Source organism: Nycticebus coucang, chromosome 4 (genome assembly GCF_027406575.1).
Source record: "Nycticebus coucang isolate mNycCou1 chromosome 4, mNycCou1.pri, whole genome shotgun sequence".
Lineage (NCBI taxonomy): Eukaryota > Metazoa > Chordata > Mammalia > Primates > Lorisidae > Nycticebus > Nycticebus coucang.
Genome location: NC_069783.1, coordinates 33,100,502 through 33,244,680, shown reverse-complemented (window position 1 = coordinate 33,244,680; position 144,179 = coordinate 33,100,502). Strand labels below are relative to the sequence as shown.

Genomic DNA, 144,179 nt, shown 5'->3' with positions numbered 1-144,179 from the left:
TGGATTACTCTTACTTTTCCCTTTCTGTAAGATGATTCATTAAATTATTGATGTGCTTTCTTTCTTTTTCTTGAATATAGGCATAGAATATGATAAATTTCCCTCTTCGGACTGCTTTTGCAGTATTCCACAGGTTTGGGTAACTTGTAGCTTCATTGTTGTTTGAGGAATTTAATAACTCCCTCCTTTCTCTACCTTAACCCAGCTGTCATTAAGCATGAGGTTGTTTAATTTTCATGCCTTTATTTGGGTATGAAAATAGTTGTTGGAGTTGAGTTCCACCTTTATTGCCTTATGGTTTGAGAAGATACGAGAATAATACCGTTTTAATTTTGTTGAGGTTTGATTTGTGACCTAGAATATGATTTATTTTGAAGTCTGTTCCATGGGCTGATGAGAAGAATATATATATATTCCTTAGCTTTGGGATGGTGAGTTTTGTATGTGTATTAAGCCCATTTGTTCTAGAGTTGCATTTAAATTCTTTGTATCTTTGTTGCTTAAATGATCTGTCCAGTTCTATCAGAGGGGCTTTAATGTCCCCAGCTATTATGGTATTATAGGATATTATATTACTCATGCCAATCAAGGTCTATTTCATAAATATGGGAGTATTTAAGTTGGGTGCATAAATATTTAGAACTCAAATATCCTCTTGATGTATTGTTCCCTTGATGAGTATGAAGTGAACATCTTTGTCTTTCTTAATTTTAGTTGCTTTAAATCCATTGTTATCTGGAAATAAGATTGCAGACTCCTTTCTTCAAGTTTCCATTTGCCTGACATATCATTTTCCAGCACTTTACCCTGAATTTTGTTTTGTCTTTCAAGGTTTGTTTTTTTTTTTTTTTTTAATCCAATTAACCAGCCTGTGCCTCTTTGGTGGAGAAGTAAAGCCATTAACATTTATTAAGAGAATTGATAAATGTAGAATTCTGTTCATCTTATTTTATGAAGATATATTGCTTAATTTTACCTTTTTTCCATTATAAAAGCTAGGTTTGTCCTTTAGTTTGTGGGTGTTTACTTTGTTGGTGGTCCATTGTGATGCTCATTGTGGAGAATAGGTCTAAGTATTTCTTTTTTTTTTTTTTTGTAGAGACAGAGTCTCACTTTGTCACCCTCGGTAGAGTGCTGTGGCATCACAGCTCCTCCAACTCCTGAGTTTAGGCAATTCTCTTGCCTCAGCCTCCAACTCCTGAGTTTAGGCAATTCTCTTGCCTCAGCCTCCCAAGTAGCTGGGACTACAGGCACCCACCACAATGCCCGGCTATTTTTTTGTTGCAGTTTGGCTGGGGCCGGGTTTGAACCCATTACCCTTGGCATATGGGGCCAGTGCCCTACCTACTGAGCCACAGGTGCCGCCTCTAAGTATTTCTTATGTTCTTGTGGTAAGTTTCCTCAATGATTGCATATCAATAAAATATTTTATTTCTCCATCAATTTTGAAGCTTAGTTTAGCAAGAATTTGGGGCTGAAATTTTTTTTTTTTGTTTAAGAAGGTTAAAGATAACCATGGTCTTCTGGCTTGGAAAATTTCAGTTGAGACATCTGCTGTCAACTTGATGGAACTGTACCTATAGGTTGGTTGGCAGTTACTCTTGGCATTTTGCAGAATTTTCTTTCATCTTGACTTTGGACAGGTTCATAACAATGTGTCTTGGAGATCTTCTATTTGTGTTGAGACAATCCAGAGTTTGATATCCCTCTAAAAGGAGTGTTTCAGAATCTATACTGATGCTTGGAAAGTTGTCATTAATGAGATCTTCCAGGAACACTTCCTGGAAGAATGTTCCTTTGGGACATTCTTCATCCCCTTCAGGAATACCTATCATTCATATGTTTGAATGCTTTATGAAGTTCCATAATTCTCTGAGTGAATATTCTGCTTTCTCTCTATTTTATGCCTCTTTAACTACCTGGGTTAGTTCAAAAATATTATCTTCTACCTCTGAGATTCTTTCTTCTGCATGGTCTAATGTGTTATTAATACTTTCTACTGCATCTTTAAGTTCCCTGATTGACTTCTTTAGGTCCTTAAACTCTGCCATATCTTTTCTATACTTTTCATATCTTTCATCAATTTTCTTTGTTTTGTTTTTCCACTTTATAATCAATATCCCTTTCCTACTTCTCCATCCATATTTTAAACTACCTTTTTGTCATTTCCTTTAATTCTTTATAAATAGAATCATCTGTGTTAGCTACCTTATAATCCCTTGGGGGAGGTGCTCTATTGCTGGTTTTTCATATTATTAGAATTTTTGTTATCGTTCCGCCTCATGTATGTTTTCTTCTTGTTCATTTCCTTTCCCTATTTTTTTTCCCTTGGTACTTCCCTTTAAATTACCTTGCTTCACAGCTTAGCTGTTGAAGTGACCTTTTGGTAAAGGGCCAAAAGGAAGATAAGGGTAAACAGTGAGAGGGGAGAAAGAAAAGAAAAAGATAAAGAAAGGGAGAAAAAAGGAAGGCAATATGTTTCATATATATATATAAATATATATAAGAAATATGCTTACTAGTGAAAATGTTCAACTCATTATATGCAGTAATCCCATAATAGACAAAATTGTAATGGTTAAATGACTATTTTAATTACATTTACTAATGTGCTTGATAGACTCAAACAACATATTTTGGAAATTCTATATCACATAAATAAATATAGTTCCTCAGATGTACAAATGTACCCAGTTTTTGAAGTGATAGGTAAATATGAATTGGATTAAATTCATGCAGGAGGAACCAAATTATAAATTCAGTCTCTCATTCCCAACATTCGAGGATGATAATTGATGTGTTATGTGGAATAGATAAGTTTTAGTATTGGATAGACCACAAGCTATGGTCATTAGAGTAGCAGAAAAGAAGAGATATTTTTGAATATTGAGCTGGAAAATAACATGTTTTATTCATTTCTAGGTAGGTAAATGTACTGGTAAGGTGTGGCATACGTGAAGGTTTAGGTAAAATCTAAAGTGATAGATGACAATAAGAAATATAAATTTTACAACTGACAGTTATATAACAGTACCTGTTGTAAAAAAAAAAAAAAAACAAATCAATGAGTTAAATCTTCAGTAATTGAAGACAGAAAAATTGATATTCAATAAGATGAACAGGGAAATAATAGACTACAAAACCCTTGTAATTAGTTACTGGAGTGAAATAATAAAGATTCAATGTTTGTGTCATGAAGGCTCAGAATTAAATAATAAAGAGAATGAGAATAAAAAGCATTTGAAGAAATAACAGCCTCAAACTTACAAATTATGTAAAATTATGTTTATTAAAAATAAACATACAAATATAACAAGCTAAAAAAAAAGAATAATTCCAAATAATTACATACTGAAACTTTTGAAATTTTAAGAAAAAGAAAAAAACTTGAAATAAGTAAATACTTAAGGGTAAATAAATTTAAATGGCGGCAAATTTACATCAGAAACCATTGAGGCAAGCAAGTGACACATGTCTTAAGTGCTGGAGGGGAAAAATAATTGTCACCTCGAAATTTTATATACAGGGAAAATATTCCACTCTTCTAGAATAAAAGGGAAGTCAATACATTCTCAGGTAAAGAGAACATGTCAATAGCAAAGATAGTGTCTAAGACAAATTCTCTAAAGAAAAATAAATAATAAAATAAATATTGGGAGAAATAAAATAATAGAAATGGAATTAGCAAAACTATTAATAAATAACATGAATTTTCTTCTTCTTTTGCATTGTCTACATAATGTTTGTTCATTAAAGCAAAAATTGTTAACACGGTCTGATGTCATCTAAGTGTTATATATAAGAGATATTTAAGGCATATACATAATAAATAAGAGAGGATACAGTTATGTAAATGGAGGTAACATTTCACATATTACTTAAATTGGCCAATGTCAATATTGATAGTCTGATGTAATAACCAGAATAACAACATAAAGTGATACAAAAAGAAACACTTCAAAATTAAAATTCTAATGAAGGTTCTAGCAATCTACAAAAATAAAACAAATGATAAAGAGAACAAAGAAAAAAGCAAAAGTGAATGACAAATGCATTCCCTAATAAAGAAATAATTATATTAAATGTTAAAAGTCTAAATAAACATGCCAAGTAAAAAAACAGAGACCACTAAAATGAATAAAAAACATGAATCTCCAATACATACTATCTATAACATTACCTGAAATGTAGAGATAAAGGTGGGTTGAAGGTAAAACAATGAAAAAGGAAAACATGCAAATATTAATCAAAAGAAAGAAAGAGTGGCTCTATTAATAAAAGATAAAATATACTTAAAAATAGAAATATTACATAATTATAAAAAGGTCAATCCTCCAAGAAGACATAGCAATCCTAAATGCTTATTCACCAAGCAAAACACCTGAAAATACATAGCACGTGAAACAAGAATTTCCTGAAACCAAAGGAGAAATGTGCAAGTACCCACAATTATATTTAAAAAATTCAACACTGATCTCAACAATTAATAGAACAACCAGACAGAAAGTTGGTCAGCTTATAGAGCTCAATATCCTCAAGTAAGAGAAAATAATTGACATTTACCTAATTCCCCACCTACAACAATGAGTGCTTACTTTGCATATACTCAGCACATCAAGCAAGAAAAACTGTACCTTGGATCGCAACACAAAGCTCAGTAATACTTGTAAAATTTAAAAATCACAAAGAGTATGTTATCAATTTTTAATGAAATAAAGCTAAAACTTAACTATAGATAAATAAAAAATCTCCAAACATTTGAAATTAAACAACACACTTCTAAATAATCTGTGGAACAAGGAGTAATTCTCGAGGGGGGAAAACTGTACATTGAACTTACTGAAAATAAACACTGAACATTGAATTTAATGAACATAAGAAAACAATGTATTAAAATATGTAAAACAATGTTGAGAGGTTAGGATTTGTATCTGTAAATATTTACATAGAAAAAGAAGTCTTCATACACTAAACATATCCCAATTACTTGGGAAGAAATAGCAAAACAAACCTAAAGCAAGAAGAACAAAATAAAAATAGATATAAAAACAAAATCAATGGAATGGAAGACAGAAGAACAATAGAGATTTCAATGAATTAGGAACTGTGCTTTTGGAAAGTCTAATACTATTGAAACACTTTAGAGAGACTGACAAAGCAAAGCATAAAAGAGACTAGTCACAAATTATTCATATGATGTGGGAAAACAAAGAAATGTCACCACAGGGCCTAAGGCATCAAAAGTCCAATAAGAGAAAGCACAGACAACTCTAATACATAAACCTGGCCTTCCAATTTGTATCTTTTCCATTTCTGCAGGCCATATTTTTCTTATTTATTTGATAATGTTTCCTATTGTGTTCACTGTTTCGCTTTTTCTGAAAGTATTAACTGAGTGTTGAACATTCCATACTTCCCATGGCACTGATCCTATCTTTAGAGTGCTTAGAATAGTGTCTCACTTTACGTATAACTTCCATCTACCTAGTTAATATTTTAATGTGTCTCTTAAGATTATATCATATTTAAAACATTTTTGAAAAAAACAATTTTGAACTTTTTTAATGAGAATATTAGAAATTTGCTTTTAGTGATATTGAATTATACACAGTTATTAGCTACAATCAGCATGGTGTGCTAGTTATCTAAAAAAAACACATCAAACTTATTTCTTCTCACTGAGGCTTCATACACTTTGACTACCATCTTCCCTCTCCTCTCACATCCGAAGCCTCTGGAAACCAGTATTCTGTCCTCTGCTTCTATGAATTCAATAGCTTTTGATTCTACATATAAGTGAGAACATGCAATATTTGCCTTTCTGTGTTTGTCTTAGGATAGTGTTCTCCACTATTTCCTTTTATCAAATACTTATTTCTTTTCAGAAGATTTCTTCCTAGTTTATCCTGCCCTTTTCCTGCAACTATGGAATTTTCTCCAGCAACTGGTTAATTATTCAAAATTCACTTACATTTTAGAACGAAACAGAGATGCCTATCTCAGAGCCTTCTATATGAACATGTGTAGTGGATAGCAAGGAGTTGGTGGTTATGCTTTTTGGATTCAAATCGCCATGAATTTTCTCTCATGTTAACAGTGGTTTAATTCCTAAGGGTGCCATGACAAATTACCACCAAGTAATTGTTTTGGTTTTTAAATCAACAGAAATTTATTCTTTAACAATTCCAGAGGACTGAAGTCCTAAATCAAGGTGTCAGCAGGGCCACACTCTCTGGAACCTCTACGGGAGATTTATTTCTGCCTCTTCCATATTCTGGCACCTCCAAGCAGTCCTTGACGTTCCTCAGTTGGGGGTTGCAGAACTCCATCTTCTGCCTCCATATGGAGGTGGCTCTCTCTTCTATATCTGTGCTATCTTTTTATCAAGGTACTTTTTGTTTTATTTGGGAATCCGCCTGGATAATCCAGGACTATAACTTCTCCAGAACCTTAACTAAATCTGTAAAGATCTTTTTATCATTATTTTTTTTACACATAAGGGCAATTTACAGATTCTGAGTAGACTTATGTTTGTGGGGGCACCATCCAAACCACTACAAATAGTATATACTAATCCTTTCAAAACAGTTGAAATAAGTTAACATAGGTTTCTCCCTTCCCAATAAAAAAAACTCACCTTTTGGATAGAAATTTAATGATGAATATTCCTGGTACTATGATTTAGAGGAGTGAAGTGGTTGACAGCTCATATAAAGGATTTCAGCGTCTCTCCGTCTTTTTCATCCTCACTTCTCAAGATGCCCTCTGTTGCACCTGCCATCTTTTGAGACTGAAACTCCCTTGGGTTCTGCCAGGCAGGAAGAGTGTTCCTGTTAGTGAACTCCAGTCTTGGGCACTTCATAACTGTAGCTGTCTCATGGTTATCCATCTCTATTCTTCTGTCTACTTACCATTCTCCAAAAAAATGTTCAAAATCTGAAGTTTACCAACAGTGTCTCTTATTTTCTTGTTGATGAAGAATTACATATATATTGGGCGGTGCCTGTGGCTCAAGGAGTAGGGCTCCAGTCCTATTTACCGGAGGTGGTGGGTTCAAACACAGCCGTGGCCAAAAATCACACACACACACACCAAAAAAAAAAAAAAAAAATATATATATATATATATATATATATATAGTAACTCTGAATACTGAAATTTAGAACAGAGAAGTACAAAGTCATTATGTTTGATAATGAACTTTCTGTCTCAGAGTCCTCCTCTAGAACTACAATTAAAAATCATACCATATTACTGTATGTGTATATGTATATGAACTTCATATTACTATTTTGAATATTGACTGCTGTAATGCAGATGGAGACTAGTTATATGGTATGAAGTGTTCAAAAAAATCTAGCTCTTATAGAAAGTGTGTATCCACCCAGAAACTTAAAGAATTAGTAAATGCTTTGAAAATTTATTAGAGAACTATATTTATTTAAACCTCGCTGTAGAGTTTTTCTTTATTGTACTTCATTTAAAAGTAGATATTGTCAGAGTGTATTTTCCTTGAAACACTACAGTACAAGGATTTTCTGTTTTTTAATCACAACAGAATGCAACATGATTTCTTGGAACTCGCCAAAATAGTATTTGTCATTTTCCATCCACAACTGTGAAGGGCATATAGACTAATGCATGAAAATAATTTGTGTAGTAGTTCTCTTCTTACATTTTTCATGAAACAATCAGTGTAAAGAGAAAACGTTTGTGCAGATCACACCACTTGATACTTAAAAATTCATAACTACAAGCTGAATTGTGAAAGACAGCCATAAGTTAGTGCTATGTTTGAATAAATTACATAGCATTCAAACAATGTTATTTATCATTTAAAAATTAGGCAACTCAGTTCACCCTCAGAGGGAAAAAGAAGCTGATTTTCTGTTTACTGACGTTAATTAAAAGTGCAAAGTTGTACCCTTTGTTGGAAAGGAAGTTCCTTTAATTCTGAGTCAATAATAGTAATGCCAGAGTAATTAGAGTAATTGTTACCTTTTATTAACAATTAGTTTTTGGAGCATAAGGTGTTTAACAGATGATACTGTGTTTTACTTTATTCTGTATTCCTAATGATCACTACAGTGCATGGCACGCAGTGGGCATTCAATATATTTGTAGTATTCAAATAATTTCATTTGTAGTCAACATTTGAATCAGACAAATTATAGGACAAGATGTCCTAGGTAAAGAAATAAAGCTAAGAGCCTCTGCATCTATACAATATTTCAGAACTAAGACTATAAAACTATCTGCAACAGTACTTGGCTTTGAAGTGAATGTAGCAGATATCTTTTCCCCATATATTTTTGTTTTCATAGTAAAAACAATTTACTAAGTGCACATCATGTGTTTTGTATTTAAAACATATTTTATAAGCCTCAAAGTACCTAGTAAAAAGTACAGAGTAAAAACTTCTTACCTCTATAAAATAGACTTCTGCTTTAGATGTAGTCATTGTCATTTCTGCTTTAGATGTAGTCATTGTCATTAGAATCATCCCACAATATGATTAAATGGAATAAAATAATCATATTCAAGAAATATATTTAATGAAAGATATTTACATATGGATACTTAGTGACATGGGACAAGTTTAGAAATGTAGGTTGTCAAGCAATATAAATAGCACGTTGGCAATTGTGTTGAAAGTAAAAGCTTACCTTTTATAGGCAGTATTTTTATTTTAAAATGTTTATCTATATTTTAATATTTATGTGAGTAATTACTTTTTAAATTATGTAAAAATGGCAAATGTTATTTAAAGAACTGAATCTAGATTTAATTGCTAAATAAACACAGTTAGGTAAATCCAATTAAATTGTTAAGGCTAATAACAGTCATTAGCATTAATTTTGAAAAAAAATCATGTTTTCCCTAGTGACAAGTATTCTTCCCTTCTAAGCACACTTAAAGAATATATCTTTAAATATATCTAGTAAAGATACAATGGAATAACTGCTTTTGTATATGTATTTTCACGTTGAAGTACTTTGATAAGACATAAAATACCATTTTTATTAAAAAAATGTAATTGGGAAGGAGTGCACAAAATGGACATTCTCATTACATCTGTGACTTCCAGCTAAATCACTCATCTCCATACCTACATATTTTACTGATGGATGAGCTCAAAAGTAGAATGTATTAGACATAGATTATAGATCTGAAAAAAGTAAGCATTAAGCATTCATGTTGAAAAATTGTTACTTTGGTAGAAAAATGTAATGTTATAATTTAATCCTCAGAGTAGGGTCTCTTACACTGGCTGTGTCGTCAGTACCCTGATGAAAGCAGGTTTAGAGTCCATTCCTGATGCAGCAACAAAGACTAGACTCAATCTCCCACCATAACACTGCATAAAACACATGTAACAGCTAACTTCAAACTTTGCACAACAGACAACTCTGAACTTATACCTGTAGATGATGGTAAACAAACAAGAAAACTCTACAAAATCATTAACTTCCTCAGAGCAGGGAGGATGATCTCAAGTAGAACATGATGACGTTGCTCAATTTCAGAGGCCGAGGACAGAGTCAGTGAGTCTGTAGTGAACAGGAATTTCAGGATAGTGTTCTCAAGATGAGGGAATTATACAGGAAAAAGAGGCTCAAAATCTAAATAACAGCCTCTGTGAATTGTTACTGAATACGCAGTAATGCGTGTGCAGGGTGAAAGACCGTGAGTAGGGCCCCGTGTAGTCTAGGAACAGTGACTCGGCACCTCCAAAGGCTTTCCCCAAACTGGGAGTCATTTCCGTTCCCACCAGACAGAATAGATATTCCTTCTTCAACAATTAGGGCTTTCATCTCCTAATCCAAAAAGATCTTGTCATAACAGTGTGATTAAACCATTTATAGAGTAAATGATATAATAAATTGTCTCTCTAAGACAAGCCTTGAATGGATTAAACAGAACACAAGTAATGTAACCCTCCACAGCACAGGACAGCTCACCAACAAGACAAGAAAGCTTTCACACTCAACTATGCAATATTCATAGCAGCCAACCTAGAATTATTGTATGTTCAAACAAGCAGACAAAATGTGATCCATATGAGAAGAAAACCCGATCACTAAAAACTGACACCAAATTGGGAAAGATAAGGCAGAACGTAGAAGACAGGATGCTAACTACATTCAAATAGTAAAGGGGAAAATGAACATAGTGAGGTGATAAGTACAACATATAGGAAAGTAAATATATTTTTCTCAGTTGAAAATTATTATACAATGTCTGAACCGAGAATTCATAGAATGAAAATTAGCAGTTTAGGTAAGTGTAATCACATTGATATATATCATATTCAAATTCCTAAGAATGAATAATAAAGAGAAATAGCCTCAAAAGTATCTTATAGAGAGAAACATGTTTGATCAAAAGAATTTTAATAAATGTAGACTTATCATAAAAAATATGCAAGCCAGAAGAAAATTTAACCATGATTTTTAAGCAAGCAGTGAAACATCTAAGTCAGAATTATGAAAATGTTTTCTTTTTGAAAAAAAGATGTAGTAGAAATTCAAACTTCAGTCCTATAATCACATGGAATAGAACTCTGCCAACAACCCAAATGAATAAGGGGCAGATTTCCCCCCAAAATCCTCAAAAAAGGAACACAGCCCTATGGAGACCTTAATTTACCTGTGTCAGTCTTCTTCCTTAAAGAACTGTAAAATAATAAAGTTATCATATCAAAGCTTAAAATGTCATAGTAATTTCTAACTGAACAGCAGCATAGAAAACAAATACAATTACCCATGATCTAGATTACCTAATTGTAGGTACATTCCTACCAGAAACCGGATACAATACAAATGTTTCTCAAAAGAGAGACCAGTTACATTGAGCTCTATTCATATATGGTGTATGTTTATATACAGTAATGAAAATAATAATCTGACCCTATTTCAAAAGATCATATTATGTGAAGTAAGCATAACATCAAAGAGTACGTAATGTGTTATTCATGTATATGAAGTTTTTTGTTTAAAAATAGAACTTTTCACATTATGAATTAGGAGCATAGTTACCCTTGTGAATGATTGTATTTGACTGAAAAGGGGACACAAATAGGAATTCCAGGGTGCTGGTAATACTCTTTTTTAAAAAAATCATTTGTTTTTAATTGACAAATAGTAACATTCTTTTTATTGTTGTAGTTATAGAAGTTTATTAATAATGTATAACTTTATGAAGCTTTTTATTTGTTGCATGCCTTTAATTACAAAGGCTTCAAAAATATGTAACTTAAAATAAATTAAGCAGGAATTTCTTTGATAGACCTTGTTTTCCAACTACTATCGTAGTTAACTCTAGAAGTAGCCTAATCCAGTACTGATCAGTGAACTGATGCTGGTATTTAAACTGTTAACCAGTCCTCTACATGATGAGAGAAAATATTTTGCAACTTGTGTACCATTCTGATCAAGTAATTTTCTGTTAATTGACTCTAATAAAAATCAATTTTTATATTGTATGTGTTTGTTCTTTAATTTTATTTATTTATATAGTAATTGACTTATACTTTATTTTATGAACATATTTTCCTTCTATGGGTAGTTTGAGAGTTACTGGTCCAGGAGTGTGTAAGAGCATGTACAATGAACTGAACTATAGCTTTAATATGCAGTTAAATATGAGAACCTGCTAGCAAAAAACTAGTTTCTTATTTCACAGATGGGTTCAAACTCAGAATGAACTAAAGCTTTTTTTCAAGGGCAGAAATGAGGGCATTCAGTGATGAAGTAAACTACAGTTTTTCTAGGGACAACAAATTCAGTCTCATTTTATGAAGCATTTGGAGCAGGTTTCAAAGCTATAGAAAGTGTATTTACAAATCACAATGTGAAGCCTGACTTTTCATTAAAACCAATAACCGTAATTCTCAATTAATTTTATTCATTTCCAAGTCTAAACTTTTTTGTGTACACACTTAACAATGAAAACGTTATAACTGTGTTGGCTTCCCGAGGTGAAGAAGGTGACCACATACAGTGGGGCTGTTTCATATGACTTATCACATGACACTAAAAGAAAATCAGCTAAGGACAATAAAGCTTCATTTTTTTTTTCACTTTGTTCATAAATCAAAGCAGAGCTTTTGGTGTTTACTTTTCACATTAAAACATTTGTGACCTGAATGTATAGTAAATCAAGTTTAAAAATTTAATATTAAAATTATTTTGCAGTGATAATACAAATAAAAATTTGGCAGAACAGAGTCATGATAAATAATCTTCTTACTATTACTAAATTATAAACTAAGGGTGGAAATTTGCAAAGCTATTACTGACATATACACTTAGCATTGAAGTGCATTCAAGCAAGCTGCAAAACCAATAAAAGTAGACACCATGCTTTTCAAAATAGAGAAGTTGTCTATACAATTAGAAGGTTCATTATACACATGGAACTGTAGATTTTGTGGAAAACAGACTTTAGATAAAGTAAAAATATGTATTTTAGAATGGCAATGTCCACTTTTCTCTGTTTGCTACCTGTTGTCGATTTGATTTCAGAAAACATTTGTCTCTTTGAAGACGTTTTTGGTAAATCAATCTAAATTTTTAAATGTGTTGAATGCTTTTTAATGAGTCCTTTCAATTTTATTCGTATTTTGTGCAAATCAATGGAAATTTTTAGCAGTGTGTTATTAAAATTTACTTTACCTTTTATGAAATGGAATTAACAAAAATAACATTAAAAACAGGAAGAAATATAAACATATCTTTACAACAGCAAAAAGAACAAACAATTCAAGCCAAATAATAAGAGCTTGAGTGTCAGGGTTAAGAATCAGAGGAAAGTGTCTTAAAAGCTTTCCTGTACCACCTGAGTACTTGGGCAAATCTGAGTTTCCCATGAGCAGCTACTGTAGTGAAAGTCCAGAAGATAATGGGAATCGTATAAGATGGGGACTGCCTTAGAAGTCTCCAGAAGGCCTGTGCATAGCTACTGCCTTTGTGGGTTTACAGCCAGGCACTGGTGGTCTAGGTTGCCTAGAGATATCATCTGTAGGTGAAGAGGTCCAACGGTGAGGAGAGTTATCTGAACATTGAGAAAAAGAGCAAGGAAAACCTGAAATCTGCAGGCTAACCCCATGACAATGGTGCGGGAACCATTGCTTTGTCTCTCTGTGGAACCATGTTTCCTGGGGAAATAAAACCTCTAGCATTCCAAGGCTAAAGACCTAGGAATGGTAAACAAATACTACTTATTTTAATGGTGGATCGTTTCAGGTAAGAAGACATTTGTTGAGAGATTTGATTTTCTACTATGGTGGATCAAGTCCCAATTCTGATTACCAGACTTAGAATTTTCCTGTCCACCTGGATTAAATAAGACTTCAGTAAGTCATCCAACTCTTTTTCCCTCTAGTCTATAGACAGCAGAGATTTTTATGGTCAAAAAGTTTTTGTTTATTGCATCAGTAACTAAAACATGGTGCTGAGTTATAATATTCAGTTGCAAAAAAACACATTAACATTCAGTTCTTCCGTTTACATGAAATATTTAGAAAATTCAAATCTTTAGAGACAGAAAATAGATTACTAGTTGACTAGAGCTATGGGAGGTAAGTGTAGGCAGTAGATGCTGATGGACAGAGGGGTTTTTTGGAGGGAGATGAAAATGCTCTTAAATAAATTGTGATGGTGACAGTGATGGCTAATTTTAGCCATCACCGTGACTGGATTAAGGGATACACAGATGGCTGGTAAAACATTATTTCTAGTCATCTTGGAAGGGTGTTTCCAGAACAGATTAGCGCTTAAATCAGTGGACAAAATGAAGATGGACCTCAATATGGGCAGACATCATGCAAAGGGCAATGGGCCAATTGAATAAGAAGACAGAAGAGGCTTGGCACCTGTGGCTCAAGCGGCTAAAGCGCCAGCCACATACACCTGAGCTGGCGGGTTCAAATCCAGCCCAGGCCCACCAAAGAACAACGATGGCTGCAACCAAAACATAGCCGGGCATTGTGGTGAGCGCCTGTAGTCCCACCTACTTGGGAGGCGGAGACAGGAGACTCTTTTGAGCCTAGGAGTTTGAGGTTGCTGTGAGCTATGATGCCATAGCACTCTAACCAGGGCGACAGCTTGAGGCTGTGTCTCAAAAAAAAAAAAAAGACAGAAGAAACGTGAATTAGCTCTCTCTTTTCTGGAGCTGGGGCACCTTTCTTTTCCTGCCCTTGTGCATCAGAACTCCGTGCTCATCAGCGTTTCATCTCTGGACCTTGTACCTGTGCTTCTCTCTCCTTCCGCTCCTCTACCCCTGGGTTCTTAGGGCTTGGGTCTCAGAGAGAGAGAGAGTTGAGCCATTGACTTCCTTGGTTCTAAGAACACCAAATTTGGACTGAGCTATGCTACCAGCTATTCTGGTTCTCCAGCTTGCAATCAGCCTGTCGTGGGAATTCTCAGCCTCCAAAATTGTGTGAGCCAATTTCCCTAATAAATCGCTTCTTATCTATCTTTCTACATATCTATCAATCATCTATTCTAACAATCCTCTGCCTCTGGAGAACCTTGACTAATAGAGTGGTACCTTCTCTGAATATACTAAAAAACACTGAATTATATACTTTAAATTGGTGAATTTAATGGTATGCAAAGTGTAGCACAATACATTTCTTTTACAAGTGTCTATCAAAAAGGGCAATTTTAAAAGAAAGGGCCTAGGGATATGATTTCAGTTAGTAGAATTATTCTGCCTTCTGCTTGTAGTGGTGGTATTAAAGTTATTCAACTCTAAGGCTTTAAAAGTTATGAAACTATAAATCAGTAAAAAGGCCTATTTTACTGCATTAAAATTTAAAAAATAAAATTAAAAGACTTTAAATGCTGTAATTTGGCTCTACCACCTGGACTCCTCTCAGCCTACTGTTTTCAGGGAAGCAGACTGATGCATTTCAGCAGACTGAAAACATTCAGTGTACAGCATTTTCTGGATCCTCAGGTCTATCACACTTGTGCAGCTTGTAGCTTTGGTAAAGTGCATGTCTTTTGGACACCCTCTAAAAGACACTGTTAAGACATGGACAAACAAGTATTAAATAGTAAATCATCATGATTTCCATAAGCATTTGTATTCCTTCAATTAGAATATATCAAGGAAATCCTGACATTGCAATTTCATGTATCAATGTGAATTTTTTTTCCTGCAGTTTTTGGCTGGGGCTGGGTTTGAACCTACCACCTCCGGCATATGGGGCCAGCGCCCTACCCCTTTGAGCCACAGGTGCCGCCTTATCAATGTGAATTTTTTGGGTCCAGGTGCCAATCAGACAGTTAAGGAAACTTAGAACCAATTCACCCACTACAGTCAAGAAATTATATCCATAACTTCTACGATTGTATCCATTCACTTACATTTGGACTTTCTTACACTAAGTTTTTGTACCTTGATACAACATGGTTAGAATCAACTCTTAATGCATGTTCCTTAAATTTCAGTCAGTAGAAATGAGTCAAATGTTGCAATAATTTTTTTGATGTACATTCTCCTGGCAAAGGAAGTTTGGTACAGTTCAATGATTCGAAGTCCCCAGATTTGTTGGAGTGTATCTAAAATTCCATACCTTAATTTTCAGTAAATTACCATATGTCCAAATTGGATTGGTTGGTTGGTTGTTTTTATTTACTATTCTGTTACACATTTCAGTTTAGGTATTAACTGGCTTACAATGAACTTCCCTTAGTCCAGGAGTAAATGTTAATGAATTTAAACATATAAATACATTCAGGAAACACAAAAATCAGGAAAGGAATTATATTTCTCACTCTGAAGTCTCCCCGTTTCCAATGCTCAGGGAATCGCTGATCTGCTTTTTGTCACAATAAGATAGTATATATTTGCTACAATTTTATGTAAGTGACAGTTGTTTTTTGCCTGGTTTCTTATACTCAACATAATGATTTTGAGATTTTTCCATGTTTTATCATGTATAATTTATTTCTCTGTGTTGCTGAATAGTATTCGTTGTATATACAAAAGGCTATTTGTTTTTTTGTTTGCCTGTTGATAGACAGGATTTTTTCAAGGATTTGGGCCACTGCAAATAAAGATGCTGTAAGCATTCGCGTACAAGATTTTGTCAGGACCCATGCTTTTATTTCTTCTGGGTGAATGAGCAAGATTAGAATAATTTGATCTTATAGTAATTGATGTTTAAGAAACTGTCAAACTAATTTCAAAGTACTTGTACCATTTCAAAATCCACAAAAGCAACACATGAAAGTTCTGTTTACATTACAACTTCCAAACAGCATCATCAGTCTTTTAGTATTAACCATATTGGTGAGCATGTAGCGGTTTATGCCATTATGATTTTATTATATTTCTCTCCCTAATTATTAATCATGGATGGTGTGTTTTCTTTTGTTTATATTCTATCTATATAATCTCTTTGATTAAATATCTATCTAAATCCTTATTATTTAATTGAAAAGGTGGCTAATGTATTCTGCATAGAAGTTCTCTTCCACATGAATGTTTTGCAAATATTTTCTTCTATTCTGTGAAAAAATCTTTTTTTTTAATGCTTGTAACATTTCTGAAGATGTTTTTATCTAAATGGTTATGACATCTGTAAGGGAAAAAAAGACAGTTTTACTTCTTCCTTTCCAATCTCTATGTCTTATATTTCACATTTTGCCTTATTATTGGACCTTTAGTACTTAAGAGTTGTGATAATGGATATCTGTCCTGTTCCTGATCCTAGGGAGAAATCATGCAGGTTTTGGTGATAATGGGTAATGTACAGATGCATACATTGTTCATAGGTGAGTTTTAACAGTATGAAAAACTTGCATTTTTGCTGTGAGTTATTTTGAATGAGTAGTGAATTCTGACAATAACTTTCATTAATATTGAATGACATAGGTTTCATTTATTTTAAGATTGCCATATTATTTTTGCTTTTATTATTATTTTTAATGGACACGTAGTAATTGTATATATTTATAAAGCATAGTTAGATATTTTGATACATATATACACACTAGGTAATGATCAAATCAAAATAATTAGCATAAGTATCAATTCAAACATTTATTATTTTTTTATGTAGATAAGTTAAATTTATCAGTATTGTAAAGTGGTAAAATACATGTTTTTAAATGTTAAACTAACCTTATGTGCTTGAGATATAATTTATGACTTCAGTATATGTTATATGTTTTATATCACATTAAATTTGCTAATATTTTCTTAAGAATTTGTTGCATTCATGTCCATGAGGTCTACTGGGTCTCTAGTTTTCCCCCTGTCCTTGTATTGAATCTATACAGTTATGATACCGGGACAGTATTTCCTAATAGAATTCAGTAAGAAATGTTCTTCTATTTTCTGGAAGAATTTGTATAAATTGGCAATATTTCTTCTTTAATTGTGTATCAAATTTACTGGTGAAGTTATCTTTGAAAGTTTTAAATTGTACATTCAATGATAAAATGTATATATTCAGGTTAACTACTTCTTCTTAAGTGAATTTGGTACTTTGTACGTTTTGAGAATGTGTTGTCAATGTATTGGTGTAACATAGTTCGTAATACTTTCTTTGTATCATTTGAATTTTTGTAGAATGTATTGTTATTTCTTCCTTTCACTTCTGATATTGATGACTTTGATGTCTGTAGGCTTTTAATATCAGAATATTATGAGGGTATAAATCTTTTGGTTGCATGAATTGCTATTGCACAGTTTGAGCTTTTTAATTGAATCAGATTATTTTGTAAAATATTCTCCTTTGCATTGAAATAAGTTAACATTCTGGTCTCATTGGGTGGAATATTCTTAAAATGTCATTTACAGTCAATTTATAAACATTGAGTCTACTATATCACTAATGATTTTCTGTTTACTTGGTTTATTTGTTCTATTAGTTATTTTAAAAGGAATGCCAAAATACTGAACTGTATGGGTTTAATTATTCCTTCTTTTCTTTTTATTAGGTTTTGCTTCATGTATTTTAAAGCTCACAGCTAGGTACCTGAACCTTTAATAGTATTCTGTCTCCCCAAATATTGATTCCTTTATTGTTAAGAAATGACTTTGTTCATTCTTATAGTGTCTACCAAAACACCACACGTGGTACCCTATGAATAAACACAATTACTATCAGTAAAAAAATAAATATGAAAAAATAGATCAGGATACTAAGACAAATAAACCTAATAAATGACAAATATGATTTAAATACAAATATAAGATTGAAAATGTAACCCCAGTGGTTCAAACTCTGACAACAGCTGACATGAAAAGATGCAAGAAAGCCTGATAAAAGGTACAAAAAGACAATTTTGGTACTGTGGTGTATTAATAGCATGAACTTCTATTTTAGGTAGGTATATGATGCTTAAATAAACAGGAGAAAGAGGAGGAACAGAAGAGAGAGCAGAGGAAGTGTGACTGTGGTTAAGAATCAGAAGATAAACATTTATGACTATGAAACATTTTAAGGCTTAGGCCTGAAACACTGACTAATCTATTTACACTTTCAAACACTGTAGGTTTCTTTCCCATTCACAAAATATCATACCAAGACAAGATTAAAAATAGGGTTGCACAGAGGTTCAGTTTTTTTAGAGGAAATGCCAACAGGGAGCAACTGCTCCTAAAATCAAGTTGCATCTGCATTTAGGGGCATTCAATACTGTGGTCTCCTACACCACCCTTCAAATCCTACCACTGTGCCCCGCCGTTGCTTCTGCCGTGTCACCCACAGTCAACCACAGCCCAAATCATTAAATGCAAAATTTCAGAAATAAACAATTTACAAGTTTTAAATTACATTCCATGCATTCTGCATAGTGTGACTGAATCTCATGACATGAATCATCACTGTCCAGCATGTCCATTTTGACTATGATCCTGGCCCTTAGTCACTAAGTAAATAGCACTCTACGTTCTGAGAGACAAATCACAAGAAGGTAATATTTAGAGAGAGACTACATTCACATGACTTTCATTATGGTGTATTTTTATAATTGTTATTTTATAAAATTCTTGCTGTTAAACTCTTAACCTTATAGTACATACAGGATGCCGTAATATTAATGGTTTCAGACATCCACTGGGGCGTTTTAGAAGATATCCCCTGTGGATAAAGGGTCATTGCTATACTCCAAATTAGTGTTTTTAAGATTTAATGTCTATTTTATTTTTATCCATTCAGACATGTTTTGGGTCTAATTAATACAAAGAAAACTCCTAACACAACAGCACCAATTAGGATACTTTTTAAGTTAAAAATTTCAGTTTTCCTACCCATAACCTGAGAGATAAACATCTGCTATTTATAGATTTCCAGAAATAACACAAAGTTCAGATTTTGTGTTATTTTTTTGGTTATTTTGTGAAGATTTCAGATGCTTCATGAAATTTTATTGGAATCATGTTCAAGGTAGATGTTTTTTCTCTTTTTCCATCTTAGGACACAAAAACCACAAGCTGAAATCTAACTTATACTCATGATACACATATTTACAAGACAGATCTAAAAACTCTGATGAAACATTTCAGATATATATCTTTCAAACTCCAGAAACTTGCCGCGGACCGCCAGTCGAATGAGTCTCAGTCCGAGGGCTTTCAGGGCGAGAACGGCTCAGGTTGATTGAAAGGGCGACGCAGGAAAATGACAAACTGCCACACACCAAGGATGATGAAGAAAGCAGTTGTACTTTACTGATTTTTAGGCATGGTATTTATACATTTTTGACAATGTCTTACAAACTACAAAAGATATTTTTATGACTTGCTGATGCTTACAAAGTTCTTATCGAGTTTTGTAGATGGGAGTAGTCAACTGTCTTTTCTTAGACAATGTTTCTGCCCGTAAGGGGGAACAAAGGACTGCTGCTTATCAGCAGTTACTCTTTTACTTCTCTTTATCTATGTTTAAACCTTCTTTCTTTGTAAAACTGCTTTGTTCACATTTTGTATTTTTATATTTTTATATTTGATTATGATTTTTATGTTGTTAGTGAATTGATAGTGAATTATGTATATGTTTTAAGTGTATAGTGACAAAATTATAGAGAAAGCAATTTCATAGAAAACTTATTTCAAAGAAACAGTTTCAAAGGGACATAAGGTAGAGATAAGAGACCGGAGGGAGCGGGTATCTGGTAGGAACATCTTAACTTATCATCCCTGCATTCTCTTGATACATTGTTTCAATTAACTGACCTTTATGGTGGGAACGTGTTCCCTTGGAGACATTTAGTCTCCATTGTATAGATGAAGTCATGGATTAGTAAGTCATTATGTTTATTCTTAGTTTCTGAGGACATTCAAGCAACAATTAACCATTCAACTCAACAAACAAGTTTCAAACAGGTTTCAGGGTAAAGGTTATTCAGGCCTTTATGCCGCACCTCATGAATTCTTACGTTCACTAAAAGGCATGCTAGGCAACTTATGCGCTGCTGTTGCAGGCCAGGGGGACCGGGGGCAACGCTCCGGGGAGCACTCACCGCCTTACCACAGTTTTTACAACGCGGACAGAGCCATCCCGCCACGGCTTGATGCCGGGGGTGCGGCATTTCCCCCTTTTTTGTTAATGAAACGTAGCTCAAAGAGGTCTTGGCGAACAGCCTTTAAGGAGGAAAAGACACAACGAAGGAGACAAGGTAACAGTAAAACAACACAGAATATCAAGCATCCAATAATGACAATAAACACAATGTACTGAATCCAGGACACAGGATTTAAAGATTTAAGATTGTCAGAGAGGGATTGAGCCAGTGAATCAAGAGAAGTGCTAGGTAAATGAGCTTCACTGATGGCAGTGATATCTTTTTGAAGAGTATGTAAATCATGTGTAATATCATTGTCCTTCCAGACACCCTGTAGATGAGCTTTAGTTTTGTCCCAGGAAGTGGACATATTATAAGGTAAAGGAGTTACACAAATAGCAGGAAAGGCAGAATGACATCTGGTTTGAAGTTTATGTTGTATAAACTTTATATCTTGTCCTAAGGCTAAAACTACTTCTTCTAGGATGTTAAGTTTTGCTTCAAGTTTATTATCTATGCTGGCTTGAGTCATTAAAGCTAGAGTTATGTTGCTGCTGAGAGAATTAACAAAGTGAGCTGTGTGAACTTCTTGAACCAAAGCAGTAGTGGCTACCGCAAATGTTGTGACTATAGAAATTAAAGCTAAAATACCGAGAATTAAAGCAGCTACAAACCTCTTAGGTCGAATTAACTGATTAACAGTATGTAAAACTTGTAAAGCAGAATTATCATACCAAGGATCATCTTGTAAATCAACAGGTAATAGTACATAAGAGGGTCTTTTAACAATTAAAACAGAATTAAACAAGCGTTCATTGAATAAATCAGTAGAAGTAAGACAATTTGTAACTTTACAAGCGGTACAAGAAATATGATAAGAGTTTTTAGATTGTGTAATAGTTAAATACTTATTTGGAGTTAAAAGTAGAGCATATGGATATCCAACACAAGTTCTTACTGACATTGCATTTGGTTTTGGCATATTAGGTTTCTTTTCTAAAATTAAGTTGGATGCAGCAACAAGTCTAAATAAATCATAGTGTATTTGAGTTTTATTTTTGTCTTGAGCTACCCATATGGGCTCAACTAGACCAGGTGTGAACCATCGTCGTATTGGTTGGGGAGTACCAGACCACTGATACTGATGAAATTTATCTAATTGGTTCGAGAAATATTTATTATGATCAAAACAAGAAGTAGGAGAATAATCCCAGATGACTGTGTTTGAATTTATAGGAGAATGCTTGTTGGCAGCATTTGGGAATCCACAGGAAAGCCAAGTAGGTGTTTTAGTTAATGATGATTCCCAGAATTGATTTTTATTTCTATATTTTTCTTTACAGTTAGGGAGAGGTAATGAGTTAACAGATAAACAGGTTTCATTATAATTAGGACTTCCAATAGTTTGTAACTCATATTCCCAAACATAACGTCTATTTGCATCATGAGGATCTGGAGCATCAGTTAAAAATACCCTGTAGCTAGTAGGTAAACAAAAAGGAGGTGTGTTGCCTCTTAAAGTAAAGCAAATAGGCAAGGAGTCGGCTTTGCCAGTGAAATTAATTAAAGCCGCAGCATGATGTCTGGATTCTGAGTCAGTTAAACCTCCTAAGCGGATAGAATCATTAGAAAGAATTTTTATGGGGTCTGGATCTAGCCAGCCCACAGGGTGTAGCAGAGGAGGATTAGGCACATAAGACCAATAAGCTGCAGTTTCTACCTTAGGAGTAGAGATTAGTGATAGAAACGCAAGAAAGTACATTGTAGGAGTTAGAGGGTTTCCTTGAGATATGAGAAGTTGTTTAGCTTGTTTCACCAGGGCACGGATCTGTGTCCACGTGGTCTTGGAGGGTTTCGGTGAAATTTCCACAGTCGTCCTCATTTGTGCAGATAGGATCTTCATCCGCCGCAGGCGTTGTCTTCTGCGCCGGGGTCTCCGGAGGAGCCGGTTTGATGAGCCGGTCTGGAATCCAGACGGGAGAGTCGGCATCCTGTGGAAATATGCAAGCATAGCCTCGTCCGGAGGTTAACAATACATCAGGGCCTTTCCATTGGCCCGATAATAAATCTTTCCAAAGAACTTTAGGAAGGGTGGCAGCCGATTGTGGCTGCCAATGGGAGAGAGCAGGGGTTAAATTGTTGGAGTTTACATTAAGGTGATTTAGGACGAATAAAGCATGGGTTAAAATATGATGAGGAGAGAAATATTTATGAGCTTTTTGTAGGCGTTCAATTTGTAATTTTAATATTTGATTAGTTCTTTCAACAATCGCTTGACCCTGAGGATTATAAGGGATCCCCGTAGAATGAGCAATTTTCCACTGTATACAAAATTGTTCAAATGCTCGAGAGGTATAAGCTGGAGCATTGTCTGTTTTTAATTGATGAGGAACACCTAGCTGCTGAAAGCAGTAAAATAGGTGTTGTACAACATCTTTGTAGGCCTCGCCAGGTCTTGCAGAGGCACAGATAAAATGAGAAAAAGTATCAACAGTAACATGTACATATTGTAATTTTCCAAAACTAGACACATGTGTTACATCCATTTGCCATAATACATTGGGGCGTAAACCCCGAGGATTAACACCAAATTTTAAAGGATGATGAGTAACAGGACAGGATTTACACTTTAAGACTATTTGTCTTGCCTGTTCTCTAGTAATTTGAAACATTTTTCTTAATGCGTTAGCATTTTGGTGATGTAAGGCGTGGCTTTCTTCAGCGTCGGCCACTGATGCCACTATAGTACGTGTTAATAAATCTGCAGTGGCATTTCCTTGGGCCAAAGGGCCAGGTAAATTAGTATGTCCTCTTATGTGACCAATATAAAATTGATTATTCCTTTGCTGAATTAAAGTTTGTAGTTTCTTTAATAGAGGTAAAATAGTTGAGGTTCCTGTTAAAAGAGCAGTTTCAAGAGCCGGAAAAAGAGAAGCAATATATTTTGAATCTGTGTACAAGTTAAACCTTTGTTTGAAATTATTAAAGGCCGAGATTAGAGCCCATAATTCTGTTTGTTGGGCAGAGGCTTGTGTGACCTCTTTAATAAGAGGAGACAGGCCTGGGCTAAAAACTACAGCTCGACCTGTAGAGGAGCCATCTGTGAACAAGGTTATTGCGTCAGACAGAGGCTGTTTGGAACACATAAGAGGAAATATAAGTGAAACTGTTTTTGTAAATTCAATTAAAGGATGTTTAGGATAATGGTATAAGATTTGACCTGCATAGCCTTGTAAGGCCAATACCCAATCATCATTATTTTGAAATAGTTGTTCCACTTGAGTTTTATTATAAGCAGTTACAATTACATGAGGATCTTTACCAAATAATTCCCGTGATCTTTTTCTTCCTTTATCAATTAATAAAGACACCAGGTATGGATAATCAGCAACAATCTTTGTCTGAACATGTGGTAAATGAATCCATTCTAAAATACCTTCCTGCCATAGGCAAGCTGTAGGAGTATACTCAGTAGAAAAAATGAGTAAAGACCATGGGTTTTGATAATTAATTTGTTTAACCCTAGCTTGAGTTAAAGCCTGTTCAACAACTTGTAAAGCCTGCAAGGCTTCTGGAGTTAAATGTCTAGGGGAACGGGGATTAGAGTCTCCCTGTAAGATAGTAAACAAAGGACTAAGGGTTCCCGTAGTAATCTTCAGAAAAGGTCGAATCCAATTTATTTCTCCCAGTAATTTTTGATAATCATTAAGAGTTTGTAATTTATCTCTCCTTATTTGCACCTTTTGAGGTGCAATATAGTCAGAGTGAATCCATTGTCCCAGATAACTTAATGGTTTATCTCTCTGAATTTTCTCTGGGGCAATGACTAAGCCAAATTTAGTTAATTGTTCTATAGCCTTTTCTAGCATTAGCTGTACTTTTGGCAGCTCAGGATGAGCTAGCAAGATATCATCCATATAATGAATTATGTAAGCACTAGGAAATTGTTTTCTCAGTGCTGCTAATGCAGCCGCCACAAATTTTTGGCATAAGGTAGGGTTGTTTTTCATGTCCTGTGGTAAAGTTTTCCACTGATATCTTTTAAACGGTTCCTGTAAGTTTAGAGAAGGAACACTGAAAGCAAAACGAGGACAGTCCTCAGGATGTAAATTAATAGTAAAAAAGCAGTCTTGCAGATCTATAATTATAAGTGACCATTGTTCTGGTACTGCTACAGGAGACGGAAGCCCAGGTTGAAGGGAGCCCATGTCTTCCATAATGGCATTTACTGCTCTTAAATCTTGTAAAAGTCTCCATTTGCCAGATTTTTTCTTAATGACAAACACAGGAGTGTTCCATGGACTAGTGGATTCCTCTAAATGACCTTTATCTAATTGTTCTTGTACTAAAATTTGTAATGCCTGTAACTTTTCTGTTGTTAGGGGCCACTGACTAACCCACACAGGAACATCTGTTAACCATTTTATCTTACAGGCATAGTTTTCTGCAGTGGCCCCTATGAAAAACACTGATCGTTCAGTTGATCCCCTGTGACTAGTTTCATGTCTAGGACATGTAAAAGATCTCGTCCCCATAAAGTATAGGGTAGAGAGGGTAACACATAAGGTTGAAAGTAAATTTTCTTGTCCTTATATTCACATAACAAATGAGATGTACTACGCATGACACCAGAAACAGAACCGAGACCAACTAAAGAAGACCCAGTTCGATGAACCGGCCAGGATCTCGGCCAGTCGGAGGCAGCAATGCAGGTTACATCAGCGCCTGTGTCCATCAGGCCCTTAATGGGCCTGCCTTCTATTTTCATTTTTAACATCGGTCTATCATATAAATCATGTATAAGAGCCACACAATCTTTATCAGTAAATCCAAACTGTCCCTCTCCCCTGGCATCATGTAAGTGATAAGTGGGGAGTGGTATATATGGCAACAATAGTAATTGAGCAATTCTTTGTCCCTTATGAATTTGTGTAGTTTCTACTAGAGACTTTACCATGACTTTAATTGTATTTTCAGTATCAGAATCGATTACTCCTGGAACAACTTCAAAATGTTTGGTGTAATTGGAACTTCGTCCCAATATAACACCAACAGTACCTGGCAATAACTTTCCTTTTATTCCTGTGGGAACTAACACAACACCATCATGTTTGGATATGATTATATCTTTAGAACTGGCAAGGTCTAAGCCTGCACTGCCAGGAGTCCCACGTGGGAGATCATGAATTGTCCATTCAGGTGGTATACAATTAATAGTAGATGTGGGCTCTAACTTAGGTCGTACTGCGGTAGGAGCAGGAGACTCTCCCTTGGAGTCGGGGCTAGGAGAACGCCCCTTATCTAGTTTTTTGTCTGGTTGGTATCAATAAAGTTAGCACCCTTGTCTGACAAGGGGGTTCCATCTTTATGAAATTTAGATTTACATTCATTTTTCCAGTGCCTGCCCTTCTTACAACGAGGGCATGGTCCCGGGGGTAATCCACGGGACTTATTATTATTATTATTAGCACCGGTGGATTTCTTACAATCCTTCTGTATATGACCTGGCTTCCCACAGTTATAACAAGTGGGCAAGTCATGTGGGGGATTACACCCAAAACATGTATTACTGGGGTCTCTATCAAAAGCACCTTTAACATATGAACTAAATTTTTGACCCCGCATAGCTGCAGCAAACGCCATTCCCTGGACAATTGCTGGTGAGGCATCCATGCATGCTTTAATATAATCTTGTAAGGTACCTGTTTTCCTGAGTGGACGTATTAAGTCCTGACACAGCGTATTTGCATTTTCCCAAGCTAATTGCTTGAGTAATAATTCTGTGCCTTCTGATGGTGGAAGCATTCTATTAATAGCTTCTTCCAGGCGAGAAATAAAGTCAGGATAGGACTCTTCCATACCCTGTTTTATGCCTGCTAAAGTTGTGCCCTTGGTTCCCGGAGGAGGTATTTTTCGCCAAGCGGAGACTGCATTATGGCTGACTATCTCTAAAAATTGTCGGGGTAGTTTAATTTGATTTTCAAAAGAAGCAAATTCATCTGTCCCTAGAAGCATGGACAGCGTGGGCTGTGCTTTTCTTCCTACATGTTGATTAATACTTTCTCTACATCTATCTTCATACTCTGTTCTCCATAAAATATAATCACCTGGGGAAAGCGTGGCTTTGGCCGTTTGCTGCCAATCATACGGGGTAAGCCATTGACTGCTAATTGATTCCACAATTTGTAAGGTATAAGGGGCAGAAGCTCCCGATGTACGGACAGCCTGTTGCAGTTCTTTAAGCGTCTTTAACGACAGAGGTTCCCAGGTGGGTGGTGCCCTATCCTCAGTGGGAAAGCGTACCGGGAAAGCAAATGTAAAATCTCCCTGCTGACGGGCTTCTCGCACCGCCGCTTGAAAGCCCGCGGGCGGCGGAGGGAGACAAGGAGGTACGCGGGGAAGCGGAGCTTGTGAGGTTGTCTTAGATGTGACTTTTGGGACACGAACAGCCGGGTAAGCTCGGCGGGGGTGAATAAAATCATTCATTCTGTCCCTCTCATCTGGTTTAGTAAATTCATCGACCACATCCCACTCGTCACTGTCTGAGGAATTATCGACCGGTGGGAGTGGTGGTAGAATGTCTTTGAGCGTTGGAGCCGAAGGGACAACGCTCTCAGTGTTTGGTACCGGTTCAGGATCTTTAAGAACCTCGGGGGGAACCTCATCAGGAATCGGTGCCCCTTTAGATTCAGGATCACCAACCTCCGAATCAGTTTCTCTTATAAATGCTTCTAAAAAGGTATTGTCAGCTAAAAGTTCTCTAACTTGTAACCATAAAGGAAAAGCCTGAGGGGGCAAGACCTTCTCTCCATGTTCTTGCATGTATTTCCGCATTTCGCGTCCCACTCTCTTCCAGTCGGAGAGAGAGAGAGAGCCTTCCTCCAGAAACCAAGGACTAACCAACTTTATGAAATGCATAAGCTCCTCCAACCGTTTGAGAGACACATGAAAACCATTTTTTTCTAACAAACGCTGTATCATGACACTGAGCATGTGTTCTTCCTTACCCAATGTATGCCCCATGTTGTCCTGCGGATTACTCACACTTAACCGGTCAGCCTTTACCGGCGGGACTGCAGCTCCCTGGTGAGAGTCGCCTTCAATCTGAAAAAGAGAGGAAAGAAAGAAAAAGAAAGATCACCTGTCCTTCAGGTCCCTGTTCGAGGCGCCAGCTGCCGCGGACCGCCAGTCGAATGAGTCTCAGTCCGAGGGCTTTCAGGGCGAGAACGGCTCAGGTTGATTGAAAGGGCGACGCAGGAAAATGACAAACTGCCACACACCAAGGATGATGAAGAAAGCAGTTGTACTTTACTGATTTTTAGGCATGGTATTTATACATTTTTGACAATGTCTTACAAACTACAAAAGATATTTTTATGACTTGCTGATGCTTACAAAGTTCTTATCGAGTTTTGTAGATGGGAGTAGTCAACTGTCTTTTCTTAGACAATGTTTCTGCCCGTAAGGGGGAACAAAGGACTGCTGCTTATCAGCAGTTACTCTTTTACTTCTCTTTATCTATGTTTAAACCTTCTTTCTTTGTAAAACTGCTTTGTTCACATTTTGTATTTTTATATTTTTATATTTGATTATGATTTTTATGTTGTTAGTGAATTGATAGTGAATTATGTATATGTTTTAAGTGTATAGTGACAAAATTATAGAGAAAGCAATTTCATAGAAAACTTATTTCAAAGAAACAGTTTCAAAGGGACATAAGGTAGAGATAAGAGACCGGAGGGAGCGGGTATCTGGTAGGAACATCTTAACTTATCATCCCTGCATTCTCTTGATACATTGTTTCAATTAACTGACCTTTATGGTGGGAACGTGTTCCCTTGGAGACATTTAGTCTCCATTGTATAGATGAAGTCATGGATTAGTAGGTCATTATGTTTATTCTTAGTTTCTGAGGACATTCAAGCAACAATTAACCATTCAACTCAACAAACAAGTTTCAAACAGGTTTCAGGGTAAAGGTTATTCAGGCCTTTATGCCGCACCTCATGAATTCTTACGTTCACTAAAAGGCATGCTAGGCAACTTATGCGCTGCTGTTGCAGGCCAGGGGGACCGGGGGCAACGCTCCGGGGAGCACTCACCGCCTTACCACAGTTTTTACAACGCGGACAGAGCCATCCCGCCACGGCTTGATGCCGGGGGTGCGGCAGAAACTTGCCTTCATGTCAGATTGATATTCATAATTATTAAGTGTTATTGATTTCTCAAGCCTATTATCAGCAAATATTTTTCAAATTATTAAGATTAAATTATTTTTCAAATTATTCAAGATTAAACTCTAACACCAGTTTTTCTGTATATTTACATACATTGCAGTGAGCGCATGGATTTTCAAAGTATTCTTCAAAAATAAAAGATCAAACTTGGTCATTTAAGTCTCAAACAAGTTGAATATATTATAACCATTAAATGAATTTCTACTAAATATATATTTAGAATATTCAGCTCAGATTTGTGTACAAGGTTCACATCCACTCATCTAATTGTTTGATTATAAGAAAAAAGAGTTGACTGTTTTAGTGTAGCAATCCTAAATATAGTCATACATTCAACAACACAATCATTTATGGAGCAATTACAATAATTTTTGAAATCATCAAACTATACACCACATCATGTGAATAATTAAAATGCTCATTTGTCATATCTGTTACAGTTTGTGATTATAGCAACAGCTTATGACCTGTATGTTGCCATTATTTTTAATAGTGAAGATATTATACTTTTTATTCTCACTTATTTTTACTGAACAAATCTAAAGAAAATAAAATATTTTCTTTATCATGGAAAATATTCAGATATAATCTATTTAAACTCCTGATCAAGTGGTATGTTTTCAGACATATTAGTTGTCACCTGCCATTGACCCTAGAAAATGTCTTCCTTAAATACAGTGTTTCAAGTACTCTTTCTTTCTTTTTGAGACAGAGTCTCACTATGTCGCCCTTGGTAGAGTGCTATGGCCTCACGGCTCACAGCAACCTCCAACTCTTGTGCTTACGCGATTCTCTTGCCTCAGCCTCCCAAGTAACTGGTACTACAGGCATCTGCCACAACGCCCGGCTATTTCTTGTTGCAGTTGTCGTTGTTTAGCTGGCCCTGGGCCAGGTTCGAACCTGCCTGCTTCGGTGTAGGTGGCTGGCGCCGTAACCACTGTGCTACGGGCACCAAGCCAGGTATTCTTATTTTGATCATGAAATCAGTGCTACAGAGAAATTAGTTCTCCCTATCTTACATACTCTCTCTATTATTCCAGTGATATTTTTTCTCATGAAGTATTCCTCCTTCATGATTTAATGTCATTTTTTTGTTCTGTTGGTTATCTTTTAACTTTTTTAAAAACTAATGATATGAACTTCTCAAGACTAATCAGCTAACTTCAATAATTCCTCAATTTAATCTAATTGAAGACTTGTTTTCTTATATAAACAAATACTGCAAATACAAGCTATGAAACGTATGTTTTTTTCCCCCTAACTAACACAATACTGTTGTCTTGGTCTCTATGAAATTAATACTTCTCCCTTGTGTAGACAAAATACATAACCATTTTGTATTTTACTAATTATTTTAATATTGCTTAAAATTCTCTGCAGCCAATCATCATGACTACTTTGTGATTAACATTTTTAAATCAAGATTAAGGATTTACACTATTTCACATCAGTGTCCTTGAATAAATACAATCTTTAGAAAATCTAGAGAGCTCTGCCATTTAGTGATGATCAGGAGAAAATCAATATGTATATATTTATAATGTGGATGTTAACTCAGAATTGGAGTAAATGACTCATATCTATCTTCCATTTTCTTCTTCTGGTATCTTGCTTTATGTGTCTAAACCAGAGATCAGATTTTTTTCCCCCCGAAAAGGGCCACTTAGGCTTTGCAGAGTATAGGTGGTCACTGCAATATTTGTGTTTTCTAATCAGTCTTTAAAAATGTAAAATTCTTCCCCTAATGACAGTAGAAAAATAACTCACATGGTTTGGCTCATTGGCAGTAGTCTGCCACAGGCTGATCTAAATAATACAAGAATAGCCAAATTAATTATTATTGATACTGTATTCTTTATATTCAGATATTTCTGAAGTTAACTAAAATAGATCTATTAAGTCATGTCTACCATGGGTAGAGTCCACAGTTGAGACGCTAGCCTATCTATATATGTGTGTATATACATGTAAAAATATATATGTTTATATATTAAATACACATGTGAACACACTCTGCAATAAGAAAATACAGTGCTATAACATTTCTATTTGATGCATTTACATATTAAGATATGTGAACTACAATAGTTAATACTTCAATCACTATCAATGTTAATGGCAGAAAATTCACATCTTGGATTATCAATGAAAACACAACAGCATACCAGAAGCAGATACATGTCAGAGCCACAAATGCAAGTATAAAATGGAAGCGCTAATATCTCCCACAAGGGTAGTTTTGAAAACTAGTGGAGATTACAAATGTAGAAAAAATGACTTACTACCTGGCTTGGAAACTGTAGATGTTTAATAGAAACTGATTTTCTTCTTCTAGTAAAAATAAAATTATAACGATAGTATGTATTTAATATCCAATTAAATGATTTTTGTAGGATTTTATATAAATACAAAATGTTATAAAATTTTTATAAAACATATATTACGTATTGGCCACCTCTTTGTAAAATTTTATAATGAATATTATGTAAATAAAGGTACATTTAGCTACAATTTTCCATTTCCATATATATGATGACAAGAGCAATCACTTTTATAGACTTCTTTAATCGGATTGAGGAAGTTCACCAATATTCCCAGTATAAGAAGACTTTATTTCTTTTAATAAAAGAGTATTGAATTTTTCTTTTCTTTTCCTTTTTTTTTTTTTTGGTGAGACAGAGTCTTAAGCTGTGGCTCTGGGTAGATTGCCGTGGCATCACAGCTCACAGCAACCTCAAACTCTTAGGCTTAAGCGATTCTTTTGCCTCAGCCTCCTAAGTAGCTGGGACGACAGGCACCTGCCAGAACTCCTGGCTATTTTTGTTGTTGTTGTTGTCATTGTTGTTTTAGCTGGCCCAGGCCAGGTTTGAACCCTCCAGCATTGAGGTAAGTGGCCGGCACCCTACCCACTGAGCTACAGGTGCCACCAAATTTTTAATATTTTTATCCTACCTCTGAGACATCTGTAGTCTTAATTTTTAGTAACTAACATGGTATATTATATTGACTGATTTTCAAATATTGACCACATTTTGCATTTCTGGGATGAACTCTACTTTTTCTTGATGATTTGATGTTTTCTATATGTTTATGTTTTTAAGATATTGATAAATAATTTGCACTTGTTTAGGAGACATGTAGATTTTTATTTTTCAATATTTGTAGTGTATCTTTATTGTTTTGGTATATCATAATGCTGAACTTATAAATAAAATTGAGAATTCCTTTGTTCTCTCACATTTTCTGAAAATTGATGTTGTTTCATCTTTAAATTTTGGTAGCATTAAACAGTGAAGAAAATTGGCTCTTGGCTTCTTTTTGTGGGCTATATTTTAAGTATGAATCAAATTTCTTTAATAAAATATAGGGCTATTATTTGTTATATATTTATTCATATTGAATGAACATCGTTTTGTATTTGGAAGTGACTTTTTTTCATTTTACACTATTTTCAAATGTATTGGTGTCATGCCACAGTTTTTATTACTTTTTTAATATCTGTAAGATCTGTAATGATTCTTCTTCATTTTTCCTGATCTTGATTTTTCATTATCATTTCTATTTTCTTTTTTGCTTCCTCTTCAATCTTGATACAATTTTATTAATTGTATTGATGTGTTGAAAGAACAGACTTTGAATTTATTGTATTTCTTGATTGGTTTTCTATTTTATATTTCATTGATAACTGCTTTTCACTTTCTCAGTTCCTTATCCTTAACCTGTGTCTAATTGGATATTTTTCTAGCTTTTTCTAAGTAGCAATTTATGTACCTTATATGAGACAAAGTATAATTTTAGATTTATCTAATTGTCCTGTCAATTCTATTGGCTTTTTCTTACTATATTTTGAAGATCTGTTTTAGCTGTGTAGATACATGGGATTATCATGACAACCTAATGAAATCATCTCTTTATTTTTAATCTTTTTCCTTTCAGACCCTTTTCTTCTTTATCTTTAAATAGAATAGGTATCTTAGAGATAGCATACAGTTGAAGAATGCTATTTTAATTACTCTGAACATGTCTGATTTTAATTTGGTGCTTAGACTATTTATAATCAGTGCGGTTGTTAATGTTTTAAGGTTCAAATTTACCTTATTTCTGTCCGTGTGATTTTTGTTATTTTTCTTATTCATTATTCTGCCTTCCTCTGAATTAATTTATAACTCTATTTTATCTCCAATATTATCTTATTAGCTATGCATCTTTGTTTTACACTTACTGGTTTCCTAACATTACAATGAGCATCATTAACCTCTCATTGTCTATCTTAAAATAATTTTAGACCATTTTACAGAATGAAAGTACTTTTCAGAAGTGTACTTCCACACCCATCCCCAACCTCTGCGTGACTCTTTCTGCACTTTGACTTCTGCATATGCTATTAGTCTCAATACATCTTTTGTTGTTGTTTTTAGTTTGACTATGTACTGTCAACTTTATGTATATTTATTAAGGATGTCCCACTAACGTTGCCTAGGCTGACCTAAAACCTCAAACCTCTAGGCAAGTAACACTCCTGCCTTAGTTTCCAAGGAGCTGGGATTATAGGTATGTACCACCATGCCCGGCTTATCTTTATATTTTAAGAAGATTAAACACAAGAAAAAGCATACTTTCCATTTACCCACATATTTCTCATTTGTGTCATTTGCAGTCCTCTGTACTCTTTTGTGTACATATAAATTTATTTATATGATATCATGTTCCTTTCCATGAAAGAACACTTTTAATATTTCTTATAGTAAGAGATCCTGGTATAAATTTCTCTCAATTTTTGAGTAAAAATGCTTTTCATTTCCTTTAAATTTGAACAATTTTCACTGGGTAAAGAATTCTAGCTTGACCTTTTTATTCATCAGTAGTTTAAATAGCTCCCTCATTGTCTGACTTGCCTTGTTTCTGTCCAGATGTCAAATGGCCTTATTCCTATTCTTCTGCAAACATAACATTTTTTTGCTCTAAAATTCCTTTTCTGAAAACTTTCTCAGTAATCTGAAACTGAGATCTCTTGCCATCATTTTCCATGTGTTTATTCTTGGAGTCTTTTGAGCTTGAATCAATGAATACATAATTGTTATCAATTTAAAATAACTTAGCAATTATTCATCCAAGTATTATTTTCTCTCCTCCATCCACTCTAATCATACAGAATGTAGACTATCTGATGCTATTGCACAGATTATTAATGTTAGTCATTTATTTTTTATCTCTGTGACTTATCAGAAGTAGTTTCTATCACTGTTTTTAAGCTCTTTATCTTCCTTTTTTGCAATGTCTATGCTATCATTAATCCCATATAGTATATTTTTTATTTTTGATATTATAGTTCTGTTTTAAAGTTTGATTTAGGTCCTTTCTAATCTTTCATTTATCTTTCATCATGTTCACATTTTCCTTTATCTTCTTTTAATAGAGTTCTTCTATTTTATGTTCTTGTTTGCATGTGGTTTTTTTGTTGGAACTTCCATAATTTATAACATTTCTAGATATCTTAAATGACAATTTATCTCTCTCCCAGTTACATATATATCTAATTTTCCTGCTGGTTGTACCTAATATTTTTTCTTGCCTGTTAAACATTATTATATTTTGCAATTGGTTCCTAAATTTTGTTGTATTCCTTTAAGTTGTGTTTTGCTACTGTCATTCTGAACTGCAGTTCTGATATTTTCATGTAAATATGATCAAGTCTTGCTTTTAATATTTGTTATGATAAGTCCACAGAAGCCTTTACTGTAGCCTTAATGTATCCTCACTACTAAGATGTGAACCTTTGGATGACTCTATTCAAGTCCCATATCTTGTGAAGTCTTACTACTCTAGTGCAGGGGAACAAATGCTTTCTTTGTGTGAGCTCAGGGAATATTTCAATCTATCTTTTACAGCATGGTGGTTCTTTCTCTGGCCTTGATGGGTTTCTTCTTCCTCATATGCATATGAGTTAAAGAAGCTAAAAAAGGCCTCCCAGAAAAGGGGACTGGATAAGACCTTGCGGTATGGCTAGAATTATAAAAGGCAAAGAGTGCCAAAGAGCTTCCCCTATGGAAGTAGCAATAGACTTCAGAGAATGCAAATTTGTGTGTAGGTGTAAACATCATGCTGGCTGGGTGTGGAGGCTCATACCTATAATCGCATAAATGCTCCAGTCTGTTGAAAACAATTATTTCATGGAGGACGGAGGGATGACTAAGTTAGACAATATTACATTTGTATTGCCTTGAATTTTGACCTTGAGATTATGGATTTTATTCATTTAACATTGAAAACTTAGGAAGATTTGATGGAGACATTAGCTATTATTATATCTTTGTTTTAAAAAATACTGGTTCACCAATTGATAGAAACTGTCTGAGATTATAGTAATAGAGAAATTTGCAAAATTTAAGGAACATTACATTATGACACATTATGTAAATTTTATATCAGCAATCCTAGGAACTGTTGTGTGGGAAAAATGCAAAGCTATTATAAAAGAGAAGATTTTTGCTTTAAAATCTTGTTTTCCAAAACAAGCAAAGGATCTACGTTATGTATTTTTGTACATGGAATCCCAGAAGATGAAGTTGACTATTTGCAAGTTTGCTACTTGAAAAGACAGCTTTAATATTGATAGCATGTTTGTGTCATGCAACAAAATAAAAATTATTCAATAATTGCTATATTCAATAATTTTTAATCAAAACTTGCTATATTCAATAATTTTGCTTGACAAACTTATATATATTTTTAAATAGAAAATGTAAAAATTTTTATGTACTAATAAATTGTAATGATCTCACACCCAGAGCTGATACAAGTTATTGATATCAGGTCCATTTCTATATCATAAACTTCACTGTTCTAGTGACACAGTTTGTGACTTTATGGCAAACATCAAATCAGTATCTGTAAGTGCTGATGGTTACATTTTTCCCTTGGTCTCTTTGAAAAAAGGACAACATCTGTACTCTATAAACGTAACCATAGAAAAATAAAATCTGTGTTTGTTATAAAAGGACCACATAGAAATTGACTTTATTTTAATCCATTTAATTCATTTCACTGTGATTCTATTTCCCATTTATTTAATCAGCATCAACATTTTTTTTCCTAAGAAATATAATTTCCTGTTTTATAAAAACCAAAAGATCCTTATAAGGAAATTAAATAGCTGAAAAAGATTGTAATATGAAAACAGTAGTGTAAAAGAGCAGTGACATAATTGATTGTAACCATGGTTTCTTCAGCACTGTAATTATGCTGGGTGTATGGAAACTCCAGTTTCCAGTAATTGTTGACTTATTATTCTCAACCTCCTACAGAGTCATTGCCCCAAGAATTGAAAGAACTTAAGTGTAATGAATTCCTGTCACCTTTTCCAGTAAAGTAAACACATTTTTAAAATTCCTTGTGTTTATTCAATTTCTATTCTACTGCTCAGGTGGAATTAGTCTGTTATTCCTTCTACTTGAAAATTTCAGGAATGTAACCCAATTATCACTTAGTTCAAAGAATCTTAAAGTAAGATTTGCTGCTCATTTTTATGTCTTTTAACTACACAATATAGATGCTATTATTGCATTAACAAAATCACTAGACAAAAATTCTGTGGAAAATCCAGCATGGTGACTGCAAACAGTCAGTATACAGAAGCATGTTCCCTTCTGTCGGAATTATGAGTAGTCAGACAAACCCACTGGCAGTCGTCACTACTGACAGGCTTGGAAGCTGCAATAATTAACATGTACACTGAAATTTTTCACCATCATAGCCATAAAATTCAGATGTTTGTATGTCTTAATTGGTAAAATAGCCATTTGTGTTGTTTGCCTATTTTTGAATTGGGTCGTCAATTTCATTATTAGATTATAAAAGTTCTTCATATGTATATCCTTCATATATTTCATATATCTCATATGGAATTAACTAATATTTCTCCCAGTCTATCTTGTATTTTTTTAACAGTGACTTGAAGTGAAAAAGTTTTTAATGTTAATGAAGTTCCATTTGTTAATGTTTTATTTTATGGTTAATGCTTTTGGTGTCATATCTAAAAACATCATGCCGGCTGGGTATGGAGGCTCATACCTGTAATCCTAGCCCTCTGAGAGGCCTAAGCAATTGGATTGCTAGAGCTCAAGAGTACAAGACCAGCCTGAGTGAGAGTGAGATCCTGTCTCTACTAAAAATAGAAAAACTAACCAGGTGTTGTGGCAGGTGCCTGTAGTCCCAGCTACTTTGGAAGCGGAGGCAAGAGGATCTCTTGAGTCCAAAAGTTTGAGATTGCTATGAGCTGTGATGATGCCATGGTATTCTACCCAGGGGATAGAGTAAGACTCTATCTTTAAAAAAATTAAATAAAACAATGAACTAATTAAAAATAAAAATGAAACATTATGCCTAATTGAAAGTCACAAAGATTTTCTTTATATTTTCCATTAGAAATTTTATGGTTTTAGATATTGCATTTAGGCTTCTAGTCTATCTTAAATTAGTTGTTGTACACTAGATGAGGTAAGGGTCTAACTCTAAGTGTGTGTGTTTGTGTTTTTGCATGCATATCACGATGTTCTTGAACCCGTTTTTGAAAAGCATATTATTGTCCATTAAATTATCTTGGCACCTTTATTAAATAATCAGTTGGCCAGAAATTTAATAATGTCATTTGTACTGTCAATTCTGTTCATTGATCTATATGGCTATCCTTAACTCATCATCCCTGTTTTGACCCTGGAACTTAATATTAAGCTTTAAAATCAATCATATACTGTAAGTCCTCCAATCTTGCCCTTCTTTTTAAAAATTGCTGAGGTGATTCTAGGCATTTTGTTTTCTATATAAATTGGAGGATTCGCTTGTAAATTTTAACAAAACATCTACAATTTTAATAGGCATTGTCTTGAATCCATAGATCTAGTAGAAAGAAACAGTTACCAATTTGAGTCTGCCAAGCCATAAATATAGAATGTCCCTTGTGTATTTGTTTTAATTTCTCTTAGAAATACTTTGTAGATTTAATTAAAAATATGTTTTTTTTTATGTGATTTATTTTATTTTATTTACTTTTTTGTTTTTAAATAATAGCTGTGTACATTTGTGCAATCAAGGGGTACAATGTGCTGCTTAATTAAGCATATGTTGAACTTCTCTTGTTAATTTTATTCTTAAGGTTCTCATACTTTTAAATGATATTATAAATGCAATTGTTTTTATTTTTGTATCATTTGCTGCTAGCATACACATAGAGGAATTCAGCTGAATTTTGCATAAATATCTATATCATGTAATCTCATTTAACTTACTTATTAGTTCTAATAGATTTTTTCTTGATTACTTAAAGTTTTATACATATAGGCTCATATAGGATCACGCCATCTGTGAACAAAGACTATATTACCTTTTTCTTTCCAACCCCCATGCCTTTATTTCTGGGCATTGTTTTATTGCAATGGCCAAAGTCTCAGGGACAATATTGAGTTTCCCTTGTTTCAAGGAGAAAGCAGTCTTTGACAAGAAAGTTTAGCTTTGGTGTTTTATAGTTGCTCTTCATCAAGTTGAAGAACTTTCCCTTTATTACTACTGTTTGAGATTTGTTATTAAAAGATCAGTGTTGTCAAATACATTTTTCTGTCTATTTAGATTATCATGTGGTTTTGTTCTTTATTATATTAAAATGGTATCATACATCAATTGCTTTTAGAATATTAAATCAACTTTGTAATCGTAGACTAAATTTCACTTCATCATGAGGTGTAATTATTTTGTATATTTCTGAATTAAGGCTGTTATATACTTTCTTATTATGTTTTATATCTGTGTTCAGATGGATGTTCTCGAATGTTTTTTTCTTGTGATGCTTTCGTCTAAATGTGATAGTAGAGTAATAATACTGGCCTCTTTGATGACTTGGAAAATGTCCTCTACTACTTGATTCCCTAAAAGGTTTTGTGAATATTTTTTCTTTAAAAAATTATGACTGGAAAAAAAAATTGTGACTGGCCTGTCATATTTTCTTTATAAACTTTCCCTACACAACAGAGTAAAATTTGTTAAAATTACAAGTCCAAGCTACCTGAAAAATTGTTGAGGATCAAATAAACTTAAGCATGTCAAAACATATGTCATTTTTTTTAACCTTAACTATAACCACACAGAGTCTGCAGGAATTTCAGCAGATTTTTAACATTGCCATTCCCTTCAAAAATTTCATGATTTTGTTACCTAACTTGGAGTAGAATGCAGGTGACCAAAAGCTCATGACAGTGTTTAAAATTTAGGAAAAAAATCAATTCAGAAATAATAACTCAGGAAGTGATAAAATATTGAATCAAATGGCAATTGAAAGCTGGATAAAGAAATAATATGATAGAAATAAGCAAAGCATCTGATTTAATATGTTCTTATCATCTTTAAGAACATTTTGTATGTTTATTTCAGACTGTGCAACAGTCTTCCAGTGTGGTTGACCTATATATAGCCTTTACATGCAAGATAGTAAGAAAGTAGGAATCTAAAAAAGAATTAGTAATTATAAACAGGCTTGACCATAGTATTGTCAGAATTCATCAAAGGTAGTGTGTGTGTGTATGTGTGTGTGTACACATGCACACATCTGTATATATGTATGTGTGTGGGGGTTGAAAGATAATGCAGGCAGACATTCCAGAGGATTCATAGGGGAATGGCCCTGGGTCTTAGCCCTCCACTGCTCAGCACATCAACAGTGGCAAGGAGGGTCTGAATGTTCACCCACTGAACTGAAACGTAGTTTGGGGACATCTGAGTAAAATTCAGCAGCTTAGTGGAAACGGTATCAGCGAGTTAAAGGAGAATTAAAAATTACCCTTGAGCCTAGACAATCTAGCCTGAAGGCTTTAACTGTATCCATCCTCCCTAAGGCAACTTTTTTGGTTAGCTACTTGGTACCACCCTTGAGAACTATTCTATGATTTAGTGACTCCATCCTGATGACATTTTTCATAATCCAAGACCATGGGCTTTATTGAGTCATGAGACTATTAACACTTTACTTCTTCATTCTGGAAACACATGCCCTAAAATCTCAGTAAAACATTTTGAGAATTCAGATAGGGAGGCATCTATCTGCCTGGATATAGGCTGACACAGTCACTGTCTCCTGGTCTCAGCAGACTTTTTCACAAAAACTGTGCCTGGTGATTTTTCAGCATTTCTCCCTCCACCTCCGACTCCTGGTGGTTGGGAAAGTCCCCTCTCAGGGAATTCTCAGTACACGCGTTGCTGCTCCTTCCTGCACTGCAACACGTGTGTGTGTGCTTAGGTATACATATACATAAAATGAGAAGCCGTCTGACGTGGGCTTATCTTTTTGATGAGATTTTTAATTATGAATTTCATTTTTTGTTATGTATGTGTTTGTTACTGGAATTGGAATTTCTGCAGTAGGTCCTTGGTCTCTGGTATTTGAAGAATGAACCCACAGACCACAGATCAGTGGAAAGATAGGATTTATTACAGAGAAAGGAATACTGAATGAGTTAAAAGCATCAGAGCTCTGGCAAGGGGAAGACCCAAGTCTGAAGTCTCTGCATTGGTCCTTTGTCTAGGGATATATATAGTAGTAGGTCCTTGCAGTTTTTGCCTCAGGGAAGGAATTAGGATGTGTGCTCCCTCCTCAAGGTAGAACCACCCAGAACTTTTCAGGCTGCTTGTTTATGACCTTGCTAAAGCCCAGAGAGTGTGGCCTGGAAAGGGCAGTCTGTTTCTGCTTAGAGATAGGGGGTCTGGTTTATGAGCTCACCTGGGCCTACAGAATGGGTGGGCCGCTGTCCAGCCTTGAGTCAGGAAACCCTCTGTCAAGTTCAGATTTTATATTTCTTTCTAAGTCAGTTTTAGTACTTTGTGTCTTTCCAGAAATTTCATTTTGTTTTCTAATTAGCTGACAAAAAAATTGCTTATTATAGTCACTTTTAATGGCTAGTAAATGTATGGAAAGGTCTAAATTCTACTGGTAATTAGTAAAACACAAATTTAATCCACAATGAGACATCTGTATATGCCTAATAGAATAGCTATAATTAAAAGATAAGAAACTAGTAAGTGTCGGCTAGGATATGGAGTCACTGGAACCCTCTTACATTCCTTATGTATAAGAATATTAAATGAGGGAGGCGCCTGTGGCTCAGTTGGTAAGGCTCGGGCCCCATATACCGAGGGTGGCGGGTTCAAACCTGGCCCCGGCCAAACTGCAACCAAAAATTAGCCGGGCGTTGGGGCGGGCGCCTGTAGTCCCAGCTACTTGGGAGGCTGAGGCAAGAGAATCGCTTAAGCCCAGGAGTTGAAGGTTGCTGTGAGCTGTGTGAGGCCACGGCACTCTACTGAGGGCCATAAAGTGAGACTCTGTCTCTACAAAAAAAAAAAAAAAAAAAAAAGAATATTAAATGAGGCAGCCACTTCAGAAAACAGTTTTACAGTTTCTTTTAAAATTATTCATACATTTAGCATGCAGCACAGTAATTCCACTCTTTGTAATCTATAGAGGTAAATTGTTTATATACACAAATTCTCTAAGTGAATGTTAACATTAGCATTATTCATAATCATCAAAAGTAGAAATAACCTCAATATTTATTATGGTTGAATAGATAAATAAAAGGAAATTATACATCTAGATACATCCAGTAATAATCTAGTGATATATCTTTAATATTAATTCAGTCTAATAGCATTTTGCTAACTCACAGTTTTGAAAAACTGTCTCTTCTAAAAAAGTTACATTATTATGACAGAAAGCAAAAGAACGATTGCCTCTGGCTGGAGGAAGATGGACATAGAAATTTACTGCAACCAATTTCAAGGGAATTTTGGAGACTGATGAAAAAGTTTTAAGGCTGGCTTATTTGATGGATGGACAACTGTATAAATTTAGTAAAAGGTATTTATTTCAAAACTTCAGTTTGGTGAATTTTATAGTATGCAGTATTTATTTCAATAAAGTTGTAAAAGAAAAACAAAACAAAACAAAACAATTTTGCCTTAAATTCCTGTGTGGGGATCCTCTTGTCCCATTACAGTCAGATATAAATAAGAAAGAAGAAAGTTTTTCTGATAACCTCCTATCACAAAGCCCTTGCTTACCACCATCTGTATTTATGGTATACAATCTGTGATGGAACTCATTTATATGTTCTTTCACCTGAGATTGCACCTGGTAGTGTCTTAAGTCTTAACTCTACAGCATATTCCTAAGAGCCTGAGCTGTCTTTTTCCTTGCATTATTATTATTTTTTTTTTTTTTTGCCTTTGGAAGGGTAAGGTCCTATTCAGCAAAGATATTATTATTTAAATTATCACTCTGGGTGGCATTTATTTGCTATTATTTTCTGTATTGTAGCTTAAAAATTCATAGAGCTATGTAGTATTGAAGAGGATAATACATTTGATTTTCAGACAGTTTCACAATTAAGCTTTTCTACGTGATATTAACTAGTGTTCACATCAATCTATTAAAAGAACAATAATAGAGGAAAATAAGTCCTCAATGAATAAAGCAACTCAAGGTCCAATATGAAAAGATTTCACACACTCTTCACTTACAGGTATTTATTTAGTAAATATCTTTTTCCTAGGTATAAAGACATACAACTAAGGAGACTACATTTGTTGTCATTTATAGCCTGCAAATTAATTTAAGAGTGAAGAATCTCATTTACCCAGATCATCTTTCTCATCACCATAGTGGGTCTATTTGATTACATACACTTGTTAAAACAGGCACGCTACTCATCTGTTCTGTGTTTTCACTGGGGTAAAGAGTGTAATGATTGTACCAATTAGACATCTCCTGAAGGGGGGCGGGATCTCTCCCCATCTGGGTGGAGAAATACTGAGATGGGTGAGGGCAAGAGAGATCAGAGTGTTTAATACATGTCTATGGTACAGTCAGGGCTTGTTTGTGTCCATACATGGTATTGTTAGAGGAATTTCTTTCTGCAGTAGGTCCTTGGTCTTGGGGATTTGAGAAATGAACCCACAGACCACAGATCAGTGGTAAGATAGGATTTATTAGATTGAAAGGAATACAGAAGGAATAAAAAGTATCAGAGCTTCTGGCAAAGGGAAAGATCCCAGTGGGAAATTTTCATGCAGGTATTTCGTGTAGGGGTATAATGTATTAGGAATTACATTTGGCCAGGACTTGATAGATGGAAGACACCTTTCCAATGTTGATGAGGGTATTAAGAAATGAATGCAGTCCCTCCAGAACTCCCAGCAAAGTAGCAGGGAGTTCAGAAGAGGCTTGGCTTATATGAAATTGCCCAGGCCTAGGAAACAGGAGTCTTTGTCCAGCCTGGAATGGAGGAACCCTGTATCAGTATCTGCTTGTAATTGTCCATTCTTTTTTTTTTTTTTGCTAGATATAAAGAGAGGAACAGGTCTACTATTCTCTTACCAACTGATGTTTAAAAGGCTGCAGATTAACCATTCTGAAAGATTGCCACACAGTCTGTACCTAGCATATAAAATCTTTTTTTCTGAAAAGTCATAAGGACATATTAAATTAGCTTGGTCTACTTATTTCTCTCAATTCTTGCTTTATCCAGCTTTCAATTACCATTGATTTTCAAACTTTCATCACCCCAGTTCTGTCTCTGAATTATTTTTTTCCTTCATCCTAGATGCTACCATAAACTTTGGGTAAACTGTACCTATTAACCTCCTCTACCTTTGCTAACAAGATCATAACTCTTGAATTGGATAGCAACATGAAAATTTGCTGAAATCCCTGGAGAACATAGCTACAGTTGAGGCTGAGGAAAAAATGGTGTATGTGTATGGTGTATGTAGTGTTATTTGCTCCTCAATAATGCTTTGGGGGGGGCTAGGACTTTTAATTTTAACATATTTTACTCTGTCATATAAGCAAAAATTATAAACTAAATCTGAAAGGCAAATTATAATTCAAAGTGACTTCATTTAAAAGGCTATGGAAGTAGTTGATAAATTTTAATAAAATATATTCATTTTTATAGGCTAAAATAAACTTTAAAAATGCACAGAATGTTCTTGTGATACAATTTCTATACTGACCACGTCAGGCTAGAATATTAATAAATATGGAGTAATAATTACACTTCTTACACATCTGGGAAAAAAAATCTTTGCCTTTTGCAACCAACAGATCTTTTCATAGTTTAAATATGCCATATTATCTTCCTAAATTTACCAAATTTAGGAAGTTTGTTTTGAGATTAATTTTTAGGTAATTACGTTCTACAGAATATAATTTTTCAGGAGTCTAAGCAAAAAGAAAAAAAAATGTCTAAATTCTGAAAATCAGACAGGGCATGGTGACTCACAACTGTAATCCTAGCACTCTGGGAGTCTGAGTCAGGTGAATAGCTTGAGCTCAGGAATTCAAAACCACCCTGAGCAAGACTGAGACTCCTAACTCTACTAAAAATAGAAAAACTATCCAGGCATCATGGAGTGCACCTGTAGTCCCAGCTACTTATGAGGCTGAGGCAAGAGGATAGCTTGAGCCCAAGAGTTTGAGGTTGCTGTGAGCAGTGATGCCACAGCACTCTACCCAGGATCAACAGAGTGAGACTGTCTCAAAGACACAAAATAATAATAATAACAATAAAATAAAAAGCAGATAGAGGAAAACATAGCAATAGCAGATTTTAGCAACACCAAACAATTTTCACATAAAGAAGAACCCTAGCAACATAGCTAACCTGAGAATACTTCTACCTCACTACACTGCCCGTTTGTCAATTGGGATGTTATGAAAAGACAATTTGTGTGTATTTTCAAGAAGTCTGACATTACGTTCCCGTATAAAGTTTTTAAAAGACCCTCTTTGTCCCATGTACTCAATTCTCATATGAAGGCAGTAGATGATCTAATACAAGGTTGGGAGTAGGGGAATTAGGGATTGGGGAGAGGGGAGGAAGGAGGAGGCTGGGGGTCACAGTGTATAGCACACCTCTCACCTCTTGGGGGCAGGACACAATTAAAAATGTTTACCTAACAACTGTAGTCAGTGTAACCTAATTCTTTGTACCCTCAATGAATCCCAAACAACCACAACACACACAAAAAAAATTTTAGGTATAGAAAAGAAAAGCTCTCTTTGTTTATACTACAGTTTGTGTGTGCTGTTCATGTCACTCGAGATTACCCAATTCTTAGAATCCCAAAAAATTATCACAATCATTTCTGTCATTTCAAATCAAAATGACAGAAAGTTATGGGAAGTCCAGATGAGCCCAGGATTTTCACCATAGAGATATTTCAGGATTCAGACTCTGAGATAAAGATATCTCAGAGTGACAAGTAATCATAATCAAAATCAGACCTTCAATAAAGCTGACAGTCAGAAGATGAGCTACTAATACAGGGTATCTCATCACCACCAAGCCTATGGCCTAGAATTGTGTCAGAGGCAGGGGTGAGGGGAAATCAATGAGTTTAATCATTAATAGAGGAGAGAATCCAAAGGCCAGAAACACCATCGTGTCACTCATAGTCTGCTGAGAAAAAAAAGCAATAGCATTTTACGCACAAACATTGCAGAAAGGCCAGTTATGTTGTGGCTGAGGCATTCCTGAATTCTGATGTAACCCAAGGGAACTCTAATAGTTCCACCATATTAAAAACTTCCTGCTTTCTACTTCAAAGAGTTAGCATTAGTGCATTCATTTATCTAGTTTTCTTCTTATCAGAAGAGTTCACTTGCTAATGAAACCAACTTACAGATACAAAACACCATATACCAATTTCAGGTATCAGCAACAACAACAAAAGTCTACACCAGATTAAACATTGTGTTACATCAAGTTTCCGAACCTGTAGGTCACCTTAATCTATATTAACACAGGCACTTGGCAGAAACTGCTGATACTTGAGATATTATTTGAGAAAAAAAGCCCTGTTAACTAATGAATTCTATGTGAAGCTCAGCAAGCTTTACTTTGAGTATAAATGTGTGGCAAAATCAAAGGAAATAATTTTACAGAAAAATACTTTGAATTGGAATCTCATAGTTGGGATTTGTGGATTTTATGTAAGTGTGCTATTATTCTCATTTATTTCTGTTTTTTTTTAATAAAGTTACAGACATGAATAAAATATTATACTCCTTTTAGATATTTAATGTTTAGAATGGGAAGAGAACTGAGACAGCCTGATTGTAGGCTATCAGAAATACCTCGAGCTCCTTATCCTTAAATTTCCAGACCTGAGTGAAACAATTCAAATGCTTGCTTAGTTCTTAATATAGGATAATAGGAACAGCATCACTTTTTTTTTTTTTTTTTTTGCAGTTTTTGGCTGGGTCCAGGTTTGAACCTGCCACTTCTGGTATATGGGGCTGACGCCCTACTTCTTGAGCCATAGGCGCCACCCGCAGCATCACGTTCTTTAAACACGTTAACTATAAGAAAAATCTTTTAAATATTCCTACATTGTCTACGTGGAAAACAATCTATATCAAGAAAATTCTTGGAGACATACTTCTTTATGATATTAAAAATATTAATTGTCTCTGTATTAAAAGTCATTATTTGTGCATTTTAAAGCATATAATAAGCAGGTAAATTAATTGCAAAAAATATAGAGATAAACATTTAAGATAATAGTTTATCCAAACAATAAGAGAAAATTGAAAAAAATTAATAACAGCAAAAGAGTAATGGTAAGTATATCACAAAATAAAATATGGATAAAATATAAATAAATATAACTAATAATAATTTGAAAGCAACTTCTATTAGACTAGTATTAGATTATACTTTACACATGATATTGAAGTGATTAAAAATCAATTTGCATTACCTGCCAGTAGGTAATGAGATGGGCAATATGACATATGTAGGAGTATAAAATATATGTGTAGGAGTATAAAATATTTCTCAAAACTTTCCGGCAATAGGTAATAAAACCATACCCATATTATTTTGCACTGTATTTCAGTCTAGAAGTATTGTGTAATATATTGATAAAAATTTGAGAAAAATACTAAAGATATTAATCATAGTTTGAATGTTAAAAGTTAATAAAATCAAATAATAAGCCTTGTTGCAAAGTTGAGGCTTATGTAGAATCTTTTAAAAGGTGGAAAAATAATTACTATAAAAACTTTGATGACTAATCTAGGATATACCATCCTACTGTGTATCATCCCAAGTATCTAAAAGAAAATGTGTTTGCTTTGTGTGTATGTGCAGTTAAATATACCCAAATTTTATGAGATTATGTGTGCATTTTTGAATATTTTCAATATGGGAGAAAGTAAAGGACAATTGAACTTTAACGAAATTTCAAAAAACAGCAAACATTCTTAGGTATAAGTATTCTTATTGTCAGGACTTGTTTCTTTTTTTATTTTTTAATGTGTTATATAAATATTTATGCATTTTTTACTCCAATGCACTGCTGCATTTTTTATTACCAATAATCAAGTAGTCCATTTCTAAATCTTTTTGTTTTATATTATTATTAGCCATCCCCAAACCAAATCTCTGATACACTTTTAAGAGTTTGAGTATTCAAATGTAGACTAAGGAATCACCTCAGGAGCCTCCTTTGTGGGCCCCTGTAGTCCCAACTCCTTGGGAGGCTGAGGCAAGAGAACCACCTAAGCCCAGGAGTTGGAGGTTGCTGTGAGCTGGGTGATGTCACGGCACTCTACCAAGGGTGATAAAGTGAAACTCTAGCTCTAAAAAAAAAAATAAAAAAAAAAAAAAAAGAATAAGGGAGTTTAGAGGGGAGTGCACCTACCTGTAATCCCAGCTACTTGGGAAGCTGAGGAGGGAGTAAAACTTGAAGCCTGGAGTTCTGGGCTACAGTGAGCTATGATCCTGCCACTCACTCCAGCCTGGGCAACAGAGAGTGACCCTGTTTCTACAAAAAGAATAAAAAAGAATGTTAGTTTAGCTATAAGACGCTTTAGTATGTAGATTTGTAGTAAATAGCAGTAAGCAGTGGTCAAGCAGTGGTGGTCCTGTTCACACCAACGCCACCATTTGGTTTTTGCCTACTTAGTAAATAATGCTAATTCACATAATTATTTACCACAATTTGATGAAAATGGGGTACTAACTTAAATTAATGTTTTCATTTTGCTTTTGCTTCAACTTTTTTTTTTTTTGAGACAGAGCCTCAAGCTGTCGCCCTGGGTAGAGTGCTGTAGCATCACAGCTCACAGCAACCTCCAACTCCTGGGCTCAAGCGATTCTCCTGCCTCTGCCTTCCAAGTAGCTGGGACTATAGGCACCCACCACAAGGCCTGGCTATTTTGTTGTTGTTGTTGTTGTTGCAGCTGTCATTGTTGTTTGGTGGGCCCGGGCTGGATTCCAACCCGCCAGCTCAGGTGTATGTGGCTGGCGCCTTAGCCACTTGAGCCACAGGCGCTGAGCCTTCAACTTTTAATTGTAGTATCCTCCTGTTCATTTTGGTAATATAAAGTTTATTCATATCTATTCAATATTAGTAAAACTTATTTAAATGGAAGGACCTCATATCTTAAAGGTCAGAATTCTTTCAAATTCATTTGATGCTAAACTCACTATTTACATGTACTGTAAAAGTTATTTTATCATCTATCAGAACCTCAAACCTAATCCAATTTATCCTTTCAACACCTCTCTCCACAATTCACCTATGTCATACTGATTCATTTATGCCAAATTAGGTCCCCTGCTTTGGACTCAGACTGTGTGTGATCAAGTCTTCACTCCTGATTCCAGGTGCTCAGTCTTTTGGTCCTCAACTTATTTGCCTGTAATTAGCAGATAAAATAACATCTAGACATGAGATTGGTTAGTCATTAACTCTCACTCATTCATTCATTCCCCAAATCTCTACTGAATGCCTCCTCTGTAACAGGTATACCCCTAGGTGATGACAAACAGACCAAGAAAAGCTTCTGCTCTCATTAGGTGGTGGGGTGTGTGTGTGTGTGTGTGTGTGTGTGTGTGTGTGCGTGTGTGTGTGTTAATTTATTACAGGCTGGAGGCAGGGAGAATGCTAAGTGACAAGTGAGAAAATACTTGTAGAGTTTAGAAAAATACATGTCATTGTTCCTGGCACAGAATAGTACCCTCATGAGGTAGAAGTCTGGTTGTTCTTATCATTTCCTTCTCTAACTCATTAAAATCTAATCATACTCTTATTGACTGGAAAATGCTGTAATAATTTACCAAAAGGCCATATGCTTTTTATATAATCCCATTTTAACATCACAAGTCTAGGAACCTAGCCAATAATCAATAAGCATTCAAAATTGAACTCTAAATTCCCTCTCTGATCTAAAATATTGTGAGTCTCTAAATGAGATTGGACTAGTGACTTGTGACTAGCAGCTGAAAGAGAGCCATTTGAGACACAAGACATATTCAATTTATTCAATTTATCATAAGAGTTACCTGATTGAATTGTGTCAAATGTTTGTTAATTGACAGTTGGGTAGGTATTGTTTACTGGTTTGCAGAAGTTAGATTGTATCTCATTGTAAAATTCAAATGAAATCCAGCAGTTTCAATGAACCAGGAGAGCTGTCCTTTGGGAAAATGAAGCTATACCATGGATATGATGTAAGAAGAGATCTCAACCTAGCATTAGAAGGGTACAAATCTCTGGTTGTTATAAGGATATGACATGGCAGCTGATGAACACTTGGCAGACAGCATTCTTTAAGCACGATTTGGAGGTAAAGCATGCTACCGTTGGTCCTTTATCCTTTTTAGGCTTTTTCACCAGCTTTGAAGCTGTATATTCTACAATAGTCCTTTGAAGGGCTTCCTGTCTTTGCCAACTCTGCTCTCCTGTACTTCCAATTTTCACTTGACAAACTCAGCCTGTCTTAATGTCTCTCTGATTGTGCTTTCTTTTTGTTTAAAATGTCTTTTCCTTAAGACTGATCAATGGAAATCTGATCCTTCCCTAAGACTCTGAATTTACTTAATTTCAAAGCTTTGTATTGTTTAACTCTTGTGTAATCCTTAAATCCAATTACCTTTCACATAGTTTTTCAATGGAAAGGTCTAACCCTCTCTCTTCCAATAAAAAATTGTACCTAAAGTTTTTTTTTTTTTTTTTTTTTTATTGTTGGGGATTCATTGAGGGTACAATAAGCCAGGTTACACTGATTGCGATTGTTAGGTAAAGTCCCTCTTGCAATCATGTCTTGTGTTTGCCACATAATTGTGAAATATTTTATTAAAATTAGTAATATTTATTTTATTTATTTATATTCTGGATTTTTAATTCCTTATAGATATGCCTACATATATTCTTGCTATAAACATTTCAAATGAGTATAGTGCCCTATTTATTCTATAAGCAACCACTAATTGATGGATTTTATGTCATGTACTAGAGCAATTAAATAGTCAAATCCACATTTTCTTCATATTGACTTTAAAGTAATAATAGCTCCAACCTAACTGTACCTCCAAAAATCACAATATTAGAGGCCAGGCTTTTTTATTGTTGTTTTTCCTTTGACATTATCACACTTGGTAATGATATAGACTCAAGCATAGGATGTTATTTGAGTTTCTCCTTTCCTTATTTTTATGAACAGGTGACCAGATATCAGTTTTACCCAGGACAGTTTCAGTGTACAATGACTGCCTTGAATAATTATTATTACCACTTTTTTTATTCTAAACAGTACCATTTTTGGATGACTCATTCTAAAGCATTATGTAGCACTCAAGTGGAAGCAAATGTTTTTCACTGTTTGGATCAACCACATAATCCATGTTCTTCTAAGTCACGCAGGAATATGTCTCCTGTGCAAAGAGGAATTACATTTGCTGTCAACCATACTCTTGATTATTGTCTATTGTCAACTTTAAGATCAAAGGTGAATATGGACTGTAATTGAAGTCTAACATAAAGTGATACTTGGTGGTTATAAATCTTTTGATTTTTAGTTTCAAGGAAATTTACTATTACATATTTAATTAACATCAATTTAGAGAAGACAATTGACAATCAAATAAAAAAGGAAGAAGGGATGTGAATGTATTCCTTTTTGATTTAGACAGCAAACTAAAATTAAAGTAGAAAAGTTGAGTTTTTCACTATATATTTGAAAATATTTCACTATATGATGAGACTACTAACTCATGCCTGTATTCTAAAAGTAACAGAAATATTTGTGTATATCATACTTAAGACCAGAAGGTTCCACATTGGTGCTTTAATGATTGATTCATTTTTCAACAAGGGCTGAAAGATGTAAACTAATAGGAATTTAACATCAACAGTATTATAAATTATTAATTTTAATATAATTTTAAGTATTAGTTTTTTTGTTTTACAAATCAGCCCCTAAAATGCTAATCATTTTCTTCAAACTTTAAAAAGTACATTTTATTAGCTTTTTACTAAAGCATCAGTCACAGAACATACATGAATAATTCAGTGTCAAATTAGTAGTTGAGAAAGAAATTCAGTTTGAATAACTACCTGGTAATATTCTTGCTAAGGAATAAGTTGTTCTGAATTTTCTTAAATTATTCTTACTTATAAAAAATTTTGTAATATTAAATTGGCAACTTCTTAAACTATATATTTACTAATTTGAATAGCATTAGTTTTATTCCTTTTACTATTAAAAAATACTATTTTTGTTATGTGTGATACTATATTTCCTTATATTCTAGGCTGTAGCATTTTTGAGTGGAGTTTCTAGAATTTCGTTACACTCTCTTTAAGGTTCTTGTTTATTTCTTCTGAAATACTTGCCCCCTCTCTTCAATAAGTTGAGTTGCGTGCATCATTGAGGTCTCCAATGTTACATACTCTAAGATGGTCTGAAGTTAGTTGGCCTGGTTATGTCCCGACATTATATGTGGTAATCCTCATACTTAAAAAAATATTTTAAAGTTTTTGTTTTCCCTTCAGACTCAAAACTCCATAAGCGGCAAGACCAACTCAATTTTTGTTGTTTTTTCTTTATTCAAAAATTGACTTTTTTGATTATACAGTTAGGTTAATATTTTGTTTTGATTATCTGTATCATTGACTCACAATCAAAGACTTCCAGAAAATTCAAATAAAATGATAAATTTCCAGCATTCTCTCTCTTCTATGCTTCTGAAAATCAGATAATGAGTCTGCCATCAAAATTTTTCTACTGCATTGAATTGCAATTGTTTCCTTCACTATTTTCTCCTGTTTCTGTTCTGTGGACTTCATTTGGAAAGAACACTTACTGCTTCTCAATGATAATTTTGTAGAAAATCTATCTAGGGAAGAAAGCCAAGCATAATTATAGATGACTTATAAGATAATTTCAGCACTTGTTATTTGTATGACATTAGTCAAGTTTTTTAACATTCCCAAACTTCTGTATTGCTAAATGAGAATATTAATCTCAAAGTGATAAGAGGAAATTAACTAACATACTCTTTAAAACATTCTAGAAACAAGAGGAAAAAACAAGAAATAAATGCCCATTATCAAAAGGAGTGTTAATTTCTAAAAATCATAGTTCAGCTATTAATGATTTATTATTTGTACTAGTAAACATTATTTGTCTCAAAGAAAACTAAACTATTTAATTGGAAAATATAAAATTGAAAAAAACAAGAAAACAAGATTTTTTAATATTCAAGATCTACAGCTAGTTAGTTGTTTTTATTTCCCTAATCTTTGCCTTGAAAGATCAAGTTCAATTGTTAAAGAGGAAAGTTGCCTTTTTCAATTCATAATTTTCAAATTATACATGTCCCTAAATATACAGAGAGACTTGACCCATTTCATCTTTGACTCATTATGTTTAGTTGGCCTATTTTTTTTATTTCAAAATATTAAGGGATACAGATGTTTTTGATATATGTCTTGAGTCAAAGCTTTAAATGTGCCTACTACCCTAATACTGTTTATTGTACAAAAGGGGGGGTTTGTCCCTCCTTTCCTGCCTCCTCCCCTCATTTTATTTCCAATGACTTTTCCTTCCCTCTGAGCATTTTGGGCTCTAAGTTAGTTCCACCTTAACAGAGAGTACTGTGGTGTTTGTTTTGCCATTTCCATTCTTGAAATACTTCACTGAGAATGATAGTCTTCAGAGCCTTCCAAATTGTTGCAAATGGCATTCATTAATCCTTTTTTATGACTGAACAATACTCCACATTATACATATACCAAATTTTGTTAATAAACTCATGAAATGATGGGCACTTGCATTGATTCCAGATCTTTGCAATTGTGAATTACACTGACATATACATTCAAGTGCAAGTGTGTTTTTGATAGAATGACTTATTTTTGTTTGGGGTGATGCTTAGTAGTGAAATTGGTAGATCAAATAGTAGTCCCAACAGTATATAAGAGCTCCTCTCTCTGCATTCACCCAAGCATCTATTGTTTTTAGACTATTTTTTTTTTTTTTGAGACAGAGTCTTACTCTATTGCCCTGGGTAGAGTGCCCTGATGCCATTATAGCTCACAGCAACCTCAAACTTTGGGCTCAAGAGATCCTCCTGCCTTAGCCTCCCAAGTAGCTGGGACTACAGTCACCTGCCACAATGCCCAGCTAGTTTTCTATTTTTTAGTAGAGGTGGGGTCTCACTCTTGCTCCGGCTGGTATCAAACTCTAGAACTCAATCTACCCAATTCAATCTCCCCAACTGCTAGGATTAAAGACATCAACCACTGCACAGGCCTGTTTTTGGAGTTTCTAATAAAGGTATTCTAACAGGGGTGAGGTAACATCTCATTGTGGTTTCAATTTGTAATTGCCTGATAGTTGGTGATGTTGAGCATTTTTTCGTGTATTCTTGACCATCTGTCTTCCCTATTTTGAAAAATTTCTGTTCATAGCGTTTTCTCACTTTTTAAAAAGTTTTTTAAATTTTATTTTTCTTACTGATTTGAGTCCTTTGTAGATGTTTGACATCAGACTTTATCGCATGTGTATAATGCAAATATTTACTTCCATTCTGTAGATTGCTCTTTTAATTATTTCCTCAGCTGTGCAGAAGCTTTTTAATTTAATCAACTGCCATTTATTTATTCTTGCTGCTGCTGCAATTGTCATTGGGTATTTGTCATAAATTATTTGCCTAGATTGATGTCTGTGATAGTTTTTCCTAAATTGTCTTCTAGAATTATTAAGGTTCAATGACTTACATTTAAGTCTTTTATCCATTTTAATTTTTTGTGAATGGTGAGAGATAGGAGTCCTATTTCATTATTCTGCATGAGACTATCCAATTTTCATAGCACTATTTATTGAATAAGGCTTCTTTTCCCCAATGTACATTGTTATCTGTTTCATCAAAGATAAGCTGACTGTAGGGAGAGTGTTTTCTTTCTGGGTTGCATTTCTCTATATCTTTATTTTTGTACCCATTTGAAGTCTGTTAATGTGATTTCTCCAGATTTATTCTTTTTGCTTTGGATTGCTTTGGCTACTTGGGCTCTTCTAGTTCCAAACAAAGTGTAGAATTATTTTTCTACATCTGTGAAATATGCCATGGATATTTTGATGGTGTTTTCATTGAGTCTGTAAATCACTTTGGGTAGTATGAACAATGTGACAATGTTGTTTCTACCCATCCATGAGCATGATATGTTCTCTATTTTTTTGTGTCATCTGTAATTTCTTTCCTCAATGTTTTGCAGTTCTCTGTGTAGAGACACTTCTCTTCCTTGGTTAAATATATTCCTAGCTATTTTATTTTCTTTGTAGCTATTATGAATGGTATTGAGGCTTTGATCAACTCTAAGTTTGACTATTACATCTATGTAGAAATGCTACTGATTTTAGAACATTAATTCTATATCCTGAGACTTTGCTGAATAAATCTATCAATTCCAGGACTGTCTTTTTGGTGTCTTTGCCATTTTGTAGATACAACATCATATCATCAGTGAAAAGCAATAATTTGACTTCCTTTTCCTTAATTTGGATACACGTTATTTCTTTCACTTGCCTGATTGCTCTGGCTAGGACTTCCAGCACTATGAATAAAAGTGATGACAGTGGGCACCCTTGTCTTGTTCCAGTTCTTAATGGGAATGCTCTCAACTTATCTCCATTCAGTATGATACTGACTGTGGGTTTGTCACACATGACTTTGTTAATCTTGTGATATGCCCCTTCTATGCCTAGTTTGCAGATGGATTTTATCATGAAAGAAAGCTTAACTTTCTCAAATGCTTTGTCTGCATCTATTGAGATGATCATATGGTTTTGTTTCTGCTTTTGTTTATGTGGTGAATTACATTTATTGATTTACATATGTTGAACCTTCCTTGCATCCCTGGGATTAAGCCCCTATAGTCATTGTGGATTTTTTTTTTAATTTTTGATCTGTGGTTAAATTTGTTTTGTTCATATTTTATTGAAATATTTTTCATCAATATTCATAAGAAATATTGGTCTATAGTTTTCTTTTTTTATTGTGTTCTTTCTTGGGTTTGGTATCAAGTTGGCACTGGATTTGTAGAATTAGGGAAGGTTTCCACATTTTCAGTGTTAAGGATTAATTTCTACAGTATGGATATGAGTTACTCTTTGCATTTCTGTTGGAATTCAGCTGTAAACCCATTTTATCTGGGGCTTTTTGTTGTTGTTGGAAGACATTTTATTATTGCTTCGGTATTTCTGCTCATTATTGGCCTGTTCAGACATTCCATTTCTTCCTAATTGAGTCTTGAAATTTGTGTTTCAAACAATTGGTCTTTTTCTTTTAGGTTTTCTTGTTTAAATTTGTAGAGATTTTTGTATTATGTACAGATGATGTCTTATATTTCTGCGTTATCAATTATAATATCTCTGTGCTGGATGTCGGGAGTTTAGGGTCTACTTGACCTCTTTTGAGCAATTCATTTTAGTAGATAATGTATAAAATGAGACAATTTACTTTAATTATGAGTATTAACCCTCACCATGTTTTTTGAAATTTACTTCAGAAGTTACAACTCTTTCAAATTCAACTGGCTTCCTCATCATTAGTTAGCATTTATAAACCATTTTGTTTGGATACTGCTATACAATAATATATTAGGTGATTCAAATTTAATATATGATATTCTTTTCTATGAAGAAACAATCACTACTTTTATTTCACCTCAGCCCAGCAACTCAATTATTGATCTTACCTCACTTCACAGTATTTTTCAGATCTTAGAATATGATCGTTCACTCTTATTCCTGCTTGTCTTTGAGAAATACATCTTATGTCCTATTTCAGCATTATTTATGAATGGATGGTTTTAGCAAAATTATTCATGCTTGAGATAGAATGAGCTATATTTTGGGTTATGCTGGATCCTTAAAAATTTTGAAATGACACCTGCACTCCAATGTTTCTACCAGCACCATTCACAATCGCAAAGATGGTGAAAACAACCCAAGTGCCCACCGATACGTGAATGGATTAATAAAATGTAGTATATGCATACTTTGGAGCACTACTTAGCCATTTAAAAAAATGGAGATCTAGTATCTTTTATGACAACCTGGATGGAACTGGAAATCATTCTTTTAAGTGAAATATCACAAGAATGGAGAAAACAAAACACATGTACTCAATTCCAAATTGGAACTAATTGATTAACAATTAAGTGCACATAAGGAAGTTAATCTAAATGAAAATCAAGCTAGGGGTAGTGGGAAGGAGAGGATGAGTAAATTCAGAACTGTTGGGTACTGTGCATACTATCTGGGTGAACAGCATACTTACAACTTTGTCTCAACCGTACAAAAACAAAGTATGTAAACAAATCATGTGTATTCCTTAATATTCTGAAATAAAAAGTTATACTAAAGAGATAATAAATGAATAAATAAAAAAACCTTAAAATGAGATGAAATATTGACTAAGCAAGATATAGTGTGTTATACTCACTTACTCATTTATATGTATTGTTTACACTATTAATGTCCTAATAATTTTCCAGTGTTTGAAAGCAGTTTAAGCATTGATCAAATCAAAAATTTTCCTGCTCCTTTCTTCAGGCATATATATGAATATAAAAAATCACACTCTCATTATTTTCCCTAAAACAATGAATAGTAATTTTATTTTATGTTTTTCTCCATTTTTATGTCAGGGAAAAGCTCGCGTTTTTGACCTCCATTGTTTTCTGTTACCAAATATTTATTTATTTACTGTGTGCCTCATTCTGTTAACAGTACTGAACTTAATATGTATGTTTGCCTAGCAATTTATTACTTTTACTTTTCTAGCAATAAAAAAGAATACCACCATTAATGACACAAATATCTGAAATTCTCTAATAAAAAGTAGACAATTCAAAATTTAAAAAGAATAACATTGATTTCTATATTTTATTTGCTATCTTTGCTTTCTAATCACTGTCTATTTCTTTTCAGAAAGAAATTGGCTATTGGTAAGTTAAAGAAAGAAGGCAAATAATGATGACTGTGATTAAAGGTGAATCTAGAGTCTCTAGATTTAGCATAGACCAAAACAATAAAATTTCTCTCAGTGCTGAAGTAACATTATATGAACTTCCATAGGGACCTGCATAAGCAACTGAGCAAATCATCTGTCCATACTGCTATTTTCTCTTACCTGTTTATTACACACAACAAGACAGATGCCTCTACTTACTGAATATAGTTGAGGATCATATGTGTGCAGGAGTGAACTAATGCTTATATTGTCTCAGTCCATTTCAAATTAATGTGGTGTGGAATGGTCAAGGGAGATTTCACCCCCTCTTTGATGGTTGTCCTCCTATGGAATGAGTTCTGTTAAATGATCCCTGTAAGAGACATCCTTCATTCCTGGCTCTCAAAAATTGAGTTCTGAATAGTGTTGTTTTTAGTGCGTGGAATTCAACAGATGGTACCAAATCACCATATTTTAAACAGCTTCCTGAGAATAGATTTCCAGCAGAGTCTCCCCTCAACCTCACTGTCATCTCAGCACTACCATGCAAACTGCATTTATGTTTCCCTAGAAGATGTAACTGCACATTAGCAAATCCAGAGCTTAGGTATGAGTTTCAGAAAGGGTGTTCTTCTGCTTATGATGTCATTAAACAATATCTTATTATTTGATGATTACCTTCCATTTTAAATTCAAAGTGATGACTACATATCTTTTTGAAATTCAATTCACCAAAGAAAAAATTATAGGTAGCAATTTTTTTCTTAGCTTTCAGCAAGGCCTTTGAAACCCTCATCTTTGTTGTCATGCTGAAACATTCTGCTCTGGACCAGGGAGAAAAAAATCCTTCACACAGTGCTTATGAGTTTCTGAAGTCTTTATTGGTACCCTGCACACCTTCACACCTCTACCAGAAGAAAAAGTAGATTTATATTAGAAACTATATTGAAAAATATCCACTTCAAATGCACTCAAAGGACCTTCCAGTTGTTTTATGACTATTCCTGAATACTTCCATGTCACTAAAATAAGTTGAGCTAAGCAAGGTAGACACTTTTATAAATTTGTGGGAGGCTACCTTGAAAAAGATGATGGGAGAATAAATAGGCTATATTCTGCTGTTGTTATTCATCTTAGAGTTAGAGCTTTCTCCTAGTAAGTTACTGCTAAGTAGGAGCAGCAATAAAAGATGAGCACCTACCATATATCTGTAGCCAGTAATTCCACACTTACAATTCCAGTACAAGGTCAATAGAACCAAATACACAGATACTCACACTTTCTTTATGAAATAACAAGAAAAGTTGTAGTAAACAGTACTTTGATGCCATATTAAATGGTCGGAGTTTGCCGCAGATCCTGACCTGAGTTAGGTGTCCACAGGGCATACAACACTGGGGAAATTATGATACACCAGCTTAAGACATAGTGTCTGGGAAGTCTGGAGAAAAGTGTACAATATCTCACAATGAGTGGCAGGTTGAGACAATGCAGCAACTTTCTGACTTCTCAGAAATCTTTTATTGACTTCTAACATGCAGCATATATGCAAAATGGAAAGATGCCAAAAGATAGGGTGAAAAGAATCCAAGTCCCCAGAAAGTTTGGATGGAGAGAAAGGCTGGGTAAATAGGAACATAGGGCAGGGCGTTGTTAACAAATGGCAGATAGGGTGTTTAGAAAGGGGGAGTGGGAAACCAGTTTCATCAGCACAGAGCAAGCAAGCCAATTTCCCTCATCTAATTGCAGATCAGAAATTCCAAGTGCCAGGAGCCTGCCTGGCAAAGGTTATTAGGGACCCTGGGAGTAGATGGCATGGGATGTGAAAGGAAAGATGGAAGACAGCAGGATGAGGAGGGCTCTCAATAGGAAGCAGCACTCTCAGCTTTATTGCACAGCTTTATATACAGTAGCTTGAAGGCATGATCTTGTCATAGTTGCATAACTTGATAAAAAACAGCCTAGGGGCAAAATAGCATCCTCAGCAGTCTGTTCTGACCAAAGGGGCATGGCTATAATCTAATCTGGTTCAGGAACCCGCCATAACAGGAAAACCGCTGAGGCCAGGTTTGCACGCTGTCCTTGACTCAAGTACATTTCCTCAAATTGGGTGGCCTTGTCTCCCGGAAGGTTGACTCCCAACACAAAGCATTTAGCTCTGCTAAAGGTCTCAGTCCCACCCAAACTTCTGCCTCTTGGGCACACTCCCGGGGCTCCTTTCATCTTCAGGGGTCTTGATGAGCTCCTAAGGATGGTGTGTCTGCATGCTTTCCCCTGGATGGAGGCTCAGCGCCCCATCTAGCTATCTCCCACATTAAATAAAACAAGGTTTTATATGATGTTTAAAATAATGTTAAAGCTAGAAGTTGCTTCAGATAAGAAATACTGATTTGAAAATTTGGGGGAGATTCTACATCATATTAAAATTAAGATGAATAATCAAAAATACTTAATTACAGAATAATCAAAGGTACCAAAAAATGTATATACATTTTTAGACAGGAAAAAATTGTATTTTTTAAATTTCCTTTGGGTTGATATGAGAGTATGATTAGGTCACATTGTATTTATAAGGTAAAGTCAGAGTTGTAGTTATGGGAAATGTGCCATGTGCATGTACTTTGTACCTGTTAGGTGGGAACTTACCAACTCCCCTTCTTGAATTTAATTGAGTTTTTCTCTCATGTGGGCCTATAGTTGTTAATCTACTAGTTTCAACTTATTATTGAGTACATGGAATGCTTGATTTTTCATTCTTGTGATACTTTACTTAGAAGAGTGTTCTCCAAATCCTTCCAGATAAATACAGAAGATGCAAGGTCTCCATCTTTTTTTATGGCCGAATAGTATTCCATGGCTCTATGTGTCACAGTTTACTAATCCATTCATAATTGTTTCCACACCTTTGCAATTGTGAATTGAGCTGTTATAAACATTTTAGTACAAATGTCATTATGGTAAAATGACTTTTTTTCTTTTGAGTGGGTACTTAGAAATGGCATTGCAGAATCAAATGGAAGGTCTACTTTTATTTCTTTGAGGACTCCATGCTTCTTTCTATAAAGGCTACTATAGCTTGCAGTTCTAGTAACAGTGTATGAGTGTTCCCCTCCATCTTCACCCACACCATCAGCTGCAGCTTTCAGACCTAGTGGTGTGGACCATTCTCACTGTTGTTAGGTGATATCTCAAGGTAGTTTTGATTAGAATTTCTGTGATGATTAGGGATTGTAAGCATTTCTTCGTTTGTTTGTTGGCCTTTTCTCTTTACTCATAAGAAAACATTTTTTTCATGCTTCTTGCCCAGTTATTAATAGGGTTGTGTGTTCCTTTCTTGTTGATGTGCTTGAGTTATTTGTAGATTCTGGTCATTACCCTTTGTCAGATTTATAACATCCAAATATCTTCTCCCATTCTGCACATTGTCTATTTTCCTTGTTGATTGTGTCCTTAGATGTGCAGAGCTTTTTAACTTGATCAGGTTGTATTTATCTATTTTTGTTGTTGCTTCAATTGCCAATGAAGATTTCTTCATAAATTCTTTTCCTAGGTCAATAAGATTTTGAGGTTTTCCCACACATTTTTCTAAAGTTTTTTTTATAATTTTGTGCTTTAGATTTCAATCTGTTATTCAGCATCAATTTTTGAAAGTGGTGAAAGATGCAGGTGCAGTCTTTTGCAGGTGGCTAACCAGTTCTTCCAGCACCATTTCTTCAATAGGGATTCTTTTCCCTAGTGTATGCTTTTGTTTGGTTTATCACAGATCAGATGATGATATGAGGCTGGTTTCATCTCTAGGCTCTGTTCTGTTCCGTAGATTTATGTCTCTGTTTTTATGCCAATTCCATGCTGTTTTGATCACTACAGACTTATAGTATAATGTCAACTCTGGTAACATGATGCCTCCAGCTTTGTTCTTATTTCATAGAAGAGGAAATCCTCCATATCCTTTGTCAAATATATATTCCAAGGTATTTCATTTTATTTGATGCTACTTCCAAGGGTATTGTATCTTTGATATGATTCTCAGCTTGCCTGTTGTTGACATATATGAAGGCTGCTGATTTATGAACATTGATTCTATATCCTAAGACATTACAATATTTCTTGATCAGATCCAGAAGTCTTATGGTCGAGTGCTTGGGATTTTATAAGCAAGAGATCACATCATCAGTGAAGAATGATAGTTTGGCCTCCTGTGTCCTCATTTGGATATCCTTGGTATGGTTCTCTGGTCAGATGCCATTGGCTAGGACTTTGAGCGCCATGTTGAAAAGTAGTGGAAATAGTGGACACTCTTGTTTGGTTCCTGGAAAACATTGTATTAAATTTAAACTTTGTATTAAATAATACTCAAGTCATGTTTGCTTCTGCAATTACAAGAGGTGCTCAACATGACTTGTATTCATCTTTTGTTATCAGTATATATTGAGCATTATAATTTTAACACAGTTTTCCCCTCATTGATATATGTATACATTTTTGGCCCCCTTTGTATTTTCAAATGAACCGACATTGCCATACATGAGTTCTGAGTCCTTTCTTTCTTCTTGTGTTCTATTCTGAAAAGAAGATAACTTTATCAGGTTTTGCTGATGTACATCCATATCTTTCATAAACTACGTGCTTCCATGAGAAAGAATGCTCTAATAAGCAAAGACACAGCCTCAAACGCATGTGACCAGATGTCATATATGCACATTTAACTGACAAAACATACATCACATACATCAGCACTATCCTTTAAAAAAATATAATAAAACTAATTTTGCTCTCTGCAGTAGATTAGAGGACTTAGTGGAAATGACTGGAGGGATTTCTGGCTATAGATCTGAGTGTTAAAGTTTTGATGATCTGAATCTTTGTGTTTGATGAATCAAAAGGAAGCTTTACCTCGAGGTTTAAATATTAGTTGACTCGTTCCACCTTATCTTGCCTCAAAATTTTCTTTGGCTTATAGGAAATATGACAATAACTGTATCTCCCTGGAGGTGTATGCCAAACTCTTTACATTTTATTTTTTTGGAAGATGAAAACAAATAAGAGACCAGGACTGAGTCCAATAATGAGGTACAGAAGGATGGTCCTTGGTGAGCTTTTTTTCTGTTCCTCTGTCAGTACCACGGGCTAACCAATTGTGCCACTGGAGCACTGTTTTTTTTTCTGTTCCTATATCAATATCCTAATCTTTTTCTGGCCTCTTATCATCCCAGTGTACTGGGTCAAGAGGATTGCTCAATAAAAAAAAAAAAAAAACAGAAATAATGCCAAGGTAGAGGAAGCAGGGCACATGAGTCATTTAAACATTTAGGAAGTAAGGATGAAAGCATGGAGCATCATAAAGTTAACAGAAACACATTCCAAGTAATAATAGTAACAAATGCTTTCATACAGCTTATTACTACACAGGCAGTATTCCAACTGCTTTACATATATTTACTCATTTAAGACTAATGACTATCCTATGTTAGAGCTATTATTTTCATCCACATTTTATAAGTGACAGAGATAATAGAGTAGTTACTAACTCATGCATGGAATAAATGAAAGAATTAGAAGTGGGAGACTGCATTAAGAAATTGGCACCAGAGTCCTAAGCATGCACCCTGTTGCCTCCCATATGAAAAGGTCTGGTCAATACCAACGTAAATATCACTGTGAAGGAGAACATGACCAGACAAATGATCACCAATGAGAAGGCTGATTCCTTCTGAGACAGAAAAGTAAAATCTATGGTATCAAGAGCATAGTGTGGCAGACACTATGCTTATACACACCAAACATATAACCATGTATAAACAGAGCGTCTGCCACAAAGGAAACACTATCTGTTGAAATAATAGTGAATAAAAAAAAAAAATGATCATGGAGACAGGATTTTGGAATGAAGTCACAGTTTTCTCTCTCTCTCTTTTTTATATCTCAGTTGTATTTTTATAACTCCCAGTTTATTAAGAAAACAATCTTTTCCGAAAAATCCATATAAATTTGAGAATATTTTAAAGTACATAGAAGTGACCTAGATGCACCTATAAATTTATTAAATGCTGATGAACGAATACTTATTAACATACCAATATTTAAGCATGCCAATATCATAGAACTTTTCCCAACCTTTTAAATTATTTTCTCCCAACTAAGCCAATTTATATTCGACATGTGCATCAAAAACAGACTAGCTCCTCAACTGATACACCAGGATACACGTGTCCTCCTTTCTGCATATAATTAAGCTTGCAGAGGCAAAGTAGTTCAAATGGGAGCAAATGAGCGGACCTCCTTAGGAAATAAACTAGACAAAAATCAAGAAGTATTAAAGGTGCTAAAGATTGATTCCACAAATCTTTCTCTTTCTTATCTTTTAAATATTCAAGTGTGTACTGTGTGTGAATTATAACACTTCTAATCTAGACTTTTAGTTCCCTTGGAGGGAGCTACTGACACTCAATAGAAGACTCTGGGGGCAGAGAGAGAGATGGCCCAGGGGAGCAGAGGGTACTGTCTATCCAGCTATCCATATCAACTTAACCAAGAGGTAGATTAGGTTATCAAAGTCTCAGAAAGCTTAGGTGATGACCTGGGCCTTCAAGCGAGGTTTCTCATCATTGTGTTTTATCTGTTGTTCTATATCCTATTTGCTCCACTAACTTTGTAATTGGGGTAAAGTGAGAGGTCCAAGTAATCAACAAACACTATCCCCCATAAACTGTCTGAATCAAAGATTTTTATTTATTCTTCCGCCAAACACAACTGAGTTCATTCTGCAATTTTTATTTTTTTTATTTTTTAACATAAGAAACAGAAGTCAACTGAAGAAAGCCTGAGCCCCCCGACAGACACAGGCAGAGCCTCGGTGGTCCAGGTGCTGTCAGCTGCAGCCGTGCAGACCCAGCCTCAGTGGACCTTCTTAGGAACACCCTGTAGCACCTGACACATTGCTAGTGTACTTTCTAGAACCGGAGTCATTCCCATAGTAGGGGTCTTCAATGTTAAGTTGTGTTTGTGGATCATAGCTCCCCAGTAGTTTAATTTTAGCTTTTCAGTTTTTAACTTGATTACTTTTTCTATTCAAACCTCTCATATTGCTTTCATCCATGCACAGTATATAATCAAATGTGACAAAGACTTTGGTAATATTCTCTGAAACTTTTTGATCACTTACAAATTTCCTAAAAATAGTTTCTGCAAAGGGTGACTGACAAATATTACCCAGACACACTAACAGCACCGACTTGGGCACCACTTCCGCCACCTTCCCCTCACAGGCGCAGGGAAACTGCGTCACCCTAGCTCCAGCCTGCGCACGCGCACCCGCAGCTTTCTCTTTAATACCACACTATGGTACTGTCGCCCCACGAGGATCAATCCTAAGGAACAGATCTTGGTCTGCAGGCCAGGAAGTTAGGCAGAAAAGAGACCACATCCTACTAGTCCTTTCCATTTGCAACTATTAATATTTCCGCTATATGCTAGAACCAGTAACTCTGTAGATATTTCCCAGGAATCTCTGGGTGACTAGCATTTCCTGTTACTCTTTGCTCTTCAGAACCACTCTGTCAACTTTGTATCACACCAATGTCGAGCGTCATGCTTTACTCTGGGTGAAGATGATAGAGTTTTTAACAAGACAGACAGAATCCTACCTTATATCATTTCTTCTACTGGAGAGATACAGACAAGGAAGAAAAGAAAAGGAAAGAAGCAAGAAAAAAAGGAAGGAAAAGAAGGAATGAAGGGAGGGAAGGAGGAGGGGAGAAAGATAAAGATGGGTAGAGATGAGAAAGAGAGAGAGAGAAGAATTAAACTTTTCCATGGTGGTTAAGTTTCCATGAATAAGATAAATATAAGTGACAGAGACACATGGAGCATTGGGAGACTACTGTAGGCAAATTGATTTAATAAGTCCTTTCTGAAGATGTAATATTGAACTTTAATCCTAATTGTCAGGAATAACCACTTGTTGATCTTGAAGAGGTTTCAAAAAAGAAGAGACATGGTACATGCAACAAGGCTTTTTATACTGAGTAATATTTTCAAATTCTCTAGCATATTTACAAGATTTTGCTTTGGTGGGAAATTTCAGACTAATGAGTTCAGCCTCATTAGTAATCCAGAAAAGTGGCGTTCCCAGCCTCCTCTGCACGCAGACACAACCAGGTGATCAAGGCTCAACCAACCCCAGACACATGCACAGGAAACTTTGGTTGAGAAGTGCTCACGATGTATACATGTATCAAAACACTACATTGTACCCCAAAGAAATACTATTTTTCTATTAAAAACGAAGTAAGAGAAAGAAAAATTCAGTGTGCTTAAGGTAAGGAAACTTGGTCTGCCTGGTACCTTCACTTGGCAGCAAGGTTTACAGCTGAGCTGTCCAGCTTGAGGGACAGCATTAGCTACCAGATTGAGTGTCCACTATAAAATGGTACCAATGCAGCCCAGTAACTGCTAGTGCTGGCATCAGTGAAAATGGCAGTATCGGGCGTTGCTTTCCTCATTACATGAGTTGTCTCCTATAGTTTTTAGTACTATTTTTCAAAGTTTAGGAGCAATCCTATTTCTCCAGTTTTTCTAACAATCTGTGAGCCCAGTATCATTTTCTGTTTAACCTACCAGAGTTAGATTCCACTACTTATTAAAAACCTTCGATGATAAAAATGGATGTGTTTTGGGAACAAAATAAAGGCCATTGTGGCTTCTGGTTTCTCTCTATACAGAGTATCCTACCTCGTAATGTCTGTTCCTGTAATTATTCATAATATTACTTTACTTTTCCATCTTTCCTTACCCCTAATTTTTCAAGACTTTTATCTTCAAGTGTAACTCAGATGGATTCTAAGAAAACAAATTCTAAAAGATCTACAAAATATCCTTCAAGATTTTTTTTTTTTTTTTTTGTAGAGACAGAGTCTCACTTTATTACCCTCAGTAGAGTGCTGTGGCATCACAGCTCAGAGCAACCTCCAACTCCTGGGCCTAGGCAATTCTCTTGCCTCAGCCTCCTGATTGGCTGGGACTACAGGTGCCACCACAAAGCCCAGCTATTTTTTTTTTTGACAGGGCGGCGTTTGAACCTGTCACCCTCTGTATATGGGGCCAGCACCCTACCCACTGAGCCACAGGCACCGCCTTTTGAAGATTTTTTTTTCATGTCCTAGTACAGTTCTGCTACTAACCGGTTGTAAAAACTTCCTCTGTACTGGTGTTTTCTTGCTTCTTATCTTTTCTTAAATTTTGTCTTTGTCCATGTTTCCATTTTAGGTGGAGAGGAAAGAGGTTCATAAAGGGGAACTTCTTTCCTATACACCCTAAGTGACCCAGGACTTTCCTTTCCCGGAGTAGTGTTTACCTATACATGCACCTGAAGTTACAAGATGTAAAAACTGGCCTCAAAGTACCTTCATTTCCTCAAACATTACCAAACCCCAGAAATGTCTGGTTTACTTATTTTTTAAAAAGTTAACAAAATGAATTATATTCACTTATTCAACTATTTATTATTGATGCTTTACCACAGAGGAAAAAATCAACAATTTTTAGAAATACATATGCAGAATTCACTTTGTTGAATTTTTTCTTGTAATATAATTCCAAATGCAGTCATGTTGCTTATCTAGCAAAACCATAGACTCAAATATTTAAAATAAATTGATGGACACCAATTTTTTGGAACTGTCCGGGGACAGAATTTAGTGGACAAAGATTGGCTTTTGTAGAATGCTGAAACTGGTTATTTTCAAACTTTTTTAGCAGTGGCCCATCGTAAAACACACTTCCTTTTTTTATCTCAGTATAGGCAAAGCTTTAAATATATATGCACATATATAACAGACGCAGAACAATTTTTAAAAGGTTTCATGAATAAATTCTTATCCTCACAATGTAGAATTAACTTGATATTTTCTATTGATTTCATTTAGTGAAAAATAACTGCCACCTATTTAATTCATTCGAAACTTACTAGTCTGGTCATGCACTGCAATCTGAAAAACGCTATTATGAACTCTGTTCTGATCTTGGACGTATTAGGTCACTTTCAGACTGGCTAAGGAATCAAGTCTTCTCATGATTTCTACAGGAAGGAAAATGTTTTTCAAGTTCTAAACAAAAAAAAATTTTGCAAATTTTCAGAACTCAGTTCACTCAGCAATACTTAAAAATGTCCATTTTTTAAATTGGCATATATCTGAATGTTGTAAAGGATGGAGCCCAGAGGAGCAGAGGAAATCCTCAGGCCAGATTTATTGGAAAGGGAGAATGACCCACCTGGGCGGTGCAAAGGTGTCATTTGAGCCTGGGATGGTTAGAGACCCCTTTTATGTGGGGACATGGGGAGTGGGTACATTCCACAGTTTGCTTGGAAAGTTAGGGTCTTTGGGGGTGGGCTCACCAGATCCTCTGTGCCTTTGTCTTAGGAGAGAAGAAGGAGGAAGAGAGGGAAGGGTTGTGTGGCTGTGTTAGGCTCCCCCAACAGCGTCCCTACTTCTACATTATCCCCATTATACTCCAAACAGATGCTTTAAACTATCCAGTGTTGCATGAAGGTTAAACAACTGTATGTTGCTCTGTTCACAAAATTTATTTTCTGGGGTATAAAAAGCAGAGAGAAAGTTACATCCAGTATCAGTGGATGCACTGCAGGTAATAAAGAAACATGGTAGGAAAACATTTTTATAAATTCACTTATTAAAGTGTGATAATTTATTTTCAATTAAAATTTGAATCACACTTTATGACATTTCCCCCTTTTTTCTACCTACTATTAGCAGCAAAGCAGTGAACAGAACATTTATTTTCACGTATACAATATTCTCTCAGTAAGCCTTGTGAAATGCTCATTAAAAGTCTCACATGTTTAGAGACAACAGTGCATTAATAGGAATGCAATTAAGTGCTTACTGCTTTTGTCATTTAAAGGAAGTTAACCAGATGGTGTGAAATCCTCCAAAAGAGATTTTAAACAAACAATGGAGATTTAATTAATATGCACCAGTTAACTCATTAAATATATAGCAACTAGCTCATTAAACTTAAGGTAAATACTTATTTGAGATGAATTGTCTATTTATTTTTATATTTATCTTCATTTTGCTTGCCTGGTCATGCGATAAATGGTGAATTTTGAAAGCTAAAACACTCTGAAGTGCAAATGTTTTGTATTCGCATATTTTTTTTTACCAAGGCTAAAATGGAACTTGACATTATTGCCAAAGTGCAGAATTTAATCACTACATAATAATAGCAACAGCTATGACTAAAATGACTTTTTAAAACCTTAACATAAGATACACATATGTTATTTTGGAAGCAAGTAGTGACCCTTTCTCGTCCATTGTTAGTGCCTTCATATAGATTACACAGGAATACTCTAACTGAATTTTAAACAGTCATATAACGTCTCCACCTTATACCTATGCGCTACCACTTAGGTATAAGGAGTCATGTACTTTTGACCAAAATATAATCATCCTTTATCTGGTGAGATCATCTTTCTTGTCCTTTGATTAAAAACGAACACGAATGGAAACAGAATAGGAGAATACAGGCCTAGCCAGACCTATTATTATTAAGGACAGTGTGGCTAATTAAATGAAGCAGATCTTGCAGCCAGAGCACTTGATGTCCACGAAGTAGACCGTTTACAGAACTCTTACAATTTTACGTAGTTCACACTGTGTGGACTCAAACTTGAATTACCAAGATCTAATCCAGATCTACCAACTTTATCCTTTTCTTAGGACATACATAGGTTAGAGAATTCTCTTATGAATTTTCCATTTATATTAACTGACTCTACACCTAAATTCCCATTTTCAGCTTCAACAATGCCATGTATGACATTTTTGTTACACTCATTAACATACACATATGCACAACAGATATTCTTTACTTAATATCATTACATTTCTCTGAATTAAAAAAATGTGAACACAAGGCTCTTAAAGATAATCCCATTTTTAAGTGGATATAAAACTTGTTTTATTCTGCATATTACATTAACCTTTAAATAATAAAAGTTCAAACTATAAATAATGTATAGCATCAAAATTTTCTCCAATTAAGAGTTAAAGATACCTTAGATGTTAGTGGTAGAGCTTTCTAACAGTTTGGGTAGCACTTTCTCCCTATATTACCCGTCAACACTCTGCCATTTTCTGGCCGCATGAAACCTTCCAATTCTCAGATCTTACTTTTTTACTGGCATTGCACATCTCTGGTGTTTTCCCTTTCCTTCTTAGCTAGATTCAAATTCATGAATGATTATTATACTCACATTTTATGTGCATTTCATACTTATTTATATCACCTAATTTTCATACTGTCCTCCCAAAAATACACATCATGATATCCAACACCTCCACCATCTCCTGTCTATACCATCAGATGAATGTGGCCAGTGTATGTCAGGGATCCATCTGCATTTCAATTCTCTTTGTCTATACCCTGTCACTTGGTCACCTCATCTATGCTTATAAATTTAGTATCATTTATATGTCAAGAACTCTCAAAATTGTATCCCAAATTCATATAGCCAACTTCCTGGTTAAGATCTCCTCTTTGATCTCAAACAGACATCTTAAACCTAACTCATCCAAACATTGAACTCATGATTTTCTCTTCCAAACCTACTGCAGCCACTCCAGTACATAGTAATTCTATACTTCAATTTGCTGAGGCCAAAAACCTTGATGTCATCTTCGACTGCATTTTTTCTGTCCCACACCAGCAATAATTCATCAGGAAATCATCTTGTCTCTACATTCGAAATATATTCAGAATCTGACATCCACTGACTCCCATCTCTGCTACCAGTGTACAAGATAACATGCTCTTTCACTTGTATTAAAACAATGCCCTTTAACTGAACTCTTTATTTCTGCCCTTTGACTCCTGAAGTCCACTCTGACTACAACAGAAAGTTGAGTCACTCACTCCTTTACGTTAAATCTTACAATGCTTCCTATTTTCCTCTAGCTGAAACCTAAGTATTTAAACAAACCCCATTAGTTTACTAAACTCACCTCTTATTACTCTCTGCTTGCTTATTCTGCTCCAGCCTTACTGTCCTCACAGTTCCTTGATGATACCAAGCATTATCTCTGATATACTTCTCCCCTTGACATCTGCATGGCTAGAGAATTCACATAGTTTGGGTCTTGTTAAATATCATTCAATAGTTGCTTAAATTGTGTTATTTATAACTTGATCTATTTCTCCTTACTGTCATCTCCAGGTAACATATTATATAATTTGCTTATTTAAATATTATATTCATTTTTCATATCCCTTTACCAAAATACAGGCTATGAAATCAGTAAGTTTTTTTCCTGCTTCATTCGGGATAGATTCTTAGCACACAAACTGTGCATGACATATCCTACACATTCAGTATATGTCTGTTTAATGAATAAATGGATATATGCACATTCTTAAAAAATCAGGTACTACAGAAAAATTTATAGTAAAAATTCTTAATGAGTAAAACAACATTATTCACCTCTTGCTCCATCTATTTTATGCCTGGCTTTGTTTTCTAGAGACAATTATTTCTTCTATCAGTTAAAACCACATCACTAAAAAAATTACTAATAGGGTCTGTATGTATCTGTTAAAGGTGTTTTATAGTCACTGTCCATTATGGAAGAAAATAATTTAATTTATTTATACTATACTCAGCTCCCCTCTTCTTTCTCCTGTTTGCTAAATATTTTATATTATACACGTAAATCTCAACTTTTGTCCAATCAATTTCCTATAGTATACCAAGTTACCACTATGTAAGATGGGGATATTCAATTTTCTTTGTTTCTCCCTTTCCACCACACAGTGTCCCTGAGCTATACATTTCATTGTGTATAATATTTGCACCCTCCTCTGCAATCCTAAGTGTGGCATCTGTCTCTTGCCTATAAGGAAATTTCAAAAGTTAAGACCTAATACTCCAATTTCTGTTTAAGGTTGAATCACATTCTAGATGACCGATATCCTCTTAGAAGTAAATATACTCTTTCATTTAATGTCATATTTTATATCTCACTCAGTTGAAAGAAGAAAAGAACAATTCTTCAATGTCAAAAATAACACCAAGGTTGGAAATTAAATAAAAAGTTAACATTGGAAGGCTGGAAGTTATGTAAATAATAACCAGGCTTTCACCCTGACATGTCATTCCCATCTTTAGGCTTTTTTCATGATGCCTGGGAGCTTAGGGACAAAATAAAGCCTGTGGTTAATCAAAAATAAAGTGTTTAACAAGAATCCCCCATGTAAAACTGAGTTAAACCAACAGGTTAAACCCTTGGTAAAAAGGTGTACAAGAACTAAACTCCCCAAGCAGTGGAGTCATCAGACAGATTTGCCTGATCATGTCACAGAACAGTTCTTTTTTTTTTTTTTTTTATAGAGACAGAGTCTCACTTTATCACCCTCGATAGAGTGCCATGGCATCACACAGCTCACAGCAACCTCCAACTCCTGGGCTTAAGCGATTCTCTTGCCTCAGCCTCCCGAGTAGCTGGGACTACAGGGGCCCGCCACAGCGCCCAGCTATTTTTTGGTTTGCAGTTCAGCCGGGGCCGGGTTTGAACCCGCCACCCTCGGTATATGGGGCCGGCTCCCTACCAACTGAGCCACAGGCGCCGCCCTCACAGAACAGTTCTTAACCAGAATCTTAGCTGCACATATACTGTGTTTAAAAGTGTGCACTAACTGTATGGACCAGAAAACCTCAGGTCTAATGTTAATGCAAATATACTTAATGGCAACTGACCAAGTGTTGAATAGAAAAAAACATGGCTAGGCATTACAGGCTCCCTCCTGTAATCACAGCACTCTGGAAGCTGAGGTGGTGGTTCACCCAAGTTCAGGAGTTTGAGACCAACCTTAGCAAAAGAAAGACCCCATCGCTACTAAAAATAGAAAAACTATCCAGGCATTGTGGTAGGCACCTATAGTCCCACTTACTTGGGAGGCTAAGGCAAGAAGATCACTTGAGCCCAAGAGTTTGAGGTTTTTGTGAGCTATGATGCCATGGCACTCTACCCAGGATGATAAAGTGAGACAAGAAAGAAAGAAAGAAAGAGAGAGACAGAGGGAGGGAGGGAGGGAGGGAGGGAGGGAGGAAGGAAGGAAGGAAGGAAGGAAGGAAGGAAGGAAGGAAGGAAGGAAGGAAGGAAGGAAGGAAGGAAGGAAGGACTGACTTTTCTGGAAGAACATTCATCTCTGCCATCTAAGGAGGAGGGAAGAAAGCAGAGAGAGGTGATCACAGAGAGTACTCGGAATGCCTCTACCAAACTTACCTACCTAAACAGCAGCTACCTGAGTCCTCATAGGTCGATATTAAACTACATACAAGTTTTAAAATATTTTGCATGTACATGCACAGTTCATGATTTTTAAATAAAACAAAATGTGTAGCATTTATATTACCAATAATGAAATATTATTAAGAGTTAATATTTATTGAATCTGTTACATCAGCCTCACATTGTGAGAAGCACTTCCTGTGTATTGGTGCATATAAACAATCCTGTGTAAAAAGCCTAGTATTTCACAGGGTACAGGGAGATGAACCACTTGCCCTTGGCCAACACAAGTAGTTTGTTGTAGTAGCATTTTTATCTTGTGTCTTATTAAAAAATATTCATTGCTAAGACAAAGTATGTGTTAAAATTACATTTCCTTTGTGTGGATCCAATGTCAGAATATCTGCTGTATTCAAGAATAATGCTAATGGTCACAAAATCTAATGAACTCTCTTGAGGCTTCTCTTACTTGCTGTAAAACTTTTTGCAGGTCTCACATTTGGTCTATATTTTTCTCCAAACTTTTTAGAAATTTCAAAATTTTTTAAATTTCAAAATATTATGGGTGTACAAGTGTGTTGGTTACATGGATTGCTTGTGTATTTCTTGAGTCAGTGTTATAAATGTGCCCAACACTCAGATAGTGTACACTACACCCATTAGGTACGATTTCACCCATCACCTCCTTCCCACTCGCTTGATTACTGTTAGTTTTACTTCCATCTGTGCACTTAGTACTGTTTGGTTAGTTCTAACTTCATAGTGAGAACATGTGGTCTTTGTTTTTCCATTCCTGGGATAGCATTAGGAGAATGGTCTACAGTTCCATCCAGATTGCTGGAAAAGGTATGATTCATTTTTATGGCCAGTAACATTCCAAGGTATAAATAAATCACAATTTTGTTAATCCACTCATGAATTGAGGGGCACTAGGGTTAATTCCACATCTTTGGAATTGTGATGCAATAAACATTTGAGTGAAAATCTCTTTTTGATAAAATGACTTTTTTTCCTTTGGGTAAATGCCCAGTAGTGGATCAAATGGTAGTATAATTTAGTTCTTTGAGGAATCTCCATACGATTTTCCATAGAGGGTGTACTAGTTTTCAGTCACATCAACAGTGTATAAGAGTTCCTTTCTCTCCACATTAATGCCAGCATTTATTGTATTTCCTGGTCAAAATGATTGTCAATAAAGAATTTAAGAAAATACAAGGAAAAGAAATTTAACCTGACAGCAAATTATATCCTAAATTTGAGAGCATGGGTAGGAGAATGGAATAGATATAGTACTCCTTTGAGTATCCTGGCATTTTGATTATTTTGTTTTTGTTTGGTTTTTGCATCAGTGAGAATATCAATTATTTATCTTCTCTGTCTTTCTTCCATTTTCTGATTCTAGAATCAGTTTCTCTAAAATATAGAAAGGTTACAAGAGACAGGTGTGTTAGCAAGTGTTTTTGATAATAAAACTACTTTGGAAAGCAATGTCATAGATACAGTGTAGGCAATGTTCTTCTGCTCATTATCCCATGTCACGCACTTAATTTTGATACCATTAGCATCTTAGTCATATTAGCATCTTAGGAGCATATTAATGTCTCCAGCACTAAAGTGCAATTCTCCTTATCCTTTTTCCATTCTCGGGTATCTCCATAAAATTTAAGTCTCCTGAAGACCTAAAAATGTTTTACTAGTATAATTGAGGTCACTCTGCTAAGGCATTAAAATATTCTTAGAGATTAAGTCAAATCAGCAAGAATTCTTTAAGTACCATAGAAGATGTTTTGAGGCATTCAAGTAAGTGAAAATCATAAGAGCCTCTCTTTGGTTCATTACTAATAAAAGGTATGTTGACATGATATAACAGATTTCCAAAAGGCAGTGAATCAAGAATCAGTTAGCTTTTTAATAACTGTGGTAGTTTTAAAACTTGTCTTCAGATTCTTTGACACTCTATCAAATTTTGGAGGTTAAGTTCCCTTTTTTTGAGTATAAGCCAGACTTAGTGATCTATTTTTAATGAACAGGTTATAGAAAGAGTGATGCTGCAAGAGGCTAAGTCATTAAAGCTTATACACTTTTCTGTTGGCTCTCTCTCCCAGCACAGACACCTTTAAATCCCCGAGTGACTACGTAAGAAACGTGGCTATCCCCAAACCACAAATTGGATACATCCTGTGAAGAGATGCATAGAAATAGAAAGAGATGACCAATGAACCCCAGCTATTTGATTCATTTGTGTGAGATTTCTTAGGATCAAATCCAGGGCTTTACATATGTATGTAAGCCTTCAGATATTTCTAGCTTCAACCACCATTGGACTATAGCCTCAGAAGAGGCATAAGAGAGAACCATCCAGCTAAGCCCAGTCAACCTCCAGAAGCATGAGAGAGAACAATAAAGTGATTATTGTTGTTTTAAACCACTAAATTTGGTGATTTGTTCTGCCACAATAGATAACCAATTATTCAACTCAGTGATTATGGAAGCTCAGAAAAGGGCATAGTGCTTATGGGGAAAACATACCTGGTGCCATTAAGCACAGATAATTTCAATACAGATGCTTGATTTCATTTGTTTTCTGTATGTGGTAATAATTAAATATTCTTTACTCACAATGTCTGATGATTTTAACTTCAGGGTGTAATTAGGAATCTATTACCTATGTAAAAAACAAATTTTAGAAGACTTAAAATTTGATTGTAAAATTTCTTCCCTGAAGAAGAAAGTAATGTAGGATAGGATATATTGGGACATGCTAATACATATTGCATATTATTATACATTTAAAAGGCTCATGTGATTTAGCTCCAGTGTATATGCAAAGTATATAGAGAGAACATACTTGTGTACCCAAATGTAAGGAGCAGAGACACATGCTGTAATTACTCAATTCACATAGATGATTTAATAAAAATAAATGATATTATTTGTGCGCTTAAAATGTTTTAGAGTATTTCAGAGGTTTGTCAGATTCTGTCATATGTACTGTGCTTTTTAATCCTTATAATAACTCTCTGAGGCAGATGTTCTTATTCTTAATTTATACATCCAACAAATTAAGGCCCAAAGAACTTAAATATTTTGCTCAAATTGGCGTAGCTAGTGAATAATAAAACCAGTCCTCTAAACCAGAGTCTCTAATTCTCAGTCTAGTACTCCTTCCAGGATATCAGGGTGACCTCTCCTAGTACTTACTAAATTCAGCAGATACCTGGAAATAGTTTAATGGAAATCCACTAGGTAACATGATGTTCTCTCTGTGTGTATCTGTATATACTATAAATATATATAGTATGACGTGTGTGTGATACAGTATATGGTAATACAGGCATGTACCCCATAATGTTTCAGTCAACCATGATCCATATAGATAATGGTGGTCCCATGAGATTGTAATAGAGCTGAAGAAATCCTAACACATAGTGACATTCTAGGCATTATAATTCTGTAGCACAACACGTTACAGACATATGTGGCAACGCCGGTGAAAACAAACCAGTTGCTCTGCCATATAAGTCTAATTATGTGCAGTACGTAACAGTTGATAATAATAATGACTCTTACTGATTTATGTATTCATAATGCTATACTCTTTACTGGTATTTTAGAGTGTACGCTTTCTGTCTATATATTTAAAAAATTAACTGTAAACAGCCTCAGGAGGGAATATGTGGAGGTGTTCCAGAAGAAGGCGTTGTTATCATCAGACATAACAGCTCCATGGGACAAGATGAGGAAGCAGTAGACCTCCACAAGAAATAGTAAAATAATGAAAGGTAATTGAAGGAAGAAAGGGCCTAAAATGAAAAGGAAATACATGCCAGAAATGAAAATGAGGGGAAGAGGGTGGTGCCTGTGTCTCAAAGGAGAAAGATGCCAGCCCCATATACCGGAGGTGGCAGGTTCAAATCCAGCCCTGGCTAAAAACTGCAAAAAAAAAAGAGAAAGAGAATGAGGGGAAGAAAGAAGAAAAGAAATGAAGGAACCAAGAATTACAATTTGGCCTTGTGGACCTGCCCTGTGAACAGCTTGTGACAAGTGGCTTCTCTTTGGGGGAATTGATGGCTGAGGTCCACACCTCTGAGAGCCAAGAGACCAGAGGTCAGCAAGTGACAAAGCTGTTTCTTTACAACTCAGTAGGGGTGTCACCTGCATGGCTTGCCCCAGTCTCTTGTGGCTTCAATGGCTGTGTCTGGAACTCAATATCCAAGATTCTCTACTCTTCCTATAAGGCAACTTTATGGAGGAAACGATACAAAATTTTTTTTTTGTTTTTTTTAAATTTGTAGTAAGTATTTTCCAAAATAACCATGATAAAGTCCTTTTAAAAGTGATATTATGGACCCTAAACTGAAATATATAAGGAGAGGCTTTTTTTGTTTGTTTTGGGTTTTTTTTTTTTTTTTTTTTAACTTTTTTGCAAAAAATAGTTCGGTTGTTTTTTAGTGGAGTGAGGAGCATCATTGCTATTTGAACAGAATGACAGGTGCAGAGGGGGGATATGTGTGCACAGCTTTGGGGAACACAGATGCAATGTTCTGTAGGGCTAACACGCTTACATGGGGAACACCCAGTTCAGTAGCAAGCATATTTGATATTTCCTATGACTCCAGACCTTTTAAAAAACTAAACGCATCACCTTCCTGAAGACAGGTTATTCAGTTGTAGATTAAGTGGCTGAAAAGATAGAGCCTCACTGGCTTCTCTTACCCCTTTTGCATGGGCACAAACACCATCCAGGCAGCCCCTGCTTCTAATGGGCTGCAGGGAGGACTGGCAAGCTGATTGGTTATGGAAACTTTGGTCTGCCACATTTAACAGTAATCATGGAGTCAATGGACTAATGTCAGCACTAACTAAGGTTATCTACCTTAAATAAAGCCTTTTTCTTGATCATTCATAAAAGTCTTTTGGAAAAGCAGTTTTAAAAGTCACTGTGTACATGCAGAATTGCTCTGTCTTTGAAGTGACCTTGACTGTGCTAGATATGATGCTTAGCAATGTGCCACTTGCAGTGGAGAAGGGTTAAGTGTTAATTACTACTCTGCATCTCATTTGTGCGTTCTATTAAGATCTTCCTACACTTCTTCTGCACTTTCATTTAGGAGCTTCCCTGCACCCACATCCAGGCATTGCAGGCCTGCTTTTCTTTGGCTGTTTTATGGCTTAGCTTTGCTAAGAAAAACCACTTCCTTAAGCTGTCTTCTGATTGCATACTGATCACTCTTAACCAACAAATTTGTCAAAAACATGACAAAGACCACGAGAGCTTAAAAAAAAAAAAAAAAGTCTGGCTGTTAATTATTCCAGGCCTACTTTTTGCTGGTATCTTCCCTGTCCCACTTTCTCGTTGGGCAAGTAAGTATAAACCTCAATACATTAAACCCTGACATCCTTTGCAATTACATGCCTCATATTGATGGTGGAAGAGCCTCCTAGCCTCATCCCACTTCTCGAGTGAGAGGCCATTTTTTGGTTCAAGGGTGGCATCATGACCTAGATTTTGGTTAGATTCACCTGCACATAGCTCAAATCTGGTAAACATTAAGATTAAAAGGGACTTCAAAATTCATGCAAAAGCTTGCTCCCTGAGCACCCCAAACATCTCCTGTTCCAGAAATACCATAAAGGTGCCACAGTTCTCATCACTTGCCACAAAGAGTCCTAAGCAGTCTAGACAGACATTGGACTTCTCCGGGGTCCTTGCTCTGAATTAGCCCTGCTTTCTCCCTGCCACGTGACTCTTCCCTCCTGTCAACAGGGCCTTGCAAGTATTCCTGCAGGACTGTTCTCTCTCCCCTACGTAGTCGTCCCTCGTGGACAGATGCTAACTGGCTTTCCTTTCCTCCCTCTTTTCCCTTCATCATTTCAAAAGCTTTCCTTAAGGATTCAACTCAACTGCTTAAAATCCTTCTGCAGCCTTGAGTAACCGCCATGGCCAAGTTCAAACCCTTAGGCCTCTGAGTCCTTCCACAGTAGGCCCAGGCCTCCCTCTCCTCTGGACAGCCTTGATTCTGGCCGGTTTTCTGAGCGGACCTGCACTTCCAGACCTCCCTATCTGCACGTGTCCTCTCACCTCTCCCAGCCTTCTCTGCCAAACTCACTCTTGTCCTCCAAATTTGGAAACTGAAGCCCCTCCCTCACTAAGAGCCCCCCCTTCCTATGTCCTCTTGCTCCTTCTAATAGAGTCCTTAAACCACACACAGTGTCATGATGATAGAGTCTCTTAGATTTGACTCCCATAGAAATCTTGCATAGTATTATGAAATTGATTGGAGTTAGCCAGCACCAATACCTACAGATAATTTCTGTACTTTATATCTTCGTTACAGTACATTACCCGCTACCTTCTTCTCTATTCTCAGGATAAAAAACACCTTTCTAATAGAAATCCCTTACCTGGACTTTGGGTTCTTCATGACTGTGTATACCTCTCTCATTTCTCCTCTCTCTCCCTACACCCACCCCACTCGCGTGCGCTCACTCTCCGTCTCTCTCTCACTCCTTCGCTCTCAGATTTCCATGTTTTTCTTTTTCCGTGTCCTTGTCTGATCCTGCTGCTCTGTCCTGTCCCTTTAGTCTGAGATCATGGGTACCACCTCAGACCCCCACTCTGTAGTGCTGCCCAGTCTGGCTCCTGGACTTGCCACTTAAATATTTCAATGAATTTTCCCCCCAACACTTATTGTGTCATAGCAAATAGAATATATATATATATATATATATTTTTTTTTTTTTTAAATAATATAAGGGTACATGCTATTAGGCTACATTGTCTGGGTTTGTAAGGTAAAGTTTGGGTTGTAGTTGAGTCCTTTTTGAAAATTAAACACTTTTCAGAATAATAATTACAAGCAAAGTTCTGATAGTTTTATTTTAAGTATCTTTTCTTTTTCTTTTACTCAGAATATGTTGGTTGCTAAAACATTAACGTATCTACTTTTTCATCTTACAATATACTTAAATTAGCTTTAAAATTACAATTAACAACAACCCTACCAATGAAATTTGAGATTTCTTGTAGTTGTTTGTCCTTAAACTATACATCAAAGGTATGTATACAGAGTAATGTGTTTGAAAGTTAAAGTGATTATTTACTCTGTGTGGTCATGGCAGTAATCTGAGGAACAGTTATGTTAACTTTTTTCCATGTTGTAAGATTATAGGGTTTGTTTTTCCCCTTTCAGTTCAATGTTATTTTTGAGTATGTTAAACATGTACCCTATATGAATAAAGATAATTAGAAAACCCCAGTCTTGTCATTTCCACAAAATCTATCTCCACTATTTTTTTTTTTTTGCAGTTTTTGACCGGGGCTGGGTTTGAACCCGCCACCTCAGGTATATGGGTCTGGCACCCTACTCCTTTGAGCCACAGGTGCCACCCTATCTCCATTTTTTATAGGTATCGATTTTAATAAATTTTTGGCTTATTCTTGTTTTCTATTTTCAGGTTAAAATGAGGGAACAAACAACTAAGTTACAATATTTGCATTTCTTAGGAACAGTCCCACATGTAGTTGTGTCCCGCACACAAGGTGTGTGTGTGCTATACACCTTTACATTGTGCCCATTCAGTGGGAGCATAACAATCTCTTCCCCTCCTCCCCTCTATCCTTCACCTGTTCACCCTCCCCACAATTTGAATTGAATTGAGTTTTTCTCTGGTTTGGCATGTATTAAATTATCTGCTGGCTTCATGTTAGCATTGAGTACATTGGATATTTGCTTTCTATTCTTGCTTCTCCACACTTTATTAATAATAGTATGTTTCAACTCCCAATCAGGTTAATATAAAAGATGTAAAGTCATCATCTTTTTTATGGCTGGGTAGTATTCCATGATATACAGACACCACAGTTTGTAAATCCATGCCTGACTTTATGGGCATTTAGGTTATTTCCACATCTTGGTGATTATAAATTGAGCTGTGATAAACAATCTGTTGTAAATGTCTTTATGATAACATGAATATTTTTCTTCTGTATAGATGCCTAATAGTGAGATTGCAAGATCAAATGGGAGGTCTGTTTGAGTTCTCTGAGGATTCTCTATACTTCTTACCATAGAAACTGTATTAGTTTGCAGTCAAACCAACAATGTAAAAGTGTCCTCTCTGCATTTTCAATGTTGGGACTTTGTGAGGTGAGCTATTCTGACTGGGGTTAAGTGATATCTCAGGGTAGTTTTGATTTGAATTTCTTTGATGATTAGGGACAAGGAGAATTTTTGTATATTTTTGTTTGCCATTTGTCTGTCTTCCTCAGAGAAGGTTCTGTTCACTTCTCTTGCCCCGTGATAGATGAAATTGTTTGCTCTTTCGTTGTTAATTAACTTGAGTTCTCTGTAGATACTAGTTATCAAGCCTTTGTCAGATTCATAACATGCAAATATCTTTTCCAATTCTGAAGGTTGTCTATTTGCTTTAATTGTTGTGTCTTTAGCTGTGAAGAAGCTTTTCATTTTAATTAAGTCCCATGTGTTTCTTTCTGTTGTTACAATAGCCATGGAAATCTACTTCATAAAATCTTTCCCCAGGATGACATCTTCAAGAATTTTTACCACACTTTCTTCTAGGATTTTTATTGTTTCATGCCTTAGAATTAAATCTTTTATCCATTTTCAGTCAATTTTTTTAAGTGGTGAATGGCATGGTCCGGTTTCAGCCTTTTACATGTGGTTATCTACTTCTCCCAGCACCATTTATTGAATAGGGAATCGTTTCCCCAGTGTATGCTTTTGTTGGATGTATCAAAGATCATATGACTATGAGAGACTGGTTTCATCTTTTGATTTTTCTGTCCTGTTCCATATGTCTATGTCTCTATTTTGGTGCCTATATCATGCTGTTTTGACTTCTGTGAACTTGTAATATAATATGAAGTTTGGTACAATGATGCCTCCAATTTTCTTTTTATAGCTAAAAATTGCCTTGCCTATATGGGTTTTTTTTCCCCACTTCCATATGAAATGATGAATTATTTTTTCCAATTCTTCAGTATGTTTAATTTCTATGCCTTTGTGGGGGGATAAAATTTTTTTGTTGGAGTTGAATTCCATTGTTATTGCCTTGTGATCTGAGAAGATATAAGGTATAATTTCAATTTCTTTAATTTTGTTGAGGCTTGACTTGTGTCTTTGGATATGATCTATTTTGGAGTATATTCCATGGGCTGATGAGAAAAACATATATTCCTTTCCTTTTTGATCATGTGTTCTGTATTTGTCTATTAACCCCAATTGTTCTAGGGTCACAGTTAAGTCCCTTGTATAATATCTGTTTAGAGGATGTGTCCAGTTCTGACAGAGGAGTTTTAAAGTCCCCAGTTATTATGGTGTTATAGGGTATTTTATTGCTCAGACAAATTAAGGCCTGTTTTATAAATCTGGGAGCATTTAATTTGGGAGCATAATATTTAGAATTGAAATGCCCTCCTGTTTTATTGTTCCCTTGACCAGTATGAAGTGACCATCTTTGTCTTTCTTGACTTTAACTGCTTTTAGTCCACTTGTATTTGGAAATAAGATTGTGACCCCCACTTTCTTCTGATTTCCATTTGCCTGAAATATTGTTTTCCAACTCTTTGCAATGAGTTTTGCTTTATCTTTCAAGTTTAGGTGTGTTTCCAAGATACAAAACGTAGATCGCTTTTGATTATTTATCCAGTTGGCCAGTTTGTCCCTCTTCAGTGGGGAATTCAAGCCATTAACATTTATTGAAAGAATTGATAAGTGTGGCATAGATCTATTTATTTTATTTTGTGAAAGTCTGTTACATAGTTTTATCCTTTGTGCCATTGTGAAAGCTCGGTTTTGTCTTTTAGTTTGTAGAAGTTTACTTTGCTGGTGATGTATTGTGATGGTCAATGTGAAGAATAGGTCTAATTATTTCCTGTAGATTTGGTCTTGTTGTGTTAAGTCTGAGTGCTTGCATATTAGTAAAATATTTGATTTATCTATTAACTCGGAACCTTAGTTTAGCAGGATAGAGAATTCTGGGCTAAAAATGGTTTTGTTTAAGTAGGTTAAAGGCAGATGACCATTTTCTTATGGCTTAGAAATTTTCAACTGAAAAGTCTGTTATCACCTTGATAGATCTGCCTCTGTAGGTCAATTGGCATTTACTCCTGACCACTTGCAGAATTTTCTCTGTTGTCATTACAATGTGTCTTGGTGATGCTCTATTTGTGTTGAGATAACAGGGAGTTTATTATCTCTCTAAAGAGATTATTTAAGAATTTTTAGTGATACTTGGGAAGTTTTTATTTACGAAATCCTCCAGTAGGACTTCCATTCCTCTGGGATATTCTTCTTCTCCATTAGGTATGCCTACAATTTGTATGTTTGAATGCTTCAGGAAGTCCTATAATTCTCTGAGTGAGTGTTCTGCTTTCCCTGTAGTCTTTTCTACCTCTTTAACTGCCTGGATTAGTTTAAGAGTTTTATCCTCTTGATCTGAGATTGTTTCTTCTACATGGTCTAATCTGTTTTTGATATTTTCTACTGTATCTGTAAATATCCTGACTTCATCAATTCCTTAAGCTCTGTCATATCCTTGCTATATTCTTTATATCTTTCATCCAGTTTTTGGTTCTATTTTTTGGATTTCCTTTAAATTATTTTCCACTTTCTCATCAATTTCCTTATTTTTTTTCTGCCATCCATATTTTAAATTCCCCTTCTTTCATTTCCATTAATTTCATATATGTGGAATCCTCTGCAATAGTTACTGCATGATCCCTTGCAGTAGTTGCTCTGTTCTAGTTTCTCATGTTGCCAGAATTTTTCTCTTGGTTCCTTTACTATCCCTACTTTTTCTTCTCTCTACTTTCTTTGCTTTAAATCATCTTATATTTGGATGTAGGTGATGGAGTGGATTTTTGATGTGAGGCCAAAAGGAAAAGAAGGGTAAAGAGTGAGAAGGGACAAAGAAATGAAAAAGAGAAAGGAAAAAAAGAAGTGGGGGAGAAAGGAAAGAATGAAAGAAAATGGGAGAAGAATGACAGAAAGACAGAAATAGAGTGATAGGAGAAATTGAGGTGTTCAGCTTGATGCTTTAACCAAATCCACCACTCTCAGTCTTTAGGGAGCCAGGCTCTGTGTGTCCCTCTAAAGCAGGAGCTGCTTTTCAGACTGGGCAACAGCAAGACCCCACCTTTGGCAAATATAGAAAAAAATCAGCAGAATATCACAGTGGGGACCTACCAATACCATCTTTCCAAAGGCCAAAGCTAAGAGGACAACCTAGACTATGAGCTCATGGCCTCCTTAAGCCAGGCCAATGCTGTGACCCCACCAGCCAGACAAATCCCAAGACCCCAGCGCTCAGACAAAAGAAAAAATAAATAAAAATATATAAAGAAAATAAAAAATACCTTTACATATGATTAATAAAATAAAAGGGGTATCTTAGTTGTTGTCTGAGAAATGTATGTGTGAAAGATGAGAAAAGTAGAAAAATGTTTACCAAAACAGAGAACAAAGTAGAGAAAGAAAGAATAAAAGAGGTTGAAAACCTGTACCAAAAATGGAGGCAGGCACCTTCGCTATTGAAGAACTTAAAAATGAAAAAATAAATATGCAACCAAAACAAACAACAATAATAACAACAACAAAACTAAATAAATCTAAGAAAAAAATTGAGAACAGAAGCAAAACAAAAACATATGTGTATATATATGTATATATAGTATGGACTCAAGATAGTGCTGTGGTATTAGGAAATAGAACATACACTTGCTGGTTTTTCTTCATAATATTATAATATGGTGGTCAGAAGGTATTCTCTAGTTGTAGAGGAGACCTGGTCCTGTCTTCCTGACTTATTTGCCCTTAATCAGGTCCTGATCACTTCATCAGCATTAGGTTTCCATGAGATTGGGGTCCTGAGGCTCTCACTAGGTTTCTTTTTTTTTTTTATTAAACCATAGCTGTGTACATTAGTATGATCGTGGGGCACCATACACTTGGTTCAAAAATAACTAAGAAAATGCTACAAAAGCTATGTTAATTAATGTGATGAAAATGTCTCACCAGGTTTCTTATGAGACACATAAAACAGTGCCCTCTCACAATTGCCCTCTGACCTTCATGGCGATGCAAGAGCTGTTCTGCTCATTCCAAGGATGTTTGCCTGAGCTCACAGGCACTCCAGAGCCAGCCACACACTAGGACCCTGTGGAATATTCCTGTTTTGTGGCCTTCTCACATGGCAGTGTCTGCTAGTAGCCAAGCAATGGGAGATCCACCCCACTGGGTATTTAATCCTGGCTGACAGATGCTGCTCAAGCTCACTCACTCCAAGGCAGCTCCAGCAAGCAGCTCATTCAACAATCAAAAGCTCAGGGCAGCACTTTCCTGTCCTTAATCCTTTGTGGGGGGCCTGGCCAGCCAGCTTCTGCCTTTACCCAGGCACTTGCCTTCTGTTCAGGTCTTCCTCAGCTCCAGACCTCCTCAATGGCTCCTGGAATCTCCTACTGTTTTACTATGCTCCTGGATTGAAGTTTCTGAGTAGATTTTCCCCAGCCATAGGTGGCTGGAGTCCTCTCTCCTCTATCTCACCATGAGCAGCTGATATGCAGATGTCTCTAGTCTACCATTGCTCCCCACTTTTTTGGCTTATGTTTCTGGCATTTCTTTTGCAAAAATAAGAGAATATCTAGTACATTCATTTGGAATCCCCATCCTTTCTTATGCAAAAATAGCATATGCCTTCTATGTCTTCACCTAACAATGTATCTTAGAAAAAGTACTGTTATATTTGCTCACAGAGATGTCCCTCATCCTCTCTTACACAAAGAGTAGCATGCTCTTCTATGATTCCTCTTAAAAATGGATCTTGGAGAAAGTCCTTTTATATCTACTCATAGGGATATCTCTTATTTCTTTTCACAGAACTCCACTTTGTGAATATAGTTTATTCAACTGATTCCCTGGTGGTGGATATTTGTTTTGTTTTCAATATTACCCTATTACAAATAACACTGCTATGAATAACTATTTTGCATGTTTTGTATATGTAGAAGTGTATCTTCTGGATGGATTCAGAGCAGTGGGTCAAAGTAAATGCATATATGAATTTGTTAGATGTTGCCAATGTGTGTGGAAATTTTTTAGATATCTTTCCTTGGGGTTTAAAGCATTTTTCATTCCCACCAGCTAGGTACATAATTGCCTATTTCTTTACAGCCCTGCCAATAAAATGTGTTGTTGAAAAATGTTATCTGAATGAAGTTTTAATTTATTATTGTAAGATTAAGAATTTTCTCCGTATTTTGAATGCAATTTGCCTTTACTTTTCTTTAAACTTCCTGCTCACCTCACCACATGTTTTTTGTACATTTTTTACTATTGAGTTTTTGTGTTTTTCTTTATAAATTTTTAAGACCCATTAATGTATGAGGGTAATTGGTCTTCTGTGAAAGAAATTGCAGCTATTTTCTCACAATTCATGGTTTGTCCTTTGACTTTATCATTTTTTATGATAAAGTTCTTTTTAATTATTAAATATAGTAGTCAAATTTATCAGTCTTATCTGTAATTGCTTGTGGATTTTGAGTCATAGTTTAAAAAGTGTCTTTCTCTCCTATATTATTAAAAAATCATACTGACTCTTCTAATATTTGTGTGTTTTAATTTTATTTTATCTAAATCTCTTATATGTTTAGAACTATGATAGTGTATGGTATGAAGTCTGGAACTAAGATAATCTTTACTAAATTTATCTAATTGACACTGCCTGTGAACTAAAAACTCCCTCTTCTGTAAAATTATTTAAGATGTTATCTTTTTCATATTTAACATTTTCAAGTGTACTTGGTCTATTTTTTGGCTTTGGATTCTATTCCACTGGTTTGTTCATCTGCACATGCTCACTTCCACTGGTTTAAACAAAAAAGATTCACGGGATGTTTCAATAGCAGCGGACTGTTCCCTTCATATTGCTCTTCTTTTCAGGGTGGCTTACCTAATTGTTCTGGATTGCTCATTTTTTAATATAAAATTAAAAAGTCAACTTATCAAATTCCACAATAAGATACACTTTAATAAACTCCAAATTTCTATAGTAACTGGGAGAGATGATATCCTTATGATGTTGAAAAGTCTTCGGTAATGTCACTTTATTTGGTCAGTTTTTGTTTAAAGTTTTCAGATGTAAAGCATCACAAGATAGGAGAAGCATGAATCCTATGTACTCAATTTTGACATGAGGACAATTAATGACAATTAAATTTAGGGGGGGGAGGAAAAGCAGAGAGAGGGAAGGATGGAGGGGGGTGGGGCCTTGGTGCATGCCACACCTTCTGGGGGCAAGACATGATTGCAAGAGGGACTTTACCTACCAAATACAATCAGTGTAACCTGGCTTACTGTACCCTCAATGAATCCCCAACAATAGTAAAAAAAATAAAAAAAATAAAAAATAAAGTATTCAGATTGTTGAAAATGTAAACAAATAATTGCAATATCTTCAACTAATTAAAAATAAATTTTGGCAGTTGAGACCATATACACATTTGTTCAAGAGGAGGCATGGCTATCAAAAGAAACTTATTTCATTATGGAAAAACTTATTCATTGTCCACTTCATGATCACAGAATGATTTCAATGCCTTCATTTTTACTGAATAAGTGTGAACAGATGGGACAACTTCTACCATAATAGTGGGTACATCTACTGAAGGACCAGATGGATTATAGCCATGCTTCTTTAAATGATGGGAATATATTCTGAGAAATGCATAGTTAGGTGATTTTGCTATTGTGGGAACATCATAGTGTGTACTTACACCAACGTAGATGGCATAGCCTACTATTTGTGCTGTGTGGTATGGGTTATTGTTCACAGATATTAAACCTGTCCAGCAAGTTCCTGTACCAAATACTGTAGCTAATACAATAGTAAACATTTGTGCCTTTAAACACATATGAAGATGGTAAAGGTATAATAAAGGTTTGATTTTGGGGGGCTGGGAGTTTAAACTTTATTTTTTAATTTCTAATTAAAAGAAGGTACAAATTTTTAGGTTACATTGTTTTCAATTCTAAGGTAAGCTTCAAGTTGTAGTTATGGAGGGAGGGCCATTAGCGGGATCACAGCTAATGTGCACAGTGTGAGGGCGTTCAGTATACCCCCCCAGGTGAAGGGCTCAAAAGTACAATATTATAACCTTGTGATTATCATCTTATTACCATTGTAGATGGAAATGTTATGCAGAAAATGACTGTACTATATATACCAAAGAGAAAACAAATGAGAATACGAAATGGATTTGCAAATAAATCAAAGTGAAGGTGTACGAAAATGCATTATACAAAGTGCAAACTTCTGTATTTTTTTTCCCCATTCTGGCTAATATGCAGGGTTGCAAGAAAAGAAAAAAGGAAAACAAAACAAAACAAAAAAACCTTTTCTTTTTTATCAGTTAACATTTCATCTGAGCATTTCACAAATGCAATTTGTCTCCAGAGATTTAGAAAACTTTAAGAAGGCAGCTAGAAAATGAAGGTTCATGCTACACAATTGGATATAATAAAAAGTAAAATAATAATCTGATCCTTTCCTGGTTTTCTGAAAACACATGGCATGTGCCTGACACAGGCTAGGTTTTACTCAATTTCTTCCTTTTTATCTACTACCCAGAACTATTCTCTCTTTTCTTCCCTTTCCTCCGTCCTCTCAGGAATAAAAGTCCTTGAGATTTTATCAGAAAGACAGTTCTTTCACCTTTTCAAAATACAGACAGAAACAAATTACAGCATATGTATCTCAAAGAAATATTTATTTTTTTTGAAAACTTTAACTGGAGTCCACTGTTAATAAATTACTACATATTTCAGATATGTATTAGCATTGAAGTATGAAACTATTTTCATGTCTTCTCACTTGAGTACAAATTTTACCAACTGATAATTCAAAAAAAGTACTCAGTGACCATATCACCAATATGGCCATCTCACCCTTGAATGTGAATTTTTCTTTAACAGTCCACCAGGGTTCAATTTGACATTAAAAAGTGCTGTCTGGAATGTAAGGATACTGAACATGTTAAAACATCTCTAGTTTGTAGTGTTTGCATTATCTGCAGAAAAAATATTGTTCTGTGGTATAGATGAAATCTTTAGCAGTGGCCTATCTACCTGGGAGAATGGGCAATCCAATCCTGGAACCATCAGAGTCTCTTTAGTGCTTTCATATATTCATCGTACAAGTTACAGATTTAACCAAAATTATACTTGGCATAGTTTTACAGGCATTTGCTATAATAGTATAAGATACAGGCACAACCAAGGATTCAAGAAGGTGTTAGATAAAACTATTTTAACAAATAGGCACTAATAAAGTCTACATTGATAATCAGATAACAAATACGTTTCTCATAATTTCTGCACTGTAATCAATCACATTAAGATGCCTGCAAATACTTAGTTTTCAGAAAGAAAAGAAGTTTTATTTCTTAGAGATTCTAAATTAACCTTTGACACTCTAAACGCAAATTTAAAAAAATGAATATTTTATAAAAAGGCATCAGAGTTCATTTTTAGTAGCTAGTTCAAAAGCACTTGGGGAATTTGCAATTAAAAAAATGTGTATCTCTCACATATGTGTTCCCAGAAAGGAAGATGTTACTGAACTGAGTTAGGCCTTTATTCCATTTTCAAACTTTTTATTTACAGAAAAATATCTTTTCTGATAAAGTAACATGATAGGATCAGATGTTTTGCAAGATGTTCATTTTAGTCCCATGAACTTAGGGGAAAAATAAATAAACAAATTTAGAAATTCCTTTAATATTCAGACATTTGGAGCACATGAAGCAAATGATTTGTAGCATTTCAAAATTGGACATAGTTGAAGCTTGTCTAACATACATTTAATATTCTAAGAGGTGGCCAACACAGAGAATATTTTATAAATATTTTGTAAAAACTTATGAATATTTTGTAAATAAAGATATTTTACCTATGATTTCAATTTTCCTTTATTGGGAACACTGTACAATATATTATTAGTTATAATCACTGAACACCAGAAATTATTCTTCTTGCCTAACTGTAGCTTTGTAGCCATTGTGCAACCTCTCCCCATTTCCCATTCCCTCTTCCTCTCCTCCAGCTCTGCTAACCACTATTCTACTCTCTATTTCTATGAGATCAGTTTTTTAAGATTCCATGTGTGAATGAAACAGATTATAATTGCATCTCCTTCATAAGTCTTAAAGTTTGAGATCAATGGAGGAACCTATTAATTAGTAGTAGTTAGTAATAACCATAGTAGTAACAGCAGTAGTATTAGTAATAGCAAACGTCAACATAGTGCTTTACAATTTACAAATTGCCTTTCAATATATTATTTCATTTGAGAATTATAAAATGTATTTAACATAATGTAATCTCTCGTGTTCTGTCAGTGTTTTAATACTATGAGGACGTTTGTGTATCTTCCTCTGAGCAAGACCAGCAAGGACTGGTCTTACAGCTCACAAAGTAAATGGCAGGACTCAAAATTTTTGATATGAATTGCACAACGCATCCACAAAAGTATTACAGTTGAATAACAATTAGCAATGTGTGCATGTCTGGTATACATATTGTTAGACTATTTCCCCAATTGAGTAGGAATTTCAGAGTACACATTTTAACCTGTTAAAATGTAAAATTAATGTTCAGTTCTGAAGTCCTGAAGTTATTCCTGTAAAGAATCATTATAATAGGATAGTAATATCCTATCAATGTCTTCAAGAAAGGGAAATACTTATATCCATCCATCCATCAATTCATCCATCATCTCAGAAAAAAACATGAAAAGACTGATATAGTATATATTTCCCCAAGGAAGGTCAATTTAGCCTTACAATAAGTTTTTTTTAACAACTTCCAATTATTCCTTTATGTTATTAAATGTCTCAATATATAAAAGAGTGCTCTTTTTTTATGATAGCGTTTTTGTTCTATTATGTCCAGAAAAATAAAACGGTTTTGAGCAGTAACTGATGTGATTAAGTTTACTCAACTTTAATAAACAAACAGACAAACAAAAACACTTAAACAAAAGAGAAGAGGAATTGGCTTTTGTAAAACCGTGACTAGTTTGACTCTCCAGGGTCTTAATTCAGACCTGATTTTTGTTACTACAGCAACTAAAAAATAGAAAGAGCTGCATCAATTGAACAATATTATAAAAGGGAACTAAAAAGAGTCTTTTAAAAATGAAGAAAGGAAAATAATACAATTTTATAGAAGACATTCTCAACCACTTATTTAAAATATCCTGTAGTGGGAGAGGAGAGTTATTTCATGGTATATTACTTTAAAAAGAATTTTATGTTCCCTTCTATATTTTCTTACCTGACAAAACTTACTTATTTAGTTGCTTGTTTATATAATTTCACTTATCACATATCTTAGATAAATTGCTATTTTCCTTAATTTCTTAATCAGTCCTTGAAACAGGAGCAATAATAGAATCTAATGAAATCGTTCCTCCGTGAAATATAGCCAATCTCATCTCTGTAAGACAACTGCCCTTGAAAAGCAGCTCATCACTTAAAAAGATATTCAATTAGTTAAAAAAAAAAAAAAAGATTTTTCAATTAGTCTCAATAACCAGGAAGAAATTAATAGGAAATACCAACAATGTTCTCAGAACTATTTAGAAACAGAGACCAACCAAACATCCAAGATAACTGATTACTTTGTTAAATATTATGCTTTAAAACAGGTCAAGAGATATTGACATTGGTGAGAAATTTCAGGCAAGATGACTCACAGAGTGTATATCCTACCAACATCTTTAGGCTAAACACACTAACTGTTCTTGCTTTTAAGATATTCATATTTCCTGCTGCAATTGCCCTTATTACATTTTAAAACTCTAATATTTAAGGTAATATTCCCCAATCTCACTCATGTTTTGCCAGTATCTGACATTTAATTGTGTCTCTGTGAGTAATTGTTTAATCTTGTTTAATCACACATTAATCTATGTGAGGCCATCCTTAGAACAGAAAGAAAGGAAGGAACTATGTTTTACTGATTCCTTTACTTACCTGAAAAATGAATGAGGAAAGCGAACACTTTGAGAATCCTAAATTCAAAATCCTATGGAAATAGGAGGTCTACAGTTAGAAAAAAAAAAAGTCTCCTCCATATACCAGAAAGTTTTCCTGACTAAAGAAAGTTATGGAAGTTTAAGTAGCTTGAGGATATGTAAATTCTAATTCTGTAAGTCTACTGATTTTGCATGGATAATCATATATATGTATTTAGATACTCACCTATAAATTTACACAAACATTTTTTATAACTTAAATAAAATATGGCCATATTATTATATTTAAAATTAAATTAAATTTCTTTTAATTTTGGTATAGCTAACATAATTTGTAAATATTTAAGTCATGCAATTTGATAAGAAACAATCATCACAAAGGAGAGACTGAGTCAGAAAGGCTTGTGTCCTTTTCATTCTCTGCCACTTGCCCCTGCCTTCTTCCTATACTTAAACCTTCCTGTAGATTAGTTTATATTTTCTAGACATTACATAAATCAGGTAATGTGGCATGTGCAGGTATACCTGTTTTTTTGCATTTTACGGATACTGCATTTTTTACAAATTGAAGATTTGTAGCAACTCTGTATTGAGTTAAGCCAATTACAGCTTTCCAATAGCACATCTTCATTCCCTGTCTCTGTGCCACATTTGGTTATAGAAGGATAGCCACGTGGATGTAAAAGACATTTCCTTTGTCTATATAACCTCTTTTTATTTATTTTGACTACCCCACATAGGGCACTATTATTTCCTAGTTCATTGTCCCTTTAACAAGACAAATAAACTTATTTACATTAATGGAGTTTGAAGATAAACCTTATACATTCTTTGCTTTATTCCTTCTTACATCATTTTCTAAACCTATATTTTGAGATAATAAAACAGTAGGCTTTGTCCATGTAGGAGGCATAATTCATCCAGCATGGTGGGATGATGGTCTTATGAGTCTTTTTTCTTTTCTTTCTATTCTTTATTTTCTTTTAATGATCAACTTTTTTTTTATTAAATAATAGCTGTGTACATTAATGTGATCATGGGGCACCATACAATGGTTTTATAGACTGTTTGACACATTTTCATCACACTGGTTAACATAGCCTTCCTGGCATTTTCTTAGTTATTGTGTTAAGACATTTATATTCTACATTTACTAAGTTTCACATGTACCCTTGTAAGATGCACCGCAGGTGTAATCCCACCAATCACCCTCCCTCCGCCCATCCTCCCCCTTCCTCCCCTCCCTTTTCCCCTTCCTCCTCTCCCTTTCCCCCTTCCCCCTATTTTTAGGTTATAACTGGGTTATAGCTTCCGTGTGAAAGCCATAAATTAGTTTCATAGTAGGGCTGAGTATATTGGATACTTTTTCTTCCATTCTTGAGATACTTAACTACGTCAGCGTGCTTTTTCCCCACAAATGAATTTTTTTGTGTGAGTGAAAAATGGTTAATGTTTATTTTTCTGTTTCGTGTGATTGTCTGACATTTATGCTATCTGTAATTATATTTAATAAGAGATATGCTATGTGTACTTTTTGTATGAGGGCATTTTGACAAATACAGCCATCATCTACTCTCTTAACAAATGTTTCCTTGGGTAATGAAAGAATTCTATGCTTAAGGGGATAACATAATTTTATATTTAGTTGAAAATAATGTTTCTTTGTAACTATAAAATCCTTTAGATTCAAACACATTTTTACCAAGAAGGAGGGATTTTAATCAAACTAGAAGATAACAATTGTTTGTTTTTTTTTTTTTTTTTGAGACAGTCTCACTATGTCACTCTTGGTAGAGTTCTGTGGTGTCATGCTCACAACAACCTCAAACTCTTGGCCTTAAGCGATTCTCTGACCTCAGTCGCATAAGTAGCTGGGACTACAGGTGGCCGCCACAACACCCAGCTATTTTTTTCTTGCAGGCATCATTGTTGTCCAGCTGGCCCGGGCTGGGTTCAAATCCACCACCCTTGGTGCACGTGGCTGGTGTCGTAACCACTGTGCAACGGATGCAGAGCCAATTGTCATTTTTATAGTAGTTTCAAATTAATGAATTGTGGATAAACAATAATTATTCTTTTTATAACAAACGACAGAGAATCCTAAAAGATAAAATGTTTGCTATTGCTTTGCATAATATATGTCCCAGGCTGTTTTAAAGGGTTCTTTTTAATTGCACTGCTTCATCCCCACAGTGTAGTGTTTGTTTTGTGTTAATTAAGAAGTCATTTAAACATCTGCCTTTATTTTATGGACCACCTTTAAAGTGTAAAATGTGTTTTTCTCATGAGAGCACTTTATGTTCCCAAGTGGCAATTTTAAAATAAAGTGTCCCTTTTTCAGATATAAAGTCTAACGTACAAAGGTTTTGCCATCTGTTCTATGTAGTTGCACTTGTGAGCTAGCTGTTTGATTAGAAGCAACGAATGCATACAAAATACATCCTCACTCAAAATAACAAAAACTAAAAATGCTATCAGTTTTTGTGATATTTTTAAAAATATGTTATTTTAAATTTTACTCAGGAATAGTTGGATCTCTTAAAACAGAATTCATCATTAAATTTATTTTTACATAATTTAGCATCAAATAAAAATTTCTTTTTTCAAAGCACTGACATTTCTTTGTTTCAGTACAGGGCGAATAAATAAATCAATTCTGCTGACCCTGTTTATCACATACAGAGTTGTGAAAACAAAAATAATCTCTATAATAGTTCATGATGTCTCAAAAGTGAATTATATTTTAATTCTAAGAATACAGGGAAATGTTATTTGTGTGAAAATGATAGAGTGGTCACCCATGATTTTCAAAATTCATCAATAATTTACAAGTTTAGATCTTTGGACAAAGGGTAATTTACCAAAACAACAACAACAAAAAAAAAAATTGGAAAATAGAGATGACATTTTGTGCATGTTATCTACTAATTAATTGTAAAACTATCTAATTCAAACACTTTGATCCTATCAAAACCAGAATATTTATTCCTATGGAGAACATTTTAGAATCTGTATTATTTATAAAATCTCTTGATAGCTTGTAATTACTCGCAAGAGACAGGATTATTCCAGAATTCTCTGTATCTTTGAAGATCCATTTCTTTTTTTCTTTTTTTTTTGTAGAGACAGAGTCTCACTGTACGCCCTTGGGTAGAGTGCCGTGGCCTTACACGGCTCACAGCAACCTCTAACTCTTGGGCTTACGCGATTCTCTTGCCTCAGCCTCCCGAGCAGCTGGGACTACAGGCGCCCGCCACAACGCCTGGCTATTTTTTTGTTTTTGTTGCAGTTTGGCCGGGGCTGGGTTTGAACCCACCACCTTCAGCATATGGGGCCGGCCCCTACTCACTGAGCCACAGGCGCTGCCCGAAGATCCATTTCTTTTTCAGGCATGGATACTACAAATATGTATAGTAAATGATGGAAATGATTTTTGTACTCAAAGGCATTAAAATAAATCATTTTTCTTTATATCATGAGAGTTTTCCTTGGGGGCAAGGTCAATCAGATATATCTGCCTAAAATCTCATCTAATCAAAGATTGTCTTTGAGGCAGCAGTCATACTTAGGAATCTTTAGATGTTTGTTTTTTTTTTTTTTTTTTTTTTTTTTTGGCCGGGGCTAGGTTTGAACCCGCCACCTCCGGCATATGGGACCGGCGCCCTACTCCTTGAGCCACAGGCGCCGCCCGTCTTTAGATGTTTGAATAGATATTGTGGATTAATCTTGAACTTCTTATCTGGTTGTTCCCAGGACTCTTCATTCTGTAAAAACTTGCTTGATAACAACCATTGAGCTGGGGCTACTAGACGTCTAAAGAACACACAGTACCTCTTACTGTACAGCAGTATTTCCAGAGCCTATTATGTGCACAGCCCTATAGCAAGATTTTAAGTAACTACAGGGTAATATGACGTAATTTTTCAAATTTGTACTTAATACTGATGGAGACAACAATAACATTAAGCTTTATATGGTGAGTCACTATGAAAGTTTTAGAACAGACTGTGTTTTGGTCCATTATTTCACTTCTAAGAAATACAGTCTACAGTGTCCTTTCTGATTCACCCATGCAAGTTTCACCTTGCTCAGCTTAGGTTCCTGGGAGGGCTTCATTTGCTTCTGTCTGTGCAGACTTTATGTTTCTTGATTTTTGTGCATCTCAAAACTTTCGTAATGACCCATGGATGTGAAATGTATTATTCTAGGAAGTAAATGCCAAGACATATTCTGATCTTTATAATCAATAATATGTCATGGAGATACTCAGTATTTTTGTACTGGGCTTTCAAGTATACATCATGCTCAGCTAGAATTGGAAGAGAGAAAGGCAAGAAGAATGAGTTACCCCACCCCCACAAGAAAGGAACAATTCAAGGGACAAAATAAAATATATTAAGATTTTAATGAAACTAGACAAGCTAAAATAAAGATTTATTTAAATCAGATATGAGTTAGAAATACTGGTTGGTAGACTATCATAAATGATAACTTATGATTATGTTTTCAATTAAAATCCATCTTTGAACAACTGAAAGACAGTATTAAACTGTATTTTTATAAAGTTCCATCCAGGGATTATGTCTTTTTCAAAGGAGCAACAGGCCAGTTTCGGCTGACGGCCTTAATTTGCTAACTCTTGCCATATAACGTGGGTATGTTTGGTTCACACCAATACAGGTCTACAAGTATGTACCCTATAAAGATCTAAACTAATGTCTCAAATGTGGATGTTGACATCAAAATGATCAGAATAGCTTATTGCCCATTATTTAATCTAGTAGGAAAATCAAAATTTCGTGGCATTCAGATGATAATAAATATTTGTGTTGGAAAAAATATCACCAAGAACACTTTTTATCCTTTAATAATTGTTTGGTTATTCATAACATTAACTAGATAATTCTTATACTATGTGACTTTATAGTTGACTGTATATATATGAAGTATATACAGCTACACACACACATATACACACATCAACATGACTCCAAAATCCAGATCTCTAATCCTGACCTATCGTTAAACCTGTAATCTAATGCTTCAGCCTACCTGTAGTGCTCCCGTATGCATTAACTGCTAAATAATAAGTCAGTGTCCTTTTCCCTAAATAGTGTTCTCCTAATTTTTCTATTTCTGCTCATTCAAACTATTATTTTCCCATTTTCTAAGAAATTGCTTACTCCTGTCCATTTTTGCTTACCTTTGTAATCCTTTATAAGATAACAAAGATAATATTCCAGATCATGAGTACATGGATGATTTACCCATGTAGCAAAGGACACCTCAGGTCACGGTCTCATTGATACTTTTTATAAACACTTACACTGGGTTATAATTTCCATACCATAAAATTATGCATATTTAATTCAAAGATTTTTAGTATATTTATACTATTGTGCAATCATTACCACAATTCAATTTTTGAACATTTCTATCATCCTGAAAAGTTCTCATATTTCCATTTACAGTCTGTCTGCCCTTTCATTCCCAAGCCTAAAAAATAACTATAATAATGTCTGCATAGCTAATGTGCCTATTCTGGACATTTCATATAAATTTATTCATGCAATATTTAGTCTTTTTATGCCTGTTCTTTTTCAGTTATCACAATGCGTTTGAGGTAATTCGTGCCTCACCATATTTAAGTAACACATTCTTTTTTATTGGTGAAAATTTTTGCATTGTATGGATATATTATATTTTGTTTAAGTTCACTAGCTGATGAATTTAGGATTGATTGTATTGGGGCATATATGAATAATACTGCTACGAATAATCATAACAAGTCTTTGTATTAACATATATTTTCATTTCTTTGAGATACATACCAATGAGTAGAATTACTGGGTCATATGGTAAATGTATGCCTAATTTGTAAGTAAATTTTCTAAATGTCTATAAAATAACTATACACTTTTATATCCCCACTAGCCATGTTTGAACATTTCTGATTTTCCACATTGTCACTAATGCTTAGGATTGCCTACATTTTTTTTATTAGCTATTCAAGAGGGTATATAGTGATATTGTGTTTTTTTTTTTTTTTAAAGTTTTTTTAATTAAGTTTATTTATTTTTGTTGTTGTTGTTGTTGCAGTTTGGCCAGGGCTGGGTTTGAACTCACCATCCTCAGTATATGGGGCCGGCACCCTACTCTCTGAGCCACAGGCACCACCCGTGATATTGTGGTTTTAACTTGCCTTGTCCAAGTCACTAATCGTGTTAAACACTTTTTATGTGTTTATTAATCATGGGTAGTTTTTTATGGTGAACTGTCTATTCAAATCTTTTGCTTATTTTTATTGTTTTTTTTTCTTATTAATATTGATCCTTTATCCTGGTAATATGGTATATTATCTTATCTGAATTTTAAAAACTAAAACAACTTTGAATGCCTGGCATAAATCCTACTTGTGAATGCTGTACAACTTTTTTTTTTATGTTTAATACTTCTTTGCTATTAATATACTTTGCTTGCTATAACCAACCTGAGGTAAGATTTTCCTCCACTTGACCTAACTTTAGACAGACTTCTTCCTGCCTCTAGGCCCCCGATATTCCTTTCTTAGAGAATCTCTTCAGAAAACTCACAGGTGTAAATTATTCTCTGACCCTTTGAAATATAAATATGTTTGAATATACTTTTTACCACATTTACAACCCAGGATGGACTCTGTCAAGAAGCTAGGTTTATCCCTTCTACAGGTAATCATCAGGACAGGTAGAAAAGTATGCACCTAACATAGGTGGCATCTTTATCGAACTTGTAAAACTACCTCTTGTCATAAAAATTACAGGCATTCTGTGTTTACTAATTGGCCTTACCCAAAAGAAAACTTTTGCCTGCCTCTATTTTTCTATCCATCTCATAATGGTTATGGTCTTAACCTTCTTAACTGTCTACTTTAATGCTGAATAAATACTCTTAGGGTATCATTTAAATTTTTCTATTTTTTTTTTACTTTTGGGGGTTATTTTTATTGTTGCTATTCTACATTTGTGAAAATTAATGATGTACCACAATCTACTTGAGATAAATACTAACTTCATCTTAGTACAATATATTATAGAAATTTGCTTGAATATAGCTGTGCTTTTTATTCCCTCCTTTTTTGCTATTATTACTATGTATCTCTATATTATAAACCCAACAACATAGCTATTGCTAGTGTTTCTACGTCTGTGTGTTCAATTTATATTACCTGTCATTTTATTTGATGCTGAAGAACTTCCTCTTTGGTATTGTTAAAAGGTAAGTTGACTACCAATGCATTCTTTCAGGATTGTTTTTTAATCCAAAACGCTTATTCTTCACTTTTTTTAAAATATAATTTTGCTTGATATAGATATCTTAGTTTACATTAATTCCTGATACACTTGAAATACATTATTCCACTTCACTTGGTCTTATTCATTATGTAATGAGTCATTCTATCCCCTCTTTAAAGCAAGTTATTTTTTTTCCTTTGCTTTGGTGTTCCACAATTTAACCTCCATGTGTCTAGATGTGTATTACTTTGTCTTTACCTTACTTGAATCTGTAAATTAAAAATTTATTAGCATAGTTAGGAATTTTGGGCCATTATTTTTTTCTAAATTTATTGGCATAATTGCAAAAGGTTGTGAAATTTCACAAAAAATGCTGAGAGTCCTATTTTGTTTATATTGGTATGGTTGATATGTCTAATGGATCTTTAAGTTTTTGTTTATTTTTCCTTAATCTTTTTCCTTTATTCTCAGATTGCCTACTTTGTATTGTTCTATATTCAAGTAACTGATTTCTTTTCTCCTACTACTTCAAATATGTTAAGACCCTGTACTGATTTGTTCATGTATATTATTGTACTTTTAATCTGCAGAATATTTTTTGTAATTTCTATCTCTTTGCTTACAAAATGCCACTGCTACTTTTATGTCTATTAAAATCATTCAAGCTTAATACCTCAAGACACAGCTAAGTTCTGTCTCTTTAGTGAGCAATTCCTAATATAAATTACATGTGATTTATCACTTGAGTCGCCCATCAATCACTTCACTAGTTTTACTGTATGTTTTTGCAAACCATGTAAAAAGCCTAAAAACAGGAACTATATATATATATTTATATGTGTATACATATATTTATATATTATATATGTATACTTAAATATCATATAATATAATATAAATATATTTAATATATTAACTATATATAATTAATTATATATAATATATAATATTTATATATAGTACTAAATATTTATAATATTTAATATTAGTATAATATACTAATTATACTATAATATCAATATTAGTATAATATACTAGTTATATATAATATGTATATATAATAAATATTATATATAATATGAATATACTATATACTTAATATAAAATATTTTATTTAATATATTAATATATGATATTATGTATAAATAATGTAAATAATTATATAATTCTAATAATATAATATAAATGTATATAATATAATATAAAATATTATATATATATATATAAACATTTTCTTTTTTTTGAGACAGAGTCTCAAGCTATCACCCAGGGTAGAGTTCTGTGGCGTCATAGCTCACAGCAACCTTCAACTCTGGTCCCAGAAATCCTCTTGCCTCAATATTTCTATTTTTAGCACAGACAAGGTTTCACTTTTCCTCAGACTGGTCTCAAACTAGTAAGCTCAGGCAACCCACCCATGTTGGCCTCCCAGAGTGCTAGGATTACAGGATTACACAGGATTACCATTTCCAGTGTCCAGCCAAGAACTGTATTTTTCAGAATTTTCCATCCTTTGCATCATCTAGCATAGTATTCTGTACAATCTGATCACCATGATGTTAATTTAATCAACCTGAAATTGCATTATGGCTATTGGCCAAAATTTTGATAATATCAGCATTAACTACATAGCCTTATTGTTTTTTAGCAATATTAAACATTTAGTAATATTAAATATTTCAAAGAATCTGAACTTATAAACCCTTGCATCATTTAGAATGCTTTTACTTGAGTTTACATAACTACTACCTCTGGGCCATCACAGTAAACAACCCAGGGATGTCCTTTATAAGAAGTTCATACAAACAGCACCCACTGGAGTTCTGTAGACTACACCCCATGCAACCATATGCAGAGAGTCTTGATTGCAAACAGGAATTAAATTGACTGTTCATTTAGTTAGAAAGCAGAACAAGGGCAAGCTTGGCTCAATTCTCAGAGTTATACGTCCAATTCCTCGTTCTTCAGGTGCTTCACTATCCTTTACATACATTGATTTTAGCCTCTGACTAGCATCTCTTATAATGAAAAATTTGGTTAACTGTTTCAAGGTTTGCAAATATACACCATGATATCTTGAGAAATCTAGAGATAAAGAGAATTGTCTATTTTTTTTTTTTTTTGTAGATTACTCTTTAAATTTTTTTTAAAGTAAATTTATTTTGCAGAACCTGGCAAATCTTTTTTTTTCTTTTTTGGTATCAAGTGTATCACTTACCCATTTCTGTGTAGTCAGGAAAATTCCATTAGCTAGTTTATATAATTAGAATTCATGAACTTGTTACTTCTACCCTAGTTTATATAATTAGAGTTCATGAACTTGTTACTTCTACCAGATATCAATTTTACTTATAGACCATTCAGAATTAAGATTGGAGCTGTGAGTGGGAGCAAGTTGAAGAGTGGGAATAAGTATATGTTGAATGACGAAGAGATAGCAATAGAAAACAGATTATATTAGCATAACTGTGAAAATTTGTTACACAGTGGCAAACTGTATACATCACATTAGGACAATTAAAAGATGTCAAAATATGCTAAAAATGCTTCATATACTGACATTCTAACATTTGTCATTAATGTAATGAACATTGCCTTGGATCTCGAGCTTTTTCTTTTAAGGTTTTTCATCAACCATTTTTCTTCCCTTTTTACTCCTGGCTAAAATTACAGATAACCTGATGCATATTCTGAAACAAAATTGTATCTATTATTTGCCTTGCATGATCAAATTGCAAATACTTGTGGGTAAAAAAATAAAATGAGTATTGTAACTAATTATATTTGATAGTCATATAGTTCAGCTTATCATTTATTTTATACTTGTTAAAAATTCTGTTCAGCTTATCATTTATTTTATACTTGTTAACATTAAAAAAGCTTATACTTTTAATTAGCTCTTTCTTCTTCCATTGTTGACAACTAGAATATCATCAACTTAATAGAGGAAGATATTCATCCACCCGAAAATTTAATGAACTGACCAAGGACATAGAGTGAGACAGACAAAAATTTAGTGTCAATACCAGCAGTGTTAAAATTACCCTAACAAATAGAGCATAACATGTTCAATTTGGAATTTGGGGTCACATTAAAGACTGATTGCTCAGTGATAAATATAGCCAACAAGGAAGTAATATTAATAAGCCATTATAATGACTAAAATGACCATGAAAGTCTGTTAACTTAATTTTTTTATTTTATTTTAATGTAAGGGGAAAGTCATTATAAGATGTGGCATAATGAAAAAGGAAAAATAAAATAACTAGATATTTCCCTAGGTGATGGTCAAGTGGAGAAAGTCTCATATATTTTAATTTACATCTCCTAGCCTGTTTATAATGGTCCACTATGCTAATGATATTCACTTTAAACTCCTTTATTGAATTTCAAGTATAAGATTTTTTTCCAAGAAAAAAATGTATTTAATTACACCTTGTATGAGTTTTAAGTTAATCCCTTGAGGAAGTGAATTCATCTGGAAAAGAAAAATAACATTTGGAAAAAAGAAAACTGGGGAGATTCTGGCCTGTCTCACCTGAAATTTCAAATTAATTTCTTTCTCTGGTGATTTATACTATTAACTTTTTAAGCAACATTGAATAAGAACATAAAATATCCTTTTTCCTTACACCTAAACTAAGGTTATGGAACTCTTATTATAAAAAACACTGTCTTTGAATCTGAATGACTAAGATTGAAATTCCATTTTATTTCCTAGAGGTTAACACAAATATCTTGGGGGAAATGTGACTATAGCAGGAACATCTGACAGATGATCAAATTCAGGTACTCACAGAGAGTTCTATAGATCGTATTATGCCCAGAATTACCCTTTCAATTCTAAGATAAAGCTATTGCTATTATTTCTTATTTCCTATTTGTTGCTCATCCTGACTTCACATGTAATGCCAAAATAATCACAGTAATGGGTAAGAAAGAATTTCTCTATCTCATTAAAGTAAAATGTATATCTAAAAAACATATAAATTATTGTTGAGTAGAGAGATGAATAGAGGTCATATTGGTAAACAATCATTTCTTGAATTCTCTAACAAAAGCTAAGAGTATTTTTGTTATCCAGGTAATATTGGTTTTATTTGACTTAAGTGCTACTTACAGCCCTAATATCCAGTGGCTTCTTTGAAGCTAAAATTTTGCTTTTAATTATGAAAATAACAAGGAGTATTGAAGTCTATACCTAAACAGATGATTAATATAAATACGCAATTTTCAAAATAGGAAATCAATGAAGATATCAAGCATGTACTTTAACTTAATAAACACAAAAATAAAGTTTAAAATTACATTGGGCTGCCATTTGTATCTATTTGCTTAGAAAATTTTTGAAATCTAGACATTTCCTGGTCTTGATAGGGATGTTGATGTATGAAAATTCTGACACATTTCTAAATACAGTGTTGGACAGGTAGGGCTATTCTAAACATTAATAGTGAGAATATTAATGTGGGGACTTGATAGAGTCAAGTAAAAGGAATTGTTTTTGTTTAGATTGTTTTGTGTTTATATTGAGACTCTGAAAGGAAGTATCTATTAGGGCCTCATATGCTTCTAGAAAATAGAAATAAAGCAAAAATAAAATAAAGGTACTCCTTCGGTTGATTATAAATTCTAGTGAGAAAACATCATCTATGAAGATAGTAAAAGGGGCTGCTAAGAAGCAGACAGGATTGAGAATATTTGCTTTAGAAAAGCAGGTTAGGAATATCCTCTTTGAGGAAGGCCTGGTTTAGCTGGGACATGTTTGATAAAAAGGAGGCATCTGTAAGAAGATCCAGAAAATGAGCTACCTATGCAGAGAGAGGGAAGGATGATGATTCTGGGGAAGGAACAAGCTTAGAGTGTTAGAAAGAAAGAAGAAAAGAAAGAGAGAGAGAGAGAAAGAAAGAAAGAGAAAGGGAAAGGGAGAGAGAGAAGGCTCCACCTATAAAGAATTAATGGATGTGATAGAAAGGGAATTTAAAATATAGATGATAAAAACAATGAAAGGAATGTACAAGAAAATGGAAAGACAGAACGAGAAGTCAGATGAGAGATATGTAGAATATAGAAAGGATATGGTGCAGCTTAAGGAAACGATGAATGCAATCAGGGAATGTAAAGATGCAGTAGAAAGTATCAAAAATAGGTTAGACCCCCATGGAGAAGAAAGAACCTCAGAGCTAGAGGATAAAGGTTTCGACTTAACTGAGCAGTCAAAGAGGCAGAAAAGAAAAGAGAAAGCAGAACAGGTGCTTAGAGAACTATGAGACTTCATGAAGCATTCAAACATACAAATAATAGGGATTCCTAAAGGGGAATAAGATTGTCCCAAAGGAATGGAAGCCCTACTAAAGACTATATCATAAATGAAAACTTCCCAAGTTTTACTAAAGGCCCTGTCACACTCTTTTGAGATGGATATTGAACCCAAGATCATCTCAACTCTAACAGACACATTGTAATGAACCTGTCCAAAGTCAAGATGTAAGAAAAAATTCTGCCATCAGCCAGGAGTAAGCACCAACTGACCTACAGAAGCAGACCCATTAGGATGACAGCAGAACCTTCAACTGGAACCTTCCAAGTCAGAAGAGCATGGTCATCTACCTTTGGCATTCTTAAACAAAACAATTTTCAGCAGAGAATTCTGTATTCTGCTAAGCTAAGTTTTAAAATTGATGGAGAAATAAAGTCTTTTTCAGACACATAAGCAGTGAGGAAATTGCCACAATAAGACCAGCTCTACACTTGGTGTGTGTCACACTTTATGGAGGCAAGACATGATTGCGAGAGGGACTTTACCTAACAATTGCAATCAGTGTAACCTGGCTTATTGTACCCTCAATGAACCCCCAACAATAAAAAAAAAAAGAGGAAAAAAAAAGACCAGCTCTACAAAAAATACTTAGAGCTATTCTCAACACTGGCCACCACAATGGACCACCAGCAAAGTGAACTTCCAGAAGCTTCCACAATGGTGCAAAGGATAAAATTACACAATGGACTTTCACAAAATAAGAAGAATAGAACTCCACCACAATTATCAATTCTCTCAATAAATGTCAATTAATTGAATTAACCACTGAAGAGGCACAGGCTGGCTGACTGGATATAAAAGTACAAGCCATTCATAGTGTGTGTCCAGGACACACACCTAGCCTTGAAGGACAAATCAAGACTCAGGGTTAAGGGTAGGAAAATAGTATTTCAAGCAAATGGAAATCTGAAGAAGGGAGTGGTTGAAATATTATTTTTAGATGCAAGTGGATTTAAAGCAACTAAAGTTAAGAAAGACAAAGGTGGACACTTTATACTGGTCAAAGGAACAATGGGAACAATGCAGCAATAAGACATTTCAATTTTAAATATTTATTCACCCAAGTTAAATGCTCCAAGATTTATAAATCAGACTTTGATGGGTCTAAGCAATATGATATCCCACACACCATAATAGTTGGGGACTTTAACACTCCTCTGACAGAACCGGACAGATCCTCTAAATAGAAAATAAATAAAGATACAAAGAACTTAACTTTGACCTTAGAACAAATGGGATTAACAGACATATACAGAACACAACATCCCAAAGCTAAGTTATACACTTCTTGTGAGCCCATAGCACATACTCTAAAATTGACAACATCCTAAGATACACATCAAACCTCAGCAAAATTAAAATAGAAAATACATCTTGTATCTTTTCAGACCACAAGTGGAACTCAAACTCCAGCCAAAATATTCATCCCCACACAAAGACTTGGAAATTAAACAACCTTATGCTGAATGATAGTTGGGTTTAGGAAGACATAAAAGAGGAAATCATTAAAGTCCTCAAACATAACAACATTGAAGACTCAAGTTACAAAAACCTGTAGGATACAGCAAAAGCAGTCTTAAGAGGGAAATTTATCACATTGGATGCCTACATTAAAAAATCAGAAAGAAAGCATATCAAAAAACACATGAACCTGCTTATGTAATTGGAAAAAGAATAACAATCTAATCCCAAACCCAGTAAAAGAAAAGAAATAACCATAATCTCTAATGACCTCAATCAGAAATGATAAAGGGGAAATAACAACAGATGCCACAGAGATACATGAGATCATCTCTGAGTACTACAAGAAAATCTGTGCCCAGAAATTTGATATGAATCAATACCTGGAATCACCCTATCCTTAGACTTAATCGAGAGGAAATAGATCTCTTAAACAGACCAATTTCAAGAACTGAGATTGAGGAAATAATAAAAAATCTCCCAACAAAAAAGAACCCTCATCCAGATATTTTCACACCAGAATTCTATCACTTCAAAGAAGAGCTTCTACCCATATTCCAGAAATTATTCTAAAGAATTGAGGAGGAAGGAAACTTACTGAACATGTTCTATGAAGCAAACATCATCCTGATACTAAAACTAGGAAAAGACCCAACTAAAAAGGAGAACTTCAGACCAATTTCACTAATGAATATAGATGCAAAAATTCCCAAGAAAATCCTAGCCAATAGATTATAGCTACATATTAAAAAAATCCTTCATCACAATCAAGTTCAAGTAGGTTTCATCCCAGGGATGCAAGACTGGTTTAACATACACAAGTCCATAAATGTAATTCACCATATCAACAGAAGCAAAACCAAATACCATATGATCCTCTCAATAGATACAGAAAAAGCATTTGATAAAATCCAACATCCTTTTCTAATTAGAATGCTTAAGAATTTAGGCATAGGTGGCACATTTCTTAAACTGATAGAAGCCATCTATGACAAACCCACAGCTAATATTTTTACTGAATAGAGTAAAACTGAAAGCTTTTCCACTTAGAACTGGAACCAGGCAAGGTTGTCCTCTACCACCACTACTAGTCACCATAGAGCTAGAAGTTCTAGCCAATAAAATACAATGAAAGAAAGAAAGAAAGGGCATCCAAATGGGTACAGAAGAGGTCAAACTCACTCTTTGCTCACAACATGATCTTAAACTTAGAGGACGCCAAAGACCTAACCATAAGATGTCTAGAAGTGGTCAAAAGTATGGCGATATCTTGGGATATAAAATCAGTGTCCACAAATCAGTAGCCTTTTTTATATGCCAGTAACAGCCAAGATGAGAGCTAAATCAAGGACACAATTCCCTTCACAGTAGCTTCAAAAAAAATGAAATACCTAGGAATATACATAAAAAAGGTCAAGGACCTCTACAAAGAAAATTATGAAACTCTAAGAAACAAATAGCAGAATATATTAACAAATGGAAGAACATACCAAGCTCATGGCTGGGAAGAATCAACATTGTTTAAATGTCTTCTGTACTTCCCAAAGCAATCTACAGATTCAAGGCAACCCCATTAAAATATCATCATCTTACTTTCAAAATTTGGAAAAAATAATTCTTCATTTTTTTATGAAACCTTCTATAGCCAAGGCAATTCTTAGTAATAAAAACAAAGCCAGGGATATCACCCTAACAGACTTTTGGCTATACTACAAGGCCATAGTGAGTATCGGCATGGTATTTGCATACAAACTGCTTGGTATTGGCATAAAATAGAGACATTGACATTAGGAACCGAATAGAAAACGATGAGATGAAATTAACCTCTTACAACCACCCAATCTTTTATAAACCAAACAGTAACATACACTGGGGAAAAGAATCCCTACTCAATAAGTGGTGCTGGGAGAACTGGATAACCACATGCAAAAGACTGAAACTAGACCCACACCTCTCACTACTTACAAAAATTGATTCAAGATGATAAAAAAATTAAATCTAAGGCATTAAACAATAAAAATCCTTGAAGAATGGGGAAAACACTTGAAGATATTGGCTTGGGGAAAGATTCTGTGAGAAGACTTCTATGGCACTTGCAACAAAAGTAAAGAAATCATACTGCATTAAACTAAAACCCTTCTGTATAGCTAAGGAAACAACAACAAAAACAGACAACTGTCAGAATGGGAAAAGATATTTGCATATTATGATCTGTAAAAACTATAACTAGGATGCATAGAGAACTCAAATTAATTAACAAAAAAGTCTCAATAATCCCATATATCACTGGGCAGGACACATGAATAAAATCTTCTTTAAAGAAGACAGATGAACGGCTAACAAACATGAAAAAATGCTCATTGTCCCTAATTATTAGAGAAATGCAAATCAAAACTACCCTGAAATATTACCTAACACCAATGAGAATGGCCCACATCACAAAATCTCAAAGTTGCAGATGCTTCTGTGGATGTGGAAAGAAAGGAACACTTTTACACTGCTTGTGGGCCTGCAAACTAATACAAATTTTTTTTTTGAAGGAAGTATGGAGAATCCTTAAAGAACTCAAATTAGACCTGCAATCCCATTACTAAGCATTCAGAAGAAAAAATTTCCTTTTATCTTAAGAACATTTACACTGGACTGTTTATCATAGCTCAATTTACAATCTCCAAAATGTGGAAACAGGCTAAATGCCCACCAACCCTGTAATGGATTAACAAGCTGTGGTATATGCATACCATGGAATGATATTCAACCACTAAAAAAGATGGAGATTTTACATCTTTGTATTAACCTGGATAGAGGTGGAACACATTATTCTTAGTAAAGCATCACAAGAATGGAGAAGCAAAAATTCAATGCACGCTATAGTTGAAGGTAGTAGATGAGTTAATACAAGGGAGGAGTAAGGGAATGAGCAAGTGGGGAGAGAGGAGGAGGAGGGATAGGCTGTTGTGATATATGGCACACCTTTTGGGCATAGGACACAATTATAAGAGGTATTTTATCTAACAAATTCAATCAGTAAAACCTAATTCTTTGACACACACCCCCCCGCCCAAGGAATCCAAAACAATAAAAATGAAATAAAATTAAAATAAAGTAGGTAAAGTAATGATGCAGGTAAGAAATAATTTGGGAGACAAAAGATTTGTATCCAAAATATATATGGTACACCTATAAATGAAGAACAAAAGTGACAAACTGTAGGATAGAGCATAGGGTTAAAAGTGATAGGCACTAGGGATAGAGTAATCTGGAAAAAGCATCACTGCTGGCCCTGGATATTAAAAACAGTACTTACTAGACACACCAAATTCCTCCACCACCACCATGTCATATATTAGAAGTGATTAAATTAAGACAAGACAGAAGGATAGTAAGCAAGATATGTTAAAAGTTATGCAGTTAAAGAAAAACTACTTGCTTTTTAACGTTGACTCTCTCTTTGAAGCTTTCCACTGTGCTATATTTTCTCATGCCTGAGATTTCAATAAAAGCCAGGGAGGAACGTTGGAGGGGGATGCACACTGTTTGTCCATGCAGAGGAGTGTTGGCCTCGCCAGGTCTTTCAGTTCAATGCAAATGGATGGAGTTTGTGTTATTCATTTTTGTCAAGTTGCAATGACAACCCAGGGAAATGGGCAGAAGACATTGAAAAGACCTTCAAATGGTCACCAAACAGAAGGAAAAGATGCTTGACATCATCAGCTAACTGGAAAATTAAAGTTAAAAGCCATAACTTGATACCATTTCACATTTGTCAAAATGATTATAATCCAATAGCTTCACAATAGCAGAGTTAGTGAGGGTGCGGAGTGGAAATTCTCATATATTGCTGGGTGGAAAACTCTTTGACACACTGTGTTACTATGTTATCCACACACCAATTCCACTCCTACATCTGTGTCCAAGAGAAACAAAGGCTCATGACACAAAAAGATGTAAAAGCACATTACAGCAATTTTACTCAAGGGGGAAAAATAGAAACAATCCAAATCCCCACCAGTAAGAGAATAAACAAATTGTGATAGGTAAATACAATGGAATCCCATTCAGATATGACAAGGAAAGAACTATGACATACACAATAACATAAATAAATGTTAACATTGAGTGTAAGAAGCTAGAACCAAGAGTACACAGTGTACTAATTATATGAAATTTAAGAACAAATAAAACTAATACATGGTAACTGAAATCAAAAACGTGGTAGATTTCTGCAAGCAGTTGAGGATAGGATAGCTGGGCTGGTGAGTAAGTTGCATGAGAGAATATTCTGTGTGATAGAATATTCTATATCTTCATTTTAGTAATAATATTAGGAACCAAAATTCACTGAACTTTATCTTCATATCTAGGAATTTTATTACACGCAAATTATAACTTTAATAAAAATGAAACCTTGTGGTAATGCTTTAATATGAAAGCGAGTAGCACTGAAAAAATATTTTATAGCTTGCTCTGTTCACAGTTTTGGAAGAAGACTCGGTTATTCAAGGCTCTGATGTGGTCTGTTGAAACATTTTGCCCTATTCTTGGATGTCTGTAAGAGCAGGACACGTTTTACCTGCAGAAGCGCAGCCAAGCCAACTTAATGAATCTTGAAATGTGTCTGTCAAATAATGAAAAGCAGTATGAGTGCCTGATCTGTGAAACACAGAAATGTTTTGTGCTGTGATTTATGTCAGTACCATGGAAATGTCTAAAATCCAAGGGTTTTGTATTTATACATTAAGCCGCACAATACCTGCCTTCTAGCTCAACAGGGCTGATTATTCCTTATTGTAATTCATTTTCTTTTTTGAGACAAAGTCTTACTATGTCACCCTCCATAGAGTGCTGTGGCATCAGCAACCTCTAACTCTTGGGCTTAAGCAATTCTCTTACCTCAGCCTCCCAAGTATCTGGGACTACAGGCACCCACCACAACGCCCAGATATTTTTTGGTTGTAGTTGTCATTGTTGTTTGTCAGGCCAAGATGAATGCAAACCCGCCAGCCATAGTTTATGTGGCTGGCACCCTGCCGCTGAGCTACAGGCACCAAACCAGTAATTAATTTTCTGATTTCTGCTACCCTGTTTCCCCGAAAATAAGACAGTGTCTTATTTTAAGGTGTGCTCCCAAAGATGTGCTAGGTCTTATTTTCAGGGGACGGCTTATCTTTCCTGTAAGTAGGTCTTATTTTCAGAGGTTGTCTTATTTTTGGGGAAATGGGGTATATAACTCCATTATCAATCACACATGATTTATTTCCATCTTGATTCAAATCACTTCAGTATTATTGGTCCAGGTGATACAATATAGACTTCAGGGTTTCTGTGAAGCAGAAATTACAAAACAGAAGACAAATTAAAGAATTCTGGAGAAAAAGAAGTTAAATTGGGGAAAGAAAAGGAGTTGTTTTTAATAAGCCTTCTGGTCTATGTAATTCAGGAAAATAATTAAATACTTATACAATTTTATTTCAAATTGTCCACCTACCATCAAACTCATTGTAGAAATAAAATGGTCCTGGGCAGCGCCTGTGGCTCAAAGAGTAGGGCTTTGGCCCCATATGCCAGAGGTGGAAGGTTCAAACCTGGCCCTGGCCAAGAATGCAAAAAGAAAAGAAAAAAAATGGTTCTGGTATATACTTTAGAAGTTCTCTGTTTGTGTGATAGGCTAGTCACTGTAGGGACAACAATGAATATGCTGTTCTGTTATCAGACCTGCAGGTGAAAGAGTTTAAGGACAGAGAGTATATACTGAGTCCTCACTCTTTGTCTATGGTCAACATATCATCTATGGTTAAAACAATAATAGCAATGCCTAAAACTGGAGTCAGAGCCAAGCAGGGCTAATTTATAATAGTAGCCACTTCCAGGGATTTATGGTAAGAGAAAGACAATGTTAATTTCATATATAAAAAATAGAACTCTGACCACAATCTTGTAGTAACGCTTCTGGAAAGGCAAATCACAGCTTCTACAACAGTTGGCCCCAAGTGATCAGAACTTGGGCAACTAAGGTCAGCTTTCCTAATTTTTATTCTCCCATCACTGCTTTCAACTCGTGATCAACTAGGGAAAGCAAATACATTTCCTAATTAATCATAAAGGCTAACTTCTAGTTAGCCTACAACTTTCCCTTGCCAATAACCTCCAATTAGGGCATACCTGAAGCATTTTCCCTTTTTTCTCCACTATCAAGCACTCTCACTTCCTTGACTGTGTTTGAGTCTCTGCCAAATGCAAGCTATGATGGCTGATTTTCTTGTGATAGCAAACTAAACAAATAGCAGCTGTGGTTTGAATGTGCAACCAAAAGTTCCTATGTCAGACGTTGGTCCCCAATGCAGCACTCTTAAGAGGTGAGAACTTTGGGAGGTGATTGGGTAATAGAGGCTGTGCTTTCATGAATGTATTAATCCATTTGTGAACTAACACATTAGTCCATGATGGGTTATCAGTGATGGGTTATGAGTGAGTGAGTGTCCATGAGACTGGGTATAAAAGCCATTGACTGTCTCTTATAAACCACTTTGCCATATGTGCTGCACCACCCCAGGACTCCATAGAGTCCCCAGGAATAAGAAGGCCCTCACCAGATGCGGTCCCTCAACCTTGGACTTCCTGCCTGTGGAACAGTAAGAAAGAAATTTCTTTTCTTTATAAATTACCCATTGTCAGGTATTCAGTTGTGGGAACAAAAGTAAACTAAGACAATAACCTCTGACCGTTCTCACTGAAGTGATGTGTTTATTTCCACAAGGGACGAGATAGAAGCATTGGTGTCTCCCTGCTGTCCTTTCTCCTTTATTTCCTTAAATGAGCAAGCAGGAGCTAATAACACAGTAAAGATTACTGAAAATTATGGAAAACTTAGAAGGAGATTTAAGAAATCAGAAGAGTCAACATAATAATTTCTGAAAATGGAAAGTGACACTAATATCACTAATTATCACAGGAAGGGTAAGAAAACTGAAAAAGGAGAAAGGGGATTGCATTAGGCATTTCACAGCCATTGTTAAGTTTCAAATACAGTGAAGGGGAGGGATGACAGAATGAAAAGTTGGGGTAATATAATTCAGAAGTGAAGGCATTAACTGTAGAAATGTTCATTACACAACAATTAGAGAGTTTTAAAGGCAGAGTCTATATGCCAGGAGTGTCCAACCTTTTCTTTTCTCTGGGCCACCTTCAAAGAAGAGTTGTCTTGGGCCACATATTAAATACATAAACACTAATGAAAACTGATGAGCAAAAATAATAAAATAGTCAATGCATAATTTTAGTAATATCTGCCACCACAGATAAGCAAATACATCCTGACATAATAAGCCTAATTATGCAACAGCCCATTTAGTCTTTTAAAATTGTCAAGTGGGTCCCAAGTTTGTGATTACTAACATAGAAAATGTGTAGATATAAGTAATAAAACATCTTTTTTGAAAATTTTAAATATTAAAGTAAGAAAAGTGGCAACATAAAACTAGTGGGATATTTGATATTGTATTTGAAAATCGAATGCATCAGTATTTGGCTCTATGGAAGTAGTTGCAATTCTCAGTGAGTTCTCAAGTTGCTTATCTAATATTTTTGTTCTAATTTTACTCTTAATTATTTGCTTCATTCTTGAAAATAGTTGCTTGGAAATGTAGTGGCTGCCAAAAGTGATGACATGAATATAATGTGATTATGAAGCCAGGAATATTTGTATCTGGGAAGATAGGACCTACACAGGTCCAGTAAAGAGATGTGACAAAATTTTTCTTTAAGGTGAATGTTGGATTGCAGCTTTATGCATACCATTTGAAAATTGGCAGGTAACATACTTATGTTGACTAAAAATGAAGTTGCAAATGCATCAAAATATGGGTTATTTTTCTGGAAATCTTGAAATCTGTTTTTAAATGTTTGTGTCAAATTGAAAAGCAAGGCTACACAGTTTTTGCTGCTCACAGGACTATGTTTAGCCAATGTGTCAAAATGCACAAAACTGTTTGCCTTCACTTGAGTTTGCCATAGTTTCAGTTTCATTTGGGACACTTGTATGGTTTGAAACATCATATTGGTAATTTAGATTTCACCTTAAGACTCATGTTTAACTCATTTAAATGAACAGTTAAATATTCTACTAAATCTGTAATCCATTTTTCATCATAAAATTCTGGCATCAGTTAGGTTTTTGATACCATAAATGGCTTGAAAACATGTCACAAATCATAAAATCTATTCACTATTCAACCTTGACTTAGTCATCTTATTTCTGAAAAGTAAATGACAGTCAGCACCAATACCTTTGCGGTTCTCAACCTGTGGGTTGTGACCCATAGGAACTGTATCAAAGGGTCACAGCATTAGGAAGGTTGAGAACCACTGCTTTAAAGAATTCTGGAACTGGTGATGATTCAATCCCTCAGCCCTTATGAAATTCAGTCTTGATGACAATTTTCATGACATGATCCATTTCTAAATCTTTTGTGCATACATTTTCTTGATATACTATGCAAAGATACTTCATTAAACATGAGTTTGGGTGACAATTTCATTACCTTTTATTAATTTTACAAGGACTCTCTTTTACATACAATCACAGGGTAAGGGTTACCCTGTAACTCTCTTTTACCTACAATCTCAGGGGCACCATCATAATTATATCAGATATTTTGACAATGGACACAGCAAATCACTTTAACATATCTTTTACTGCTTCACATAAATCTCTTGATTTGGTTGTGTCTTTTAATGGCACTAAAGAAGTCCTTTCTCCAGTGGCATTATATTACTCATCAATACCGCTAATAAAAATGGTAAGGGGAGCCACATTTGCAGGAACAGTATTTTCACCCACCACCAAAGGATAAAATTTAAAATTAGCAACTTTACTCTCCAAACTTCGTTCCATAAATTTTCCAAATCCTTCCACTCACCTGGCTATAGTCTGATAAAATAAACTTATTTTAGAAATACTCCCCTTTTTTTCAGGGAAAATTATGTCTGCCCTACTTTCCACACATTGCTTGATAAACTCACCATTAATAAATGGTTTTGATTTTTTGCTATTAAATATGCTACCACATAGCTACCTTTTACAATGGAATCCATCTGAGTTGTTACTTTTAAAAATTGTTTTTATTGGAAGGCGGAGCAAGATGGCAGCCAAGTAACAGCTTCCTTGCATCTGGGCACCGTGAGTCTGGGGATATAGGACTCCAGGCATCTCTGGCTGGTGGGATCTGCCTATCATCACCCCTGTGAGGATACAGGGAGTCAGCGAGAGACTTCTGGACCCCAAGAGGAGGACTAAAACAGTGGAAAACCAGCAGTGGTTGCGTGTGTTCAATCCATCTAAACCCTCCCGCAACTGTAAGTTCAGTAGCAGAGAGACTGCAAACCAGAAAGGCCTTACCTGTGAACTGTTTTGGTGTCTTTGGACTTGGCACTCAGCTGAACTGCCTTGGGGAGAGCCTGAGCGGGAGTGTGGAGAAATTTGGCCTTTGTCTAGGGCCCCAGTCTGAGCCGCTGAGCCAGACAGAGCTAATAGTGTTTGGCTCTGGGTCACAGGCAGACATTGTGAGGGATCTGCCCTGGCAAGCTCCGCCCTCAGAGTCGCAGAGCTGGAATTGGGTGGGAGCTGGTAACCCAGCGACCAAGTAGCCTCAGGGTGGGGTCTGAGCCCCCTTGCAGCCCTAACCCTCGGGGGCAGAGGGAGACCAGTTTTCACACACAGGGTAAGTGGATAGCCACTTCAGCAGTGATTCCAGCGACAAGCACTTCCCTGAGAAAGCTTCTGCTCAGTAAGTGAACAAGTTCAAAGTGCCTTTTAAGTGGGCTGAAGAGAGATTTAGGGTGTCTACCTGCTGGGGTTTGAGAAACTAGCAGCCTCCAGTCGTATCAGAACTGTGACTAACATCTCATACCCCAGAAGACCACGTGTTGCCCAGACAATATTCAATAACATATACATACTGCTTTGTTTTTGGTTGTGTTTGTTTTTTTTTTTTTTGGTTTGGTTGTTTTTTTTGTTTATTTTGATGTTGTGGATTGTTGTTTTGTTTTTTAAGTTCAACCTTTTCCATACAGATCCTTTTTCTTTCTCAATTTTTCTAGTTTAATAATAATTTCCCATTGCTGCCTATTTCAATAATTAGAACTTCATTTTTGTTAGTGTTTCTACCAATATTATTTGTTATTTCCAGCCAATTTTATCCCGTAAAGTTTTCTGTTTGCTTGTTGTGGTTTGATTTATAGCATTTATGTCTTTCCTCTCTACTTGGTGGAGGTGGGGTACTGTGTCTGATCAGGTTAGCAAAGAGCTGCTGACCTCAAGAGAACCACCCAACTGGGCACCCCCAGAAGGTGGTTTTTTTTTTTAAGGTTGTATCAAAGTACCCTACTGTACACCTATATTGCTCTGTCTCCCTCTTTCTGTGCCTCTCTTCTTTTTGTGAATATTCCTTTTACCCACCTCCTCTCCTTTCTCTATTTTTCTATCTTTTCCTTATCACTCGGTCCTCCTTTCTTTCATCCCTTTTTTGCTCTTCAACCTTCTCACCCTTCTGGTCCTGTAACCCTTAGTCCACAGGCACGAGAACTTAAAGAGCAAGAGGAAGTGAAAGGAAAATTAGGGCAAGGAAACAGATAAAAGAAATCACCCATGAGGAAGAATCAGCAGAAAACTCCAGGCAACATGAAGAACCAGTCCGGAACAACCCCGCCAAGGGACCATGAGGTAGCTACTGCAGAGGATTCCACCTGTAAAGAAATGTTAGGAATGACAGGGAATTTAGAATACACATGTTCAAAACAATGAAAGAAATGATGGAAACAATGAAGGAAACTGCTAATAAAGTGGAAAATAACCAAAAGGAAATTCAAAAACAGAATCAAATCAGAGATGAACGATATGAAGAATATAAAAAGGATATAGCAGAGCTGAAGGAAATGAAACAGTCAGTCAGGGAACTTAAAGATGCAATGGAAAGTATCAGCAACAGGTTAGACCATGCAGAAGAAAGAATTTCAGAGGTAGAAGACAAAGTTTTTGAGATAACTCAGATAGTAAAAGAGGCAGAAAAGAAGAGAGAGAAAGCAGAACGTTCACTGTCAGAATTATGGGACTTTATGAAGCGTTCCAACATACGAGTTATAGGAATTCCAGAAGGGGAAGAAGAATGCCCCAGAGGAATGGAAGCCATACTAGAGAATATTATAAAAGAAAATTTCCCAAATATCACCAAAGATTCTGACACACTGCTTTCAGAGGGCTATCGGACCCCAGGTCGCCTCGACTCTAACCGAGCTTCTCCAAGACACATTGTGATGAACCTGTCCAAAGTCAAGACAAAAGAAAAGATTCTGCAAGCTGCCAGGAGTAAGCGCCAGTTGACATACAGGGGCAAATCTGTCAGAGTGACTGCAGACTTTTCTAATGTAACTTTCCAAGCAAGAAGACAATGGTCATCTACCTTTAATCTACTTAAACAGAACAATTTCCAGCCCAGAATTCTGTACCCTGCTAAGCTAAGCTTAAAAATTGATGGAGAAATCAAATCATTTACGGATATACAAACATTGAGGAAATTCGCCACAACAAGACCAGCTCTACAGGAAATACTTCAACCTGTTCTGCACACTGACCACCACAATGGATCAGCAGCAAAGTAAGAACTCAGAAATTAAAGGACAGAACGTAACCTGCACACAGATGCAAAAGATAAAACTAAGCAATGGACTCTCACCAAATAAGACGAATAGAATGCTACCACACTTATCAATTATCTCAATAAATGTTAATGGCTTGAATTCCCCACTGAAGAGACATAGATTGGTTGACTGGATTAAAAAACAGAAGCCATCCATCTGCTGTCTGCAAGAAACACACCTGGCTTCAAAAGACAAATTAAAGCTCCGAGTCAAGGGTTGGAAGACAATTTTTCAGGCAAATGGAATTCAGAAGAAAAGAGGAGTTGCAATCTTATTTTCAGATACATGTAGATTTAAAGCAACTAAAGTCAAAAAAGACAAAGATGGTCACTTTATATTGGTCAAGGGAAAAATACAACAAGAAGACATTTCAATTCTAAATATCTATGCACCCAATTTAAATGCTCCCAGATTCTTGAAACAGACCTTACTCAGTCTGAGCAATATGATATCTGATAATACCATAATAACAGGGGACCTTAACACTCCTCTTACAGAGCTGGACAGATCCTCTAAACTGAAATTAAACAAGGATATAAGAGACTTAAATGAGACCCTAGAACAACTGTGCTTGAAGAACGCATATAGAACACTCCATCCCAAAGATAAAGAATATACATTCTTCTCATCACCCCATGGAACATTCTCCAAAATTGATCATATCCTGGGACACAAAACAAATATCAACAGAATCAAAAGAATTGAAATTTTACCTTGTATCTTCTCAGACCATAAGGCATTAAAGGTGGAACTCAACTCTAACAAAAATGCTCGACCCCACCCAATGGCATGGAAACTAAACAATCTTCTGTTCAATAACAGATGGGTGAAGGAAGAAATAAAACAGGAAATCATTAACTTCCTTGACATAACAACAATGAAGACACAAGCTACCAAAACCTGTGGGATACTGCAAAAGCAGTTTTGAGAGGAAAATTCATCACTTTAGATGCCTACATTCGAAAAACAGAAAGAGAGCACATCAACAATCTCACAAGAGATCTTATGGAATTGGAAAAAGAAGAAGAATCTAAGCCTAAACTCAGTAGAAGAAAAGAAATATCCAAAATCAAATCAGAGATCAATGAAATTGAAAACAAAAGAATCATTCAGAAAATTAATGAAACAAGGAGTTGGTTTTTTTGAAAAAATAAATAAAATAGATAAACCATTGGCCAGACTAATGAGGAATAGAAAAGTACAATCTCTAGTAACCTCAATCAGAAATGATAAAGGGGAAATAACAACTGATCCCACAGAGATACAAGAGATCATCTCTGAATACTACCAGAAACTCTATGCCCAGAAATTTGACAATGTGAAAGAAATGGATCAATATTTGGAATCACACCCTCTCCCCGGACTCAGCCAGGAAGAAATAGAGCTCTTGAACAGACCAATTTCAAGCACTGAGATCAAAGAAACAATAAAAAATCTTCCAACCAAAAAATGCCCTGGTCCAGATGGCTTCACTCCAGAATTCTGTCAAACCTTCAAGGAAGAGCTTACTCCTGTACTTCAGAAATTATTCCAAAAAATTGAGGAAGAAGGAATCTTCCCCAACACATTCTATGAAGCAAACATCACCCTGATACCAAAACCAGGAAAAGACCCAAACAAAAAGGAGAATTTCAGACCAATCTCACTCATGAACATAGACGCAAAAATTCTCAACAAAATCCTAGCCAATAGATTACAGCTTATCATCAAAAAAAGTCATTCATCATGATCAAGTAGGCTTCATCCCAGGGATGCAAGGCTGGTTTAACATACGCAAGTCTATAAACGTTATCCACCATATTAACAGAGGCAAAAATAAAGATCACACGATCCTCTCAATAGATGCAGAAAAAGCATTTGATAAAATCCAGCATCCTTTTCTAATTAGAACACTGAAGAGTATAGGCATAGGTGGCACATTTCTAAAACTGATTGAAGCTATCTATGACAAACCCACAGCCAATATTTTACTGAATGGAGTAAAACTGAAAGCTTTTCTTCTTAGAACTGGAACCAGACAAGGTTGTCCTCTGTCACCTTTACTATTCAACGTAGTGCTGGAAGTTCTAGCCAATACAATTAGGCAAGACAAGGAAATAAAGGGAATCCAAATGGGAGCAGAGGAGGTCAAACTCTCCCTCTTTGCTGACGACATGATCTTATACTTAGAGAACCCCAAAGACTCAACCACAAGACTCCTAGAAGTCATCAAAAAATACAGTAGTGTTTCAGGATATAAAATCAATGTCCACAAGTCAGTAGCCTTTGTGTACACCAGTAACAGTCAAGATGAGAAGCTAATTAAGGACACATCTCCCTTCACCATAGTCTCAAGAAAATGAAATACCTAGGAGTATACCTAACGAAGGAGGTGAAGGACCTCTATAAAGAAAACTATGAAATCCTCAGAAAGGAAATAGCAGAGGATATTAACAAATGGAAGAACATACCATGCTCATGGATGGGAAGAATCAACATTGTTAAAATGTCTATACTTCCCAAAGCAATCTACCTATTCAATGCCATTCCTATCAAAATACCAACATCGTACTTTCAAGATTTGGAAAAAATGATTCTGCGTTTTGTATGGAACCAGAAAAAACCTGTATAGCTAAGGCAGTTCTCTGTAACAAAAATAAAGCTGGGGGCATCAGCATACCAGATTTTAGTCTGTACTATAAAGCCATAGTGCTCAAGGCAGCATGGTACTGGCACAAAAACAGAGACATAGACACTTGGAATCGAATTGAAAACCAAGAAATGAAACTAACATTTTACAACCACCTAATCTTTGATAAACCAAACAAGAACATACCTTGGGGGAAAGACTCCCTATTCAATAAATGGTGTTGGGATAACTGGATGTCTACATGTAAAAGACTGAAACTGGACCCACACCTTTCCCCACTCACAAAAATTGATTCAAGATGGATAAAGGACTTAAACTTAAGGCATGAAACAATAAAAATCCTCCAAGAAAGCATAGGAAAAACACTGGAAGATATTGGCCTGGGGAAAGACTTCATGAAGAAGACTGCCATGGCAATTGCAACAACAAAAATAAACAAATGGGACTTCATTAAACTGAAAAGCTTCTGTACAGCTAAGGAGACAATAACCGAAGCAAAGAGACAACCTACACAATGGGAAAGGATATTTGCATATTTTCAATCAGACAAAAGCTTGATAACTAGGATCTATAGAGAACTCAAATTCATCCACGTGAAATAAGCGAACAATCCCATATATCAATGGGCAAGAGACATGAATAGAACTTTCTCTAAAGAAGACAGTCGAATGGCTAACAAACACATGAAAAAATGTTCATCATCTCTATATATTAGAGAAATGCAAATCAAAACAACCCTGAGATATCATCTAATCCCAGTGAGAATGGCCCACATCTCAAAATCTCAAAACTGCAGATGCTGGCGTGGATGTGGAGAGAAGGGAACACTTTTACACTGCTGGTGGGACTGCAAACTAGTACAACCTTTCTGGAAGGAAATATGGAGAAACCTCAAAGCACTCAAGCTAGACCTCCCATTTGATCCTGCAATCCCATTACTGGGCATCTACCCAGAAGGAAAAAAATCCTTTTATCATAAAGACACTTGTACTAGACTGTTTATTGCAGCTCAATTTACAATCGCCAAAATGTGGAAACAGCCTAAATGCCCACCAACCCAGGAATGGATTAACAAGCTGTGGTATATGTATACCAAGGAATACTATTCAGCCATTAAAAAAAATGGAGACTTTACATCCTTCGTATTAATGGAATACTATTCAGCCATTAAAAAAAATGGAGACTTTACATCCTTCGTATTAACCTGGATGGACGTGGAAGATATTATTCTTAGTAAAGCATCACAAGAATGGAGAAGCATGAATCCTCTGTACTCAATTTTGATATGAGGACAATTAATGACAATTATGGTTATGGGGGGGGAAACAGAGGGAAGGAGGGAGGTGGGTGGGGCCTTGGTGTGTGTCACACTTTATGGGGGCAAGACATGATTGCAAGAGGGACTTTACCTAACATTTGCAATCAGTGTAACCTGGCTTATTGTACCCTCAATGAATCCCCAACAATAAAAATAAAAAAAAAAAATTGTTTTTATTGAGAAGATAGGACTTTTTTCCGTTCTGCTTTTTTGTCCATGTGACAAGATTCTTCATACACATTGCAGTTGGCACCATGTTTATGCAGATAATGCCTTTCCAAATTATAGTCTTTGAAAACTTGCAAAAATTCCCTACAAATTAAACAGACTGCCTTATGATTTGCCTTGACAAAAACATTATTTTTCAACCTTTCAGTGAATAATCTTCCTTCATCTGTAATTTTTCTTTTGGGGGTTTTTGTTTTCTTTTTAGACACTTGGAAGACATGCCAGGATTAAAAGATAATAATAGATAAGAGACTATATTTACTTTTATTATAAAAGTTAATGGACAGGAAAATAGAAAGCAAGCTTTGGGGCCTTCCATATCTCAGCTGCTGATTCAGACAGAGCAAGGCCAAGGGAAATAGGAAAGTACAGCCGGTGATGTATGAGGCGCCACTGAGGCAAGGAAGTATCTTTAATAATCAAACAAGAATGCTTATCTGACTTCTAAATAACATTAAATGCCTAATATTGCAACACTAGATTGCAATATTGATAATTTTTGCCTTCACCAAGTCACCATGAGCACGTGTAATGTCTTGTGGCATCAATTCTACTTTCTGAGCTTGAAAAATAACACTGTAAGCCACCTATGTGTACAAATAGCATGTGTGTTTATTTTATGTGCTATTGCAGCATGATGTCATTTACAAAGTTCACGTTGCACATGTGCAATGCAAAGAACTGTGCAATCAAGTTGTACCAAAAACTAAAAAGAAAAAAGGAAAAAAACCCAAATCTTGTAACTTTTTAACTAAGTTTAGAATGTTGTGTTGGGCCTCATCATAGTCATCCTGGGCCACATGTGGCCCGCAGCTTGTGGATTGGACTTCTTGCCCTATACCATTGTTTTCGGAGGAAGGAGCTCACAGACATGGATATCGTTAGTCTAGACAGGTTAGAGGTGAATTATTAGAGTGGAGTGGAGTGTGTTGGAAGAAGAAAAGACAGAGGGATAAAGAGAAAAGAAATATAAAAATAATATTCCAGAATTTATTCAGAAAATACTTGCTGTTAGAGGGGAAGTAACATCAGAACCTGAACCAATGCGGGAAAAGAAAAATACATTTTTACATGAGCAAGGGGCTTGGCAGACTTCTAATCCCATACTATAATTTGATAGATAGATAATAGAAGGTTACATTTCATAAATCAAAGAGGAAGTCAGCGATATTGGGAGCCACCTAAGATAAATAGCGTCACAGATTGTTCAGTAATAGTGGGGTCTTTTCTTAGCTTGCTTGTTGAAGCCCTAATCTTACACTGCTGAGATAGTTTCAGAATTATTTCAGACAAAACTGGCTCATCACCAGTCATGAATTGAATTTGCCTTATGAAATGAATGTAAATATGCTTATAGAAGCAAGATAATGTCTTTAAAAAAAGATCTTGAAGTTAAACTTAACTCCCATTTTTAATCTTTGCTCAGCCATTTACTTTCAGTGTAATTTTAGGCAATTACTTATTACTTATAAATCTAAGGTTCATCATCTGGAAAAGGTAATAGCAATACTACCTCACAGGGATACATAGAAGCAATGGAAGTAAAATTCTCAGCATCACATCTGGCTCAGAATCAATGGTAAAAATGAGAAATTGCTTCTCCACTTAGATAACATATGATAATACTGTTCATTTGATCATTGGTCAGCATCTTTGATATACACAAGCATACATGTAACCAACATGCATGCAGACATGCATGAATATGTATCAACAGTCACAAAAGAAAGGCAGAGCCATAGCTCTTATCTCCATCTGACATAACAAACTTTGAAGGTACCATGATACTAAGAGATTAGCCTGTTGTGCTGTTTAATAACAGAAGTAGAACTGAAACCCAAAACTTCTGATTTCCTGGTGTCTTGGAGGTCTTAGATTTATAACTATGCTTATGAGGTTGTATTCTACAGAGAAATTGGAGCATTCCCCTACTACATTTGGAAAAAAAAATCTTCATTTGGTTTCAAAGAGATAACTAGAATGACTGTCAAGGATCTCTGCTTGGGAGTATCCACACCTGAGCTCTGTGTGTGTGTGTGTGTGTAACCCTGCATGTTAGAGCTCACTCAGGAAGAGTCTTAAGGATAATTTTGCCTGACCTCTCATTTTGCATATAGTGAAAAAAAATTCTCGGTTTGGGCATGGCACCTGTAGCTCAGCAGCTAGAGCACCAGCCACATACACTGGAGCTGGTGGGTTTGAACCCAGCCCAGGTCCGCCAAACAACAATGACAACTATACCAAAAAATAGCTGGGCATTGTGCTGGGCACCTGTAGTCCCAGCTACTTGGGAGGCTGAGGTATGAGAATCACTAAAGCCCAAGAGTTGGAGGTTGCCGTGAGCTGAAACGCACTCTACTCAGGGTGACATAGTGAGACTCTATCTCAAAAACAAACTCAGTTTGCAGGAAGACAGCTCTTGGAACCTGTACCCTACCCAGTAATCTTATCACTATAAAACTTCTACCTTATTCGTCAAATATAATGTAGAAAGTAGGTTCCCATGAAATAACTTCCCGGAGAAATAACTGAAAAAAAAAAAAAATTGGGAAATGGAGAGTAATGAAGAAGTGCTATTTATATTTATAATTTTACATATTTATCATTCCTATAAATATTACATAGTTTTTAAAAAAGCTTCTTGCTCATTTCTATCATTTAAAGTTCATTTATTCCTGACCTATAAACATTTTGCTGTCACATACCAATGGTAATGTCCTATTTCTTATAACGATACATGCTTTTTTGAAAAAAAAGATCAATATATAGTGATATTAAATAAAGGCATTTATAAAATATTTTATAATGCATACATCTTGCATATTATCTGATTGGGTTTCTAAAACACATATATAAAACAATTATTTTATAGTTTATAAGTAAATGTACTTGAAATATTCAAAAGAGGTATAATATTTTATTAATCAATACAAAAATGCTATGGTATGATTTTTATACTTTGAGTACTTGAGCATATTTAGATTATAATTTTATGTTTTCAAATGAAAGAATTGTGAGGTTGTACATTCTCCAACTTGCTAACCTGCTGAGTTAGAGCTTCATTTCTATAGGAAATTATGTAAGGATGTACCAATAATGTGTGTGAAATTCAGATTCCAGTTACCTACAGTTGAGAGCTGAAATAAAATGTTTCCCCAAAATGTGGAAATAAGTGAAAAAATTTCGATCCTAAGTTGACAAATTGTGGTGTATAGGAAAGAAATACTGGTCACCAAAGAGAGGCAAACTTTAGGTAAGTAAGATATGGCTCTAATTTGACTGAAGAGATTACCATATGTAAAGAAATAATGCATCAATCACTGGACTAGTTCATGTTCAATGAAAGCAAAAAGGAATGAAGTAAGCCGCCTGGACCATATCCAATCAGGTGCTGTGTAGAATAAAGAGACAGTCAGGGTTCAAACAGCTAACCTATGCCGTCTCCGGGCAAGGGCTGTGCTCTCATATGAAAGCTATAAATTAGTTTCATAGTAGGGCTGAGTACACTGGATACTTTTTCTTCCATTCTTGAGATATTTTACTAAGAAGAATATGTTCCAGCTCCATCCATGTAAACATGAAAGAGGTAAAGTCTCCATCTTTCTTTCCTAATATTCCATGGTGTACATATACCACAATTTATTAATCCGTTGGTGGATCGATGGGCACTTGGGCTTTTTCCATGACTTAGCAATTATGAATTGGGCTGCAATAAACATTCTGGTACAAATATCTTTGTTATAATGTGATTTTTGGTCTTCTGGATATGTACCTGTAGAGGAATTGTAGAATTGAATGGCAGATCTATTTTTAGATCTCTAAGTGTTCTCCAAACGTCTTTCCAAAAGGAATGTATTACTTTGCATTCCCACTAGCAGTGTAGAAGTGTGCCCTTTTCTCCACATCCACGCCAACATCTCTGATCTTGGGATTTTGTGATATGGGCTAATCTTACTGGAGTTGGATGATATCTCAAAGAAGTTTTGATTTGCATTTCTCTGATGATTAAGGATGATGAGCATTTTTCCTATGTCTGTAGGCCGTGCACCTGTCTTCTTCAGAGAAGTTTCTCTTCAAGTCCCTTGCCCAGCCTGAGATGGGATCACTTCTTCTTTTCTTGCTAATATGTTTGAGTTCTCTGTGGATTCTGGTTATTAAACTTTTGTCGGAGACATAACCTGCAAATATCCAGCAACCTTCTTGATCACAACAATTAAGAAAATTGGTATAGCAGGGACATTTCTTTTTCTTTCTTTCTTTCTTTTTTTTTTTTTTTTTTATAGAGGAAGGAATTTTATTAATGGGTGGGAACGCAGCTGGTCATGAGCCTTAAAGCACCAAGCCCTGGAGTCATTCCCACAAAGCTCTTTTATACTATTCTAGCAAGATATATACAGAGTTACAGTTATAGATGTTAGGTCATGGGAAATTTTTTTCTTTTAATTAATTTATTTTTATTGCTGGGGATTCATTGAGGGTACAATAAGCCAGGTCACACTGATTGCATTTTTTAGGTAAAATCCCTCTTGCAATCATGTCTTGCCCCCAGAAGGTGTGGCACACACCAAGGCCCCACCCCCTTCCCTCCTTCCCTCTCTCTGGTCTTCTTTTCACCACCCCTCCCTCCTTCTTTCTCTGCTTTCCTCTTTCCCCACCCCCACTGTGACCTTAATTGTCATCAATTGTCCTCATATCAAAATTGAGTACATAGGATTCATGCTTCTCCATTCTTGTGATGCTTTACTAAGAATAATGTCTTCCACTTCCATCCAGGTTAATACAAAGGATGTAAAGTCTCCATTTTTTTTAATAGCTGAATAGTATTCCATGGTATACATATACCACAGCTTGTTAATCCATTCCTAGGTTGGTGGGCATTTAGGCTGTTTCCACATTTTGGCGATTGTAAATTGAGCTGCAATAAACAGTCTAGTACAAGTGTCCTTAACTGATAGAGGCCATCTACAACAAACCCACAGCTAATATTGTATTGAATGGAGTTAAATTGAAATCATTTCCACTCAGATCAGGGAGGAGGCAAGGTTGCCCATTGTCTCTACTGCTCTTTAACATTGTAATGGAAGTTTTAGCCATCACAATTAGGGAAGGAAAGGTGATCAAGGGTATCCGTATAGGGTCAGAAGAGATCAAACTTTCACTCTTCGCAGATGATATGATTGTATATCTGGAAAACACCAGGGATTCTACTACAAAACTCTTTAGAAGTGATCAGGGAATACAGCAGCGTCTTAGGTTACAAAATCAACATTCATAAATCAGTAGCCTTTATATATACCAACAATAGTCAAGCTGCAAAAACAGTCAAGGACTCTATTCCATTCATGGTAGTGCCAAAGAAGATGAAATATTTGAGAGTTTATCTAACAAAGAATGTGAAAGATCTCTATAATGAATTATATTTTCTTTTGAAGAGCATTGGTCTATACTAATGCCAAACACCAACATTCCATTCCCCATCACATCTATATTTTTGTTGTCTAGTAATTAAATGCCATACTTAGTGTAGATAATGCCACGGGTAAATCTGCTTTTAGGAAGAGAATATCTAGTTATGTGGATTCAAATGTTTAGTTCCCTTACAAGTTACGCTTCTCATTAAATATTTTAAAAGTAATGTCTTGACTTTCTTTACCATTTTTTATAAATTTGTTTCATTTAAATGTGCCACTGACAGTAACATTTACTCTTTGAATGCTGAGGAGCTTAAGATGCCCAGGGCCTTGAACCCTGTTGCACTGCCTTTGAACCCTGATGCACTGATTAAAATAATGCCACTCTATCAACCTGTGGAAGACAGTCAGCTGGATAGTATTTCTCAATCAAAAAATAACATATTCTTTTTGTTTGTTTGTTTGTTTTTTGAGACAGAGTCTCAAGCTGTTGCCCTGGGTAGAGTGTCGTGGCATCACAGCTCACAGCAACCTCAAACTCTTGGGCTTAAGCAATTCTCTTGCCTCAGTTTCCCAAGTAGCTGGAAGTACAGGCACCTGCCACACACCTGACTATTTTTTGGTTGTAGTTGTCATTGCCCGGGCTGGATTCAAACCTACCAGCTCTGGTGTATGTGACTGGTGCCCTAGCCACTGTGCTACAGGTGCCGAGCCACACATCTTCTGTTTTGTGGGTTCATGTGTATAGACATTTTAATTCCTGTTATCACTTAATAAACTGAGATAATTTTACTTTATATTTAATTTTACATTTCATGTTTATTTTTTATAAATTATATCCATAACTATAGTTCAAAAAATCATTTTTATTGTCTCTCAACAGTTACTTTTGCTGGAAGGTAAGCACCTAATTTTAATCTTTTAAATCTTCTGATTATGTTGGTATTTCTCCCCATTTTGCTAAAAGACATGCCTATTTTGCCACATCTTTACTTTTCAGTTTTAGTCATTATCTATGGAAGAACAGCTTTTGCTTTCTTTTGTAGATTTTATCCCCACACACACATTCACATGCACAGACACACAAATCATACAAACTTGAGTTTCCCATTCTCCCATCCTCTACAGACAGTTATACTACAATTTTGCTTAGAATATAATTCACAAAGGAATAGAAGCTATGCATGTGTTCAACCCATCATTAATGGAAACTGAATGAGTTCCTCACATTAAAAAAAAAAAAAAATCAGCATGCTGAGTTAGGATCATGAGTTCTGAGTGAGTAATCGCAGTCATTAGTCCATTGGATGACAGGCAGTGATGAAGAAGAATCACGTACCTCATATCATCCCACATCTGCTTCCTTCTCTCCTATCCATTATTCACCATGTGACTTTGCTACTGTCTAGCCAAGACTAGCATTTACTATCAAAATAGTGGAAGGCACTAAGAAAGGAAAGAGAGCTTGAAGACCGCCATATTCTTCATTCAACATGGATTTGCCTCGTCTGCAGCAGAGAGTTAGGAAAGACGTTAGGGAGGACAACTCACAGACAGATCAGCACATCAACACTGATAAACTATGCACAGTCTCTGAGTTACAAACATCTGACGTACATACAACCTGCACTTACAAACAGAGGCTATTATGCAAGTTAGATTGTTAGCAGACAGATGCAACTTCTTCGTGTCCCTTCAAATATAGCAGAAGCATTCAATTGAAGAGCAAAATTGGTAGGCTTTTGTGGTAGAGATGCCAAGATTCAGCAAATGCATGAAACAGCAGGACATAGGACGTGTTCAGGTAATAATGAGTTTCTGACTCTGAGGAAGATAATGAAGTTCATGTAGAGGAGTCCAGGAAGATAAAGGTAGAGATAAAATTAGACAACCTAAGGTGAGAAAAATATCCGAGAGAGCTTCAAATCCAAATTCCTGTCCCTTCTCACTAAACAGGCTTTAACATCCTGCGCTAAGGGTCATTCTGAGAGCTGGAGAATCTCCAGGGAAAGGATATAACTAGCAGGAACCACAACTTTTATTTGTTGTGCTTTTTTGCTTTGTTTTCAAGTAGAATTTTTCTTTCCTGTCTTGCACTAGGGGTCAGAAATAGAGTACTTTTTTAATTTCAGAATTTTAGGGGGTGAAGATGTTTTGTTTATGTATTTTGCTTTTGTACAGACTGAGTCAAAGTTATATACATATGCCCTTCATCTAGATTGTATGCACGGTACCCCATAGGTTTGAATGTACCCATCCCATCCCTAAAACTTGCTTTTCATTGAAATTGCCTTCCATGTGTGAGCTTAAGGGTTGATTGATTAGTCCCACTTAGGTTTGGGGTACATTTGTTTCTCCATTTGAGTGATGTTTCACTTAGAAAAATGTTTTCAAGTTTCCTCCAAGTGGTCAGAAAATATATTAGGTCATCGTTTTTTTAATGGCTGAGCGGTAAGTACTCCATAATATGGATGTGCCACATTTTATTAAACATAAAATTAAGATGTTTGAATTGTTTTCTTTTAGAAATAGGGGTCATTTCTTCTTCTTGCAGTCATGCTTTAAGAAAGCAGGGAAATGGTGTAGGTAAAAGGGAACTAGAAACGGATAATAGCAGTTAAATAATGGGGAATATTTAAAATTGAACATTGGTTCAAAGTGGCAAGTCTGATTTAATACAAGCAGTTTGATTTGTATATAAATGATAATAAATTTGATTTATAAAATGCTAAGTTTGAACTTCATGTGGGATACAGAAGAAACTAAATGCCCTAATCCTTTGATTCCTTATGATCAAACCTATGTACAGCCCAACTAAATCAGACTACAGGTTGAGAAAATCAGGAGAATTTTCTTAGTGAACATTTTGTTTTTTAATTATTATTCTTGGTTTTTTTATGGGCCCGTGGTAACAAAGATAGCATTCTCTAAGCATTTTTTAGATAATCAATAGCTTTATTAAAGCAAAGGAAGGAGCTAAGAAATGAAGAAGAAAGAGATGAAAAACATAAGGAAGAAAAAAAACAAGAGAAGAAGGGAAGAAGAAAGAAAGAAAAACAAAGAAGGAAGGATGGGTTCAGAGGAAGAAAGGAAGGAAATGAGAGCAGTATGGCTCAGCTTTCATGGCGTTTAGTCCTGTCATTGTCAGGGCCTACTTTGATCATAAGGCCTTAAGAAAATGAGAAATTGTTTTTCCAAAGAAGTCAAGAACAATTTTGTTTTTGTTTTGGTTTTTTAAGACAGTCTCAGTCTGTCACCCTGAGTAGACTATTGTGGCATCATCATAGCTCACAGCAACCTTGAACTCCTGGGATTAGGAGATCTTCCTGCTTTAGCTTTCTGAGTAGCTGGGACTACAGGAGTCTGCCCGGATGCCTGGCTACTTTTTCTGTTTTTAGTAGAGACAGGGTCTCACTCTTGCTCGGGCTGGTCTCAAACTCCTGAATTCAGGCTCTCCACCTGCCTCAACTTCCCTGAGTGCTAGAATTACAGGTGTACACCCAGACATCGAAAACAGTTTTGATAGACAAATGTGTAGTCCTCCTAATACTCTTGTTTCTTGTTGCAACTGAATGCAGGCATAACATGGCTTGAATTTTATGAAAGTCTTATAGAAAAATTCATCTTCTCCAGGATCGTCTTTTATTTAGGATGATTACAATGTTTCAAAATATTCTTTAGTTTTACAGTTGTTGGTATGGATAATTTGCTCTAGATGGGGATATTTGTCAAACCTGGACTGTGCTATGTGACAGTTCATTGAGAGAAGATGTGTGGAGTGTGCATTCATCTGCAATGCTCTGGAGGAAATCTTCCTGACAACTAAAATGAGGAATATTGTCTTGATAGACACTTACTGAACTCCCGTTATTGGCCTCCCATTTTATTAATACTATAATAAGGAAAGGAGATGTGCTAGAGAGGTTGCTTTTGATTTTTAAATTTTTTTTTCTATTCATAGTGTTATTTCAGATAAAGTACTAAAAAGTGGGTTTTTGTCAACATAATTTGGGGGGAGGTTTACTCTTCTTTGGCTAAAATTCATTAAATTAGTGGAATGAATATTTAGGATGTAATAGCTGGTTACTAAACATCTGAGAACTGTCCTGGTCAAAATTAACTTTTCTTGTTGGATGCATGCTTAAATTACATTATGGTGAGATGACAGCTAGCATACAGGCATATGAAGACCCTCAAGCCATCCCCTTGCCTTTTTTCTAAGCAGAGTTAACTCTTGGGTAAGAATCAAGAATGGTGCTCTTTCAATCTAGACATTTGAAAATAACACTCTATGTATGATTCCAAAACTAGCAGAGCAAAATTCTGAAGAAAGATGGGTTGATAACTGAGGGTTTGGGAATCAACAAACCACCTCTTGCCCAACTGAGTAATAAGTTCTGTTTTCAGAATCCAATAGTTCTTTTTCTCCTTCATGTCTCTGTAGTTCTTTGAATGTTTGACTTGCCCTTATTTCTTCCCTTAATTTCTCGGAACATGTATGTGATTTCCATGGTACTTCATTGCGCTGGGTCCCTTCTAGGCTTATGGGTAGCTCAATTTTTGATGTTTTTCAGCTTCAGTTCTATTACCTAGTTGTACACCTGGAAGAATGTGCTTTTACCAGCAATATTTTCTCTACTGAGAGTTAATACACTGATGTAAACTTAACCACTAAAATATACTAGGTCGGGCGATTGAGTTTGAGAACTTCACTTGGAGAAAGTGTTACATAGCTCATTACCAAATATCACTATGGTCACCTTTAAAGTACTCCCTTTGAAAGCTACACCCCAACACCAGCACCTGTCCACCCTTCAAAGTAATTTTAAAATCTGTTTCTGCAATGGAAATCAGAGATGTCATCATATAAAGTCTGACAATTAAGTTCACAAACTCATCCTAGAAAAAGTGCTGCGTACCTTCCTGCTGAATAACACTGCACTCACCTTTGAAGTATGCTCTTGGTCATCGGTGACCATAGTAATATTCAGCAATGAGTTAAGCAGCACTTCTAGGACGAATTTGCAAACTTAAATGTCTGGCCTCATAGCTATTATACATTTAGTAGTTTTTTTATACATATACTTTAGTCAAAATATAAAAAAAATTATTTCTTTAGGTTTAACTTTCTGGATATTAAAGCGAAATGACCAAAAATGAATTTAATTGCCCTTTTTTAATCTTGCTAGTCTACCCCTGCCTCAATGGACCCATTTTAAAAAATGTTAGAACAGGTGAAATAGCTTGGTTCTTGAAAACTGCCACTATGCTTAATTTTACATCCCTAATTCTGGATCTCAGAAATTATATTTTCTTTTTTTTTTGGTTTTTGGCTGGGGCTGGGTTTGAACCCGCCACCTCCAGCATATGGGACTGGCGCCCTACTCCTTGAGCCACAGGCGCCGCCCTCAGAAATTATATTTTCAGAGCTCAGAGAGTAAAACCTCAACCTGTCTAGATACTTTTCCAGTGTAACTCTCCCCTTCTGAAGCAATTATCGTAACTGTACACCCTGAAATTAGTTCAGATTTTCTTGCTGAGTTATATATATTCCTTGATGGAGTGATAATGACATTTTATGACCTATAATAACAGAACCCCATGTCTATTATTTGGAACCAGATGTTAAACACCTCTCTGGATGGTTTTAACTACAATGATTAAGTCTAACATCGAAGTACCCCCTGCAGAAGCACCATCTGAGATAGGAGAGAAGTGACTTTTCTACCAAGCTGTACCTGCTGGGAGAAATCTATATCAGAAGATTTCTACATAATTTTATTTTTTAATGCTGTGTTTCGGTTGCAGAATTTCCCTACCTTCTTCATCAAAATGCTTTCAATTAATGTCAGCATTCATTAAGAGCCTGAACCAGTCCAGTACAAAAAATAAACTGTCTCTGAAGTCACATATTCATTTTAAAACTTCTTGAGAAATTTTTACTCTATCATATAATGTTTCTTTTTTCTAAAAATAAATTATTTTATATTATTCAATATTGAGTGAAGTTGAATATGTGGATAGATTGTTGTGTTTATACCAGCCCACTGTCACATGCCCTTAGTATAAGGCACAACTGTGAAGGCCAAGTTGACAGCAGTCCATTGAGAAAGATGATATCAAAAAATCCTTGTAGGAAGTCCTCAGAAAGAAATATTATGAAGTGATGTGTTTTCATGAATAACACAGAACGCTCTGGTGAAATAAACTTTGAATTCTCTGCTGAAACTCTCTGCTGAAATAAACTTCTTTCAGCATATGGGATTCTTTACATAAGGGTTCTTTCTAAGAGGGATTAGATGAACATTTAAAAATTTATATCTTTGCTAGACTAATGCATTTCTTCTAAGTCACTGTAGACAACTTGAATTAACCTTGCCTACTTCATGATCTCATAGATTGTTACCTTCAAATTAATCTGAAATTGCCTGCAACTCTTCTAAGAACTGCAGGCCAAAGACTATCAGCCTCATCGTTACTCTCTAAGCTAACCAATACAATGCCAGTTACTCAATATGAGGAGTCCAAGGCTTTATTTGTTTTACTTCCTATTGCACTCTGTGTTCTAAATAATGTTTATTTTACTAAACATGTCAGTATTTGTGGAGAGAATATTAATGTTTTTAGAAAATATTTAGTAAATATGCAATATTCTATATAATTTGGTGACCTGATGAAATTTTCTCTACTTCAGAACAGAAAATGTAAACATATGCCAATCTTCCTATAATAATTATCTTAAATCAGTTCAACATACACAGTTCTCTTAAATTTTCATTCAAATTAAAATTAAAACAAAGATTTAAAGTGTTGTTTCCTTTTGAGCTACAATTTAAATAGAGTAAAATGGAAGCATCTTAAGGTACAATCAATAAAATAGGTAAAGACACACCAATCTTTCTTAAAGAAGAAAAGTTGAAAGACTTTTAGATTGGAAACCTACAAGCCCACCTCTGAAATACAACATTTGTGATTTTGCTATACTTCCTGTTCATATATCTATCCATTTGGCCACACATCAATGCATCCCTGAATCTAAAATTTCAATGTATTCAAAGCAATTTCTGATACATTTCTAATTAATTGGAATTATAAATCATTTCCTCCTAAACAAATAGTTTACATTTTATGAGCTAGAGCTCAATATGGCTTAAAATTTTGTTTTGTATTTTAAATTTACATAATAAATTGCACAGTATTTAATGTACATTCACTGACTTTTAACAAGTATCTACGTATACCTATGTAACCCAAACCTCTATCAAAATATAGAGCACTAACCTCTCCCCAAAGTGTTTCCTCTCACACCCCTTCATAGTCGATCCAACTCTCTATCCCCCCAGAAACAATTACTACCCTGATTTTGTCTGGCATGGTTTATTTCGCATAGTATATATTTTCATGTAAATTTAACCATACTCTAGGGCAAAGCTTCCTACACATAGCATGAAGTGTTTGAGATTCATCCATGGTGTTGTGTTTATCAGTGTTTAGTTATTCTTTATCAGGGAACAGATTCTATTGTATTAGTATATCAAGAACATTGATGCAATTCTCTTATGGATGAACACCTGGACTGTTCTACTTTGGATATTGAAACCAAACTGCTATTAATATTGTTGCACAGTACTCTTGAGAATATATTATACTTTGGGGGAGTAAACAGCCAAGTGCAAAATTTCTGGGTCATAAGCTTGGTGCCTTAGATTTTCGTAAGAATTCCCAGAATATTGTTGAAGATGCTATCATTTTGTACTTCCATCAGGAAGGTACAAGAGTGAAGCATCTATGGTTCCACATCATTACCAACATTTCTTTGGTGTAAATGCTTTTATTTTAATCATTTTGTTGAGCATGTCTATCATTGGGGTTTTAATTTGCATTTACCTGGTGACTAACTGAAGTTAAATGTTTTTCATGTCTTGTTCATCATGCACAGACTAAGTGAAGTGTATCTTCAAATATTTTGTTCACTTTGGATTATTTGCCTTTTTAATATTTCATTATAAAAGTTATTTATATATCCTGAATAGTAGTCCTTTGTCATACAGATGCTTTGTAAATATTTTCATAGTTGTGGTTTACATATTCTTTTACTAGAAGTATATTTTGGTGAGCATTTTTTTATTTTAATCATGACTAATAATGTGTCTCTTGTTTAACTTAGACTTCTTCCTCACATAATGCATAAAAATTAATAAAAAATGGATTAAATATATAAATGGAACAATTAAAACTCTGCAATTCTAAAAGAAAACATAGAAGAAATATCCCCTGGCATTGCGTTAGGCTAAAATTTTATTAATATGCTATCAAAACCAGAATCCATCAAAAAATAAAAAAGAAATTGGATTAAAAATATCTACTCTTTTAAAACAATATGAAATAAAAGAAAAGATAAACCACATTTTTCGGAGAAATTTGCAAATAACAAATCAAGTACAGAAATTATACTGTATGTGAAACAAACTATCAGAACCAAATAAGAAAATGAATAATCCATTTATAAATGAATAAAAGTTTTAAAATTACATTTAACCAAAAATAAAACTTGAATGGTTAATAAACACATGAAAATATGATCAACTATTTTTCCAATTAAAACCACAAATTTAAGACCACTCCACACCTATTAAAATGGTTATAACTAAAAATCTAGTAAAACTAATTTTTGCAAGGATGTAAAAATACTAGAATTCTCATAGGTTGCCAGTAAACATGTAAAATACTGCAATTAATTTAAAAAACAAATTTGACTGTTCATTAAAAATTAAATATTCATCTACCATTAGAAACATCTATTCTAATATTTGATTTTTAGCCAAATTAATAAAGCAGATATTCACCAAAGGCTTGTATTCAAATATTCATATTAGTTTAATATTTTTAGCTAAAATCTGGAGATAATTCAAATGTGTATCAAGAAGTGAGAGGATATGCTGCATACTATTTCATCTCAAAAAAAAAAAAAAAAAGAAGCGAGAGGATAGATACATGTGTTGGGGGGTGTGGACAAGATGGCTGACTGAAGCCAGCTTTCCACAGAGGCTCCCATCCAGAAGGAGAGTTAAAGGACAAAAATTTAGCAAATAACCTGGTGGATTAGAGCTGCACCAAGAGAGAAGGTTGAAGAACGCACATCAACCCCACTGAGTTGAGCTACAACCCTGAGGATACAAACAAAAGGTACAAAATCCATCACCAAGTGGACGGGAGTCCCCTCCCCAATGAGAATGGCTTGGAGTGCCCCACAAACAAATGGGCAGAGTTCAAAGATCTTCCCACAACACTCCATGGGAGAGACCCTCTAAAAACTGGACCTACCTCCCCTACTAGGGTACCTCGGTGTTCTCCTGCCAGGCATAAAACTGTATAAAACTGTATATATTCTCTACCTGCAACTCTGAGCTCCCAGCACTCCCCTCCAGTCTCACTCTGAGGTCTGGAGGCCTGTTCCCCCGGGGTCCAGATTCTTGGGTGATTTCTCTAGCGGTGTGGACAGGGCCAAAACTGCAGCTGGTCAGTGCTGACTCTGTGGCATGGGAGTGAGGAGAGGACGGTCAGCTGAGAGGGAACCACACTGGAGTGGTGGTGCCCTGAGGCGCAGAGCAGCAGCCTTCTTTTAGCAACATTAGCAACAATAGGGATCACTCCCGGATATTCTGAAGCCAACCCCCTGTCTCCCTGGGCAAACAGAGGAGGCCGGGCAGCTACTCAGTTGGCAACCACCATGGAACAGATCTGGGACAGAAATGCAGGCCCCATGAGTAAAGGATTTGCCTGAGGCAGTACCGGCCTGGGTGGAGAGCAGAAATGCACGCACAGAGCTGGGGAGTTCCCAGGGTGGGGCTGACCCAGAAGACCACTTTACTGAGCCTAAAATGCACCCAGCCATCAGGGGATCATCAGCCTATAGACAAAGGAAGATAGGAGGTTAAAACTGACAGGTACCTGAATACAAACCTGCAGGAGCAAAGACAGGGCCTGAGGCCCAGGCTCTGGGAACTCAAAACAGCTTCTCTTCTGCAGGGGAATTTAGCAGGGACAGAAAAAATTCCCGCAAAGTTGTTCTGTTCTGTTCTGTTCTGTCAGTAACATAAATCAGGGGTGGGGCAGGAACTGAGTGAACACCCCCCCAGCCTCCATCAAGAGCCCGAGGTTGTTAGGCCTCACCTCCCCCTGATAGATAGAGGAAGAGTGCAGCAGACTGGCTGAGCAGAAATAGATTTCATTGTGATTCAGGCAGGTGCAAAGCCCTGGAGTATCTGTTCACTAAAGGCAACTGGGTAAAAGCCCTGCAGGACTATCAGTGACTGGGTGTGACAGAGGTGCAAGGTAGGGAAGGAGGCATCAACCTTCCCAGACTGATCTATTTGCTGAGTGGGTCCTCCTGACTCCACGGAGCACTGGAGCAAGCCATATCAGAGTAGTCACCAGACCCCTGCAATCCAGTTGCCAGAGACCTTTTAAATTCTCCCACCTGAGACAGGTGCTGACTGAGACAATTGATTTGGACCTTTTGAACAGAGCCAATCACCTGAGGACTATTCAGGTGGTGCCCTGGGTGTGTGGTTGTGGGAAGGTTTGATTTTCCTTTTCCTTTTCCAATTGTTCCCTTTGGGGGGCAGGGTGACTTAATTGCTGGTATTTCTCCACAGCTGAGACTTCAAACCAGAGTAACTGTTTCACTAGGGTCGAACTGAGACCAGCTGAAAACAAGCAAAACCACTGAGCCCCACCAGACCAAACAGGGCCCCAGTTTCTCAGGCCATAGCACTGTACCGGTCCTTGACAAAGCACCAGGGGAAAAATCAAACAGTGTAAGACAATCATGGGGTGGAATCAGTGGAAAACTTCTGGTAACATGAATAACTGAATATTTCAACCCCTCCAAGGAAAGACATGGCAGATGTAACTGACATACAGCTGGCCGAGATGTAAGAAATCGAATTCAGAATTTGGATTTAAACAAGATTAATAAAATGGAGGAAAATTTGGAATTAGAAATTCAAGAAGCAGTTTTGAATCGATCTTCCAATAAGAATCTGAGCAAAGAAATTTTAGATTTAAACCTAACCATTCAACATTTGAATTTGGCAGACATCTACAGAACATTTCATCCCAACAAAACTGAATACACATACTTCTCATGAGCCTATGAAACATACTCCAAAATGGATCACATCTTAGATCACAGGTCTAATCTCAGTAAATTTAAAAGAATAGAAATTATTCCTTGCATCTTCTCGGACCACCATGAAATAAAAGTTGAACTAAGTAACAACAGGAATCTGCATACTCATACAAAAACATGGAAGTTAAATAACCTTATGCTGAATGATGGCTGGGTCAGAGATGAGATTAAGAAGGAAATTGCCAAATTTTTGGAACAAAATGACAATGAAGACACGAATTATCAGACCCTCTGGGATACCTCAAAGGAAGACCTAAGAGGGAAATTTATAGCACTACAAGCCTTCCTCAAGAGAGGAAGCTAACAACTTAATGGACATCTCAAGCAACTGGAAAAGGAAGAACATTCCAACCCCAAACCCAGTAGAAGAAATGAAATAGCCAAAATTAGAGCAGAATTAAATGAAATCAAAAACAAAAGAATTACACAACAGATCAATAAATCAAAAAGTTGGTTTTTTGAAAAGGTCAACAAAATAGATAAACCTTTGGCTAACCTACCAGGAAAAAAAAAGAGTAAAATCTCTAATCTCATCAATCAGAAATGACAAAGATGAAATAACAACAGACTCCTCAGAAATTAAAAAAATCCTTAATGAATATTACAAGAAACTTTATTCTCAGAAATATGAAAAACTGAAGGAAATTGACCAATACTTGGAAGCACGTCACCTTCCAAGACTTAGCCAGAATCAAGTGGAAATGTTGAACAGGCCAATATCATGTTCTGAAATAGCATCAACCATACAAAACTTCCCTAAAAAGAAAAGCCCAGGACCAGATGGCTTCACGTCAGAATTCTACCAAACCTTTAAAGAGGAATTAGTACCTATATTACTCAACCTGTTCCAAAATGTAGAAAAAGAAGGAAAACTACCCAACACGTTCTATGAACCAAACATCAATCACCCTGATCCCCAAACCAGGAAAAGACCCAACAAGAAAAGAAAATTATAGACCAATATCACTAATGAATATAGATGCAAAAATAGTCAACACAATCCTAACAAACAGAATCCAGCAACACTTCAAACAAATTATACATCATGACCAAGTCGGTTTCATCCCAGGGTCTCAAGGTTGGTTCAATATCCATAAATCTATAAGTATAATTCAGCACATAAACAAATTAAAAAACAAAGACCATATGATTATCTCAATTGATGCAGAAAAAGCTTTTGATAATATACAGCATCCCTTCATGATCAGAACACTTAAGAAAATTGGTATAGAAGGGATATTTCTTAAACTGATAGAGACCATCTACAGCAAACCCACAGGCAATATCATATTGAATGGAGTTAAATTGAAATCATTTCCACTCAGATCAGGAACCAGACAAGGCTGCCCATTGTCTTCACTGCTCTTTAACATTGTAATGGAAGTTTTAGCCACTGCAATTAGGGAATAAAAGGTGATCGTGAGTATCCATATAGGGTCAGAAGAGATCAAACTTTCACTCTTCGGAGATGATATAATTGTATATCTGGAAAACACCAGGGATTCTACTACAAAACTCTTAGAAGTGATCAAGAAATACAGCAGCATCTCAGGTTACAAAATCAACATTCATAAATCGTTAGCCTTTATATATACCAACAATAGTCAAGCTGAAAAAACAGTTAAGGACTCTATCCCGTTCACAGTAGTGCCAAAGAAGATGAAATATTTGGGAGTTTTACTAACAAAGGACGTGAAAGATCTCTATAAAGAGAACTATGAAATGCTAAGAAAAGAAATAGCTGAAAATGTTAACAAATGGAAAAACATACCATACTCATGGCTGGGAAGAATCAACATTGTTAAAATGTCCATACTACCCAAAGATATATACAATTTTAATGCAATCCCTATTAAAGCTCCACTGTCATACTTTAAAGATCTTGAAAAAATAATACTTCGTTTTATATGGAATCAGAAAAAACCTCGAATAGCCAAGACATTACTCAGAAATAAAAACAAAGCAGGAGGAATCATGCTACCAGTACTATAAATTGATAGTGATCAAAACAGCATGGTACTGGCACAAAAACAGAGAAGTAGATGTCTGGAACAGAATAGAGAACCAAGAGATGAATCCAGCTACTTACCATTATTTGATCTTTGACAAGCCAATTAAAATCATTCAGTGGGGAAAAGATTCCCTATTTAACAAATGGTGCTGGGTGAACTGGCTGGCAACCTGTAGAAGATTGAAACTGAACCCACACCTTTCACCATTAACTAAGATAGATTCTCACTGGATTAAAGATTTAAACTTAAGACATGAAACTATAAAAATACTAGAAGAGAATGCATGGAAAACCCTTGTAGAATTCAGTCTGGGTGAGTATTTTATGAGGAGGACCCCCTGGGCAATTGAAGCAGCTTCAAAAATACACTACTGGAACCTGATCAAACTGAAAAGCTTCTGCACAGCGAAGAACACAGTAAGTAAAGCAAGCAAACAGCCATCAGAATGGGAGAAGATATTTGCAGGTTATGTCTCCGAAAAAGGTTTAATAACCAGAATCCACAGAGAACTCAAATGTATAAGCAAGAAAAGAACAAGTGATCCCATCTCAGGCTGGGCAAGGGACTTGAAGAGAAACTTCTCTGAAGAAGACAGGTGCGTGGCCTACAGACATATGAAAAAATGCTAATCATCTTTAATCATCAGAGAAATGCAAATCAAAACTACTTTGAGATATCATCTAACTCCAGTAAGATTAGCCCATATCACAAAATCCCAAGACCAGAGATGTTGGCGTGGATGTGGAGAAAAAGGTACACTCAACACTGTTAGTGGGAATGCAAAGTAATACATTCCTTTTGGAAAGATGTTTGGAGAACACTAGAGATCTAAAAATTGATCTGCCATTGAACCCTATAGTTCCTTTATTAGGCATATACCCAGAAGACCAAAAATCACAACATAACAAAGATATTTGTACCAGAATGTTTACTGCAGCCCAATTCATAATTGCTAAGTCATGGAAAAAGCCCAAGTGCCCATCAATCCACGAATGGATAATAAATTGTGGTATATGTACACCATGGAATATTATGCAGCCTTAAAGAAAGATGGAGACTTTACCTCTTTCATGTTTACACGGATGGAGCTGGAACATATTCTTCTTAGTAAAGTATCTCAAGGATGTAAGAAAAAGTATCCAATGTACTCAGCCCTACTATGAAACTAATTTATGGCTTTCACATGAAAGCTATAACCCAGTTATAACCTAAGAATAGGGGGAAGGGGTAGAGGGAGGGGTGGGTGCGTGTAGTGAGGGTGATTGTTGGGATTATACCTGCGGTGCATCTTACAAGGGTATATGTGAAACTTAGTAAATGTAGAATGTAAATGTCTTAACACAATAACTAAGAAAATTCCAGGAAGGCTATGTTAACCAGTGTGATGAAAAATGTGTCAAACGGTCTATAAAACCAGTGTATGTTGCCCCGTGATCACATTAATGTACATAGCTATGATTTAATAAAAAAATAATAATAATAAAAAATTAACAAAAATAAAGAAGTGAGAGGATAAATAAAATGTGGGAAAGCCACACAATTTAACACTACATGGGAAGGAAAAGGAAAAAAATACTGACACGTATATGGCCCTCAGATACATCTTGCTAAGTGAAAGCACATTACATGCTTCCATTTCCATGGTAATACTATAAAGGTAAAAATTTAAGAACACAAAGTATATCAGTGGTCACTTGGGTGCAGTGGAGGGTATAGACATTGACTAAAAGAGGCATGAAGGAACATTTTGGAGTAATGTTAGTTGTGTAACCTGAACTATGATAGTAGTTGCACAGTTTTTTTTAGGAAAAGTCATTTAATTATGCAATTGTGATAAATAAATTTTGTGATATATATCCTTAGAGCTGTTTAAAATGTTAGGAGACAAAAATAAGAACATAGATATTAAAAAAAGAAAATAGATAAGTTTGCCTCAGAAGTTCAAATACTATTTGACTTCTGTTTTCTAGCACTTTAACCTACATTAGTAAATTTCTCTAACTGTAAATCTCTTAATGGAGAATAATAGTTAAAGGCTACTAGGTGAGAAATTGCAAAGGATGTAAGAATTCCAACCATGTAGTCTCAACAGAGATTAGAGAACCTGAAATACATGGCAAATCTATATAATTTTTTCTTTTCTTTTTTCTTTTTATTTTTCCTTGAGACAGAGTCTCACAATGTTACCTTTAGTAGAGTGCCTTGGCATCAAAGCTCACAGCAACCTCAAACTCTTGGGCTTAAGCAATTCTCTTGCCTCAGCCTCCCAAGTAGCTGGGACTATAGGTACCTGCCATAATGCCCAGCTATATATATTTTTTAAGTTTATTTGACAAAATCCGAAGTTTTAAACAAGGAATAGATGAATTTATAGGGGACTTTTAGAAATTAACTTAAAAACATTAACAAGATATTTTCAGAAAAAGTATCAGTTTGGAAACAACTGATATAAAGTATTCCTTTATCTTCTCTTTTTGTAAACAATCTAAGGCCTAAAATTGAAATTTGGCAAGAAAGACTAAGTTGAGATGAGAAATTGTAGATCTGGTAAATATCCATTATGCGGCTAAAAATTTTTGAAGACACCTTAAAAAAATGGAAAATCTGGCATCTAAGATAAGGATATGGCCTTTCCACTAATCAATTGATCCATAATAGAAAGATAATCTAAAATTTACATCCTTGAAGACCCAAAGGCCTATTAAGAAGTTTACTTTTGTCTGTGCACAGTAGCTCACTCCTGTAATCCTCGCACTCTGGGAGGCTGAGGCAGGTAGATTGCCTGAGCTCAGGAGTTCGAGACCAGCCTGAGCAAGAACGAGACCCCATCTCTAGAAAATAGCCAGGTATTGTGGTAGGCGCCTGTAGTCCCGCTATTTGGAAGGCTGAGGTAAGAGGATTGCTTGATCCCAGGAGTTTGAGGTTGCTGTGAGCTATGAAGCCATGACACTCTACTAAAGGAGACAAAGTGAGACTCTGTCTCAAAACAAAAAAAGTTTGCTTTTAGACTCTATAAGCAAAAATGCTCATTGGGACATCCAATCACAATATTAGTACAAAATGTGTTAGTTCCCCCAAACCTACTCAAGGATTGCTGCTCTGAAGAAAACTTCAGCACTCAGTAACTCTCTATTGCTTGAATTTCCAAGAAATAACTCAACAAAAATGTTATTTTCCTGTAGATATAAGAGCCACTATTTCTACCAAAAATCCCACTATTTTAGAAGAGCAGATCACTTGGAATATTCCTACTTGGATGGTATAAATTTGTAATAATTTCAATTCCATCCCCATATATCAACCTCTAACTGCCCTTCTATTACCATTATCAGAACTCTTCTTTCTAGTCTAAGAAACTAACCTATTGAATTCATTATCAAATTTTACACATATTTACTGTATAACTAAAACTGTCATGTAAAATTTCAGCTGAAAGTTTATGTATCAAGTTTCCAGAAAATTTTATATCTGCAATTGTTTTATTGCTGATATTTTGATACTTGTTTTCTTATAGCAAGTATTAGAAAGTAACTGATAAGACATTGAGAAATAGATAACATTCCAAAATATTTATGAGCAAATGAATTTATAAATATTGTTAGAAATATAGAACAGGGACTGTACCTGTAACCAAATATAAAGGTTATATGTTAATTCAAGATTTCAAAGCAATTATTTGTCCCTCACTTTTCTGTAGTGCCTTGAGTGCCTTGAGGAAAGAGTTCAGAGGATTTTGTTTTATAAGTGTATACCAACTTACTCACAATAAAATAAACAAGTAGACTACTCCAGGCCTTAGTTCCTGAAAAGCATTTTTAGACCCACCTTGAGGGAGAAGGAAAAATGGTGCCCTGAAGGGAAGGACCCAGTCCTGGTAGGGTCCTTCAGGATTCACCACCTGCTGACTAAAAGCCTTTCTTTTTTAAATAAACATTAGATGCAGCTAAGCAACAGTTACCATGGGCATTGTGTGAGAATGGGCTGGCTTCAAGTTTGATCTGGAATAAATCTAGGTTTTGTGGTCATGAGGGGGTGCCCTCATCACTCTTCCACCATCTCCTGCAGCCCAGAACAGAAAGTGAGGGAAGAAATGAGGTGCTTTGCCTGGAAATCCAGAGAATTCTCCTGTGCCCTACCCAAATCAATCAAGGCAGCACCACCAG

General features: G+C 35.3%; 1 pseudogene; it reads right to left on the bottom strand.

Moving 5' to 3' along the window:
• Nucleotides 1-63,893: 63,893 nt before the first annotated feature.
• On the bottom strand, nucleotides 63,894-131,789 carry LOC128584285 (low molecular weight phosphotyrosine protein phosphatase-like; annotated as a pseudogene).
• Nucleotides 131,790-144,179: the final 12,390 nt, after the last annotated feature.